Below are 130,457 nucleotides of genomic sequence, written 5' to 3'. Positions count from 1 at the left end.
GCTTTTCTATTTTTGCCATAGATCCCAGCCAAACTCCTTGTCATCCACATTGATTGTTAGAATAAAAGGATGGGTAGGGTCAACAACTCGTAGGTCTTGCACCTATGTAGCAGCCCTCTTTGAGTTCTGAAAAGCAGTTTCCGCTACACATGTCCAGTCCCATGTTGCATGTAGCATCCTTCCGGATAACCTGGCATAAAGGGTGCAGCAGTGTAGCTAGGTGCTGTATGAACATCCTTTAGAACCTTAGCAAGCCCCAGTACCACTGTAACTGGTGAACTTTTGTAGGTCTGAGATATGCTTAGATCTTATCAGTAACAGCATTGGGAATTACCTTCATGGTACTAAATCAGATAATACCCAAGAATTTGACAGATAAGCCACACCCTTGGACCTTGTCTTCATTCACAGCCCATCCCTGTGCCAGCAAAGCTTCCTTCAGACTCTGCTTTCAAATCTGCAAGACAATCAGAAGTTAACATACTATCATCCATACAAAACTGTGACACAGAGTGTGACTTGGCTCAGGTGTCCATGTCCTGGGCCACCAGGACATGAAACAAAGTTGGTCTATGCAAATAGCCTTGTGGAGAAATCTGAAAGACCCATTGCCTACCCTCGTGGGTGAAGGCAAATTGGTCCTGACTGCCAGCATCAGGGTGAAACTTTACAGTCATTTGCCACAATCCATCTGACTTCTGCATGGACCATATTGAAGAGCTCCATGCGGGGAGTATTGCCTCAGCTTTTCTAATTTCGAGACTGTCCCATTGCTTCATGATCTCCAGGCAGTTAGTGTTTCATGCACACAACCTGCATGGCCTGTGGGAGAATTAGTGCTAAATGATATGGGTATCCTTGGACTATGGTTTTTTACCAAACAAATTTGTAACCAGAATTCTCCCTGTTGGTGTTGAACTAAGCACCAGTCATTATGTGCATTCCAGTATGTATTCAGCAATTGGGGAAACATAAATATCACACAGGCATGGGGGGAAGTGCCAAATACTCAATGTTATGGTTTGTGTCTAGGTGGCCCCCTAACCCTCATGCAGTCACAGAGGCAGCTGAATCTAGCATCTGTGATGGGTTTGTTGTCTAGCACTGGGAGCTGGCATGCAATATAAGGGAGCGAAGAAGGTGTATTTTTTTCCTCTTTTTTGCCCTTTCCTCTCGTTGCTTGCGGCTGCCATGAACAGCTGCCCCTCAGCCACGCCACCGTGGAACCAGCTGAGTATGGACTGAAACCTCCAAAAACCTGTAAGCTAAATAAACCTTCCCTTCCCTAATTTTTTGGGTGTCAGGTATTTTGTTTCAACAATAAGAGATAAAGTAACCAATTCACACATAGTCACCTGGGCCTTCTAGTCTGTGATACAGTGACCTCCATAACTCTAGGCATGCAGTAGTTCCTGTAAAACAGTCTAGGCTGCCATTGACCCAGCTCTAGTATCCACCAACATTAGTACATGCTGCACACTGTGGGGACCAGCAGATAGTCAATTCCACATGTGGCCTCTGGTCTCCCAGGACCTTCAAGACTTAGGTACCTTGGCCTGCTTCCTATCAGGGTAAATGGAGGCCAGTGTCATTTCTTCCTACTTCCCTGGGACTGCTTTGGCCTTCTGGCCCTTGCCCATCTGCTGGTATTACAGCTCCCAAACTAGGCAGCTACTGTCATCCACCAATTTATCAGTCTGATTACCTGATTTTGAGACTCTTCTCTGCACATTCTACAGAATCTATCTCACAGAGCGGGTGCTGGCTATGCTAGCTATTTGGGACTTCTGTGGCCTTAACTATGTGGTATCGGCCCCATTGGGTCACAATTGTAGCAGCCACATGGGCACTGTTTCACCCACCTGCTTTAATTGTTTTGCCAGCTCTCACAGCTCTATGGCTGTATAGTGTGCATTGTGTGCCAGGTAGAGGTATGTGACCCTCCAGGAGCAGGGGTTTCTCTGCCTCCACTTTCTGATTAATAGCTGGCCTAGCATGCAAAACCAGGGGATTTTCCCAGGGTTTTTCTCTGACATGAGGAATTATGCTTCTGGAGACATTTCTGGAGGAAGCAGTGCTTCCTGTCTCTTGCAGTATGAACTCTGCAGCAGCCAGCCATTGCTCAAGGTCCTCCTCCAACTGCAGCAGCTGGTCTACTTGCCAGACAAGCCTCTCAATTTACATGGAAGACAAGAGTGAAGAACAGTCAAGCAGCCTGCCTCACTGGGGGAGGAATTTGTCTGTGGCTTCTAAAGCTTGAAAGACATCGCTGGGCTCCAAACGGATTGATTCTCAGTCCTCTGGGGCCTTCCAGGCTGCCAAGAAGGTGGCTAGCTATGATGAGGCTGTATTAGCCATTTCCTGGGGCTCTCCCTCACCTTCAGGGGATGTTTCCACAACCAGTTGTCAGCCTGCTCAGAGGGTCCAAGGGAGATTTTTGCAGATGAGATCCCCAGGTTAAAGAATGCACGTGTGATCGGCAATTGCAAGCAGCATGGAGCAGAACAGAGCTCGAGAGCACAAGAGCCGCCTGCACCTTTATTGTATAATTCTTATATTAACATTCTTACATAGTACTAAAACCAGTGCATGTATGTTTACCTGTTCAAAGTCATGGTTACATAACTGTGTGCCTGCACTGGACAAGCAAGACATCTGTGAGCTTTGAAGAAGTCTGAGTGATTCCCCCCACCTAGAAAGAGTGCTGAAATTAATTTACATAATAGGTACAGACCTGGCAATATTGGCCAATATCCACAGCAATAATCATTTACATTCCAACAGTTATAATGTACATTTCTATAGACACAAATCTACTTTATCAGTTTCCTTCAATATCTATAACTGTAAAGTAGCTCAAAAGCAATTTAGATGGAGACAACCCTGAAAAACGGACTGGATACAGCACCTATGAAGAGTAGAGATTGACTTATTTCAGAATCTTTCAGGGTGTTTATTACTATCCTATTGTCAGATACTTGAGTTATTTCTAATTCTTTGCTTTTACTAAAATGAATTTTAAAGCCAATATACCTTTGGCTTTAAACATGTAATCTTTCTTTCTTTTAAATGCCTTCTTCTAGGGTAAAATGCTAGCAGGGGAACTGTAGGGTCAGAAGAGATTAAATGTCTTAACTTGCATTGCCAAGTTGATAGACTAGAGTTGTTTTTTACTTCACCTTAAACACCACCCACATCCCAACACAGAAAATAAGCCATTAGTAACCAAGAATCTTCAATTTTTCAAAAGCCCTATGCTGTGAGCTGAATGTTCCTGCCAAGGTTTATGTGTTGGAAACTTGATCCTCGGTGTGGCAGTTTTGAGAGTTGGGTCTAATGGGAGGTGTTTGAGTCATGAGAGCTTTGCTCTCATAAACAGATTAATAACATCACAGAATTGGGCTTATTATTGTTAAGACTGTATCCATGATAAAAGGATGAGTTCTCCCTTGCCCTCCTCTCTCTTTGCCCTTTCTTCTGCCTCCAGGTGTCACTGCAGAGCTAGATGCCAGCACCTTGATTTGGACTACCCTGCCTCTAGGACTATGAGACATAAATTTATTCTCATTGTAAATTACTCAGTCTGTGGTATTCTGTTAAAGCCACATGAGAGGGACTAAGACACCATCCTGTTCTGCCATCTCCCCTCATTTCATTGGATAGAATTAAATCTGTGGAGATTGCCTGGCCTGGGAAAGGACCTGAGGCTTGGGGAGGTCAGAGCCCCTGAACAGATTCTGTTAAGTGGAATCTAGCTGGAAGTGGTTTATTGTGCTTAGTGAATACATTTTCATTTCTTGTTTTACTTAAGAGACACATGACAGTTATATTCACAGACTAGGACTCAAGAAAACTTCTAATTCTAGTCCCTTCTGCTAAGGCATAGACAACAAGTTATGCTGTGTCATTTGTTAAGTAGACCTGAAGTAGAAGTGAGGACTGAAATGTTCAAAGTGATCTATGAACTTTAAGATACTACCCAACTCTGGGGCTGGGGATTTACCTCAGCGGCATAAGTGCCTGGCTTACAAGCAGGCAGTCGTGAGTTCAATCCCCGGTACCGATAAAAAGGAAAAAGACACACACACAAAAAGATACTCCCCAACTCTAAAATGTTAATGATTTGAAAATTGATGACTTGTGTGAGAAACTTTCTGCCATGGCAGCCACACACCAGCGCTTACCCACCCTACCCTGCAAAAACCATGATGAAATTTTGACTCCACAAAAGCATTCTATTGACTCCCCACTTGTTCCAGGAAATGGCTTGCCACAGAAAACTCTCCACCCCCTTCCTCTTTTGAAATGTTCCCAAGTGGCTGCTTGCCCTTTGCAGCTAATCAAGGATGGCCAAATGTACTCAAAGACCAGTCAGTCTCCTGTATTTCCAGAGATTCTATCCTAATAGCACATCCACTGATGCAGCTCTGTCAGTATAACTTCTTTGTATTTTATAAAAGTCTCTCACACCTTTGAACCTCTGCTGAAACTAGATGAGTTACAGAAACATTTTCCTCATTACATGTTTATGTATGAATAATTAGACTTTGTTGATCTTAGATTTAATTTTGTTTTTGACACTTGGGATGTGGGTGAAAATTCTGACCTTGACACACATCCTGAATAAATGTGGGTCACTTTAGTTGACAACCTTTTGACTGCATTTGTTTCTTAAAAAACCATTGAGAAGTCAGTGTAGGGATTCTCCTTCATACTCTAATTATATTCAGTGAATTAATAAAGGACAGCTGACATCAAAAATGGATTAAAATTAAAATGCCAAGGGCAGCACTCCCCTGGCTTCTGCCCAGAGTGTGTGATGAGTTCATCCAAGTTCCCTGAGTTCCAGACATGCATCAGGCAGCTTGGTTACAGACTCAGCAAAGGCTGGGCTTGCTGTAGCAGCTGCCCTGTATGGCACTCAGTAAAACAGCTGTCAGCTTTTGTTAGAAAGGTAGAAATACATGCCAGTGGCTATGTTGGCAGGACCTGGTATATTGGATCTGTTTGCCAATAACTGCTATAATTTTTCCTATTTTAACATTAATTTGTATATTTATCAAATCAACCCATGCCTAAGATTTAGGAAAATATGAGCTGGGGATTTAGCTCAGTGGCATAAGCGCCTGCCTGGCAAGTGTGAGGTCATGAGTTTGATCCCCGGTACCGCTAAAAAAAAAAAAAAAGCTTTAGAAAAATAAATTCATTTAATCACAATATATTAATGATTGTTATTCTTGTAATCAATACTATTCTAGGTGTTAGAAGTGAATATAAGATGAGACAGAGGAAATCACTGCCAATAAGGACCTTACATTTTGGTGAAGACAAAAAACAGGGATAAATAATGTCAGGTATCCAAGTTCAATAGCAGTGAAGAGTGTGGTGAAACCAAATGAAGGCTTGGAGCAGAACTGCTGTAGGCTACTGGACAGCAAGTGCAGAAGTCAGAGGGGAGACAGCAGCAAGATCAGTAAAGATGGACAAAGATATGAGGGACAGATTTGGATTGGGCCAGATAAAGCAACTTTACATTATAGGTCTAGTTACATGACCATGCCATAGATGCATCTCAACAAGGTGCTACTGTTTATAAAGATCTCTGGAAACTAGAAAATTGCCTGCAAGCTGGTCTTCCAAAATGGCCCCCAGTGATTCCTCCATGGCCCATGAATCTAAAATGGCCTTGTGCCTGCTCTGACCATAGGAGGTAGTGGAAGGCTGTTGTAGGACTTCCAAACCCAGGCTTAAGAAGATCACCAGCTTCCACTGTCTTCTAGAACCCTAGCTCCAGGCCCAGGATGTGCAGAGGCCACACACAGGAAACTTGAGACTTAATATTCCAGCCAAGGTCTCCACCAACTGGTAGCATCAACTGCCAGCCAGCTGATAGAACCACTATAGGCACAGTGCCAGGGGAGCCCACAGGTGCCCAAGCAATATAGCCCAGCAGTATCACATGGACAGAGGAACCATTCCACATAGCTCAGCAAAACCACAGCTTGGTGAGGCCAAATAATTTAGTTCTGAAGTGGTTTATTTAACAGCAGTAGTTTTCCAAAACAGGTTATGAGTGAACCACCTGGGATCAAAGCCAGAGATGATGGAGCCATTGACAGATGGTAAAAGTAAGACTAGTGAGTGGTCAGATTCAGAGAAAACAGTATCAGTGCATCTTCCAGGTTGGAAGGTGATTGAGAATCTGTAAAAGACAGCAGTTCCTTGCCTGGTGCCTCCTCATTTCAGGCCTCTCATTAGAGACAACTACTTTAAATTTAGCTCTCTGTTCTGACACCCACCACCATACTGCACTAGCTTATGTTATTGTTTTTTTCTTACTTGCTTTTCTTTTTCCTTTATGATTGATAATTTGGTGGCAATAGCATTCTAATTATCACTGGTAATTATTTTCCCTAAGAAGGAAGGCATTACCACATTGTCTATGCTCCCGTGTCGTTGAGAATGCCATCATGATTTCTTTTCCTTCAGGTGTGATCTCTTTTATCCTAATCTTTCAGAGTCTGATGTTTATCTATGGTATGATGAAGTTTCACAATCTGGTCTTGCATGAGTCTTTGTTTTCTTTTTATCTCCTCCTCTGCATTTTAAATTAATTATTTATTGATTTATTTTTGAAAAGGAACATCAGACATTCAAAAGTTAATTTTATTCTGAAACATGTCCTTTAGTTTGGAAGTTTTCTTATATTGTTTCCTTGATAGAATTTTATACAAACCTGTTTTCTCACGCAAAGAACAATGGCATTATTTTACATATTAAAAAGTCTTTTTATTGCCTGATTTAACAGAATACAAGTGAAGTCTGACATTTACTTCTACATTCAGTCTGTTACAGTATGTTGCTATGTTCGAAGAATGTGAAGAAATTATGACTGAGCACATTTAAAGGAAACTTGTGTGTAAACGGACAGCAGCAGAGAACACTACATAACCAGAAACACTTGGCATCTGAGTCTCTTAGGACTTTGCTAGACTTTGCTAGAGGGAAATAGACATCTTTTCTGGGAAGAAGGTATTCAAATTTGCATTGGTAGGAAAAAAAGTGGCTTTGTTTCCTTCTAGTGCATTTGTTATGTTTGAGTATAGACGTTTGTGAGGAAAACTGGCAGGGAAATCATTTTCCAGCTTGTAAATATAATGTACCCAGAGAGAATGTATAATATTATATCAATCCTCAGTTGATTGGACAGTCAGCATCAAGACAAGTCAGCCTCCCTGAGTAACATTCTTTGACAACCAAAGGTATGAGTTCCTGGGTTGGAACAGTGGTGATGAACCTGTGGCACTTGTGCTGCAGCCAGTTATTTGTAATCACTGAAATGGAAGAAGATAAATCCTAGAGAAACTGAGATATGGGTAAGATGGTGTAGTGAGGTGCTCACCTCATAAGAGGGCACCAATGGTCAGTAGGGGGAGAAAGGGAAATAATCATACAGGACCGTGACTGACTTGTTCAAGTGAAAGAGACTATAATCTTTGAGTCGTAGAAGATGGATCATCACAATAACTAAACTGTGTTTAGTTTCCCATAATTCTGTTACTAACTGTAGGACATTAACAGCAATATAAGGCCAAAATTACAAACCCCTAAAATTACCTAGCATGAGAATGGCCCTTTTTTAAAAGTGTACTTTGGTCCGAGCACATAGTTAATAGGTATATGATGGTAGCTGAATTCGGATTAAATACAAAAGAAATCATCCTTTTATTCTGGAACACTGTCCAAACCGTACAGTGAAGTACTAAGTGGTACATCAAAATATTCTCTCAAAAAGCAGTAGCTTCAGGAACAGAAGTGGCAGCAATGGTGTTGGCAAGCAGTATTGTGGGCAGTAGGCTCCTGGAGTCTTTCAGGTAAGAGCAAACCATAGAAGGTAGCATCAAAATATAATGGAATATTATTCACCAATAAAATGAATGAATTATTGATATGCCAGCAGTATGAATAAATCTCACAGATATTATACTGAATAAAAGAACCAAATTACAAATAGTATACAGTATTTTTTTCATGTGAAACTCTAAAAAAGACAAGTCTAATATGTAGTAATGGATTAGTGGTTGTCTGGAGCTTGGGATAGAGGAACTGACTAGGAGAAAAAAAAGGAACCTTTTAGAGTGACAGAAATGTTCTCTATCTTGATTGTGGGGACAGGTACATATGTGTAACACTGTTGAAACTCATGGAAACATACTTTAAATGGATATACAACGGTACCTTGGTTCACAAATTTAATTTGTCCCATGATTCTGGAAAAGATGGCCACATTAGTGTTTGTGCAGGAAAGACAGCTGTGGTGTTCATCACTCGGTACACAGTTTGAAAAGAAAAACAAAATTTTCCTGAATGCTTTTGTTTGTAAACCAAATTGTTTTCAAACAAAGGCATTTGTGAACACAGGCACCACTGTATTGTGTTCCATGTAAATTATACTTCAAGATGTTGGGTTTTTTTTAATGAGGTTTCCAGGCTAAGTGTGTATCTTGGTGGTAAGAAGTCCTTGCCTGCTGTGTGTGAGGCCCTGGTTCTAGCCCCATCATTAAAAAAAAAGAAGAGGAAGATGAAGTAAAAGGAGGAGGGAGGGTTCCATTTCTAGACAAGACAGAGTGAGTGGATTATATCCTGTTCTCTTACTAAATACTTGTAATAACTTAAAACTCTGAACAAAGGCATGAAACACTACAGAAGACTAACAGTTGGAGGCAGAAGTCACAGGGCCCTATTTGTGCCTATTTTTCTCAGCTTAAAGAATACATAACTCAGAAGCAGCTAACGAGGAGGACCAATAAAGTCCCAAGGAAAATATGTTCAGTCAAAGCAAAATTCATAAAACTTTACAGAACAAAGCATGAAGCTTAATGTAAAGTTTGAAGAGGACAACAAGAAGACACAAACCTTTTTGACTACTTGCTTAGCTGTAGGCAAACACTATAAAAGAAGCCCCAGCCTTCCGTCTCTCTAGCAGGGTCCGCTTAGATTGATGGCAGTTCTGTCAGCAGTCCCTGTCATGCACTGATATGACAGGTCCCACCCCTCATCAACAGTGACATGGGGACTGACATGAAATTCTGTCAAGGGGCCTCCCTGACACTATACCATCAGAGGTAATATAGCTTTCTTCTATCCCTCTTTCTCCTCGTGAATTGCTGTCCTAGTCATTGTCCTCATCATAGACACAATACCCAGCATCCACAACTTAAAGGAAAGGTTTATTTTGCCTTACATTTTGTAGAAGTTTAAGTCCATAGCCCACGGTTTCCAAGGCAGGATGGTATGACAGAAAGTCATAGTTGCCAGAAAACAATCAAACAAGGAGCTAGAAAGGGAGCTATACCCTTCCAGATTATGCCCACAGTGCCTACCTCTTCTGACCAGAGCTCACTTTTTTGTCTTTTTGAGACAGGGTCTTGCTACACAGTTCAGGATGGCCTTGGGCTCACTTGACTCACTTTGTAGCTCAGGCTGGTCTCGAACTCACTTGACTCACTTTGTAGCTCAGGCTGGTCTCAAACTCACAACGATCCTCCTGCCTCAGCCTCCTGAGTGCTGGGATTACAGGAGTCACCATGCCTGGCAAAACTCTCTTTCTTTTTTTTTTATCGGTACCGGGGATCGAACTCACGACCGCCTGCTTGCAAGGCAGGTGCTTATGCCGCTGAGCTAAATCCGCAGCCCCAAAACTCACTTTCTAATAGCAAGCCAGCTATACTTTCCTCATAATCTAGTCATCTTTCAAAAACCCCATTTTGAGTGCATGAGGCTTTGGGGGGTCATCTAGATATAAATCCTAACAGATGCTGGAGTCTGGGGGTTAGAGCCCCATTGACTATACCTGCCCTACATGCATCAGAGGAGACAAAGAGGCATTATCAATCCCTTTGTAGCTACAGAAAATGTTAATTACATTGACATTCAAACTCACTGAACACAAAAGTGAACCACAGTGTGCATTCTGATCATAAGCAGGTTAACACTGAAGATTTAAAAAAGAATCAGAGTCTTAAAAAAGACCCAAAAAGTCCAGATAAAATTGAATGTTGTCATAGCAACATCAGGAAAAGTCAAGTAGAATGAGAGAAGGTAACTGATACCAATAAGGCGATGACATAGATTTTGGGACTGACAAAAATTTTTAAAGTACTTATCACTGCTTAAAAAAAATTGCAAAACAAGCAAGTATAAAAACTCTCAAATGGTAGAAAAGGTAAAAAGTCTCAGTAAAGAGGTAGATGATACTGAAAATGGAAATTTTAGAACTAAAATGTGTTAACAAAAATAAACTTGCTGAATGGGCACAATAGCAGAATGGAGATGACAAGAAAGAAACAGTAGAATTTGCAGTTAAGACCAGTATGAGTTATACAATTTAAAGAAAAACAATAGATTATTTTTAAGATGACTAGAACCTTAGGAACCAGGGATAATCCCAAAAGATCTGACTTTTACATTCTAGGAGTCCTAGAAGGAAAGGAGAAAGTACATTGCAGAAAATATACTTAATGAAATAATAGCTGAGAACACCCCAAATTTGGTAACAGACACAAGATTTAAGAAGTTTAAGCATACCTCAAGCCAAGAAGACAAGGCCAGGGTAGCTCAGCAGGCATAAACACCTGCTTGGCAAGTGCGAGGTCATGAGTTCGATTCCTGGTACCAAAAAAACAAAACAAAAACCAAGAAGACATTACAACTCTAAAAGAGAATGCGCCAAGAAACAGAGTTATAAAATACATGAAACAAAGACTGACAGAATTAAAAGGAAGTGAATTATAATTCATAATTACAGTTATACACAATAATATCTTCTATCACTTACTGATAAAACCAGCAGGAGGCTTTATGATGGCAATGGTTGATTTCCTATTATCCTGTTTTGAGGTTCTGCATCACTTTCACTGGTTCACTTTGATTGGCTTTGTTCTGTTTTGTTCAGTTGTGTGTTGTTCTCTTTAAAATAAAAAATCATCAGAGATACAAAAGAAATTAACACCATAAAGATATAAATGACATTTATACCAACCTTCCAACTGAGGATTTAGCTCAGTGGCTCAAGTGCTTGCCTGGTAAGTGCGAGGTCATGAGTTTGATCCCTGGTACCAAAAAATAATAATAATAATAATAATAATAATAATAATAATATACCAAGTTCCGACAACGAAAGTAATCATTACATACTGTCAACATGTACTTTTAAAAACAAATTTTATGACATGTATAGAACATTCCATCCAGAAGAAGCAGAATACACATTTTTTAGAGTTCATTCACCAAGACAGACCTTATCTTGGGGCATGAAACAAACCTTAGTAAACTTAAAACAAATGAAGTAATAAATATGTTTTTAATCAGGCACGGTAGTATGTGCCTATAATCACAGCTACTTAAGAGAAAAAAAGAAAAAAGAAATATTCTTTGATCCAAGATGATGGAAATTATATATTTTCTCAATCACATGAGGCACATTCCAGGAATGCAGTGTTGGTTTAATAATTGAAAAAAAATCAATTAGGCATATTCTTTTTTTTTTTTTTTTGGTATTGGAGAGTGAACTCATGCCCTTGCACTTGCCAGGCAGGTGCTTATGCCACTTAGCTAAATTCCCAGGCTCAATCAGCCATATTAAGAGTATAAAATGTGTTACTGGAGAAAAAACATGTGTTCTTCCTCCAGTGTGCCAGTGGTAACTGTGGGCTGGGAGAGCTAGCAGCGACTGTGGGCAATGAGGATAAAAAAGATTCATCTTTCCCAAGTGCCAGCAGTAACTGGGGGCCAGGAGAAGCAGGAAATGCCTTTCCCCAGTGCCAGCGATAAGAAGGTCCCCACCCACTCAAGCAACTGAGTGACTCAGAGGAAAACAGACTTGAATTGATAGCAACTGAGGTACAAAAACAACTTAATGCTTATATTGTTGGATTGATTTTACAGGCCTAGGTTGTCTGAGCATCTATTCAGAGGATAATTGTATGCAGTATTAGCAACTATGGGGAATTCTCTTCTGTCTGGCTTTTGAAATCCAGTAATTTTCTCACTGTTTTGTTTTGCTTCATTTTACTGTATTGTTTCATTCAATGTTTCATTTTGGTTGGTACTGTGTGTTTGTCTTGTTTGATTTTGTTGTGTCTGATGGTATGGGCAGTGATTTTGAAGTTAGCAGGAGGCATTATGATGGCAATGGTTGATTTCCTATTACCCTATTTTGAGGTTCTGTGTCACTTTTGCTGGTTCTGTTTTGATTGGCTTTGTTCTGTTTTGATTTGGTTTTGTTCTCTTTAAAATAAAAAAATGCATTAGCATTATCAATGAGGCAGAAAAACCATGTGACAAAATTTGACACCTATGCGTGATAAAAATGCTTCAGTAAATCAGGAAGAGAATCTTCTCAAATTGATAAAGAACATCTTAAAAACTAAGAATTTATGCAGTTTCTACGGTAATATGGTTTTTTGAGGGGGAGGGAGCACCAGGGATCAAGTTTATGACCTGCCAGGCAGGCATTTACGTCCCTGGGCTAAATCCCCAGCCCTCTACTGTAATATGTAACGAGCTTGCAAGGCTTCACACCACTCCTGCCCTCACAAGAAGGCATATTGTACACACTGAAAATCAATAACTTTTCTTCACTCTGTTTGAGAACTGAGGTCACAGAATGAATCATTATTCCAAAAACTAGAAAGGCAGGTGAATGCAGAGTACAGATCAGCTCACCTGACACAGAAACCAGTGAAGACAGTCACTGGAAGGAACATACAAATGGTAGCTACAGTGAGCCACTCGTGACTGTGTACAAACTTGAGAGTTAAACAGCTCTAGTCGCCCAATCTGGAGCCCCCACACTTTTGTTGTATTTACCTCTGAGAGCCTTACCAAAGTGAAAATATCAGGGAAAAATCTCATGAAGTCAAAGGATGAAAAAAAAAAAAGTCACAGTTTTAAAATAAGTCCAGCATGTTCTTATCAAGAAAGAAAGGCCTATCCAGCAAAGAAAAAGCTTTTACCCTGCCTTATTTAAATTGGGGGCCCTGATTTCAATCTCCAACATTGGAAAAAGAAAAAAAGAAACTTTAAAACTGAGGGAGAAATAAGGATTTCTTAGACAAACAAAATAAGAAAGAATTTTTTAAAAATCTGAAAGAATTTGTGACCAGTATCTCTGCCTTGGAAGAAATGTTCAAAGTGGTTCTTCAGAGAGAAAGAAAATGACTTGAAAGCCCAGTATATAAAAAGGAAAACATCAAAGAATCAATGAAGGTAAAATATAAATATATGTATTTTTTTGGTCCATGTAATCCTGAGTCCTTTTTTATTTTGGCCCAGGCTCTTGCTAATTTGATGTTTCAACTTGTAATCCTCTTTTTTGAGAAAAAACATTAATGTGCTTTAAATGTATTAATTCATTACTTTTTGCATTATAAAATTGTGTTCACTTATTTAGGTTCCACTGGCACAATATGTGAAATTCCGTAAAAGAAAACTTTCACTGTCTGTATTCCTTTTCTGGTCATTTGTATTACTCATTTCATTTCATAATTATCTGTGGAAATAGTTATGTTGTAGAGAGAAGGATTCAATAAGCAAATTCCTGCCCTGACTTTGTGCCCATACTGTCCTCACCTGAAAGTCCACATCCATCCCATCAGGTGGGCTTTAGTCCATTCTGCAAGTGAGGAAAGTGAAGGCCAGTAAAAGGAGAAAACGAATTGAAGACTACACAGCTAAAAAATGGTAGAAGTACAACCCAAACCGAAGGCCCCCTTGATTCTAAACTCCACACATGAAGCGCCCAGTGAGTGTTGCAGCCCCGACCATGAAGCATGTGGATGTGGCCTGGGTGGCTTACTGGGCCCCTCTCGGATCCATCAGGTGCTGGGATGCAGTCTATAAGGAAGGGCACTGAAGCATGAGGACCATGTGAGGAGTCAGGGAATAGGGCTTGTAGCTTGAGCCCTGTCACTCACTAGCTGTATGTCCTTGGGCAGTCTTCCTAAACTTTAATGTCCCCTTCTGGAGTTCCTAACTCCAGAAGTTATACGTGAGAAGGTACTAATGTACTTACATTATTCTCATTTATAGATGTGGCAACTGAGAAACAGCAGTGACGTTAAGATCACATCTCTGAACTCTGTTCTGCTTGACTCTGTGACTATCCCCCAAGAAACGATGACTACATTCCTAATTTGTTCTGATGTAGTGCCTTCTACTATCCCTAACATTTCTATAATAAGGATTGATGTCTGAGAAACAGCTATCAGGTGGAGGGCGAGTTGGGCAGTGTCACTGTCTACTGTCCTAGTTGGGTGGCTATGATTAAACTCTGTATAGTTTTACTGGATCCCTTGTCATCACTTAAAATGACTTCTCAAATGATGCCACATGGACAAAAGGTTAACCAGTGTACAGAATGTACAGAAGAATGACTGTCACTAGGCAGGTAATATGTTTAGGAATAAAATATGCCACAGTAAATTTAGACACCAAATGTGAAAATTTTGACCATGTCACCAAAGAGGACAGTGATACACAAATTTATAAACACAATGAATTTTTGTCAATTTTTAAAGGACACATTTGAAACTGTTGAAAGCACAAAACATTGTTAGGTAGACATGGTTGTCCCAGCACGCTAGAAGGTTGAAGCAGATGAATCATAAGTTTGAGCCCAGTCTAGACAACTTGTAGATACCCTGACTCAAAAAAGGTGGGGACGAGGACTGTATCTCAGTTTCATGGATGTGGGTTTGATCCCCAGTACTGCAAAACAAAACAAAAAATTAAGTAATCTGATATTTTTCTTTAAAAATAAGCTTGCAATTGATTCTGTCAGAGACTCAAAGAAATTCAGCATAACAGAATTCTTCTGTCTGTGAGCAACAGAAAACTCACTACAGACTGGCTCAGTGAAAAGGTTCCTACACCTGAATATATTAAGGGCCAAGGCAGCTGCATGCACAGAGGAGATTCAGCAGTTAATCTGCATCATATCCCAGAGTCCTACCACCGCCTGCTCAGCAGCAGCTCCACTGCCAGGGGAGGAAGAACAGTGACCAGCAGTTCCAACCTCAAGTCTGGACTCAAGTATCTGGGACTGAGCAGACTTCTCAGATCTTGGGTCCTTTTCCTAGCCAGCCCCAGACTGTCCCCAGAACAAGGCCAAAGTGGAAGAAAAGATCGCTCTCAGGTAAAGCTTCTAAGACTCTTCTGCCATTTGGCAGCCTCTAAGCCTGATGCCTTTGGCTGTGCAGGTCCTGCACCCTTTTCTAAATCTGGGGGATGGAATGCAGGGGTTTACAAGACTAGTCCCTCTGTACCCTTGGAGCCAGAGGTAGAAGGGTAGCTTCCCGAAAGAGAAACTGGGGCCAGATACCTAACAAGGGGAAATGCATGCTGAGTGATTTAAATAGATTATCTTTGAAAGATAGTTAAATTAAAAAAAGAAAGATAATTAAGTAATAATAGTTGGGGTTTAGGATCACTACTTGGCAGCTCAGGTGACCCCAGGGTTAGCCCACCTGTAAGAGTGGAAAGAGCTGAGGTTCCAGGTATGCCAGGGACTAAAAGTGGAGGCTATAGATGGGGAATGGTTGGCCCAGGGTGGCACTGCAGGAAGGCGATCTCAAAGTACTATGTGCACAATAAATACATTTTAAAAAATCTGGATGTGTAGGGGATGTAGCTCTGTGGCACAAGCACTTGCCTGGCAAGCACAAGGTTCTGAGTTTGATTCTCAGTACCAAAAATCTAGATGTGTGTATCTGGGTAGCAAAAGAACTTTGGATGGAAATTTAAGAAAAGTTTAAGTGCTCCCTACCTCGTTCAAACTGTGGTGCCACCACTGCTACCACCTATTAAAACTAGAGGAGCCACATTTTAATTCAGGCTTTGGTGGAAACCCTGGCCCCTCAGGAGAGGGGAAGACAGCTTGGGGTGGGTTCTAGGTCTTTTCTATAGGTCCCTACAGGTAGTTATGTCAAACAAGGATGTTTGGACTACAAAAATTTGTTGTTGATACAGTAGACAATAAAAGGAAAGGTATATCTACCAGGTATGATAATATATTATTATAACCCTATGGGCCCTTTTTGCAGTGAAAAGTGATTTAAGAAAGATGCTTTTCTTCTTTGATATCACCTGAGCTGCCAGGTAAATGAACCAGGACTTTTCTGAATCCCCAGTTTTTAACACAAACATTATTAATATTGTATTTGTATATATTTATCTTCCAAATAAATACATGCAAACTGTTGTAGTTAAGAACATAGGCTCTGGAGCCAGATTACTTGAGCTCAAATCTTGCCTTCACTTCTTGAGCTTTTTACTTAAAGTCTGTGCCTTAATTTCTTCATCTGTAAAATGGAACTTAATAAGAATAAGGTGAGGATTCTGAGATGGTCCTTCTAAAGCTTTTAATATGGGTCCTGGCATATAAGGGTTCAAAAATGCTGATGGTTCCTTTCACAGTCTCCACGTTTCCCAGCCAGCTCAGCCCCTCACCCCTTGCTCAGAAACCAGAGTCCCTGAGCCGGTCCATTGTTCCTGCTTTCCGGTGGGGGCTCTTCTGGGGGCCTGGAGGAGCTGACAGCTTCTGCCAGGAAAACGCCCTCGTGTTGTCCTCCAGTGAGACCGCCCATCTGGGCGTGGTAAGCACTGAACCAAGAGTCCTGGTCTGAGCCCCACTCTCCTGTTTCCTCACTGGAAAACACAGAACTCCAAAGAACCTTCCCATGAATGCCGACGGGGGCTGAGACGCTGGGTGTAGCGTCTGTAGCAGGTCTGTCCTCAGTTTTGGTCCCCTTGAGGCTGGCTTTCAAAATGCTGCTTCCTGCCAGGGGCCAAGGGTGGCACAGCCCAAGTATCTGGGACTCAAGTATCTGGCACTGAGCAGACTTCTCAGATCTTGGGTCCTTTTCCTAGCCAGCCCCAGACTGCCCCCAGAACAAGGCCAAAGTGGAAGAAAAGACTGGGCAACTTGCCAGGCTGGCAGTTGAAGAGGACCGGAATTTGGAGTCCTTGGATCCTGGCTCTGCTACCAAATTGCTGTCTGATCTGGGGCAAGGCCCTGCCCATCTTGGAGCCTCAGTTTCCCTCCTCTAAAGGTTGCAGGACAGGAACTGTGGCTTCTCACCTTGGCTGTGCCGCAGGCTAGCTGGGGTTACTATGAGAAAGTTGGTGAGCCCTCGTGGGCTCATATTGTCTAATCTACAAGGCAGGCTACTCACCAGAGTAACAACAAAGCTTCTGATCACTGGGATGTTTCTTTCTCATCTGTCTGCTGCACTCTACCCCCTTTTCTCAGCACTGAAGAAGAACTAGACGAGGATTGGGGCTGATAGTTTGAAGCTTTCTGCAGATCTTGGTGCTAAGCAGAGGGAAGGCTTCTGATGTGCTTTTCCCCAGCCCAGCCTTGAGGAAGCAGAGGGCCTGTATCCACAGGTTAGTTTGACATGACACTGGTGACATAAGACATGTGTCCTAGTGTCTGTTGTACAGAAGTGAGCCTCAGAGGGGGCTCACATCACAGTGATGCAGCAGCTTCCGAGGTTTTTAGAAGACTCTCCTGCTTGCCTTCACTGTTCTAGGGACTTGCTCTAGAGGCCACTGCAATGCTCAGTGCCCTTTTGTCATACAGCCTTCCCTCTGTTCCCATTTTTGACCCACCATCTTGTACAGTGCCACGAAGCCCCCAAATCTGTTTGGATGGGGGAAGACATGAGGGGCTTGGAAGCTCCCACTTTCATCAACCCCGCCTAACCTGTTCCAGATCATCATCTCAAAGAAATCTTAGGAGCCTGTTGTTTCTCAAACATGTGATCTTACAATATGTGCCCTCAAACCTCACTGCCCTTCCCCAAGTCCCTCTTTGCTAGGCTCCTGTTCAGCACCTACATTCAGCAAAGGGCTCAGAGGATACTGCAAAGCACCACCTTCAACATAAGACTGCTGTGCACAGAAGGGCAGTTTTCTCATCATTTCTCATGTACTTCTGTTAATCTTCACTTATTCCCCTAGATAAAAAATTACTACCTCAATTTTACAAAAGCGGAAATCCAAGCTCCTGTCTGATGTAACCAAATACCTTAGATTGGGTAGGCTATAAGCCACAGAATATATTGCTTACAGTGCTCAGGGCTGGGAAGTTCTTGACCAGAGAGCTTTTTGCTGTGTATTGGACATCCTCACAGGGTAAGAGTATGAAATCTCCCCAGGTCTCTTTCACAGGGGTTCCATCCTCATGACTTTATCAACTCCCCCAAATTTCCTTTTCATACTACCTCATGGTAGACTAGGTTTCAACATCTAAATTTTCTTCTTCTTCTTTTTTTTTTTTCTTTTATCAGTACCGGGGATCGAACTCACGACCGCCTGCTTGCAAGGCAGGTGCTTATGCCGCTGAGCTAAATCCCCAGCCCCAACATCTAAATTTTCAAGGAACATCAAAATTCAGGCCATAGCAGATGAGATGGTGAGACAGTTGGATCAGCCCCACACTCTGAAATGTTCAGTATCTTTTTCTTCAGTTCCCTCACTCCTCACTGATGTCAGAGAGGTTCAGTGCAGCCCCTCCAAACATTTACTCTCCCTCCCCTTTACAGGTGATTAGACTCCCAGCAGATACCTAGGATCTGAAGTCTGGGGTCATCATTGGTATCATTTTCTATGTTCTCCACTGGATTCTAGGCATGTGGCACTTCCCTGTCCCTTTGTGATGACGGGTGGAGTGACCTGGTCAGTAAGAAGTAACTGACATTTGATAAATGGGCTTAGAGTACTTAATTGCCAGGTAGAGGCCTCTTTCCCTCTGCCATGCTACTAACAGTCTAAGATGGTGGCTCTTCCACTAGCCTGGGGCTTAAGAAGTGACATGGAGATCCCTGCCAACCCTGGGTGGATATTATGTTTGGACCTCAAATATCCCCTAAAAGGTTCAGGTGTTCAGAGATGTGACTCTGGAAGGTGATCGGGATCCTGTGAGCTCTGACCTCAATACTATGAATGAGTCATGGCTCAGTGAACTTCCTAGGAGGTGGGGCCCAATTGGATGAGACAGATCACTGGGGGTGTGGCTTTAAAGGTTAGATTTTGGCCCTGACTCCTTTTTTGCCCTCACCTCTCTGCTTCCTGTTTGCCATGAAGTGAGCATATTTCTTCTGCCATGTCCTTCTATCATGTGTCTGCTTTATCACAGGCCTAAAAGCAAGGGGGCTGCTAGCTGATCAACTGAAACAAAATAAATGAGGCAAAATAAATCTTTCCTCCTTTCTTATTCTCATACATTTTGTCAGTGACAGCTGACTAACACAGTAGACCTATTGTGTAGAAATAAGCTTTAAGAGTCAGTAAAATCTCAGGGTTATTTGCTACTAGCTACTAGCATGATGTAAGTTAGTACAAATCTCCAAAAAAGCAAAACCAACACACAGGTAAGAAATAGCGTATAGTATATTTTGTCTCCAGAGACCAAATCCCACACTGGCCATTCGTGGTATCTACACCCCACATGGACTGTTGGGCCTTTGTGGGAACTTGAATGGCACAGCTAGGGGAAAGTTGAGATTATCTACTCAAACTTTTCCCTGAACAAATATGGAAACTGGGGACTAAGGCCAGGGAGAATAGGGACTGACAGAGAATAGAACTCTCTTAAGCAGGGCTAGTGTCACTTGTGATACCTAGAACCACTGGGAAGGCTAAAGCCAGAAGAGAACACAGATTTGAGAGCAGATTCTCCATTTTGGGCTCGTCCATATCCTCTCCTGGAGGCAGATTTCCTGCAACTGCTGCCTGGGAAGGATTAGCAGGGATGGATGACCAGCCCAGCCCTTGGTGCTGCCCAATACACCATGGCTGAGCCTAGTTATGGCCAACCCGATATCCACATTCCCATTTTCTTAGTAACAGAAACTCCACAATCTGGCAATAGGCCAAAACCAAAATACCATATTTCCCAGATTCCTGTGCAGCCTCTAGGTTCCTATGTGACCATGTGATTAAATTCTTACTGCCTAAATTGAAGTCTACCTACAGCTTTTCAGTGGGTTCCTCTAGGGAAATCCATGATTCAGATGCAGAGGAGTAGGAGCCCAACCACCCTCCTTCTATTCTCAGCCAAGGCCTGGTTTTCTCTTTTGTCTGTGTGTCCTTGGACAAAAGGTCACACAGTGAATCTGTGGACTACTGTGACAACAGATAATTCACCTTATCCTCAGTGCCCAGCAGAGCCACCAGTGTGTATGAACTCTGACAGGTGTTCCTCCTATCAGAATTACCAGTGGGACAGATGCAGCTATGGTGACAAAAGCCCAGGTTGTGCTGCACCTTCCAGATTCTTCCAGAGGTTACTGTGCAGATAATTAAGAGTACACAGTGCTCAGCAACCATCCTCTCTTCTTCTAGTGAGAATGCTTCTGTTTTCACTTGAATATGATGCTTCTGTAATTTAATTTACAGCTATGAAGAAGGAAGAAACTAATATCTATTGGATGCTGTCTATGTCTTAGACACTATACATGACTAATTCACTTAATCCTGAGGACAAGCCTGTAAAGCAGGTAGACACAGAAATCCTAGCTCAGAGAGATTTATTAACTTGTGTAAGTGTCACAGATCTGGGGCTGAACCTATTCTCTGATTTGATCATCTTAATTAAGGGTGAGCCATTTCAGTTTATAACAGTAATTGTGTTTCTAGGAGGGGTACTTATTCATTCAATAAATATCTTAGTGCTTACTATGTGCCAGGCATGAGAAGCCTACAGAGAAGCCCCTGACACCATGGAGGACCCATTCCAGATGGCATAGATGCTTTACCTTTAGGACAACTCCAGGTGACAGTCACTGCCTGCAACATTACAATGACAGGACTCCGGGCAGACTCTGGACAGGTTGGAGTGAAGTGGTTGGTCAATGGTGCTATCATGGAGATTCTGGTATATACTGTTATCAGCCACCTGTATTTCAGACCAGTTAACACTGTTCATTCAAATATATAACAAAGCAAAGATCATCCTATAGCCCAGGTTCTAAGTTTTATTTTGAAAATAGCAGCCATAGTAGATCTAAACAAGGCTGTGCCCTAAGGAAACTCAGGGTATAACTGGCAGCCTTAGAGACATGTGAACAATACAAGATGATTCCTAAAGAATAGAACACAGGGGGCTGGGGATTTAGCTCAGTGGCATAAGCGCCTGCCTTGCAAGCAGGCGGTCGTGAGTTCGATCCCTGGTACCGATAAAAACGAAAAAGACAAAAAAAAAAAAAAAAAAAAAAAAAAAAAAAAAAGAATAGAACACAGCTGTCTGCCCCAGTCAGAGGTGAGAGGCTACATGGATAAGGATATCGTATTTGTTTCCTGTGTGACATTCTTGACTGAGGGCTCTTCACAGGCAGGCAGAGTATCTCCTCTGTGGGGCTAAACTCACTATCTGCTGTCTAAGGGCAGTGCAGTTGTGCCCACGCTCATCATGACGACCGTGACGTGTGCTTGCCTACATTGGCAGGCAGCCCTGACTCACCCTCCCAAGTGGGTGTACCGCATCATTCCTAATAGGACTGTACTCCTCCAACCAAACTCACCAGGATGTAAACCAAATTCCTCCTTTTTTTCTGTGTAACTTGATTTTCATATGATTATCTATTGAGATAATACATTTACATTTTTTAAAACTTAAGTCACCCCCCTCAAATATGCTATTAAAAAAATCCCCTCTCAATCCAACTCACAGCTCTTTTGTTCCCTTTCCAGGGAACAACCAATCAAAATTCCTTTGTACAAGAATCGAACTTAAATTTGGTTTTCTCTTACAAAAACTACAAGCATTTAAACAAAAACTAACTTTAAAAACATATAGACATTAGCAAACAAATATGGATACACATATATACACACATTATCATCATGGAACACGTGCAAGAGCATACTGAAAAGCTACCCTGTGCCTGTTGGTACAGCTCAGTGGAAGTGCTTAAGGACTTGAGTTCAATATTCAACATTTAAAAAAAAAAAAAAAGAGACAGGATGGAAGGAAGGGAGGGAGTAGGGAAAGGAAGAAGAAAGACAGGGAGGAGGAGAAGGGTGGGGGGGGAGAGGAATGAGAATGGAGGAATGAGGGAAGAGAAAAGAAGGCAGGCAGGCAGGCAGCCTGGCTCTTCCTCCATCTCCCTACCCAGAGACACTCAGCATTTGAATGGATGTGTCCTAGTCACTCTGCGATATACAGCTGTGCAAAAAATGAAAACAAAACACAACAGCAGACCAATACTAATTTTTCATTATCTCATTAGCATCTCAGGAACAATTCCTCCAAGCTTCTTCCTTCAGTGACTTTAATGACTTTGCCATCTCATAGATGGTGATTTATTTAATCAGCCTGCAGTGCTGGGTGCTGGGATTTCCAGTTAGCAACATACTGACAGACCATAAAATGTCACTGTAAAAGATTTATAGAAGAAATGTGGTCACCAGATACAGCCACTTTTTAAGGGCCAGGGCACTTATCAAACTGCTCTCCAGTCCACTGTCCTTCCCACATTATCATGACAGTGTCTCCAAATGCAGATTTCAAGAAAAGGCCAAAAAGCATGGCTTACACCCAGATCATCACTGTGGAGCTTCACACATCAGCTCTGTGCTCCTGAACCCTACTTTGAAATCCACATTAAGGCAAAGACCTCCTTGGGCCTGGTCACCTGCATTGTTGACTCAACCAAAGCACCTGACCTGGGCCCATCCCAGTCCAAGGTGACTCAGCTGAACAAGGGGCGGTACCACCTTTCCCAGAGAAGGAACCAACTGAGACAAAGCACCACTATCCAGGGAGGTAAACAGACTCTCTGAGCAGAAGCCAGAAGACCTAAACCAGCAGTGGCCTGCAGGTAAGTGTGGGTCCCGTAGGGGTTAGGAATGAGCGAAACCTTGTCTCATCCCAACTCGCTCCCTCCCTGCCTCTGCCCTTCAGACTTTCTTGGGAACTTTCAACATGCTTCACACTGGGAGTGAAGTGTATCTGGGCCAGGTCTGAAAGCTGAATGATTTTCTGCACTGCTTCCCACATATATCCTTACCCCTTCTCTATGCCCCAAACATCTACCAGAGGCTGGTTCTAATGAAAGCTGGAGAATGAGCACTCACTTTACTGATTATCATGAAATCCCCAGGCAATGGCACCCACACTTTGCTCCCTGACATGCTCTTGGAGCACACATCCTGCTGAAGTGAGAGGCCATGGATAAACAGCCTGTTTCCAAAAAAACAGAGCCAGGCCCCCTCTTGTTACCTCTGACGTGGTTTCTACCAACAACTTTCCTGCTATCACCAGGAAAAACCTGCTGGGAAACTGGGCCAAATGCTTTATCTAAGAATTATGTTCTCATGTAGAGGCTGGAAATAACTCAGCTGGGATGGAATGAGATAATGGAAATGGAGACTATGTACTCAGTCCCCACAGAACAGGGGCTCAGGAAGGGGTTTAGAATGAGCATGCTTGGCTAGACTGGGATGTACTGTGTGACATTCAGTGTCCCGGCTAGTAACTAACTACATACAAGCGCTTCGCACCTGGGTCCTTGCTGCCACCCTGCCCCTGTATCCCAACACGTCAGGAGGGCTGCATAAGCTAGACAATGGCACTCATTCTGCTCCTTAGAATTCCCCAGTGGCTCAAATTTCACCAAAGGAAATGGTGATGTCCTCACCAAGATCTACAGGTCCTACAGGATCTGGTACCTATCACTCTTTCTCCAGCCTCCTCTCCTGCTGCCTGCCCCTTACAATAGCTGATAGTCTCAGTGATCAGATGCTCCTAAACATAGCAGGCACTCTCCTCTCTGGGCCTGTGCAACAGCTGAGCCCTTGGCTTGGAATGCTCTTCCCACCATCCCTCTTGGCCTTTACTCAAATGCCCTGTCCTTGCAGTGAAGCTTTTCCAGACCTTCTGACACTGTCTCCTCTCCATCTTGGTTCATGCACTTCCCAGCACCTAACACAACCTGCAAGGTCAGGGGGCTTATCCTGCTTCACATTACAAAGTATCTTACTCAAGAACTGACTGACTCTTACTTTGTTCACTAACATTGAATGCCTGCGTGCTAGGTACTGTGCTAAATGCTTTGCATATATATCTTATCTCTTCAAAAATCTAATCTCCAGATAACTGTGACGCAAATGTTATTACTCGTATTACAAAAGAAATGGCACTCAAAAGGGACTTGCCCATGCTCTAGTTTCACAAGTCAGAAGCAGTCTGAGCCCAGTCCAGCCTGCCTCCAAAGTTGTTGGTCCTGCCCTGTCTCCCTGAGACGTCATTTGGAAACATCTGCATTTCTTGAAGTTTACAGCTTCTCCGGCAGGCAGTACAGCTGGGGGTAGGAGGTTACATGTAGATGGCTTAGCAACAGCCTCTTCCTTTCAAACTCACCAGATCCCTGGGCTAATTTGGCCTTTCAGGAGCTATTTCTCTGCCACAGTAACCCACGCATCTCTCCCGCACACTCTCTTCTGAAGGATAGATGAGCTGTCCACAGGAACAAGTGGGAGTCCCAGAGCCTTAGCTCTTTGGAACAAAATGTACTTATTTTAAATTCAAAGATGGGGGCTGGAGACCCCTTTGTGCTCTGGTGATCTCTCAAGGACCTCGTTGCTGGTTTTTTGTGGGTGTTTCTATGGCTTATATTTTTTTAGAAATACAGAAGTACAGGGATAATAGCATGGAAAGTGATATAGGACAGGAAAATTCCTCTGGGAGAGAAGGGTTAGATAAGCTCTTTTCAGAGGAGCCAATTACTTTCAGAAACTAAGCACAACATAGATCAAGCATAGAACAAAGTAAAGTCTTCCACTGTCAAACTGCAAGAGCCAAGGAACCTTTCAGTTTACCACATTAAGGCTTTTTTCTTCTCCCTTTCTAGTCCCAGGGTTTTCAAAGGACTTTCTACTGATTAGAAACACAGGTGGGAATGGGGAGAAAGACTGTATCTAGGATGTAGGCTTTCTATTTCTTCTATGTCAGCTTTTCTACTCCTAAAACAGTAACTATACCTGCTGTGTGTTGGGCCCCATGTTCTGCAATGGGGATTCACATGAGTGGCATTCTATAAACAGTGAGGACAATAAGCAAATACAATACACAGCGTGGATGGCCAGGCATGGTGGCTCATGTCTGTAATCCCAGCACTCAGAAGGTAGAGGCAGGAGGATCAGTCTGAGTTTGAGGCCAGTATGGGCTACAAAGTAAGTTCAAGGCCAGCCTGAACTGCACAGTGAAATACTGTCTCAGAAAGAAAAACAAGCAAGCAAGCAAGCAAATAAACAAACTCCCAAAATAATGACAGCAACAAAAAAAATACAGTGGAATTCCTTATGAAGGCCTTGCTCACAGTAGGTGCTTAATAAACACGTGGGAAACAAACAGGTCACCAGGTGGGGTTCCCAGTGGCTTCTTCCCAGGTCCCATGTGTCCTGAACAAAGAATTGGACAAGGTGAATATATGAGGTGCTGTGGTCTAAAAGAAGGCTTGCTGATCTCTGAGGCTATGTGCCAGATTTGGAGAAGGGGTCAGAACTTGAATCCACAAGATGAACAAAAAGGAGGAAGCTTTGAATGGTACTCAAGACTGAGAGAAAAGATGTCTCCAAAAGCTGGAGGTATGAGCTAGAGAACTGAGTTGCAGAGCAAGCAAGTAACTTGGAATGAATTAAATGAACCATGAGAGGTTGAGGGGTGAGACTGGAGACTGTGGGAGAAGTCAGGCCTGAGATTGATAGAGGCCTGAGAATCCACGACTCATGCGGCATAAAAGTATCTGTCCTACTTCAAAGTCATGAAGATTTTAATGCCAGGTCGAAGTCTGAGATTCATCCTGATAACAGGTGGGTTAGACTTTTCAAAATGGGGGAAAGGCAGGAGCTAAAGATTACTCTCAGTATCTGGGCTGACCCATGGATAGATTTGGTCGGACTGCAGTGGAGAGGCAGCAAAACTGGGTAAAGATTCACAATCTACAGGAAGTCATAAATACGCAAAAGGCAGCTCAACTCTCAGGCCTAGGCCACCTTACCCTTGAAATAGCACACTCCACAGCTTGAACTTTCCATCCTTGATGGCCACAGACATCTGCCCTTCCTCCAGACTTTGTTCCCTGGTTTCCTCTTTTCTGTGCCCCCAAATGCCTGAGTCCTTTATAACAAGCAATGGGTCTGATTTCACCGGGAAGTATTCTGCTCAGCCAAACTAAAGTTTCTTCTGGGCAGCAGAATCCCAATGGCCAATCACTGATGGGTGGCGCACTGCAGTGGGGCAGAGCATTCTGGGCTCAACACTATCAAGAGTCTGGGCCAATCCAGAATCTCCTGGTGACAGGGTGGAAAGGATGGTGACATTAAGATGGATAGGAAATACTCAGAGACCTGAAGGCCTTTATGAAACCAAAAGGAAGGCAGAGGCCTTTTTTTCAGTACCAGAAACAAGCACAGGGGAGCTCTGCACTCGCCTGAGCCAAATGCTGCCTCAATACAGCACTTTTTGTCAGGAGGGAGTGGCTCAACTGCACTCCATTCTTTCAGCACCCACAAGTGGTGCTCTGAGACCAGAGCTGTGAGAGTGAGGGTACACTCACCCACTTTTTTTTTCTTCCCTTGTGGCACTGAGGAGACTGAACCCTGGGCCTTTGTACTCGCCCTAGATAGAAGGCCTGAGAATCCACGACTCATGCGGCATAAAAGTATCTGTCTTACTTCAAAGTCATGAAGATTTTAATGCCAGGTCGACGTCTGAGATTCATCCTGGTAACAGTTGGGTTAGACTTTCAAAATGGGGGAAGGGCAGGAGCTACATCCTGGGCTGCAGTGGAGAGGCAGCAAAACTGGGTAAACATTCACAATCTACCGCACTGGGCTGCATCCCCAGCCCTTTTTATTTTTGGACAGTCTTGCTAAGTTGCCTGGTGTGGATTGGCACTTGCAGTCTCCTGCCTCCGCCTCCCAGAGTTTTAGGTTTACAGGCTCTGGCCATCAGGCACACCTATTCATCCACTTTAAAGCCCACCTGACATGCAATTTCCAGTAAAGAGGAAATGCAGAGCGCGACCTAGCGTTCCATCTTATATCTGCTGCTTTACCTGATCTCTTTTGGTGGAGGATGGCACTAATCACAGGGACCTGGAAAAAGTTAGAAGTCATTGGACGTTAGTAATCTACCAGATCAACTACCCCTTCCTTGGACAAGGAAGCAGCCTTTTTGCTCTCTGCAGCCGCGAAGCACACCGGGAGCCCCGTGCTGTACCCCAGCGGCTAGTACGCATGCGCACTAGGCCCCTCTGCGCAGCCTACAGGAGTCTCTGCGCAGGCGCCGCGGCTTCTATCTAGGGCGAGATGTCGCTTCCGGGTGGGGTTCAGGGAGCTGTTGATGTGGGTAATCTAGAGTTGGTGCAATCCTGTCGCAGATGGGCCAGCAAGTCCGGTCGTGGAGGATTGGCCCTAGTGCCCCCGTCAGGCTTCTTGTGCCTCAGTGCGTGGAGTTTCCTGGTGCTTCAGTTTCCCAACGCAGGCTGATTGAAGCGCAGGGAGGAGCCGGTGTCTCCTGGACCTAGGCCAAGATTCCCCCGGGTTAAGTATAATTAGGATGCCTTGTTATAAAAAAGAGAAGTGACAATAATCTGTAATAAAAGAATACACGTAAATCAGACTTAATTGACCAACAGTTTTATTAGCAGTTCGTATTTGACATCTTGAGTCAGAGGCTATAATACGTTTGTCTCTGATGGTGGGGTCACTGTGACATCTACGAATCAAGGCAGACACGGGTGTGCTGTTCTGGTGAACAAGGTCCTTAGTGACTTTCCAAAATGGTGAAAGCAAGTTATAACTTCCCTCCATTAGCCTGGTAGATCTATTTCTGCATAGTGTAGTTATAAGTAGTATAGTTTATTATAAGCTGCTTATATAAAATAGCTTACACCGTTTTGTTTTATTTTGCCTACACGAAGGTTTGACGGGATACATTTGAAAAACTGCAAAACAAAAGCCAATTTGTTGTAGTAAATATTCTGTCCATGATAAAAAAAAGGACCTATTCCTGTCCCCTGTCTCTTAAATGCTAGTTGAGTGCCTCCAGCCTTGTACCAACCAAAAATGCCTGCACAAATTTCCAGTTTGTTTCTCGAAATCACTAACTTATTTAGTTAAATCACAATTTTTGCCAGCATATGTGTACTGGGCACTGTGTTGTTAAACAGGAATAGTTTGTTGATCTCGACATAGCCCTGGCCCTTGTTAAGTGGGGTTCAGTGTGAGGAAATAATCACATAGTAGTCATATAATACTTAAAATATAGATGCAGATCAAGACTAAATATTCCTAAGTAGTTGGCAGGCCTGGAAAAGCCAACCTATATTCCCTCTGAAGGAGCCTTGAAGGAGCACTGCACTGAGGCTCCAGGTAGAGACCGGCAGGACTCAAGCAGATCCAGGTTGCCTGGCACATACTGAATGCTCAGGTGTTTTCAGTGAAATGCTGGATGGTTAAATGAGACACAGAGCATCTTTCCTGGCAGAAAGCCATTCCCCACTGTATGGGAAGCTGCCACAGGAGAGAGGAATACTTGCTTCCTGACTCCTTCTGTCCCCTAGTCAGGGCCAGTACTGAGTAGGGACCCAGAGAAGATGGCTGGGGGAAAGGGCCTGGGAGCAATTCTCAGGAAATGGATCTTCGATCCTGTGCTCTTCCAGAGGGCAGCTGCCAAAAATATAACTGCTCTGCTCTTGTGTGTTAAAGAAAAAGGAGGGCACTTACACTCATATCTGCTATTCATGTGTGATTCTGGTGGCAAGGCACATTTTTGATAAATGAGTAACTGCTGTGGACTGTCCTAAAATAAAAAATCTTCCTGGTAAAGGCAATCTAACCTCCCCACCCCTCTCCTGAAGGAAGTCAGAACCAACTCCCTCTTCCCCTAGGGAATTCTTGTCCTTTGGGGAAGAGGAAAGCACATGCAACCCTATCTAAGAGGGAGCCCTGGCAAAGCATTGCAATGCTCCAAGCTCTTGCTATGTTATTTTTTTTTTTTTCATGCAAGTTAGAGATAAAGAATTTTATGTCATTTTTAAAAATTTTAGCACTCCTTCAAATTTTTTTTATTTAAACACAAAACAAAATGGGCAGACATAGTACATACTTTCAAAGAAAAGAAATAAACAGTAATAAATCGCTAGTTGATGTATACATATTGTTCCCCCACAAATAGTTGTTCAAGATACAAAAGTGGAGCATATAAATGGGAATTCAACCAGGGAGACTGCAAATAGTTCTGTTCAACTTGCCAACGAAAACTAAGTAATATGGCTATAAATCCTATACACTTAGACATGTATGCATTTATACATATCTTCATTTATGTTGAGACCTAACAAAACTTATTAGATTAAAATCATTCTGAACAAAGATTAATAATATTGCTGGATTTCACATCATAACACTCTGGAATCAGCACTGGGTACTGCAGTGCCCCTTTCTTTCCTTCAAAGTATTTGTTCATTTCGTCATGTGTCATAAGATCAGTTCTCATAAACTGTTTATAGGTTTTCCACAAGCATGAGTCTTAACATGCATTTCTATCCTTTCTATATTAGAGGGAGAAACAGAACAAAGCAGGACAGAACTAAACATATTCCTATAGACACATAAAACTAAAAAGACTTATAAAACTGCTGTATAAAGAGTTCTACCATGGTCACTGTGCTGTTTCCTGTTATCATCAACAGAACTGGCTATATCATCAGATAAAGTGTAACTGAATATATCAGTACATAACAGAATTAATAGAAATACAACTTTGTAGATAGTATAGAGCTACAAAAACAGGTAGTAATCAAATCACAGTGTAATGAATCATTGTCATTTTCAGTATAGTTGTGTATACTCCTCAGCTTGATACCAGCAACCTGTTATGAATAAAATCTGTTAATAATAAGCAGCAATCAAACGAGTCAGATTTAACTAAGATCAGTCATGATACAACAGTATAAGTCATACAGGGATCCTGATTGAGTTAATAGGAAATTAAAGATGACTATTAGCACTCATTCAAATTTAAAGGACAAAAGACAACTCTGGGAGGCACATAGAATGCCTTTGGACACAGAGCATCTTCGGTCCTTGGCTCTATCCTACAAAGGTAGATGTTCTTAAGATACCAGAACTTTGCTTTACAAAGAAGGAAGTGGGCACCCAGGCAGAATGCATCATCTTGGCCTCTATGCTTCATTCAGGGTTAGGGGCCCAGCAGCTAATGAGCAGGCCCATGGGTTCTACCCTTTTGGGGCTCTCAGAGTAATGAAGCAATCAGACAAGTGAAGAGACAACGGTAGGAATAGCGAGTACTTAATAGAATGTGAAGAGAGCATAAAGTCAAGGCAGGTTTCCTACAGGAAGGATCTTCTCTGGTATTGGACTTGAAAATTGTTAGGAGTTAGCTAAGTAAGCAGAGGTTGGAGGAGTATTGCGGATTGAGGGATTAACATGCTTGAACACATAAAAAGTAACATTTCAGAACATGAAACTAGCTCATTGTGATTGGAGCTGGAAGTGGAGGCAAGAAAAGCAGCTGGAGGGTTGGCAGAGGTTGCAGACAAGTCTGTGCGGACTTGATGCCAGTGACTAAAGTGGCCTAGGTGTAAGAGCAATAGAGACTGCTGGGTCCTGGGGTGTTCTGGAGTCAGCTGCTCCTCAATTGTAGCTACTCAGGTTCAGGCTGAGGTCCACAAAGCTTCCCTGTTTTTCAGAAGTAGTGTGAAATTAGATTATTAAATGAAACATCTTGAGTTTTGCATTGAAGCCACTAATTCAAATGTTAAGTACTCTTAAGGTAAATAAATTAGGTTCAATAAATATTGTATATTTGTTTACATCTGACCTGTAGGCCACCACCAGTTCAGTCTCTGGAGGAACTGGCAAGTTGCTGTGGCCCCTTTAAGAAATGTAGGCTAAGTTCTGAGAGCAATGAGGAGCCACTGAGGGACTTTAAGCAGAGGCATAACATCCTGGCTTCACTGTGAAAGGGGCTGGTGTCTGCTGAGCAGAGACCAGCAGGAGGGGAGGGAGCAACCCCTGGGGAGGATGCTGTCCTATGAAACAAGATAGGGAGATGAAAGAAGTCCGTGAAACTGAGATATGGGAGAAGGCACTGATGATAGATTAGAAAAGTTAGAGCTAGGGCTGGGGATTTAGCTCAGCGGCATAAGCACCTGCCTTGCAAGCAGGCAGTTGTGAGTTCGATCCCTGGTACCAATAAAAAGGAAAAAAAAAAAAAAAAAGAAAGAAAAGAAAAGTCAGAGCTATGGGGCCTAGACGGACACAGGCAAGGCAGCAGGTACTTAAAAGAGCACTGATTCCTAAGGCTGTCCCCAGTGCCTGTGGGTCACTCAGCGAGGTTCCCAGCAGAGCTGGTCCTGGAAGGTATTCAAGTCACATCATCCCTGCACACCCTGCCCACCACTGGGTTCCTTGGCATTTCTTTGTCACAAGTACCTGTCATATGAGCAAATAGGACACACCTTGACCCTGAGAAACTGCAGTCCAGCTAGGACTGTTGAGTTTAGGGTAGGAACCTGGCCCAGGGCCAGTCCTGGAGAGCAGAAACCTGGGTAAAAGGGACAGTGACCTCTCTGCCTGGGAGGTCTGTCCAGGAGGAACTGAAGATGACAAGGAGGTGAGGCAGGGGCTAGAATGGATTGCTCTGCAGAGGGCGGGACTTTTGATAGCTAGGGAAATTAGGTAAAGGGGAAGAATTCATCCACACATTTCATCCAGGAAGAAAGAAAAGCATATTTGATAGGTAATAGTTCCTTTGAGGTCTTGACATCTTGTTCATTGGTTGGTCCTAATTAGAAGGTTTCAGTAGATATTTATGGTATTCCCTCTAGCCCTGCTTCCTCCTCTTTGTAGGGAGCAACATCCTGTCAAAAGTTTACTTTATGTGGTGCTGAGAGTTGAACCTAGAGGCTCTTAAGTGCTACTGAGCTTCATCTCCTGTTCCCCATGAGAACATTTAAATTCTTCCTATCCCTGTGCGTATGTCTAGATACATGCCTCACATGTGCCAGGCTAGTGCTCTACCAGCGAACCACACCCCGGCCAAAGCCACTGTGCCTGTATTTTTATAGATTCCCATGGGTCTTAGTTTAAGTCAGCTAAGAGCAAAAGTTGCCAGGGACGATAGAAATGGGTGATGTACAGAGGAGCTCTAGTGCAGAGGCTCTGGGTTCAAGCCCCAGTACTAATTAAAACAAAACAAAACAAAACAAAAACCCCACAAACAAACAAACAAAAAAAAACCAGACACACTGAAAATTGAATGCCAGTGTTCTGTGATCTTTCTGTTTTATGATCAAGTCCCAACCATTTGGCCATGGTGGGGTGATGCTGTCTAAACACTTAACCTAGGCCTGGTCTGCCATAGCTAGATTAAATTTAGGAGTTGAGTGATCAGCCCTTGCGAGTCTCTCCAACTTTTGACACATGGCAGAGAAGGATGTGGCCCTTAATCCTGGCTTTCTTGGTGAACATGTCCTGTCGTCCCCTGGGTCTGTGTTTTCAAACCCAGAGACAGCCAAATAGGCAGGTATGGAATTCGTAGGTGGAGGCCGTGAACTTAAGAACCAAACATACTGGCTTAAATCCTGCTTGCTCTGTCCCTAAAATGGGGACAATAACTCTTCCTCTGCCCTTTTCATACTGTATTGCACACATGGCAAAAGGTAGCTGTCTGTACTTCCTGAGAGGGTGGGAGTTGCTGCATCCTCCATCTTCTCATCTTCTGTGCTCTGCTCCCTGCAGGACTAGCTATGTCTGCTCTGTACCCATCTCTGGAGGACCTAAAGGTGGACCAAGTCATTCAAGTAAGTCTGCAGGCTCTCTGAGCCTGAGGTCCTGATGGAGGGCTGGGCTTACCTCAACGTGAAAAAGGCAGGCTGCCCTTGGAGGGTACAGAGTATGGGGTACTGAGAGCCTGACCATTCCCGGGAGGCCCAGGGCATGCAGGTCCCCACCACAGGGCCTGCTGGGCAGAAAAGGTCAAGGCCAGTGGAGTCATGGCAGGAATGGAACAGACCAGGCAGCCCCAGACATTGCTCTCATGTTCAGTTCTGTCCTTTGACTCTGTCCCTTATGGCAGAACCATGAGCAAGGCTACTCACATAGGATAGCCAGTGGGCATGGCCGTTGCCTGCTCAATCCCTTCTTCCTCCAACCCACTGTCCTGTGGTCCCAGAAGGCTTTGAGAATCTGGGCCTTTCGCCCTGGTTAGGAAGTGGGCTTTGCTGTCCTGGCTGCCACAGGCAGCAAATAAATCATGACATTTGTTAGGTCTCAGGTCCCAGGAAAACCTCCTTCTAGAAACATGCACATTTCCAGAAGCTACATTAAAAACAAAACTGGAAGGGGCTGGGAATTTAGCTCAGCAGCATAAGCGCCTGCCTTTAAAGCAGGCAGTCGTGAGTTCGATCTCCGGTACCGATAAAAAGGAAAAAAAAAGACAAAAACAAAACAAACAAACAAACAAACAAAAAAACTGGAATAGCTATCATCTCAGGCATTCATCATTTCTTTATAGTAGGAATACTCAAAATCATTTCCTCTATTGGGAAATACCAATTAATTGTTGTCAGCCATAATTATCCTACTGTGCATTCAAACCTTCGGGGGTATCCCTCCTACCCAACCTTAGGGGGTATCCCTCCTACCCAACCTTAGGGGGTATCCCTCCTACCCAACCTTAGGGGGTATTCCTCCTATTCAACAGTTGTCTGTGCCCATTAGCCATCCTCTCTACATCTTTCCACTCCCACACAGCCTTCCCAGGCTCTTGTAACCACTGTTCTATTCTATACTTTGTCGAGATCAACTTTTTAGCTTCCATGTGTAAATGAGATCATGTAGTATTATCTTTATGTGCCTGACTTATTTCACTTAACATCAGTTAGAGGCCACTTTTACAAGTGACCCGGAGCCTTGGGGGCCCTCGGACACACCCACCCCAAGCCCACCAACATATCTAATGCTCAGCCTCCCCTGCCTCGGGAAGTCCTGGTCACAGCTGGGGTGCTGGTCACAGCTGACTGGTACTCTCTGTTCCTTTCTAGGTCCAGGCCAGAACCTCACCCAGGATGCCCACCCTGCCCATCCAGGAACAGGCTTTTTCCCCACCTTCAGGTGAGTGGGCCTGACATGAACATCCACAGCATAATTACCCCTAGATGATGTTCTGGGACTTTGAGGATTCTGCTCCCAGGCTTGGGATGGGCCCCACTTCCCTGAGCCTGTGTGCATCGGTAGCCTTGAGGACATGGCTGTGCCTCTCTGGTCATTCCAGGCCTTGCCTCTCTCTCCCTGCCACTGTGTGAGGGCTTTGTGCAGTTTCTGCCTTTACCAGAAGCCTCTGAGGGGACAATGGGAAAAGTGACTTAGAGGGAGCACAGGAACTTCCTTATTTGGAGCCACCATGGGAGACCATGTAAGAAGACCAGGATTTGTTTTAGGTCAGGTTGTGGTATAGCAAACTTGAACAATTCCAGCTCTGTCACTGCGCAGGCTGCTTCCCTGGGGCTGCCCTGGCTCTAAATCTGCCTCTCCCAAGTCATCTGTATACCCTTCACAGCCTGGGCACCAGCAGTCTTTGTATTGAATGCTGAAGTCAGCTGAGTTGAATACCAAAGTGGTACCTGGGGACTTAGGATCCTAGGCTGCTCCTGGGCAAAGGCAGAACCCCGGCACCTTAGACACAGAAGTGACGACCCACATCATAAGCAAGTGTTCCTGGGGACTCAGGGCATCCTGGGCATACTCAGCATTTGTGACAATAAATGGCATGTCCAGGTTCTATCTCTTACTAAAAATGGGTGGGCATGCAGGAGCCAGGCAGGGGGAGCGAAGCACAGGCCTTGTGTGACACCTTTCTTCCTCTTCTCCATCAGTTCTGTACCCAAACCTGGCAGAACTGGACAGCTATATGGGTCTTTCTCTCTCCAGCCAAGAAGTCCAGCAGAGCCTGCCTCAGATTCCAGAAGGTGACAGTGTAGGTATTTTTCTTTTATCTCCTGCCTAATGAGAGCACAGATTGTCCCAACCCTCCCTCCTGTGGGTCTTCAATGGACTCCCCCTTTCTCTCTGTTTTGGATCTCTTCTTTCCCCCTGGCTTTCTTATAATTCTGGGATTCTATGATTTCATGGCTTCTTTAATGCTTGACTTGTGACTTCAAGCTCTAGCCTGAGCCAGATGGATCCGAAGAGAGCATGAAATCCAGTATGAGCTTAGAGGCACTGACAAATGGCTACCTATAACTCAGGAGCTTTAGCAGGAGTATGTTACCCAGCTCTGGTCTCCAAGTTAAACAGAACTGGTCCTGATTTGCATGGCTTTAGAGAACAAATGAAACCATCATACAGAAGTAGTTACTACCGAAAACATATTTCACTTGTAAACTCAGTCCCCACTCTAGATCCAGTCAGTGCTAGCATCTATCACGGTCTGTACCCACCAGCCTCCTCTAGAGCCCTTGAAATCTGTTGCAAAGTGCAATTGCTAGTCTTGCTGAAGCTGAAGGCTTTCATGAAGTTGTTGAAAGTGACAATGAAGAACTGCCATATAAAGCCACTGACAAATGAGAATCTCACAAGAGACAGTCAACAAAGATGAGGACATATGAGACCTTGAGAAAAAATTGGTGACACTTCGGATGTTTCTCTACAATAACACTTCCCTCTCTTTTTGTTTGTCTGGTTTTTTGTTGTTTTGTTTTTTGAGATGGGCTGGCCTTGAACTCACTATGTAGTTTAGGCTGGCTTCAGACTTGTGGTGATCCTCCTGCCTCAGCCTCTTGAGTGCTGGTGTTATACAGTGTGTCACAACACCCAGCTAACGATAACATTCTTGATGATTGTACTATAAGATACATCCAGAGCAAGGAAGTCACATTGATTATCACGACCTAATTATTCTTTGTCCCAATAATTAAGATATAAATGTATTCAACTTAAATTTTAATAAAAAATAAGAGGTAATAGATGCATTTTGTAATTTAACATTTTCTTCAGTTTTTATTTTTATTTGAATTCTTTAAGCTATTTTAATTCCATTGCCTTTCCACTTAAAGTTTGATTAACTTTGTCTATATGAAATGTCTTATTGACATTTTGATAGAAATTTTGTGATATTTGTATCTCAACTTGAGGAAAGTTGAAAGTTTATTAGTTCTTTCAATTTATGGATTTACATGACCTGTTTCTTTAGATATTTTCTGATCATATTTCTCAGTGCTTTGTCATTTTGGCATATAATTTCTATGCATGTTTTGTTAGTTTTTTTGTTTTGTTTTGTTTTTGTTTTTTTTTGTATTGGGACAGGATTGTAACCCAGGCTGGTCCCAAACTCACAGTGCTGCCTCACCCTCCCAAGTGCTGGGATTATAGGTGTGCACCACCATTCCTGGCTTTGTTGTGTTAAATTTATACCTAAATATCTCCTTTTTTGAGTGATTACAACTGGTTTGTATTTTCCATTTCAGTTTCTGCTGATTCCTTGCCAGTATATAGGAGTACAATTGATTTTTCAATTTTTAATTTTGAGGCAGGTCTTGCTAGGTTACCTAGTCTGGTCTTAATATCTTAGGTCTGAGGAAGTCCTCCCACCTCAGCCTCCCTAGCAGCTGGACTAGAGGTATGGGCCACTGTGCTCAGCACAGCTGACTTTTATATGTGGATCTTGTATCTTGTGACCTGGCTGAACTCATTTATTAGATGAAGGAGTTTTTCTGAAGATTCCTTGGGATTTTCTTCTTTTATTTGTTTTTATTAGTATATATTTGCCATACATGATGATCAAATTCATCACAGGGAATTTGTACCTGTACATAATATATCTTAATTCTTCTTTTTTCCCTTGTCTCCCTTTAGCTCTTTTTCTCTTCCTCACTTGCAAAGTTTTGTTTTCAGTTTTTCCCTTCCATTCTCTTTTAAAAATCCCCTTTTCCTTCCTTCCCTTCTCCCTCCCCCCTCCCTTGTTCCCCTTCTTATCTGAAAATGTTCTTCCTACTTTCCAATATCTACCTTCCGTTTTGCTCCCTATTTATCCATTGGTTTTCTCACACAGGAGAAACAACACTATATTTAAACTTGTGAGTCTGATTTATTTCACTCAAAATTATGGTCTTGAGGTGCATCCATTTACCTAAAAAATGACTCAAGTTTATCATTCATTATGGTCAAGTAGTATTCCACTGTGTGTAAATACCACATCTTCTTTCTTTCTTTCTTTCTTTCTTTCTTTTTTTTTTTTTTGGTACCAGGGATCAAACTCACATCCTTGTGCTTGCCAGGGAGGCGCTTACACCACTGAGCTAAATCCCCGGCTCCTAAAACTTAAAGAAATTTTTTTTATCAGTACTGGGGATTGAACTCATGACCATATGCTTGCAAGGCAGGCACTTATGCCTGCTAAGCTAAATCCTCAGCCCCCACATTTTCTTTATCCATTCCTGTGCTAATGAGCATATGGGCTGTTTTTGAGATTTAGCTGTTACAAATTGTGCTACTGTAAACACAGTTATGCATATATCATTGTGGTATGATGCTTTTAACTCTTTCAGGAAGATACCTAGAAGGAGCAGAGCTGGGTCAAATGGAACCTCTAGTTTTAGGGAATTTGTTCGTTTGTTTGGCAGAGTCTCACAATGTAGCCCAGGGTGGCCTTGAACTCATGGCCCTCCTCCTGCCTCAGCTTCCTGAGTGCTGGAATTACAGGCATGTGCCACTACACCTAGCTAGTTTGAGTTTTTAAGGAATGGCCATATAGATTTCCACAGTGGCTGTACCAGTTTGCAATTGAAAAAGGTTTCTTTTCTCCCATAACCTTGCCAGCATTTGTTATTGGTTGATTTCTTCATAACACCATTCTTTCTGGAGTGAGATGAATTGTTTTAATTTGCATTTCTCAATGAGTCAGTGATGTTGAACATTCTTTTCATATATTTCTTTGCCATTTCTACCTGTTCACCTGAGAAGTATCTATTCATTTAAGATGCCCATTTTTAGTTTGGGTCTTTAAATTTGGGGGCCTGTTTTTTTAAAGTTCATTATATATTTCATGTTAGTCCTTTGTCTGAGGAGTAGCTGGTAAAAGTCTTTTCCCATTCTGTGGGTTGCCTTTTCACTTTGTTGGTGGTTCTTTTGCTGTCCTTCCTTGGAATTCTCTAGTACACCATCATGTTATCTATGAATAGGAACAGTTGTATTTCCTTTTTTAAATATATCTGTGTGCCTTTGTGCTTTTCTCTTTTTCTCGTCCTATTGCACTGCCTCCATCTTTCAGTACTATGTTTCATACAGTAGTGAGAACTAGGTCCCTTGCTTTGTTTCTGTACTTTAGAAGGAAGTTGTCATTAATTTCTTTTTGGATTAAATATTTTTAAGACAAAGAGCCCTTTTATATCTCATTTTTCATCATTTACTGTAAATATTTTTCTACTTTGAATTTATCTAAAATTTTTTATTAGTATTGTACGTGTTTGCAGTGCATAATGATTCTATTTCTCTTGGCTATTTGGTATGTGTACATAACACACTGCTTTTACGTCCTCCCTTTCCTTCTCACTCCTAAGTGCATTTGAAAGGGATCGTTTCTTAATGTTAATTTCTCTCAGAAAATAAGGAACCCCCTTACTGTATCACGCTGCTCCTTTTCTAGATCATTTTTAAAGGTTGGACTTTGATACCCCCTAGTGGCGTCCTGTAGCCACGATCCCTTTCAATTCCTCAGTAACTTGTGGCTCAGGGCTGGGTTGGGCCTGGGAACTGTGGGGTCCTCCTTTGCCCAACCCTACACCCACCCCCCGCCCATGCTGACCCAGAGCCTCCCAGGGGTGGACTCACCTCTTGGCCCCTGTGCCTGCAGAAGGCAATCTCTGGTCCTTGGACTGGCCAGATGGTGGCACCGGTGACCGGGAACAACCTGGGCATGCGTCGTGCAGAGATCAAGCCTGGAGTGCGTGAGATCCACCTGTGCAAGGACGAGCGTGGCAAGATGGGGCTGCGGCTGCGGGCCATCGACCAGGTAGGCAATACGGAAGCAGCGGGGTCAAGAGTAGGCGATGATTCTGGGCAGGGCCTGCTGAAAACCCCAGGGGCCCGCCCCCCTCCAAGCTGCTGACACAGTTGGTCACAGCCTGCCAGGGGCAGTGCTCATAAGGGAAGTGTAGATCTGGCATCCTTACTCAAGACCCCAGGTCCTGGGTTGTAGCAGAAACCCACGGGGCCCTCATAGGCTCCTGCCACTCAGAGCCTTCTTTTTCCTGGCCCCAGCTTCCAAGGATCTGACTTCCTGGAGTTGTAGACAGAGGAAACCAAGATAGCCAGATGCCTTTAGGAGAGACACTGCGGTACAGTGGCTGTGGGTGCAGCCTCTAGCTAGGGCTGGAATCCAGACTCACTTTATGTGGTCTGGAGCATGACCTTCCCAGGAGAAGAGGGTGACCCTCATACCTGACATATAGAGCTGCAGTCCTGGCGCCTGGGAGGCTCCCAGAGTATTAGGAGAATGACAGGTTGGGGCAGGGGCTGGGTTCAGGGTGGCCAAGGGAACTGACTCAAGACCCTGCCTCCCCCAGGGGATCTTTGTGCAGCTGGTCCAGGCCAACACCCCCGCATCCCTGGTAGGGCTGCGCTTTGGTGACCAGGTCCTGCAGATTGATGGGCATGACTGTGCCGGGTGGAGCACAGACAAAGCCCACCGGGTGCTGAAGAAGGCATCAGCGGAGAAGATCATCATGGTCATTCGGGACAGGTCAGTGGCAAAGCCCCAGAATCCTCTCTGTGGGAGCCTGGCTACCTCCCCAGGTCCAGCTCACTGTCCTTTTTACCAGGCCATTTCAGCGGACAGTCACAATGCACAAGGACAGTTTGGGCCATGTCGGCTTCTTCATCAAGAAGGGGAAGATTGTATCTGTGGTCAAAGGGAGCTCTGCAGCCCGGAACGGGCTCCTCACCAGCCACTATGTCTGTGAGGTGAATGGGCAGAATGTCATCGGACTAAAGGTAGGAGTGATCACACCTCACAGGGACTATGGGTGCTAGGGAAACCCCTGCAGAGGCTCCTGTCTGCATAGACCGTGGCTCCACCAGCCACAGCTTCCTCCTCCAAAGGTTGTGAGATTCGATAAGACCCAGGCTGTGCACTCTGAAGCATCAGCCAGTGTTACTCACCTTGCAGGGTGTGACAGAAAGAGGGGTAAAGACACAGGCACCCAGCTGGCTACAGACTACGCGGACACCTCATCACTCTGTACTTCCATTTCTATGTTGATCACAGTTAATGGTATTTTTTCCTAAAGAAAATTGTTTAGAAATTCACTGCCAGCCTTTGTTCATTTTTCAAGGGAGGAAGATGTGGTGTGTTTTACCTTTAAAAATCAAGAAGGTGGTCATGGTGGTGCATGCCTATTATCCCATAACTCTGGTAGGTTGAGGCAGGAGGATCACATGTTTGAGCCTAGCCTGGGGAACTCAGCAACTTTGGGAGATCTTATCTCAAAATGAAGTGTGTGTGTGTTGCTCAGTGCAAAGGCCTTGGGTTCAATCCCATTACTGGAAAAAAAATCACGAAGGAGCAAGTATTCTGGGGTGCAGTGTTCTCTGGAGGTAGATGTGGAATGGGGCTCTCAGGGGAAAGAGACCACAGCTGATGATGAATCTTGGGTTTGGCCCATGATTGTACTTAGGCAAGATGCCACCTGATCCTCACCTTTAATAAAGAAGTAACTTTATCCTGATTTGATGTCACTCTGACTGAGAGCAGCTGTTAGCTCCTGTTGTCCAGCACAATGAGTTCTCCTGCCAGGGCTCGGGCCCTCATCGGGCAGAACTTCCACCACAGAAATGGCATGGGTGGCAGCATTTTACTTCACCACTGGCACAGTCATTCCTGTCACTGGCCTGCTTCCTTGTACTTCAGTCTCCCCTACCCTCCTCAGAGGTTCATTCTGGTGGCTCATGAGCATTGTGGCCACGAAGAAATATTCCCTTGCATCTGCCTAAGCTCCTTCTTACTGTGCTCTTTCCCCTTTGTCTGTGACCAGGCATGACAGTTCAAAGGAAACCCAATGTGCTTAAAAATCTAAGTACTGGGTGTGGTGGTACATGCCTGTGATCCCAGTGCTAGGGAGGCTGACACAGGAGGATTTCTGTGAGTTTAGAGCCAACCTGGGCTACACAGTGAGTTCAAGGCCAGCCTGTCTCAAAAGACCGTGTCTCAAAAATAAACAAACAATCAATCAAAACTAAGTACAGCCATACCAATTCTAAATTAAATCAGGTGTTCAGAAATCAGTGAATCTCTCTTTAAAAGTAGTACAGTTTTAAAAAAAGTAGTACAGTTATTCAATCTTAACTGTTCTGGAGAGCAGTCATGCTAAGATGTGATTCATCTGCACAGAGGGCTCCAGGCGTCATTGTGAATGTACCAGGTACTCTATCAAGCCATGACCCTGTGAGGCTCTTCGGAAACAGCCACTCAACTGAGTGGCTCCAAATAGCCCCTTCTCTACTTTTTCTTTCTCTTTTTTTTTTACCTCCTGTCTTTTTGAGACAGTCTCATCGTGTAGTTAAGGCTAGCCTTGAACTAATTATGTAGCCCAGATTGGCCTTGAACTTGCAGTGATCCTCCTGCATCAGCCTTCAAAGTGCCAGATTTACAGGTGTGCACTACCTTGCTCAACCTAGTTTTGAGGTCATTTCATAGTTTATTTATTTCTGCACTGTGGCCATCACTGGTTCTGTCCTATTTTCTATTTATTCTGGAATGACTTGACAACATATAACCAGATTACATATATGTGTAAAGTAAAGGTCACTAGGCCCTAAATATGGGCCAGCAGTTCTGGGGATCACAGCTGCAGGATAGAGTGTCTGGAACCATTTGTTTGGAAGCTGTAAGTTTCCTGATGGTCTAAGTAACTTCTGCAGGCCTTTGTCGTCTCACCAGTCAGTGACATAAAGCAAGAGGACCATGTAGGGCTGGCTCAGGCTGGGTGGCCAACAGGCTGGAGGACACAGGAGTGCCTAATGTTTTCCACTGGAGATTGGTTTTCCGTGTGGTTTGGAGCTGGAACCCAAGTGTCAGTGGGGCCAGGAGAGGTGATGGGAGATGGAGGGCTGAGGATCTCACTATGAGGCCATGTTACATCTCAGTTCCACACAGCTGGCCATCATGGGCTGGGACCTCTGACCTTTAGTTGGTAAGGCAGAAGTCCCATGATTGTACTCAGGCAAGATGCCACCTGATCCTCACCTGACCAGCTCAGGGTCAAAGAAAGCCTGGTTCTGTGGATGGCCTTCAGTGGTATCCTCTAGCAGCAGCCATGGTGACCTCTACACAGAGGATCCTGCACTATACATCCTGGTCCTGGGTGACCATGCACTCACTTCCTCTTTAGGACAAAGCAATCATGGAGATTTTGGCAACATCTGGAGATGTCATCACTCTGACCATCATTCCCACTGTGATCTACGAGCACATGGTGAAAAAGTAAGGCCGCCATCCCTTCTCTGCCTTCTCTCTCCCCTGCCTCCTGGAGCTCACCTGGGCTCCTGGGTGCTGACCGATCTTCCCCTCTCCTCCTCTCTGCTTGGGTGGGTGTTGACTTCTGAGGATTTGGAAGTCTTAAAACTGGGGGTAAAGTGTCATATAGGGTGCAACTTGGAAGGTCTAGGGAGAAGGAGCTATCAGTTTCAGTCACCATCACTTTCCTATATCCAGGTTGTCACCATTGCTGCTCCACCATACCATGGACCACTCCATCCCAGATGTCTGAAGCCACAGGAGTGCATGACAGGCCTCTTGCAGAGAAAAGCAGTGGTCTCAGATGACAGGTTGCAGCTGGCCTGTTGCCTGGGTTGGGTGTCTTGTGGCTGTTCCACGTGGGTGGATACGGGCTGGCAGGAATCTGTCATCTATGGCCACAGGCCTCCTTGCAGCCTCAGACCCTGAACAGGGCTGAGGCTCAGACAGGGCCCACAGGCCACTGACTGAAATGCTAGGTATGTAGATAGGCCAGCCAAAATGCTGCTTCGACTTCAGCTGGGTCATTTTAAAATTTGGCCTCTACCAGGAAAATCACTATACATTTTGAGAGAACCGAACTTCATTCTTTGCAGGGATGTTTTCTTTGTCTTTAACTTGTCCCTTGTCACAGATTGTATATAGATTATATAGTTATGATTGTTTACTGTCTTTTGAATAAAGACTTGATTTTAAACACAATATCTTCCTGAAGTTTAATTAGAAATTTCAGAGTCTATGGTCCATGACATGCCAGAGCTGGTTTCCTTTCAAATAGTAGCGAGACCAGGGCCCTTTCTACATGTGGCCTCAGAGACTTGGTTCAGCCTTCACCCGGGCTGCCTGACACTCTGATGCAGGGATGAGTGGAACTGGGGCCATAAGCACTGGCTTTGGAACTCCTCACTAAGGAGCCATGTGTGGTTCTGCATCTGTTTAATGGAGTGTGAAGCCACTTCACAGGTGTTGGGGAGAAATGTAGTATCTTTACAATGTCCAGCAGGGTCTGACACCTGGCATCAAAGGGAGGTGGCTGTCTACCCTCTTCCTGACCTGCATGGGCAGTGGTGCCCAGTCAGACTCAGCAGGGCCTGCTGGGGTCAAATCAGCACATGCTCTACTGCCCTCTGTACAAGGTAGGGGAGATGGTGTGATCCCACCAACCCTCTTAGAAAAGTGACACAGGACAAAGAAACCAGGCCAAGGATCTCATGGTGTGTTCATGCTTTAATTCAGAGCTGTGTGCTGCAGGTACAACTCTGTCTGAACAAAAGGACAAGGAGACGAGAGTCAAGACCCCTCCCCACCTCCCTCTTTCCCACATCCCCTGAATTCTTGGTCAAGGGGATGGACAAATATGAGAGTGCACTGTGGCCCATTTGCAGTGTTCCCTAGTTCAGAAAAGGAGTTATGAGTTCACTGGGCAGAGGCCCCCAGCAGAGGTCACTGCCCTGAAACCTTGTGATCTGCCCCCTACCCCAAAATGCTGTCAGATATCCCTGTGCTAGTGACAAGTGGGAAGAGTGTTCAGTGAAAAGCTAAGTTATCCTCTCAGGATACATTGGTCATGAACTCTGCTCAAGGCCAGCTGTCTGCAGAAGCCCAGGCCCAGCTCCCAAGTCCTGCCTGGGGATGGACCAGAGGGACAGTGGCACTGCTCTGGTCCTGGCCCCAGAACTAAGAAACAGCTGCTTCTAACCACTGGGCTCCAAAGGGACCAGCAGTTCCAGAAGGTGGTTTCCTGGGGACACTATTCCTCAAGGCCTAATTCGGTGTGACTGGAGGCTGGAGCAGACACCCTGAAGATTTCTGTTCCAGAAGCAGAGGGCAGGAGGGAAGGGTTGCAGGAAGCAGGAAAGGGGAGCTGCAGAGTCAGAGCACTCTCCAGGAGGCACTGGCTGTGCCCAGCCTTGCCCTCTCAGGTGCTTCTGTGCCCAAGTAGCCAGGCCTGGAGTCAAGCCAGCAGCCCACTGCATGTCCACACGGGGGCAGCACAGGCAGTGCTGGCCCTTTGCATAGATGCGGTACTGAGCATGTGTGCTCAGAAACTGGGCCAGGGCCACCAGCCCAGGGGCTGCCTTAGGCCTGATGGTGAGCTGCTTCCTCCACTGGCAAGAAAGAAGGCCCACTGATGGCCCTATCAGAACCCACAAAAAAGAGGCCCCTCAGTGCTATAGGTTCAGGCCTCTGTGATCCACAGAGGCAGAGCTAGGCCCACAGCAGAAGTGGAGGGTGGCAGTCAGGCCTCCCTCACCTCCCCCAGTGGCTTTGGGTCCATCCATGGCTCAGCCCTTACAAGTGGCTTCTCCAGCAGCAGAGATAGAGTGGATAAACCCAGCCCTGTCCACACCCACCGAAACCAGGACATGATAGGAAGGCCACAGATAGCAAGACACAGACAGGAGCAAAAGGGTTGCAAAGCTTGACTAAATTCCAGTGGTGAAAAATATATAGATTTTGTTGTCAAATACAGTTCATACATTTATTTTCTCAGCAAAGCTTTGTTTCTAAGGAGATGCTACACAGTTCCATGAGCACATGGCACAGGAGGCTGGGTCTGTGGCCAGTCCTGGCTTGGCTTTGGGTTGCTTTGATCCCCTGCCTACTCCACTGCATGACCCCAGTGTCCTGTGGGGCACCTGCAGCCAGGCCCCAGGCACTCAAGTTTAGTTCAGCAGGGGCAGGAATGATCCACAAAGGAGGGCTGGTCTGAGGCCCTGGCTGAGGCAGGGAGCTTTGGAGGCACGAAGCGTGTAGTAAAGGGGGCTCTGGCCCAGATGGCTGGGCTGGTCGCCCACCCCCAGTGCATGCAAGTGCCCCCAGGGGGAGGGCACAGAGTGGAAGGGCAGACGCAGACCCTACCAATCAGGCAGTGGCCGTTGGAGCATCAGAGGGAAAGTGATCTTGGTAGAGAACCAGAGTGGCCGCTAGGCCAGAAGGATATGTGAGACGTACCGTCCCACCAACTCCCCCAGTGTGGGATCTAACCTCTGATGAGTGTATGGGATGCCTAGATGAGTGTAACTCCATGGAGGAAGAGGAAGGACTTTACTTTGTAAACTAATAATGGTAATAAAATATCAGCAGCTTTGCTGGGGGATTCAGATGTGGTCCCAGGGAAGTCGAGGAACAGTAAACCTTCCCAGGGTAACCTGGTTTGGGCTGGGAGCAGGTGGCCACAGGGCTCCTCCTGCCCTGCTACACCCCTGCCTGGGAAACAAATCACAGGGCACCTTGCTTTGGCCTGAACAAATGTTATGGCTTCCATACCCCATCCTGAGTCATCCCACCAGAATTATCTGCCCAAAGGCAGGCAGGTATATTTAGGGACCCTCGTCCCAGAAAGCAAGCAAGCACTTTCCAGGGTTCTTGGGATGGGGGAGAACCAAGCCCTGAAATGACCACAGTGGAAGGCAGAAGTTGGACTGGAGGCCCCTTGAGTGATGGCAGGCAAATTCCAAGGGCAGCCATGGCCCGTGGCTTCTCAGAGCAGCCAAGGAATCCTGAGTCCAGCCATGCCTCTGAATGGTCAATGAGATGGCCTCATTGCAGAAGGTTCATGGCCCCTGGAGCTCCCAACTCTGCCTCCTCTATGCTGGCGTATTTCCCAATGAGTGTCATGGTTTGAATGAGTCTGCCTTCCACAGCACCTAGCTGGTCATAGCTTGGCTCTCTCTCAAGGAAGAACAATCTGACACACCCAAAAGCCAAGAGGAAAATGGATCATGGGGAGGAACTGGGAAGACAGACAGACACAGTGCTCATTCTACCATCAGCCTTTCATGCCTAGCATGTTGTTCTTCCCACTGTGGGCTTGACAGTGCTTCTGAATCCTGAGTGGGGAGCAGCAGCTTCAGCCCAGGCCCAGGGATTCCAGATGCTGCTCAAAGTGCTTGGGTCAGTTTTCTGCACTTTGGCCACAGCTACCTCCATCTGAGGAGATAATACTGTCTCAGAAGTCTGGAGGGCAGGCCGGCTTGGGAGAGAAGACATGGAGTGGGAGGGACACTGGACAGGATGGACCAGGGAGGGGAGGTCCCCAGGTAACCCAGCCAGAGACTTCCTGAGCAGGGCCCACCCCATCTAAGGGCTGGGTGTACAGAGGGGCTGGGTTGGGGGCCTCAGAAGTTTGTCCAATCAGTGCACTTCCCTGCCTGGGTCTCCCTTACTTTCTCTCTTGGGAAGTTTTGGGATGCCTTTCCCAGTCCCTGCTCTCAGCCAGACACTGTTAATATCCAGGGAGAAAAAATGGTCCTGAACCCAAAACTAAATAAATAAGATGATGCCTGTGGGAGTATGGGAAGGGGAAGACAGCGTCCCTACAATCAGTGGTCAGGCTTCCAGAGCGCTGCCCGGATGGGGTGGCCCCATCAGAGCTGGGAGCTGCTGCCCGAAGAACTGGGCCCTGAGTGGCCTAGCGAGCGGCAGCTGATCCTGCGGATGGAGTGCAAGGCCACAGTACAGCAGCCCCGCAGCAGGGAGCTGATATTGTAGATGGGCTGACCCTGGCGACGCTGGGAGCGGCAGAGCCAGGCCACTGTGGGCACAGCTGGCACCACCACAGCCAGCAGATCCACGATGTAGTGGCGACTCCAGTAGCTCTTGGGCTCCTTCTCAGCTGTAGCTGCAGCTGTAGCTACCTCCTCCTCCTCCTCCAAGGGGCACACCACACTCACTGATGGGCCAGGGTTGGGGTTGGCTCCAGGCCGGTATGCAGTGGGCCCGTGAGTGATGGGCTCCGGGACCTCGAGCTCATCACCCATTGTCACCACCACTGCTGAGTTGGGGTCTCTGGGCCCTGGGGACTGGGAATCTGACTCTGGGTGCCTGTCCCCAGGGATGGTCCCACAGACATGGGCCTGGGTCACTCTCTCCAGGATAGTGTCCAGGTCAGGCTGGTACTGCACAAAGTCTGTCTGGATGGCCCGCTCCTGCATGCAGCTGGCCTGCACACCAGCTTCTGTGGCACATAGCAGCTTTTCATAAGTGTTACTGGCAGGGAAGCGGGCACCAAGGCTGAAGGAGCTGTGCAGTGAGGCCTCCTCAGGGCCACAGTCCACCCCCGATGACAGCAGGCTGCTGGCCTCCAGAGCGTCCGTCCGGCTCAGTGTATCATCAGCAGCCACGAAACCACTATCAGCTCCATCTTCCGCAGTGGTGCTGGGAGGATCACCAGGCTGGCGGTCACCACAGACAGCCGGGTCACTCAGCTTGGTGTAGGTGGAGCTGCGGGTGAGGGAGCGGGCAGGGGAACCACCGGCTGACTCCCCAGTACTCTCCTCCTTGGCAGTGCCATTCTGGGCCACCTCCATGCTGTGCAGCAACGTCTCCAGCTTCTTGTTCTGGATGTTGATGTCCACAAAGTATTTCTGCAGCCCCTTGTCTTTGTCAATCAGATTGTTTTTGACAGTGTCGATGACCTGCTTGAGCTGTTTGATCTCCTTGCGGGCTTCCTTCAAGGCTAGCTGTGCCTCCACTCGGTGGCATTCCTCCTCGATCCAATCCTCCTGCATACGTGACAGCTGCATCTTCAGGTCATCAATCTCTGTGTCCCTGCATGCAGAGGAGCACTCCCTCACTGCCTGCCTGGCCTATCACCATCACCACAGGGAGGCAATGAGGGGCAGTTATCACCAAGGAGAGGGGTCCCTGCACTGCAGTGTCTCAGAGCTAGAAGCAAAAAGAAGGGACTTGATGTCTATTGCCTTTTTTTCCACCCCACAGGGAGCAGTGAGGGTTCCTGGGGACAGGGTCAAGGGTGAAGGCAGGGCAGGCCTCCTCCTGAGAGGGAGAAGAAATGTCAGTCAAGACATTACCTGTTTCTACCCTTGAGGCTAAATTGTAGATGACTTTTAATCTATCATCTGGAGAACAGATGAAAAAAGATTTTTATAAGGCTACTGCTATGAAAATCTAATAAAATCTTAATATAAATCAAAAGTAACTAGACAGAAAATCTCTGCTCTGTTGAAAGGAATGTGGTCCTCTTCCAAAGCCAGGCATGAATATTTTAAATGGATGGAGATGTGGCCAGACACCCTAGGGGAGATAGCGGTGGCATGAGAGGATAACCACCTTCGGTGTTGGTGGGTGAAGTTGATAAGTTTACATCATGTGGATGGCATGAGAAGTGGTAGATGAACTGGAGGAGGGTAAGGAGAAGAGGGTGGCTCTCCTGAATTCATGTTAGAAGTTTCTTCTTTGTGTCTATTGTAAAGAGGGAGGCTGAAAGATGGACGAGGTAAGCAGCAGAAGGGGCAAGCATCAGGCAAATGTGACCACTGGATGTACCTTGTCAAGAAATGCTCAAGATTTTCCAAATCTCTGAATTACAGGTGGATTCATAGGGGAGTCAGGCAAGCTTGAAAATCATGCCATTGAGTCTAGAGGCAAAACCAGGGCAAGATGAACAGAGATTGACTGAAAGAAGCAAAAGAGTAATAAAATCATTCACCAGGTTTAATCTCCTCCCTGGACTCTTCCTCCACCATGCAGCTGCTCAGCCGGAGCCCCAGGCTCAAAGGAAAAGGTCTACAAATAGCATGGTCATCACTGTGGAGATTATGGGCTCAGCACAGTGACTGTCCCAGATAAAGCAAGATGGACTTTACAAAGTCAGATTAGAAATTCTATTCAGGAACTGGGCCCAGGAATCTCATTCCACATTTTGCTGAAGGGACTGGGGTTGAGGGGTCTCAGTACCTTATAACAGTCACCACAACATCCTCTGGCAAGGAGCCTAACACACAAAGGACTAAGCAATCCAGTGGAGACAGTAAGCCCGAATTGCTTACAGTGGCAACGCAGATGTGCTAGTAGATATGGTGAGGGGATGCTTGTTCATCACTCTTCCTGCCTCAGCATGGGGTTCCCTGCAGGGTAACCCTCCTGGCCTCTCTCCCTACTCCTCACACCTTACCCTAGGAGGAGAAATGAGTTTGGAAGAAGGTACTAGGCATTCTTAGCTTGGCTGATCCTTCCTCCTCTCTTTGGTGCCCGCCAAGCCTCACAGTACAGTGGGTTCCCAGCCTTGTCCATGCCTCAGTGGATTGCACGGCATTGAATGAAAACTGGGTCTTGAAAGATGAGGTTGCTAAAGAAGTAAGATAGGGGAAGGGCACATCAGGTGACGGTGATACTGCATACAAATGCAAGGAGGCATCACAACACATGCCATCTTTAAGGAGCAGAAAGTAGGCTGCTAAGGGTAGAAATAATACAGAGGGTGTGGAGAACATGGAGGTGTATCATGGCCACAGGCTTCTGCAAGAGTCACAGAGTGACCTAGACTGAGATGTGAATATGACCACCACAAGGCATCCTGGCCAAACCATGCAGGGGAGGTAGTCTGCTTTTAGCAGCAGGGTTAATCTGGAAAGAAAGATGGGAGATGGCTATATCCCCCTGAAAATATTAGAGAAAAAGATCAAACAGATTCCAGGCATCATTGGGAAGACAACAGGAAATAAAGATAGAATTCCTAGTTCTAAGACAAAGAGGCTAACAAAATGCTGCCCTAAACTCCTATACTTCCAAACCACAAGACATCCAAACTGGACTGTCTAATAGGCAGGGCTGTGGTCAAGAAAGACATGGCTGCAAATATTATATCATGAATTGTCCAAAAGAGACAAATTCATAGACAGAGACAGCAACAGCTTGCAGGGGCAGAGGGGTGGGCTCCACCTAGATGTGGAGGATAAGAAACCATCTCATAGCTGAAGAGACATAGGGTGGAGTGGGGGGCTTTCCTCTGTGGAGCCCTGGGTGTGCAAGCATAGCTGGTGTGCAGGCGAAGCTCTCTTTGCACCATTTCCTTTCTGATACATGCTCTCCTTGCCCACCCTCATGTGCATAGGTGGGAGCCTGAATTGAGGGGATAGCCCCTTGCAGGCAAACTGTGCCCCACCTTGCCTGCGCAGACACCTGGAGCAGTCAAGAAGAGTTGGATGGGTGTGTGTTCAGTGAGTTTGGACAAGCCATTGCTGGGAAGGAAAAAGCAAGTGAATGGTGGGAAGCCCCATTCACTCCTTCCTTCCAGGGCCATCCTAAGGTCCTAGTCCCTCTGGGTATGGAGCTGGTGGGTAACCCCATGGCTGTACTAGTTGCCTGCTCACCGGTCCTGGAGCCGGTCCTGTGTATCCTTTAGTCGTGCCTTCAGGTGCCGGATGCATACCTCCTTCTGCTGCAGTGGGGTCAGGTACTGCTCTGGGGTGGGTGGCTTGATGCCGTGGTTGTCACTGCACAGCGTGTACTTCATGGAACGCCTGCAAGTGGATGCCCATCATGGGGGTGGGAGAGGAAGGGGCAGGAAATGCACAGGCGCTGCCTCCAGAGAAATGGGTCCTCACCCTACTATACCTAGTCTATGGCCACCAGATGGCTCCAAGCCAAACATCCTGAAAGAGGGTCGGGTGGCCACAAGGACACCATCCTGCTGGAAGGTGAGCTTTAGTGAAGCTCTTCTGAGAGGAGACCAGGATGGAGTTGCAGGGCTCCTCTGATGAGGGGTGATAACACCCATCACAAGGTGCACATGAGCCAGGCACCTGTGAGCACTTACTGCCACCATCTGCATTGTCCTCACAGCACCGTTGGGAGTGGGGAAGCCTCCGTCTTGCAGAAGGCTGCTGGTCTAAGCCCACAGAATTAGAGGGCATCCAGAATCCAGGCTTGTAGACTTGAACCCAGAGAATGAGTACAGGGTTGGAGACTTGGGACGGAAAAGAAGATTTTGGGTAAGCAAGGAAGACAAGAACTCACCCTATAGAGGAGACATGGTGGGGGCTTTCCTCTCCAGATCTGAGAGCTCAGGGATGGAGCTGGGAAGGCAGACTTACATGTACAGGCACAGCTGTATGCTAGCACAGCTGTCCTAGCATACACGCCACATGAAACGCACACTCCTCTTGCCCACCCTCATGTGCATGTAGGTGTGCATTAACTGTGCACATACTTACTGGGAGTGCACATCTGAGTGTGTGGATTCCTGGTCTGTGTATACTATGCACACATGTGTTTACACACAGTGCCTGTGAAACTTTGCCCTCTACCTGCTACCCTCATGGGTAATCTCATGTGTCAGGGCAGCAGTCCCTGCACGTCACACATTCATTCCCTGGACATGTGTGTGACTGCATGAACACCTGCTCGGTCTGGTATGAGCAGTCAGCAGTCCCCTGTGGTGCAGCAGGCTGGGTGTGCCCAGCTCCACACCTGGTGTGGGCTTGTGTGGCATGTGTGCAGCACATTGGCTCCTAAAGGGTACCAGGGAGGAACCTCTACTCCGAGGGCAAGCAGGCCAGTGGTGAGAGTGAGCCAAAACTTTCCAGGGAAGGAAAATACCCTGACTCTACAACAGACTGTGAGATCCACCCACGACTTCCTGGCTGCTGGTTCTTCTGTTTTTAAAGAAATGTCTTAAAGCTCAGCTAAAATCCTGGGCACATTCCTACCCAACTAAAGACTCAGGCCTGCTGTCATCTGCTCCAGGGAGGGGCAGATACAGTTCAAGACTGCAAAGACAGGCCTTTGTGAGGCCCAGTTGCTGACACAGCCAACCTGGAAGAAACTTATGATTTCATATAAACTCTCTAATCTTTACGGAGGAAAAAGTACTTGTAGATTGTGAACTGTTGAAGAGAACGTGGTGGCAGGATTGGAAAGAGAAATGATATTCTCTTACTTTAGCTTACCTCATGGTCCCCAAGTTCAACTCAAGCCAAGACACACATAGCCTTGCTTTGCAAGGGGCAGGAGCTTGGGGTTGCCCCATTTGATCTAAGAAATATCTTTTCAAAAAAGAAGCAAGCTATGTGGACAGTGCTAAGGCCCCATATACTCATCCTGTAGCTCCGCCAACCCCGCAAGGGCTTTGCTCAGAGTTCTGCAATGAGTAAAAAGTAGTCTGTCCCTTACCGGGGTGAGGTGGTGATGGCAGTGACAGAACCAAGATTAAACCAGTAGAATCAAAGATTAGAGGGAAGTAACTTTTAACTTTTTTCATGTGTTTTTATGGGGATTTTTCCCAAAAACATTTAACACATATTTTTAGTCAATCTATCTAGTACTATCTAGTACTATCTAGTACTATCTAGTACTATCTTCCAAAAAATTATATATATATATATATATATATAATTATATATATAAAATTATATATATACATAAAATTTATAATACACAGATATGTGTGTGTACATATATATATATATATATATATGTCTCTATATGTTTGTCTGTCTATCTATCTATGACTGAGAAGTAAAACATACTGCAATGCATGTCTCTCAGCTACTTAGACCTCTGACTGTCTGACTGTTTGCAGGGAGGTCCTAACAGAGGTCCCATCATCATTATCTGGAGACAGTCACTCTCATGGTAGGCAAGAGGACCTTCCTCAGAGGCAGTGGGGGTGGGATTGCGGCTCCAGGGGTTACAGTTACGAGATACCTCATGAAGATTTGTTACTAGTGAGAAAGTATTGAAGTTTTCAGTGATTTATACTTTTCTACATTAAGTTAACACATCACTCCTGTCCCCAGGCCCTGTCGTGGAGGGAGGTACAAAGCCCGGGTATGGTCTTGTACATACCTGTTACCCATCATGTCACCTATCAGTAGAAACTCAGAAATATTGCTTGCAAATTTCTGGACCTCACTGTGTAAAAATGACATCTTCCCCAAGGAAGGGATAGGACAAGCCTTCTCAAGAGGTGTTCCGGCTATGGGGGCAACAATTGGGTGTTCCCTGGTCTTCTTTGCTCACATCCCTTAAGACTAAAGAGCACAGACTAAAGCCCCAGTAACAGAGGTTACTTAGCATCTAGTATATTTGATCTGCAGAGACCAACTCATTGTAGCCTCTGGGTTTTTAGTTCTATTTTACGGACAAGGGAATGAAGATTCAGAGACAGGAAGTGGCTGGATCCAAAGCTACGCCTGCCCCCATACTTTTCTACTGCACACTTGTATTTTAACTGCACAGAGCTACCATTCCAGCTCTTACTTCCTGGTCTTCTAGAACCCACAGTTCCCTTCATTTGCCTATGCAATCTGATCTTGCTTTTCAAGTCCGTGATACCTGAGATCAAACTTAGCACATGTTGTGTTTCTAATACATCTCATGTCCCGAACCAGTCATCTCTGCCACTTCAAAGTGTCCTCTGAGAAGAGCAAGCTGGAAAACATTCTTACCTTGTCTTTTCCCCAAAACAGAATCCTGACTTTGTGTGTGTTTGTGTGGGGAGCACTCTTTATTAACTACCCTGTATCTATTTAGTCTAATAACCCAGTTCCAGTCAGTGACATAGGCAGTTTTGACCCGTTCTATCTTCTTCCTTCTTGGCAGTACAGGAGCCATTTTGTAACGATGACAAAAGCTGCTTTCCAATGATGGTGGCACAAGAAGAGAGACCCTGTGATGCTTCAGGGAGCAGGTTATCTCTCATTCCTCATTCTAAAAGCATCACCCTGGTTTGGTTAAGCCACTGTATTTGCTTCTGTGTAGTGGGTATTTTGTCCATTTTATAGACTGGAACTGAAGTTTAGAGGGTGGCAGTGACTTGCTCGAGGTCACACAGCCAGTCAGTCAGAGTGCTGGAACTGGGGATAGTCAGAATAACACGCTGGACACCTCCCCCCCAGAGCCCTGATTCCCGGCCAGCTGTGAGACTGGTGATAGGGCGGATTACCTGGGTGTGGGGCTGCTGTCGCTGCCCTTGCAGGAGCCTGAATTGCTGCTGCTGCTGAGGGAAGAGGTGCCATAGGCATCCCGCATGCTCACGGGTGGAGAGGTGCGCCTGGAGGCGGGGAGAAGAGGCAGCTGCTCATTCTGGCTGGGGGGTAGCTGTGGGCACTGAGCGAACACTGCGAGGCCACTGTGGCTCAAAGCGCCCCCACTTCAGGGTCACCAGCAGGGAGACAAGCAGCAGGGAGAGGGGGATGCACAGACAGGGGTGACAGAACAGACAGCGCAAATCAAGATGGAAAACCAGAAGGAGGTTGATCTTCCTGGTTTCCCAGGGAAAAGAGCAGGCACTAGACAAGGCTGCAGGGCAAGGATGGGGCCCCCTTTTCCCTTCCCAAAGGTCCCCAATTTCCAGGGTCCCTCAAACCCAGGAGATTGTTCCCTCATAGACTGAGGGAAGAAGAGTAGGGTATACAGGAGTGGGGATGGAAGGAACAGTTCTTGGGGTGAAAATCAGGGGAGGCTGAGTGGACTGGAGTGGATGGCTGCATCCTTCCACCCAACAGTGGTGTCCATGGGGCTGGGACTGGTAGGAATCCAGTGATTTGAGTCTTCAGGTAACTTTTACATCCATATGTCATTTAAGGGCTTAAATGGATGAGGCCAGGGTTTTCCAGCCCATTTTAAAGATGGGAAAATGGGATATAATTTTCTGGAAGGCCCAATGTAAGTCAGTGGTAGGGGGAGACAGAGGACACCTCCCACTCCCTGCTACAGACCTTCAGGGCAAGCGAAGACTCACCTGCGGGATCCAGCAGAGGCCCGTCTGCTCCCTGGCAGGGACATGGCCATGAGGCTGCGGGTCCGAGTTAGGGGCGGGATGGACGGTGTCCCCGGGGCTGAGGAAAGAGGGCGGGTTGGGGGGCCAGCAGGGAGTGCTGGGCCGGGCCACGTCATTCTCTCGCTGGGGCCACTGCCAGGCATAGCTTCTCCTCTCACCCTTCGGCAGAATACCCCAGCACCAGGCTCAGGCCACAGCCACCTCTACCAGTGAATTTAATGGGACTGGTGCACAGCCTCCCACCACCTGATTTAAAGTCACAATCAATCATCAAAGCCTCAGGGGCAGTGAGAAATCATCAATCCAACCCGGTGTCCTCCGGATGAGTGAATATGCCCCAGAGAGGGTGCAGGTCTTGCCAGAGATCACGAGGACAGCAGGAGCAGGGCCTCCTGTTCCCCAGCGCAGTTCCAAGTCTTCTACTCTGTGAGCCAGCCTGGTTCTCCCAGGTCCCTGACACTCAGACCCCTGCCTCCCTGCTGTTCAGTCCTCCCTCCTAGGCAGGGTCTGTAGGTTGGAAGGTTCCTGGGGCTGAATCAGGAACCCTAAATTAGGCCGGGCTGTTCTTGTCAACCATCACCTTCCCAGTTGGCTTGTGGTTCAGGACTTTCTGTCTATAGGGGAGACAAGACAGACCAACATACCAGCAACATGTAGAAAGACATATGGATATATATGAACACGAAATAGTACCATGTCCTGATATTCCAAAATGTGCAGCACCTGTTGCTGTGAACATGCCCACAATGCAGGACATGCAGCCAGTCCTCCCATGCTCATGCCTGGTCCCCCATGCAACACATCCCCATCTGTGCAAATGTACATGCTGACTTCCTCATATTCCAGGAACATGCAGATGAGGCTTAATGCGGGAGAGGGGTGGGGCTGACAGGAGCAGAAGTCCTCCCTACCTGCTACTGGGGATCCTAGTGGGTGGCCCAGTAGCAAGAGTCCATGCTGGGAGAAACTCTTGGTAAGTGGGTAGGTGGACACAGACCCAGTGGCTCTGGGTCAGGGCCTGAACTGCAAGGGTGGCTCTTAGGGGTATTGGAGGGAAAAGGCCTTATGCTGGACTGAATTGAGGCTGTGTGGAGAAGAGGGCACACAGGGCACCAGCACAAAGCTCCTTAGAGTCCAATGCTCAGGCTTGAGCTCTTTGCAGCCAGCGTGCTAGTCATGAGGCAGCTACAGATAACCACATTCCCTCCTTCCACATTTAGAGCAGGGACTGCGGACAGTAGGCTGGGTTACAGGAGACGGCTGAGGGTGTTGTGCTCTGGACTGTGCCCCCACCTCCATGCTGGGAGAGAAGCATTTACCCAGCCATACACCATGATAGAGCTCATGCCACTCATATTACGTACATTCTGCCACTGACTCCTCCTAATAATCCTATGAGGAAGTATTGTGATTAGTCCCCTTTTATAGATGAGGAATTAGAGCTACTGAGAGAAGGGACTTGCCCAGGTTGCTCCTGAGGTGTGCTAGTCTGACCAGCATCAAGAACTGAGGGGTTGGGGCCCAAACCCTGGAATCCCTGGCCCAGGACCACCCTTTTCCCACATCAGCACCTCCCAGGAGCCTGGTCTTTCTGGCTGGTGGCAGGGCTGCCTCCTGAGCAGACAAAGGCACTGCTCAGATGGCCTGTTTCCTGGCTGTGACACAGAACACGGCCTGTTCCCCACAGGGCTGGACACTGCCAGCATTGTCTTCCGAGAGGTGTTGGGTGCTGGGCTGCAGGAGCTGTTGGCACCACGCCCGTTACCTGAGCCTTCACCCGGCCTGGCATTACTTCCTACCTATCATGCCCCAGGTTCCTGAACAGAGCCAGTGGACATAGGGCTAGTCCCCAGAATAGGAACCACAGGGCAGGTTGGAGTACGAGCCAGCAGTGTCCCTCCAAATTTGCCCATAGCCACAAGTAGTTGAATCTTCCTGGCCACAGAAGAACCTGGAATAGGAGTTGGCAGGCATGATGGTCTTTCCTCATGAGGGGGCAGGAGCTTCAAGGATTATGTCACTGATTGATTCCTTTGTGCTCAGGTAACCCTACTGAGTGTTTTTATGTGCCTAAGCCCATTACTCTCAACAGGTTTTTCTATCTCATTGAGGTCTGGGATCAAAGGTCAGACTCTGGCTTCTAACCCACCCAGCCTGGCCCCACTGGCCATTCTATCCTCATTTCTTCCTCTCCTGGTTTTTGGGAGGCTGCAAGGAGGTGGTCAGGCCTCTAGGATGACTTGCTGGCCAAGACAGGACTCATATCTCAGGACAGGCCTCTCTTCATAGAGCCAGCTTGGTGTGTGTTGCTAGGAGCCAGGAAAGTGCAGGTAGAGATTTGGGATAGGTCCTAGGAGGCAGGCAAGATGCCAGCCTTGGTTGGAGCTGTGTGTGGCCTTCGACAATGAAGCCTTTTTTCCCTCTGGCCCTGTTACTACCTTGCTTGGCAATCCCACGCATCCCCCTTCCTTCCTTCCTTCCTTCCTTCCTTCCTTCCTTCCTTCCTTCCTTCCTTCCTTCCTTCCTTCCTGGCTGAGCTGGGAAGAGAGTGGTTCTGTACCTGGATGCAGCTGACAATCTCCTGAGATCAACCAGAACCAGCCACTCTTTTGGGACAGAGGTGGAAGTAACATTTCCCCTGCTGGGACAGGACCTCACAGATAGGTCCCTCATGGGAGGGCAGAAGCCCCAAGGGAGCCACCAGGCCAGGGATCCTACTTCACAAGCCTCAGTGTGTACCCTGTGCCTTCTCAGGTCCTTTCTCTCCTCTAGGCCCCAGAGAGAAGGCAGGTTGCCATGGCATTTGTCACCATGCCACCTGCTCAGCCTAGAGTCCCACAGGCCTGTCCCCAGGTGGCCAGAGGCTGCCTCTTGGCATGGACAGTGGAAAGGAAACTCTAAGGCATGGGGAGTGGGGCTAACAGTCTCTCATTTCTTTTATTCGAGAAAGCCTGGCCCCTCTTCACTCTACCTCTCTCCATCTGATCTCACCTTTAGAAATCCCACTATATCCACCCTTTGACTGATCCCTCACATGCCCAGGGTTTCCTAATGGGGATCCAGGGAACAGGAAAAATAGGACCAAACAGATAATTGGCTCTAATAGCTCTGTCAGGCCTCTAGGCCTAGGTAGGATGCCTTGGGCAAGTCATGCTACTTCTCCAAGTTTTAGCATTCTCGTTATTTATTTATTTATTTATTTATTTATTTATTTATTGTCTTTTTCCTTTTTATCGGTACCAGGGATAGAACTCACGACTGCCTGCTTGCAAGGCAGGCGCTTATGCTGCTGAGCTAAATCCTCAGCCCCGCATTCTCGTCTTTAAGTGGGGTAGAATAAAATGCACCTGCTATGGTTACTGTGAGAATAATGTGAAATAATGCATTACAGGGTTTGGTTCAGTGGCTGCACACAAACAACACACAAGTTGGGAGCAGTCAGGATTCTGGAAGAAGATAATTGCAATGTGATATGAACTTCAAAACAGAAACATGTTCAGAGCATATCGGGAGCCTCAAAAGAGTGAGGAAAAGCTTCTCCTAGCCAGAAATTTGTGTTGGAATTTGAAGGATGAACACTGGCCAAAGAGAATTCAATAGCATAGCTGCTCAGAATCCAGAGTGGCTGGTGACAGCAGAGGCACAGTGGCAGTGAGGCTGCAGAAAGAGGTGGGGCCTTAACACAGGAGTTTGTCCTATGGGCAACAGAGAGCCATGGAAGTGTTTGTGTTTTGTTTTTTGATATTGGGGATTGAACCCAGGATTTCAACATTGAGTTGTATTTCCAGACCTTTAAAAAATGTTTTAGGGCTAGGGATTTAGCTTAGTGGCACAAGCCCCTGCCTAGCAAGTGCAAGGTCATGAGTTTGATCCTTGGAACCAAAAAACAGTTTTAATTTGGAGAGTGTGTTTCACTAAGTCACTAAATTCTTATGCTGGGCTCCAACTTGTGATCCTTGCAATCTCAGAGTGCTGGGATTACAGGTGTGAGCCACTATGCCTAGAAGTGTTTTTAAAAGGAAAAGGGCACAACTGGATTTATATTAGAAAAAGTCTCTGGGTGGGTAGTGGAGTATTCTGGGATGGGAGAAGCTAGAAGGAAGGGAACCAGTTAGGAAGTTACCAGAAACTCCCAGAGGAGGAGCTAGGAGGGCTTGGGACAGGACAGGAGCAGGAGCACTGCAGGAGGCCAGGATCCTGCTTGAAATTCATTAGAGGCTTCAAATTAAGGGAAAATTAGGGCAAAATGCTTGCTGCTGGTTCGCAAGTCCCTTGCATCTACATCCACCCAGACTCTCTCTGGTGACTCCTGAGAGAACCCTGTTCATCCTGTATGTATATCCAGTTGGCTCTGCCTTTAGCTTCTCCAATAGGGACCTTCACCAAAGCCTCTCATCTTGACCACTTACCAAGCTGTTCCTGGGCTAAACCTCAGGAGACTCTGCCAGGAATATTCATAGGAACACACATGATCAACACACAGCTGTCAGTCACACAGTGGTTGAAACACAGACACAAGATCAAGTAGTTAGATTAGATGGTCTCTATGGTGCTTTTGAATCTAACAGACTCCAACTTTAGGGCTACTCCCCAAATGGTGAACTTCCAGTTGATCCTTTCCACATCTTGAATTACCAGGGCTCCTGAGCATCAGTTTCCACATCTGTAAAATTAGAAATCTGTATTCTTTCAGAGCATTTGACTGCATCAACAAGGTGTGGAGGAAAAACCAAAAGCCCTGATTGACCCGACCTTACAGCTAAGAGGAAGTCCCTGTATACACTATCAATTTCTTCAAAGCAATATCCATCAATAAGAGAAGAAAACAACCCTAAAACCTCAGAAAACAAAACAGCTGCGTGTGATGATTCAAGTCACTGACAGCAGTGAAAAGCATTGCATTGCAGACAGTGCAAGATACTGAGAGGGATCCTCACTCGGCTAGGAAGACACTAGAAAATGGAACCTTCACCAGCCAAATGGCACAGTGCCAGCTGCTCCCAGAATGCTAATCAAAGAAAGGTGGGTACGGAAGAGGCCTTCCAGGGACAGCTCCAATTGCCATACTCAAAATCTCAGAGCTTTAGCGACACCAGGACAGCTCCTGGCTGAGCTCGTCAGATCTTCCATGGCCTCACCAGTTCCTTACTCTCTGCTCCACTCTATCTGCAGAGTCGAAGACCGTTCTTCCTAGACTTGGAAAGCAAGACAATAGGGGCAGTTCCCTAGCTCACTTCCTGTCTCCCATATGGCCACCATCAGGGCTGGTGCCATTCCTGTGCGAGTCCTTCTTTTTACTGTAGCAGGGCAGACCCACAACTCAGCCAGAGTGACAAGGGCTTCCTGAGATGATCAGGATGGGCTTGGGCACTGCGGCAGCTGTTACACAGGACATCACTGCAGGTGAAAGTGAGAATCCTAGGCAGTGGGCTGGGTCTTCAGGGGCCCTTAAGGGGCCTTGGCTCTGGGCTGCTGAGTGGAGCAGACTCAGTGCCCCTCTTCCATTCTTCCTGAAGAGCCTTCTCTTGTGATTATTCCACATGTGGGGTAAGACTATTTTAAAAAGAATTTTGGGGATGGGGATGTAGCGCAGTGGTAGAGTACTTATCCAGCATGCACAGGGTTCTGGATTCCTCTGCCAGCACATCCAAGAAAAATATATAGAGGGTACTGCAGGTTAAAATGTATGTGATAAGATTTTCTATAATAAGTTACACATCACACCCACTAGTATGCTTTAAGAAGATGAATGATAACAAGCACATGAAGTGGGGGACTGGAGCTCTAGTATATCACTGGTGGAGATGTAAAATGGTAAGGTTGCTGTAGAAAATGATTTGGCAGCTCTTTAGAAAGTTAAATACAGAATAACCATATGAACCAGCAAGTCCATTGCTAGATATATTCCCCAAAGAATGGAAAATAGGTGTTTAAAAACTCATACAGGAATGTTTTCAGCAGGACTATTCCAAATAACAAGTGTCCATCAATAGATGAATGAAGATACATGTGATGTATCAACACAATGGAATATTACTTTGCCAGAAAAAGAAATGAGATATTGATACATGCTACAATATTGATAAACCTTGAAAACATTCTGCTAAATGAAAGATAGATGCAAAAGAATATTACATGATTCCATTTATATGAAATATTCAGCATAAACAAATCTGTAGAGACACACAGCTTAGTGGTTGCCAAGAAGTAAGAGAAGAGAAAATAGAGAATGATTGCCAATGGACAGAGTTTCTTTTGGGGATGATGAAAATGTTTTGTAATTAGACAGTGGTATTGGTTATATAAATTTGTGAATATACTAAAAACCCCTAAATAGTATATTTAAAAAAAAATTTTTTTTTGAGACAGGGTCTCACTATGCAGTTTGGGCTATCTGTGGACTCACTTTGTAGCCCAAGCTACAACTTGCAACAATCCTCCTGCCTCCTGAAGGGTTTTTTTTTGGAGACAATTTTTTTCTAACTTTCCCAGGTTGGTCTCCAATATCTGATCCTTCTGCTAAAAAGATGAATGTTATAGCATGTGAATTATATCTCAATGAAAATCATGTGGTTTGAAAAACCACATAATATAGATCTCAAATAAGCAGTTGTGAGAAAGCAGATACTGTCCAGAAAGAGGGGAGGGAATCACCCAAATGACTCATCATGCAGTGGCAGAAGAGCTCTGGGTCTCCTGTCTAGGTTTAGCTGGGCCCAGGTCCTTTCTTGATCACCTGGCCCTGGGTCAGGCTGGAGGAGACAGTGACTGAGGCTACCCCTTCTGATGTTTCCTGCAGAGGGAAGCCAGGCAGAGACTACTCTATGCTGCACACGGGAAACCTGAAGCTGAGGGGTTAAGAAGTCATGAGGTAGCATCTTTGACTTCTACTTTACCTGCATTTCTACTGTATCATGAAGATCTCAAAATAGAATGGTGTGGACACAGATCATGAAGTTGCATAAAAGAAAGAAGTGACCTTCCCAAAATACTATAGTAGAGACAACAGCCTACATCCTTAGGTCCCGGGCTCCTCATGTGCTAGTACAAGAAGGAGATCACGGAAACAAGAGGTAAGCATAATATAGATGCTGTTTAGAACTAGAGCAAGTCTGTCTCTGTGTATCTAAGGATTTGCTTTTTTGTAGACAAAGGCAAAGCTCCTCATTTCAAGGACTCATGCTCTTGTCTCTTCTGACTCTCATCACATCCTTCCAGAAGTCTAAATCTGCACAGTGCTTCACTGATAAACCCTCGGCACCTTGACGCTACATCGTATTATCTCTGTTGGTGATCATGGTTTCTTTCGGTGATCCTGGGTCCCTGGGTGATCTCAGATACCTCATGGAATCAGTGGGAACCCTGCCTTTGTTTTTGGAATCTAACCAAGGTAATAAATAGAGGGGTGGGAAGTTCTTGGGAAATTAGAGGACTGATCATTTATTGCTATTACCATTCCTACCTCTTGAAGGCGATCTCTCTTTCACCTGTGGGGATACTCTTTGTGTATTACCTAAAGGGTCAGGGGTGATTCTGGAGTTCCAGGCCTCTCTGCTAGGCCAGCTGGGCAGAGATGCCTCTCCAGGCCTCCTACATGAGAAGGGAGATCCAAGAAGACTCCTGATTCCTATTCCTCCCTCATCCTAGCTGCTGCAGGACTGCCCCTCTGCAGACACCCAAGAGAGATATGGGAACAAAGAATCTATGGTACCAGCAGTTTGGTGACTGCCTGGCAAGTAGCTCTTGGCCAGATGGAGGCCCGTCAGTAACCTTGCTGCAACATATGCTTCCCTAGGCTTCCTGACTGATAGAGCTGTCAAGCCTCATCCCTGGTTCTTTATGTGACCCTCCTTTCAAGGCGCCCACTCTAAGGTCACAGAAAGAAGATGGTGGCACTTCCATCCCGTATAGACTGTTCTCCCCTCCACCCCAGAGCTTTGCCTTGGTTCTTAGGATCCTTGAGTCAGTGCCCTACCCTCACTTATCCTTAGGATTTAACCCAAACAGCAATTTGAAATCTCTAAAGCTTAGGAAGTAAAAAATCTTTGGTTGAACTTATCACAGTTCATCAATTTATACAGAGAGAAACAGAGATACAGAAAGACAACAGGTGACTTGTCTGAGGTTGCCCAGCAAGTGGGGGAACAGAGCCTGGGCGGGGGTTGGGTGCCTAGCTGAGCACTGAGCCCTCTGCACTGCATTTCACTGCTACTTGGATCCACGCAAAATTTCAACAAAATAATAATAAAGAGTAGTTTTTCAAATAAAAAGGCTTGAAAAGAAAATGCAAGGATAAGACAGAAGTCCTGTCAGCTTTACAGCAACTCACAAATAACATGGAAAAATACAAACACATTGAAACCAAAGCCCAGGGTAGAATGGAATTCTACAGCTGACCACAAGTATAGATATGGTGGGAAAAAAAGAATTCGGATTTGATTCTGAGCTTCCTGGATCCTGATAAAAGAAGCAAAACACTCTCAGTTTTGCTCTTGTGAGTAGGGGACATCAGGGGACCGGCTAAAATTTTTTGGAAGACATAGACATCCCTCAAATGCATGTCAAAAAATATTTCACATAGGAATTGCTGTAGGAGAAGCAGCCCACTCCTGGGAGCCTGCAAGTAGGGCCCTCAGGTAGAGGAAAGATCACACCCTCAGAATTCACTCAAGTTGTTTGCTATGTTGTGCTGTGTTTTGTTCATTAAAGACAGAAGGATCTGTGGAACACAAGGACAAAAGGGCTGAAAGGATATGGGGATGTCATCAGACCAGCCTGGGACCACAGCCCCGTTCCACGGAGATAGCTCCCACCTTGAATGAGATCAAAGTGCTTCCATCATCCTGGGAAGCCAAAATAAGGCAACCACATCAACTCAGCATCAGTCTTTGTCTCTGTCTCTCCCTGCTAGCATTTGACGACAATCTAGTCCAACCACCATGTTTTCTAAGCAGAAAACTGAGGACTTGCTAAAGTCCACAGTGTGAGCTATAGCAGCAGGGGACACAAGACCAAGAGGTAGGCAGCTCATTATGATGCCGCCAGGCACTCTGGTCACAAAACTCATGTTGGGAGCCAAGTCTCATCCATCTTCCAGCAGCTCCTGGCAGCTAAGCGTGGAGGTGTTCAGTGCAGCTAACCCAATTGAGCTGCTTCCAGCCCTGGAGCCAAGCCCATCTTGCACCAGCACCCCTCATCTCTCTGTACAGCTCCTCTCTCTTCCTGCAGATGCCAGCTGCCTTGCATCCTCAGCAGCTGATCCCTGTCCAGCTGATTTACAGTGGCATTTCTCATGTCGTGCTGAATTCTTTTACCTTCAATAAGATCCCAGCATTCGACATTACTCAGCATGGCTTGCGTTTGCTGGAAGAGGTGGGTGATTTATAAGCCTCTCTTTTAAGTAATATGGTCTCTCAGGAAAAGACATCTTATCTCTTTAAGATAGCAAATGTGGCCATATGATTTAAAAGTTGAGTGTGCTACCACATGTCCGTAATTTCAGCACTCTGGGTGGCTGAGCCAGGAAGATCATAAGTTCAAGCCCAGTCTGGGTGACTGAGTGAGACCATGTGCCAAAATGAAAAAATGGGCTAAGGATATAGTTCTGTGAAAACATCCTTGATTAAATCCTCAGTATTCACCAAAAAAAAGTTTTATAAAGGGAGATTCTGCAAACATTTATACCCTATTGTAAATGGCCTAATCTGGGAATGAATTTTCCCCTTTGCTGACTAACCTGGTACAGTAGAAGAGACCATGGTTCTAGGATAAAAAGGTGAATTCCAAACCACCATCTTTAAGGTAATGGAAATGCCATTTGATTCTCTAAGCCTCAGTTTTCTTGTCTGTAACATGGGCTAATTTAGCTTTGTACATAAGATGTTCATGATTAGTAATAACTCATGTTAAATGTCTAGGAAAGTTCTGGCATAGGGAAGGCACTCCAGAAACACTGGCAATTATTTATTTACCTAAGCTTGTTTTTTAATCTTAATGTAACTCATTTATTATATCCTTATCCTGATTTAAATTTTGGGGTTTTTTTTTTGTTGTTGTTGTTTGAGTGTTTTGTTTGTTTGTTTTTTGTGCCAGGGATTGAACTCACAACCTCAAGCTTGTCAGGCAGGTGCTTATGCCACTGAGCTAAATCCCTGGCTGATCCAAAGTTTTAATCTGAAGTATTGTATTATTTTATATTTCAGAGATTCTTGACTATAGGATCATTTTATATCCTCTTAGTTATATTGGAAAAAAATCAAAAGAAGAAAATGACAAGCTAATAGCTATCTATCCAACAACAGAATTTCAGATCCTTGCCACTTTGGTTAACAGAGCATGTTAAACTTAACATATCTAAAATTTCTGGACTTTCCTTCAGAAATCTGTTTCTTATTTCAGTTCATGGCAGTTCCATCTTTCAAGCCAGCTAGGCAGTAGTCTCAAGAGCATCAGAAGAGCCTGTAAACTCTATTTCCCTTACAGTAAGTCCAGAATCTGCTACTTTTCAGCACCTTCAGTGTTCCCTGCCTTGTCCAAGGCACCAGCCCTCCCTGGGATGCCACAGTCTCCTTGCACTTTACAGTCTCTATAGGGTAGCAAGCAGGACCTCTTTTGAGCATGACTCAGGTTGTATCACTCCTCTGTTCAAAACCCGTCCCATGGCTCCCATGTTCAAATAGAAGCCAAGCAGTAACTATGGCTGATTTAAAGTCTTGCATGTAAAGTCTTGTCTCACTTACTGTATCCTCTCATTATCTCTGCATTAGCCATCCTGCCTTTTCACACCCAAGGCCTTTGCACATGCTCTTTCTTCTGTCTTTAGTGGTCTGCTCCTAGGTCCCTCCTGCTTCAGGTCTTTGTTCTAATGGCACCTTCTCAGTGTACATCTCCTAATCTCCTCATTAAAATATCAGCCCTTACTCTCCAAGCATACCCTCTTTCCTCTTGCGCATTTTTCCACAGCTCTTAGCAACATCTAATATATTTTGTGTTTATTTTGTTCATTGTCTTTAGCATATAAGCTCCAGAAAGACATGGATATGTGCCCATTTTGTTCTTTATTTGTCTCAGTCACTAGACTAGTACCTGGTATATCACAGGCTTTTACTACATATTTGCTGAGTAAGTAAATGGGTCTGCATTCATTGGGGTTAATGAATAATTATGGGCTTCTGAGAAAGTCAACAGAGGGGCAGAAAAGGCTTTCTATGTATGACTGTAGTCTCTTCCATACATAGCATTAGTGGGCTTATGTTGTTTGCAGGGTGATGAGTCCTCTCCAAGTCTGTAGTCTGGATGCAGAACTCTCAACAACTGGATCTTCATGGAGGGAAGGAAATTAGGGACATCTCTGAAGCTCCCATTTACTCAGCATCTCTTGGGGTACCCAGCTCCATGATAGGTGCCCTATGTTATTCTCTCAGTTTAGTCTCACATTGTTTTCATGCAATGTCAGAAGCCAGAAATGATTCCAGCTGCCCCTCCAAATGACTTCTCCAAACTCAGAAAATCCAGCTTGTTGTAAAAACAACCCTAAATATCCTGACATCAGCTCTTAGAGAAAGATCAAAGATAAACAATTGTACTGAGGCCTCAAAATTCATGGATTCTGTATTTGTGAATTCACCTACTTGCTAAAACTTACTAGTAACTCTCAAATCAATAGTTGCAGTTCTTTCATAGTCATTTGCAGATGAGCAAAGTGATGGAAACTTTGAGTTGCCACATGTTCCAGTGTAGGCCAACCAAGACAACTATCTTGTCTCTGCTCTTATGCCACATGTAAGTACCTTTTAAGGACTATTTACTGCCATATTTTTTACATTTTCTTAGGAAACAACCCCAAGTACAGTGCTGAGTTGCTACCTAGAGCTTCTGTGCACATGGATGGGCTGTGACACACCTGAAAGAGATAACACATGCATCATACACAAATGGGAGTTCTGGTGCTGGGTTCATGTGGATGAATCAAGAATGCATATTAAACAAGGTATATTTAAACAGAATCACTTATAAAACATGCTTCTGTGCTGATGAAAATCTTATGTCCAGAGGCCCTCAGGAACTTAACCTAAAGGAAGTACCATTGTTCAGTGCTCAAAAATTCATGTTTGGTGCAACTTTATAGAATATAACTACCGCAAATAATGAGAATCAAGAGTACCATACATAAGTCCCCATTTTCACAGACTCACATACATGTCTACCTGTGTTCCTACTCATTTGTTTGTATTCAACTCCTGACAGCAGACAATGATATTAGCACCAGCACCAGTACCATTACATCCATGGATGTAAGAGTGAAATGTAAGAGCTCATGTGAGACAATCACAGTATCCTGGATTCAAACCTTAGCTCGGCCCAGAACTGTGTGCTCTCAAGCCAGCCACAATCTGAGTCCATTTCCTTAAACCTACTTCAGGCTAATGATTGTCAAGACAAGAAGGAAAGTCATGGTTCTGAGCACAGTGCCCGGCATACAGCCAGCCCATGGCCCATGGAGCTTGTCATGGCTGGGATAGGCTTCCAGCAGGATCAAGGCAGCTTTTGAAGACTGTACTCAGCAAGTGCAAGCCTGAAGGCTAAGCAGCAGTGAGCCTCTTTCCCTTCCTGCTCAGGTCTGGCCTTCTGACTCTTGCAGGCCTGTGCCTTGTCTGCTCAGAGCTGCCTTCAGGGGTGTCTGTCCCCCAGGAGTTCAAGTCAAAATGGTTCTCAGCAGGTGACAACAGGGGTCCCAGACTAGCAGCCCCAAGGCCGTAACAAGACTGTGGAGAAATTTCCTTTGGTCTGCATGGGTGTGCATGTTAAGTCAACATTTTTATATTGAGATTTCTTTTTTTTTAATACAGTTTTCTGTCTTGTCCTTAATCGGGGCTGGGTATTTAGCTCAGTGGCATAAGCACTTGCCTTGCAAGCAGACAGTCGTGAGTTCAATCCTCGGTACCGATAAAAAAATAAAAAAAGAATCTTGAATCTCAGTGCCTGCATTCTTGCTTGCCAATGGCTATCTTAGGCTGAGGAGTGACTCCTTTTTGCCAGAATTCTGACCACGCTTTTGCTCTTAGACCTGGTCTGTTTCTTGGCTGCCTGGCATTGGCACTTTGAATCTCTGGTATAGTCTAATGTCTTTCGTTGGCAGAGAATCTAAGGTTGAGATCTGGGGTGATACTGGCTCAAGGCTGCAAATCAATCAGTATAGAGCCGGGCCTTGAATCCTCAGCTGGCAGTGATGCTCAAGGGAGCTGGGCACACAGCTCTGCAAGGTTAAGTGGTTGGTTTCCCTTTCTGTGAGAAGACTAAAGAACTTGCTGAGAGGGAAATCTGTCAGGACGAGGCTGGCCGGAGAGGTAAAGCTGAGAACACAGCTTCTGGTAGTAGCAAGTTCGAACTGCTCTCTTCCTCCCAGCTACTGGCAAACACTGATCCCAGCTCTGTAAATAAACTTCTACAGGCTCAGCCCTTCTGGCTCTGCTAACAATGTGCTTTTAAGTGTCCCTGCTCTTTCTCCCAAGAAGGCAAGTTTTGCAGGGCCCCAGGGTATGCAAAGAACTGGACTCTGGCATAGGGGGAGCCAGGAAACTAGTATGTGAAAGCGAAGTGACCAGAAGGGTTGGTGTCATCTGTAAATTAAGGCCCAGTTGTAATGATCTCATTAGATGGTACCTATTCAGAGCCTAGCACCTCGGCTCAGGGTATGGCTGCCTTTTCCCTTGTTTCACAAACTAAAGCACTGTCATCCCAAGAAGTTTACAGACTAAACAGTACTCTTAGCTCCAGCTGGCTAAATTTAAAAATCTACATACAGTTATAAAAGTAATGTGCACCCTTTAAAAATCTTCAGTTTTGCTACTCAAAGACAAATAGCTGAATAATTTGACTGTTCAAATAATTTGACTTTCTTTTTCTTTCCAAGAATAAAATTTGGGGGAGGGGTGAGGTGGCATGGGTTTTATTTTTACATAGTTATAACCAGGGTATACATACAACTTTGTATCTTTCCAAAATTTAACATGGCTTAATTTGAGAATTGTTCATATGACACAATCTTTACTGAAAGTGTTTCAAGGCTACTTAATATTCTGTTTTCTAGGTCTATTGTGGCTAACATAATTTTTTCCCTCTATTGAACATTTAGACCTTTTTCCTTATTAAAACTAATATAACAACAGGTATCTTTGGATCCAATCATTGCTCTGTACTATCCCTGGTAGTGGATTGATTAAGGTCAAAGATACTGAATGTGCTGCCAAACTGCTTTTCTAAAAAGTCAAGTGCCAATTCATCCCCTATCATAACATCTGCACATCAGCTGGGTTTTCCTACTGGCACTTGGCCAAAGCCTCAAACGGCAAAAAGGTCAAGCTGGGACACAAAATGTCATTCAAGTTAATTTTGCTGTTTCTTTGGCCCCATGGCAATTATTTTCACATTATGAGAGCACAAGGAGAAACTGAGCAGAGCTCAAAAGTGGTCTAGTTATAAGATTGGAGGGAAGCATGTCAAAGCTTCCCCCCACCCTAGTTGTAGCACTGCTTGACAGCTCTGTTGTGTTGTTCCAGTCAGTACTGACTTGGCCTTTAAGGTGTGTGTGACTGCTCTGTAGAGATTTCTAGTAGTTAAGTCACAAATCATCAGGGGCCAGGCAAGGAGGAGGTGAGTCTGCAGGAGTCAGCAGGAGCACTCTGGAGTAGCACTGTGAACATTGGATGCACATTGTTCCCTACAAACTCCAAATGGTGTGCAGGGACAACCACAGAGTAAGAGTAAAAAGCCAGAACAGAAGAAGGCTGGACCCGGACACTCTGAGCAGATTTATGATCAACATGGTGTTTCAGGTTCAAGGTCAAGCTAGACTTAAGTTTCAAGGTCAAGTTTATATTATAAAAGATGACCATGTCCCAGCTCTGCTGATACTAGATGAGGGAGAGATTTAAAAAGTCACTAGGAGAGTAGGGGGGTGGGGAGAAATATGAGGCTATAAGAAGGTTGTGAAAGGTAAAATGAAAGGAGAAGAGAGGAGGTGACAGAAGTAGAGATGCTGTAAGGGAAACAGGAGGCAGCCTCTTCAGGGCCTAGAAGAGGTAGGCCATGGGGAAGGAGGGATGCTGGGAAGATTACAAGCTGGGGGTGGCAAGCACCAATGACTGCTGCCTCCCAACATTCAGATCTGCCTTTTCTCTTGTTAGCAGAACCCTAGGTTTGCTCAGGGGTGACAGTTTACTCGGTTTAAAGCATATAGACAGGCAGACACTCAATCTTGTCCACATTTGCATGGCCACTCTGCCTGTGAGTTGTGCAGCAGCACTTTGACACTGAGAAGTTAGTTTGTTGTGTATTCACTTATAAGGGCTAAAAGAGAAGGGGGCATATACCTTCCAAGGTTTCAAGTCTTCCCTGCTGCTGCCCATGCGAATTAATCCAGGATCAAGTCTTAGCTAACGTCTGCTGAAGGAAGCCAGGCAGCCAGCAGGTGACCCGGGAGTCCTGGGACCTCTGTGCTGCACAGTCCAGTCCTCTGTGCTGTCACTCCAGAAGAGGCCTACTCTCTTTCCCTTTCAGGACAAAGCCTGATACGGTGGAGAAGGCACAGTATTGGAGCCAGGTGACAGTTCAGTCATCAATTAAGTATGTACGTCTTGACTTCTTTGGGCACTTCCCACCTCTCAGGGCTGTTGTGACAACCTAACCTCTGCTTTCTATGTCAGCCTATTTCCCATTACACTTCCTTCCCTGACACTTTGGTTAAGTTCTGAGGCTTTTGCTTATGCTCTCTACCTAGAAAATCCTTGTTAGCCTCACTAGCCCACTTATATTCTAATTCATTCAGGTACTCGTGCTTCCATGCAGCTCCACAGGAGGCTAAGGGTTTGCACCAACTAGACTCAGACTGTTCACACATAGCTCAACCTGTGGAACACAGCCTATTTCTAGGGGTTTCTGAGCTCATACATATGCATCCATGCCCACCCACACACGCACACACTTATACAAACATACACATGCATGCACACATCTGCAGTCTCATGTAGTGAGTTCTAAAGAGTTCCAGTAGAAGACATGGAAATGCCTTCCTCCAACTACAGTTGGAGCACAGCAGGAAAAGCTGCTCCCACACAGCCTGATTTACCTAGGATGGTTTTTAACACACCGCCTTTAGGGACAGCATAGTCCATTTTCCTCCATCTCCCCAAGGCTTTGTGTTTGCATGGTCCTGACGCTGTCCTCATCTTTGGAGTTGGATGGCCAAGTCTGGAGGGAGCTGTGTCCCAGCCTTTTACCTACAGGGAGACACTGGGATGTTCTTCTTACATTTGAGGCAAGGGAGATAGGGGAGCCTTCCAAATCACTCAGGGTCACAGGAATAGAAGCCACCAAGGGCCAGTCATGGCCTCTTCGCATGGACATCAAGAGTTCTGTATGGGCCTTGGCACCATACTTCTACCAGGGCCTGTTTGCAAATGAGGCCCCTGAGACATGTACACTGTACCTTCAGGGGCCGCTCTGTTCTTCCATGCCTCTAGATGGCAGAGGGAAGAACTAAAGTCAGAAAGTCAATGTTTCTCTCCAGCTCTTCAAAGCTTTGCTTTTCTCTCTTCCCCTCCCCTCTTCTCCTCTTCCTTTCTTTCTCTTCTCTTCCTCTGTCTCTCTGCCTCTGTCTGTCTGTGTCTGTATGTCTCTCTGTGTGTCTAATACTAGAGATTGAACTCAGGGAGAGGTTGGCTATATCCCAGCCCTCTTAATTTTGAGATATACTTTTACTGAATTGCTCAGGCTGATCTTAAACTTCCCATCCTCCTGCCTCAGGATCTGGGATTATAGGTGTATGCCACCACACCTAGCTCAAACTCTCTCTTAATCTCCCTCTCTCAACCACATACAAGACCTTCTAGGATACCCTACAGATTAGGAGAAAATATTTGCAAAATATACATTCGAGACAAAACTTGTATCCAGAATATATTTAAAAAAGTACAAATCAGTAAGACCAATGACCTGCTTTTTAAATGGGCAAAAGTTTTGGATCCCTCACCAAAAACATATAGATGTAAAAAAATCACATAGAATGATACACATTAGTCATTAGGAAAATACAAATTAAAGCCACGAAGAGGAACTACCATACACCTATCACATATCCAATAGCAAACATGAAAGAACAACCACCCTGAATGTTAGTAAGTACGTGGAGGAACTGGCAGCCTGGGAATATAGCATGGTACAAATACTTTGGTAACATGTGGACAGTTTATTAGAAAGTAAGGCACACAAGATTAAATATCACATGGGATCCCTTATATGACAAACCCAAAGTATAAAGAGAAAAATAGGAGATAGGTAATAGGAAGTAGGGAGATAGCTCTTTCTTAAAAGGGAAGGAGATCAAGAAAAGGAGGTGAAAAAGGAATTAAGATGTGTTGCATACATGGACCAACTCTATACCAGCAATATAAACATTATGTACTACAAACATGTACCAAAAAAGGAAGAGGATCAAGATAGGAAAGACAGAATGGAAAGGGGATGAAAAAAGGAAGTAAGATGTATTACTTCCTTTAGTAATGGTACATCTTACCAACTTCATACAAAGAATGTAAACATTATGTGCTATAAGCTTATACTAATAAAAAAAGTTAAATGTATATTAACCAAATGATGTAGATATTTTACTTCTAGATATTTACCCAGAACATTAGAAATATATATATATCCATTTAAAGGTGTAGTCACAAAAAGTTTATAGCAGTAGAAAACTTAGAAAAAAACAATTGTTCATCAACAGACGAATGGGTAAACAAAACACGATCTATGCTTTATCAATACAATGGAACACAACTTAGCATAAAAAGAAAAAAACTATCAATGAGCCAGGTTTGGTGGTACATACTGTAATCTCAGCATTTAGCAGGCTGAGACTGCATAATTGCTACAAGTTGAAGGCTAACTTGGGCTACAAAGTAAGGCTGTGTCTCAAAAAACCCAACCCAAAAAAGATATAAAATACTGATATACACATGTCTCTCAAACCAATTATTCTAAGTGAAAGGAAAATCCCCCAAAATACATAATGTATGATGATATAAACTACTAAAAAATGAAAAGTAGAGGTGAGTGTGTGGCTTAGTAGTAGTGTAGGTATTTTATACTTGAGTCAAAGCCTTTTGTCAGAAAGACTGAGAGAAACAGAAGAAATGAAGGAGGAAAAGGAGGAGGGAGGGAAGAAGCTAGAAAAATAATCTTCAGTGACAGAAAGCAACCCACTTATCATCTGGGAATGAGAGATGGCCAAGTTTGAGAAGGCAAATTACATACAGGAATCTCTGGGGATAATGGACATTATTTAAGTGTGATGAGGGTTTCATGAATTTATGCACATGTCAAACTTATGAAACTGTACTTGAAATATATGCAGCTTGCTGTGTATAACATATACCTCAACAGAGTTAGAAGGAGAAGTAGTGGGAAAAAGGAAAAAGGAGTAGGAAACCAGGTCCGCAGCACAATATTCACACATATTTGGGCTCACAGAGTATAACATTGCCATGTGGCGTCTATGGCAGCCTCAAGAACCTCTCAACTCATGATTCCAACTGATAAGGCTACTTATCATTTACTCAGCATTTTTCTAGAGCATTCCCTGTATTCCTGCCTTGTGCTGGCTTACAGGGGTAAGTCAAACACTTTCTTTTCCTGGGATATTTATTCTAGCAGGCACCATGTCACCTTTCCAAAATTCAACCAAAGCACTTAGCCCAACGTCCCCAGCGCTCCAGCCAAGTTCCCTTCCCAGGAGCCATTTGAACCCTTCTTCTTGGATCTGACTTTGTTTCTAGCCTTGCTGCCACTTGGGAGAAACCTTCAATTAGCTCCCAGCTCTAGCAGAGTTCTTTTATTGGTGCTAAACAGATATCCAAGCAGAACCTCATCTGATTTCTAATAACTGACTTATGGGAAATGAGTCAAGTCTTCATAGAGGAACAGAAATGCAGGGCAGCAAAGAAACTGAAGGTTTCAAAGCCCAACACCCATATGAACGAAGAGCTATGTCTCTAAGTGACCTTCCTGTTAGCAGGTACATAGGACTGTTTGAATCTTCCAGGGGGAAGGGAGCTCACTACCAAGAAAAGAGACAGGGAATCTGTGGAAAACAGAGAAGTTGTAAAGTTCTTTCCTTTTAACTGTGGGTGGGAGGGAACTGACAGTTATTAGCACTTACTATGTGCTAGACCCTGTACTGAGGCTTTATGCATAAGGACTTTCTAATCTAGTTTAATTCTTATGGTAGCTTCATTCCTATGGGCTAGATTACTTATGATGCACATTTCTAGTACTGAGGTATCAAATGGTTGGAGAAATAAGTTCCCATGGTTACAGAGTAAGTCTGTGATACAGGCCAACAAGGCAGTCTGGGCACACTGACCTCTACTCTGTGCCTTTGCTGTCAAATATTTGGGGAGCAGCATAACAAGGTCTATCACTGCCTCGACTTGGATCTTGGTCTCTTTCCCTAGATGGCTGGCCTTGTGCTAGGACCCCTCGCAACACCTATCCCTGGCCAGTCCTAGAGACTCTGAACACTGTTCTCTCTCAGGCACACAGTTCCAAAGGACAGTACTTCTATAGAGGTGGGAATGGCACCCCTGCTCTAGCCTGCAAGCTCAGCATGGTGCCTGGGGCTCTATGAGAAGCTGTGACATTAAGAGGGTCCCTGAAGAATGGCTTTGAGCTGGCCTTGAGGTGGATCTGAGAGTGGGGAGACAGCAGCAGTAGCAACAAGAAGACAATGTCAGAGAGAAAGATAGGGAAAATGGAAAGGAGTGGCATAAAGGGAAGATGGCTGATTGGGTAGAACACATCCAAGGTCACTCAGGGATGTTTCTGTAGTCAGAAAGCACCAAGATATCCTCCAACTTTAGCTCATTCTGTCCAGGCCCAGGGCCAATAATCTTGCTCTGAAGAACCAAGCTAATAGCTTTAGGAGGGAGGAAGAGACATACAAGGCCTCCTCTGACAATTGACAAGGGGGAAAAAGAGTGAGACAGCAAAGAGACAAAAAGTGGCATCATGTGCTGGGATGTAGCTCAGTGGCAAAGCGCTGCCTGGCAAGTGCGAGGTCATGAATTAGATCCCTGGCACAAAAAACAAAGCAAAACAAACAAAAAAAGAAGTGGGATCAGGAGAATTTGGGCCGTACGATCAGAAGTTTGGTACCTTGAACAAGAGCAGGGATGTAAAGGTGCAGGGATGCACTGAACTCATGGAGAGGAAAGAGGCAGGAGCGGCACTGTGGGCTGCCTGCTATTCAGGGCCTTTAGTATAGAGGCTGCCAACAGGTCACTCCTTCTCTCAGGCAGGGAAGATTTAATCAATCCCTCTCTGGTAGATGAGAAAATGGCCTGGGGATGGGGGAGGGGAGGGTAACACAATGTGTCTGAGGATACAGGCTAATGAGTGGCAGGACTGGAAATGAGCCAGGCCTGTCTCTGAAACCAGTGCTTGCCCTGAGTCCTGATTGCTCCCAGGGGCCCCAGACCACTTCACTGGATGGAGCAGAGGCTCCTCCCCCTGGCTCTGTGCCCCAAACGTGAAGGAGGAGGCTGATGTCAAAAGCCTTTGCCTCACTACAGAGGTGATCTTTATAGCACTCCTTTTCTCCATTTGAGCCCCGTGTTTACAGTCCACCACTTCTGAAAGCAGTGGTGGACATTTGAAGGAGGAAAATGGTACAATGAATCATGGAGGCAGGGAGCTCATGAGGGAGAGTGGTGCCAAACTGGGTTCCTATTGAGGATTTAGGAAAGACCCAAGATTATTGTGCCTCTGTTTCCATCACTGAAACAGCCTGAAGGAATAGAAAACTGCCCTCTGCTGAGGAGTACTGGCCCTGTGGCCTAGTCAGAGTGCAGAGTATACTGCTCAGGACTCACATCACTTAAAGTCCTCTCTCTTCCTCACCACTGCCTCTGCCAGCTCTTTTGAGGTCCTCTTTTGTAGATCCTCTTCCTCCAGAAAGGTATTTGAAACACCTGCAGACATTTCCTGTACCCTTGAGCAGCACTATTCTGTCACAACAGTGTGGGTAACCACTTCCAACTCACTGAGGTTAGAATGCGGACCTCACCATGTCTTGGAATATAAGTTTGGGTCACTTTCTTCTAGTATTACCAGTTCCCTCAACTATAATACTTTCTATGCCACCAGATAGTACTGGGCCTCCTATGTCATATGCATTCGACAAATAGTAGCTTTTATCTATTTTGTTCCTGAATCATTTATCTAGAGACATAACACATTTGATGAAAGAATATAGCTTTAATGCTAGAAAGAGCAGCATCTAAGTGTAGGCTCTGCTATATTGTAGGTGTGTCATAACCTTGAACTTCCCTCCCCCTCTTAGCCTCAGTGCCCTTGTCTGTAGAATGTGGATAACATATGCTAAGTAGGCCTGAATTGGTGAGGTTATATTGCTGTTTGTGGGTGGGAGCTTCATTTTGTTTTTTTAATGCGGGAGACTGAACTCAGGCCCTTGACATACAAATGCATGCATTCCCCACTGAGCTGTACCCTCAGTCTCAATTGATTGGCTGCTGCTTTGAGGGGAGAAGGTCTGGCCTGTCTGTATTTTGTTTTTTCTTTTAGTGCTGTCCAGTTTTCCAGGACAACACTAATAAGTTACTTCATGGAGGAGTAGGCCCAGTGGTGAATGTTGTGCTAATCCCCCCACATTAGCCCTCTAAAACTGGTCCTATGATGATGCCTGGTACCTAACAATTGGGAGACACACAGTTAAGTGACCCTGTTGCTAATATTTCTGTGTGCCAGGCTCTGTGTATTGTCACACACCTTCCCTCCAACCAGGATAAAAGGCTCCCTGAGGGGAGGGATCATATCATGGTGCATAGAGAAGGTAGATAATATGAGTTGGGTGAAGGAAGAGATGTAAACATACCTTTGTACTCATCCACTATGGCCAGAATAGAACCCTACTACTTTTGATACTTGATGAATATTTGATTAACTAGAGTCATGGGGATATAACGTGTCATTAGTGGTTTTTTTTTTTTTTTTTTTTTTTCATCAGTGGTTTTAATTTGAATCCCAGAAAGCTCTGGAAACGATGTCAGTGAGGTCCCTCCTGCTAATTACAAGCTCCTCTGTGGTTCTCCTCTAAGAAAGTTTTAGGTTTCCTCTGTAATGAAAGTACAGTTTTCCTCTGCAATGGCCATATGACAGAGCTGCACACAAAGAATGACTGCCAGCCAGACCACCTCCTCTTGGTTACAAGACTGGCCTGGCTTCCAAAGGCAGGAGCCATCCCCCACTCCACTGTGAAGTGTTAGGAGCCTTTCTCATACTGCCCCTCTAGAGGGGCTTCTGTTCCTGTCTTCACAGGCTACCCTGAAAGACTCCTCTGCTGAGGCTGCCAACAAGTTTCCAGAGATCCTGTGGTAGGGAGGCCTGCGTAAGGGTACAGAGGTATCTGGAGGGCCCAGTGCCCAGAGATTCATTCCTGACAGTGCTGCCCAAGCACAGTTAAGGACTTTGACGTCAGGTGTCCAGCAGCAAACCAACCTGAGCTGCCAGAGTTAGGCTGCACTCCTCAACCTTGCAGGCCAGGCATGCCCTGTCCAAAACCTGCCTTTTAGCCTTGCTTCCCTTATCTGGCTTCCTCTGCAGGCCACCCAACAACTACTTAGTGCTGTGACCCCAGATCAGAAACCTACATCAGAGGTCACATACCGATGGTCTGCCACAAACATATTTTCATATATGTATTTGAAAATGTTGTCTCCTTATATTTTGAAAATTAGGAGAAGTCACAAATAAATCTCTAGATTTCTGTCTTACAGATTAGTAGACATGAAAACATTGGGCCCACATTCTTAGGCGCAGGAGTAGCAGCTACCTGATTCGAGCAAGAACTTTTCAACTGCTACAGTCCCCAAAGAGCCCAGAGAACTGTTTTGTCTGTGTGGTTGAAGGCATTATATGTTTTACTTTGGCAGACAGATTTTCTAATGATCTTAGGATATAGCGAGCATCATTCTCTGCTTCATAGATGAGGAAATAATGGCTCTGACAGAAACAGTAACTTGCCAAGATCCAATCCCAGGCAGCCTGACTTCAGAGCCAACCTAAAGACACTTGTGTGCAGCAAAACCAGCAAAGTATGGACGATGTAGTGAGCACTGTTTTTCTTTTTCTTTTTTCTTTTCCTTTTTCCATGGCTGGAGAGGGAACACAGGGAGTCACTCATATTGTTAGGCAAGTAATTTATCCCTCAGTCGGTAGTGAGTTTTTAAAAGGTAAAATGAATTCAATTTTTAGTGGCACCTCTTTGCTGTAGTCTTGTTTGGAGAATACAGCTATTTAAGTACTATTCCTCTTACTGTATGATAGTGAATAGAACTGTAAGTGTCACTTGAAATGTCCTGATCTGGCACAATAAAAAGCCGGCCAGCCCAGGCTGGATTCCCAAATGTACGGATGTCTGTGAAATCCAAGTCCAGAGACACCTGGCTTGCTCTGCAATTCTCCTGTCCCCACAAGATAGCAGGCTCTGCTCCTACTCTGGTTAAAGTCATACAACAAAGCACACCGCAACTGCAGTTATCTATATCAGCCTCTCCATCATCAGTTTTGAATTAAGCCATTCCCAAGCCCTCTCCTCAGCAAATCTACAGGGCATTTGTTCATGCCTCTGGTTACATTTATCTTATTCCTCCTCAAGTTACAGATACCTGTACCTTGTCCACCCTCATAGGCCCTAAAGCAGATACAGCATTGAAGAAAGGATTGCTGACTATTAGCTGCTACAGGATGAAGGGCCCTTACCAATTACCACTTCTGCCTCCCATTTCACAGGGGTGGAAGAGCAGGGGCCTGACCTCAAACCACCCAGAAAGCTGATGGCAGAGCCAGGCCCAGGATTCAATGATGATTCCTTGATGCTCGCTCTTTCCACTGAACCAGGCTGCTTCTGAGATGTTCCCTTTTTGTTGGCTCAGCACTTCAGTCAGAAGACAGTGGTAGCCGCATGACAAGTTCTTCATGAATATCTGTCTAATTCTTCATAAATATATGCCTACTAAGGATGGAAAGCAGCCAGCAGAACAGAACCCCTAGCTCCACACCCATGGCCCTCAGTTCAATATCACCTGCATCAAACCTTCACTCAGCACTGTCTGCTCATCAAAAGAAGCAATGGCCCTCAGGCCCCCATGGTCTACAGGTAGAAAGTCCCCGCGTGGCTGAGAAATATAATCTCCATTGGTTAGGGTTGCAGCTCCAGTTTGCTGAGTAATCATGGGTAAACGCCTCCATCTTGTAGGGTGTCAGCTCCTCCTCCTAACAGGTGGAATTCTGAGAATAGACAAGAGAGAGGATTCCTCAAGGCTGCTGGATGATTATGGGTACTAAGTAGGACTTCCTGGAATTTAAGAATGGAATTTAAGAATCCTGCTTCTAGAAGATTCCAAAAACAGGAAAGGTTCTGATTCATCTGAAACAAATGGATAGTTCACTGGAACAGCACCAGTGTGAGCTTGGATGGTTGATCTGAGTCTATGGCCACTTTCAGAGTTGCTGAGGGCAAGAGCCAACAGGTGTTTAGAATGACTGGAAAATGTCCCAACTTGAATAGAACACTATTACTATTATAATTATTCCCAAACTCAATGCAGAAAACAACAGTGGCATCACATCACTAAAGCTATCCCCACCGCTGGGTAGGTGTTATGGCTTGTATCTAGATGTCCCCCAAAGCCTCATGTGGTCAGAGCTGGGGGTTTTTGGAGATGGCTGGATGCAGAGTGTGCGGTACTCCAATCAAGGATATGATACTAGGATTAAGGGAGTGTGAGCACTTCTCACGCTAAGAGTGTGTAGCCTGGATAAGACATAAGGGACAGAACGAGGCTTGTTGCTGCTTGTCATTTGTTGCTTGCTGTTTGCTGCTCCTGCCTGCCACAAACTGTTTCTCCTCTGCAGTGCCCCTCAGCCATGCCATCCTACCTTGGAGCCAGCAAACCATTAACTGAAACCTCTACAAACTGTGAGCCAAATAAACCTTCTCACCTTTAACTTTGGGTGTCAGCCACTTTGTCCAAGCAACAAGTAACTAAGACAGTAAGAAAGACCATTCCCCTACTCTTCTGTTTCCCTATCACCTCCATATCTATAGGCCTCACAGCTCCTAGACATTTCCCCACACCTATATCTTTAGGTATCTGTCTTTTTCTATTAGATGTGAGTCTTTGGAACCAGGGATCGACTTTCCTCTCAGGCTTTCCTAAATCCCATGTACCAGTTTAGGGTCCAGCTAATATCAGACAATATTCAATATCAGGCACTGATCAATGTTCAGTAAGACCCTCAACTCTCTATTCTGAAATAAAATTGCACTTAGGTTTTTTAGAACTAGCAGGTGCAACCATTCTGAGGGCTGGGACACTGACTCTCAGAGGGAAATTGTTTTACCCAAGGTCACTCAGTCAGTGGATGGGGGGCTGGATTAAAAGCAACCCTTTGACTCTTAGTCCAGTATACATCAGCTCATTATTCACTAGGTCCTACAATATGCAGTTATGAAACCCTGGGCAGGACCCTCGGCTTCCTACTCTGGTTTTGCCACTTGTAAAACAGGTAATATTATACACAGTGCCAACACATTGGGGTAGTCTGAGGAGTAAATAATAGAACCTGTGCTTTAAAACAGAGCACAGCACATAGGAAACACAAAAAATGTGTATCTGTCATGACCAGGGTTCAGACCCAGCTATTTTCCTTGGTAAAGGGGTGCCCACCACATGGCAGCAAACCAGAGCGTATGGTAAAATCTCTGCAGCTATGACTCATACATGCTTTAACTCAACTAGCAAGTCCTCTGCAGCAATCGCATGGAGAAACGCCTGATCTCCTGTCATAAATCCTTCACAGATTTCCTGTCTCTGAACCCCCATACATCTGCACAAGTGCACACAGCTCATACAACAGGATGGTACCATTGGGAGGCAGTGGGGTCTTTGGGAGAACACACATTTTTTAGCTGGGGTCAGATGAACAGGCCCACCACTTCTGGCTGGGCAGCCATGAGCACATTATTTCATCTCTCTAACCCTTAGCCTCCTTGTCTTTAAATAGGTATGCATTGTTATGAGGATTACCTGAGATACAGAATGGCCTGGTACCCCATAATGATATTAATGGTTGTCCTCTTTTACTTTAGAGTCCACTTTACAAAATGTCAGCTCCAGAAGTGGCCCTACGGGCCATCTGGTCCAGTTCCCTTAGTATAGAAATGGGGACATAGAGACCTTGTGGGGCCTACAGGTCCAAGGTCACTCAATGAGGCAGCTAAATGAGACCTGGGACTTGGTCTCCTGATTTTTCACTCCCTACCTTTCTGGAATCACTTGTTCTGATCTGCATGCAGCAGTGGCTGGCATGGCTCTGTTCCCAGGCTTCTTCCTTTCACCGTCAGATCTTACAGCAGTCAGCACCATCTGGACCCCTGGTTACTAACATCACCACCCTCTCAAGCACATCTGGGCCCACTAGCCTTTGTCAGGAGCTCTAAAGTATCTGATATCCCTATTAAAGGCAGTAACCATGGTATTAGCAATAGCAATAATAATGATAACCAACACCTGTACAGTGTACTACATCTGAAAGTCCTTTTACCTACACTGTCAATACATTGCCCCTTCTCTCCAATCTTACTACTTTAGGACTGTCATTTCCAACTTACTTCAGCACTTACGGAGCATCTACTTTAGGGCTATCCCTGGGCTAGAGGATAGAGATGGAGAGGAAAACCCCAGGCCTTTGTGAAAAGGATTTCAAATCTAAGTGGGATTTAGGGAAGAGGGAGGACATGGTGGTTTCTTTTGCCCTAACTGTTGCAGCAGCAAAATGCTATACCCTACCCTGTAGGCACCTGCCTTTATCATACTGTCAAAAAGCAGTTGGTCTCTGTGGACAAACTAGAGCAAGAAAGGCTGAGTATAGGCTGAAAATGAGGGACATGAGGGAGAATAAACAGAAAATATGAGCACTAAAAGCTTGGTCCTTTGTCTCAATGAGTGTCTAGGGAGAGGTTCTGGAGAGGGCAAGAGAACAGCAATGGAATTTGTGCAGAAGCCCGGTCCCTGCTCCCCTGCAGTGTACAAGATTCAGATGTTTCTGTTCCCCCTTAGGCCAGGACTCCACCCATAGATGCCAAAATTTTCAAACCCAGAGCTAAGCCATCTGCCTCCTTGGGACCATCACTTGCTAGAATGGTGTCATAGTCCTTGCAGTGGAGATACTGGTACCTCCTGACTCCCATCTAGGCCCTCTGTCTTAGGCCAGCACACTCCAACATGCATTATTCTTTGGCAGGGACACCATTGAAAGCATGTGGAAGAGTCAGGGGTTGGGGGTAGAGGGAGGCAATAGGGATTTAAGGCAGCCACCCGTCTCCCTCTCGCAATCTGTCTCCTGAGTCTCTAGTATGTGCCAAGCCCTTATTTGAGGTGCGTCTGTGCAAATATTGTTTAAGCCTCACAACAACCCTCTGAGGCATTTATTCCTCCTCCCAGGTTTACAGATGAGGAAACTGAAGCTTGGGTAAGGGAAGCAGCTACACAATTAGGGATGTCTGATGCCTCCATTGCCATGAAGCCCACAAGGTTGATGTTTCACTTGAGAAGTTCAGAGTTGAAAGTGATTAACTGAGGAAACTCCAATTATTCCATGAACCTAAATTTAACTGCTTTAGTAGAAGGTTCTCCAACCCTTAAGAGCAGTTTGAATGGTGCATTAAATATAGAGACCATTTAATCCAACTCCTGTATTTAACAGACAAGCAGATACCACACCTAAAGAATTTTCAGATGGCTAATTTGGCCAACTAGCAAGGGAAAGGCCTAGATTTCCAATCTCTGGCACTTTATGTGCATGACTGTACCTGCAGAGATCCTGTTTTTCTGGGAAGCTCCTCTACCCCAGCCGAGCCCACACCACCATATGGACAGAGAAGCCCAAGGAAACAGGCAGCATGTGACCAGGCCTCTCCTTAAGTCTGCAAGGCTGAGGCAGGGAATAGGGTACTTCCTGGGCTAGCAGTGTGGCAGACAGCACTGCTCCCTGCTGGGGAGTGGAGGAGAAAGCAGCACATCCCATAGAAGCTCAGCAGAACCCAGGATCAGAGCTCTCACTTCAGGGTTCTTGGATTTTTTTTTTACAGATCTACTGCAGGGCCCTGGTTCTTCACTCAGGGGAATATGGCAAGGAAGCAGTCAGTGGCACTTGACCTTGGGGTGGGTGCAGGGTTCCAAAGAGAAATCTGCACGCTCACTGAACGTCAGAAGACAAATAGGAACGGGGAGGGGCAGTTCCCCCAACAGTTCCTCCTAATCCCCAAACTGGGCTTCTTCCTTACTGCAATCAGCATCCTCTAATTAGTCAGTTTCACGGCTGGGGGTGGGGTGCTTAAAGGACGTAGGAGAAATGAAGGGAGGGTAAGATGAGTCACGATCTGTGCCTCCCGGCAGGTGCCCCTGAGGGAGGGATTCTACCGCAGTTAGCGTCGCAAGCTGCCCGCAGTCTCTCGGAGCCGCGCAAGGTCCCCTCGCGCTGCGCCGCGGCCTGCTCACCTGAGTCTGCTTGCCCTCCGCAGTCCCGCCACCTCGCACGACTCTGGCCCGCTTGGCGCAGCGCCTCTGCAGTCGCTGCTGCAGCCGCCTGGCCCCGATCAGCAACCTGCGGCGGTGGGGGAAGAGACAGACAGGGGCGGGTGAGAGCGGGCGAGGACGCCCAGGCAGCTGAGCCCCCGGCCTCTGACAGCGGGGCCACTGTAGCCCGAAAGCGTGGAGCGCCGGCTGCTAGCTCCATTCGCAGCTCCTGGCCCCCCATGCCCCCTAGCACTAAGCACTCTGGAACGCTGCAAGCGCAACTGGGCGGTGGGCCCCGGGGGCCCCCCGGAGTCCTTGCCATCACCTGCAGAGGGTTCCATGGTTTTGGCTGCCCTGCCTGGGGCGCCGGGATGCTTTCCCCAGCCCCTGCAGGAGGCGGCTGGCTAGGCGCTCGCCGGGGCTGGGGCTGCCGGGAGGAGGGCGGGGAAGGAGAGGTGGATGCAGCGGACGAGCCAGTCGGCTGCGCGCCTTCGGCAGCTGCGTAAGCGGCCTGTCTTCACTTTGCTTCTTAAAGAGATAGTTGTCCCTCGGTCCCTCGGGCCCGGGAGTGGGGCGCCAGCGCGTGGGGGAAGTCATCTCCCACCTGCACGCTGACCTGCAGTAGAGCTGGGCGACCGGCTTGGTAGAAAGGGCTTTGTGACAGGCTAAGTGATTCTGCGCAAATTCATTTATCTTTCAGGGCCTCAGCTTTCTCATCTGTAACATGGGATGATGACAGCAATCGCACTCCACGGCACACAGTGACTTGGGTGTTAAATACTAAGTTCATCTGACCGCTGTTACAGGGAACATTTCCTCCCCAAACTAAGCCAAAACACCAAAGTTATTTGCTGTGAGCACTTAATAGAAGGAATCTTAAATATCTAAGGATAGAAAATAATTCCTTTGTGGTTAAAATGGCGATTCACTGGTATAACGGAAAGATAAGTATTCTCAACCTAAAGTAGCTATGGGTTATTATGCCCCCCCCCATCTAGTATCCTAAGGGAAACAAGGAAATCAAAAAGTCAGGACACTCTCTGGGTTTGCATTTTCATTCCAAGCCACCAACTTCACATAAGTTAACTTGCTGTCTGGGTCTGGCTTTTTATTTGCTCCTCCTTGGGAGGTGGGGTGGAGTGGGAAGAGGTGCCCTCTTTCTGAACCAGCTCTGTCTCATCAGTCACTGCCTCTCAGGACCATCACCCCGGCATCCTGCCTCATCTTTGCCTCTTTTTCCTCATTGGGTAAATGTTTTATCTGCCCTAATGCCCACCTAAATTACATAAGTGACTTCTTTACACTTAAAACAAAACCAAGGAAACCATGTAATCACTGTGTCTAGCAGAAACTTTCTGATACTGTCATTAAATATTTTTTGTCTTTCTCCCATTATTTATTTTGCTTAATACTTAGACGACTACATTTCCCAGAGATCTTCATTAGGACTGCCCCCCAAACAAAAGCTCTTTCCCCCACATTGTTCCCATCTGGCAGGGTATTAGCTAGTAAATAATTCCCTTAAGCATTCAGAAAGCAGGTGATTGAGGAGAGAATCAGTGTTTGCAACAAAATAAGGATTATAACACAAAACAAGATAAAATTATTCTAAAGAAATCAGTAATTTTGTTTTATGCTAATTAAGAAATACAGTGCTTAACATGTTTAGTTTCTAAAGCAATTTTCATTCCACTTCTTGGTAAACACACTCCTCCTCCTGAGTACAGCAATAAAACCTTAAATACATGTGGCAGTTACTTGAGAAGTCTGAATAGAAGACACTAGCAGGCAATTTGGGAAAGAAGGCAAGATTTGATGACTCACTGAATTAGTGGTGAATTTAGGAATTTTTTCCCTCCAACACTTCCTAACCCACTATCAAGACAGATTAAAACTCCTAAATTAGAAATCAGCGCAGAACAAACTTTCAGAAATCCTTCTAGTTTTGACTTGAGGGTAAGGAAAGGTGATTTCTGATGCTCAGAGTTTGTGAGGGGAATCATTTTTCCTTTCTTTTTTCCATTGTCTCCAGCCCAGTGACCGGGTAATCCTGCAGTAGGACTGTGACAACAGGAATGCACACATGCCTCTGGGTGAGGTGAGGGAGAAACTTCTTAATCAGAATAGCTGTGATCCTGAGTGAGGAGAAGCCTCGATGGTTTTTTGGTCTGTTTCTGACTGTTCACTGTGTGGATCCAGATGTAGGCACAATTGTGGGAAGTAGGCAGCAAAGCAGAGCAAAGCAAATGAAGTTTTAAGTTCTAGATTTCTGGTGAATCCCAAAGATGGTAAGTCAAACAATGATAATGTAAATAATCACTTAACTATTATAAACAACAACAAACCAAGAAAATAATCTTGAAAAAGTAGCAGAGGAAAAGTAATACATTAATTATAGTATAATAATGGTTTGAATAATTGTGAATTTCTCATCAGAGCTGATGGAGGTCAGAAGAAAACATAACAAATTTTATTAAATTTTCAAAATAACATGGGCATGGTGTACATGGCTGTATAGTAGTCCCAGCACTCAGGAGGCTGAGGCAGGAGAAGTGCTGTCAATTTGAGGCTAGCCTGGGTTACGAAGCAAATTTGAGGACTACCTGAACTTCATAGTGAGACCGTCTCAAAAAACCCAAAACTTGATTAATTTCCAAAAGAGAAGAGTTGTTGCCAGGCATGGCAGTACACATCTGTAATCCCAGCAGTTAGGAGAATGAGGCAGGAGGATCACTGTGAGTTTGAGGCCATCCTGGGCTATAGAATGAAACCCTGTCTCAAAAAAATCCAATAATAAATAAAATGAAAGAGAAAAGAAAGAAAGAAAGATAAAGAGAGAAAGAAAGGAAGGAAGAAAAAAAAAGAGTTATTAACCAAGATTCTATACCCAGCAATTATGTCTATTAGGAATGAAAGTGAAATAAAGTCTTTCTCTTAAAGGAAAATTAAGACAAATCATGCCAACTGCCATGTTGTGATGCAGCCAATGAGGCTTTCACCAGAGGCTGAACAGATGGGGCCATTTGATCTTCGACTTTTACCCTACAAAACTGTGAGCTTAAATAAACTGCTTTCCTTTGTGAGTACCTATTATCAGATGTTTTGTTACAGCAATATAAAGTGAACTAATACAGGACCCAGCCTGACACAAATACCTCTACCAAATAACACCTCAAAATCCAAAACAACATAATCTTAATATAGTTCATATCATACTGGTCAAAAAGCAAATACTGTTTCAGAAAATGCAAGGATGTTTACTCTTACTACTTTTGTTCAACAAAATATTAAGGGTTCTAGCAAGTGTTACATGGTAAGAAAAAGAAGTAAAATTGCACAGATAGCAAAGGAAGAAATAAAACTGTTCCTTCATGTAGACAACATGATTGTATAGAAAATACCAAGAAATCTACAGAAACAAACCAATAAAACTAATTCGTGAGTTTAGCAAAGTCATTAGATATAAAGTTAACTCACAAAAGCCAGCTGCATCAAGACAGAATCACAGAAATAGAGAACAGCTTAGTGGTTGCCAGGAGGGAGAGAGGAGAGAAGGGAAGGATATAACTGTGGCTACTACAAGGCAACCCAGATGATCCTTGTGATGTGACTGTTCTGTTTCTCTACTACAGTGCTGTTTGCAGAAAGTTACACATAACCAATATTTCATAGAACCAAATACAAATATACACAAATGAGTGCATATAAAATTGTTAAAATATGAATAAGGGTGGGTAATATCAATGCCAACTTCTAGGCTGTGATACGGTAATGAAGTTAGGCAAGCTGATCTGTCTGTATTATTTCTTACAACTGCACAAGGATCTATAATTATATCAATATAACAAAAAGACTGGAACTCAAACATTACTTCAATATAACAAAAAGACTGGAACTCAAATATTACTTCTGAGAATACAAAATACAACCACTCTTGAAAATATTTTGATAATTTATTACAGTTAGACATACATATGATGCAGCAATTTCACTCCTAGGGAAATAAAAGCTTGTATTTGCACAAAAATTGTACACAAAGGTATGTACCTATATTTATAATTAACAAAACTGCAAACATTCTAAATGCCTTTCAATGGATAAATAAAACTTTGTTATATCTAGCAGCAGAATACTAATCAGCTATAAAACAAACACGCTATCCAACCACTTGGGTGAGTATTGAAGATGTTACACTGAGTGAAAGAAACCAGTCTCAAAAAGCTATATAATTCCATTTCTATGACTTTATCAAAAAGACAAAAGTACAGTCATGGAGCAGAGTGACTGCCAGAGATCAGCATAGGAGAAAAGTATGACTAAAAGGAATTAACAGAGGGAGAATTTTAGGATGTTTTACCATTGTATCCTGATTGTGATAATGGTTCTAGGAAACTATGTATATGTTAAACTTTATAGAACTATGCACCAAAATTATGAAGTCATTTTTTGCATGTTAATTTAAAAAATAAAATTTAAAAACCAATTTTGATATTTATGTCTTGGAGTTCATGTATTCGTAGAGGCTATTTAGAATTTAGTTATATGTATAATTCCAAATACAATGTTTCAAAGGGTAGTATAGGCTTCATTTTATGGAGCTCACAGAGCATATACGAAAATATAATTCAAATTAAACTAAGAAAAAGTAATGGCTTTAATGTTAAACATGCTCAGTAAATACCAAGTACAAAAACTCCTGTTTTAGCAATTTTTGCTCATTATAACTTCAGACAACAAGCCGCTCAAGTGTCTAATAATTTTTTAATGTAAAAAAGTATATTTAATTTTATTGAGACATTAATGGTGGTTATAATAATCTAATATATGAAATGGTTATAATAATTTAACAATAAATAGCAAATAAAAGATTCAAATGACCTATAAATAGGCTAACAGCCAGGTAGATGATTTAAGACAAAGATGAATTTTATAACTCTTCAATTAAGATATCAGATGAAAAACTATGACTCTAGGTCATATCAAAGATGACATATATTATAATCAAATAAATTATTGTCAAGGAATAAGCATTAATATTCATTAACTCCATACAATTTGAATAAACAATCCAACATAAAATAGTCTTTTAAAAAACATCCTTGAATGTCTCTCAAAGGCTTACAATGTTTTAAAAAATGTATTCTAAATGCTACATTCAAACTAGGGAAATGATAAAGGCTATACCTTCAAATAAGCTGAGTTTTAAAAATTACCTAGCTATAATCAATATTTCTGTAAGCAGATAGATTTCCAATTCTGGCTATGAGTATTCTGAACAGAGAGGCACATGAGGTCAGCCTACCTATGAAACAAATCAGACCTTCAGCTGCTTCCAGAAGGTTTCTGCATTAAATGGAATCATCTGTACAGAAATACCTGTGACAGCATAAACCTGCATGTTCTGTATTTCCTTCACATTTTATGGAACATTGGCCCCACTGTAGCTATAATGTCTGCATAGGGAACACTCTGACTCAGCTCAATAACCCGCTGTTTTTTAAGCATAAGAAAGCTATAAAAATTGGCAGCAGCTTGTTTTCGGTTACTATTTCTGCAGAATTTCTTCAGACTAAAGGACTGCATTCCCATCCTGTTAGATTCCTGGGGAAAATAGTTGGGAAAGGGAGAAAGGAAGGGAAACAAAATCATTAGAAGCAAAGCAGGCTATGGATGCATTATGAACAACAAAATATTGAGGTTTTCCTCTTCTTTTTTTTTTTTTTATTGGTACTGGAGATCAAACTCACAACTGTGCACTTGCAAGGCAGGTGCTTATGCCGCTGAGCTAAATCTCCAGCCCAAAACATTGAGGTTTTGGATAAGTGATTATGATATACTTCAATGGACAAATATAAACAACAATAGATTACTAAGCACAAGCTTGGTTCATTGAAAAAAAACGCAGGCAAAAGAGCCCTAAAATGTTATACAAATTCATAATGTGTTATATAAAAGTTAAGTCTTTAAAAAGTTGATGTTGAAATAAATTCCTTCTATGAAAAGTGCAGTAAGTTTCAACTTACAGGTAGAAAAATTCTACAGGACATTGGAAGTCAGTTTATCAGGCTTCTCAAAAGTACTAGGATGACTGTAAGAATACTAGTGGTAAATGGAGGACATTTGTACATTTTAGTGGCAAGGGAATACAACTAAACACTCCCAGTTTCTTTGTACAGACTAAAAAGATATTGGAATCATCAAAGAGCACCTATATACCTATTAGAAATAAGGCACAATAAAGTAATTATGGGTGAAGATAACTGCTTTCATAAAGACTAAGACTTGGAATCAGCTTCCTACAGAAGTATAGTTTTTAGTTAGAAATATTATAGTGAACACTGGCCAGTATCCCTTTCAGTATCAAATTCTTTGGATAGTTGATAAGTACCTTTAGAAATACTGTAACTTTTTGCCAGTCTATAATACTTAACAGATTAATAAATGAATACTTCATTGTGGCTTATCTTAATCAAAATTGTGGCCGAGTTAGGAGCCTTTCTGAGACTGTATACTCAGCCTTCATTTATTCCCTCCCTTGTGTGACAAGAAGTGAATTTGATAGTTTTTTACCCTGGGAGAGAGTGGAAACAGCTTTTTCAGTTTTAAGAATTCTCTTGAAAAACCGTGAAGGGACAAATATGCAAGATGAACACACATGCTTATTTGTGTTTCCCTTGGAAACCCTTGAGAATAGACAGAGTAAATGAATAAAAAATGACAAATGAAAGAGATAAAGAAAATGGAAGACATGACTGACTTATCAGAGGAGAGAACGCTAAAACCTAAATATCAACAGGGAGGAAATCAAAGCCATCAAAAATCAAGCCAACTCAGGAAATTCAGGAGCTAGAGACATGAGAATGCCCATAAGCTAGAGATGAGACTGAAACAGAATTCCTTGAGACTTAAGGAAGTTAGATCCTCCGTCCACTCCACAACCTCCAGGAGCCAGAGACCATGACGCATAGCAGCAGCAGGTAAGAAGGCATCTTTCTGGAGGTACTAACCACTGAAGCTCTGGACTTGGGACACTGGCACTGTAGATGGGTAATGAAAAGTATCCTACCACAAACAAAGAGATTACGTGATGTTCCGCACCTGCACAGTGAAACAACTAATCTTTCCCTCACTTCTTTTTGATTCCTGAACCACGGGTATCTGCATATATCTCCTAGGTAGCAGATGAAAAGAATGCTCTAAGAAAATTTGACTACTGAAAAGAAAAAAAAAAAGGCTTTAGAAGGTGATATCTGGAGAAAGGGCACCACCCAGTTAACTCACTGTTAAAGTCACAAGACTATATACAAGCCATGCCCTTGGGCATATAACTTCCAAAATTGGTGGTTTAGTGTCTCAGTTTTAAATAAAAACAGATAACCAAAGCTCCTTCAGACAGCTGAATCTCTAACAATAAAGAGTAAAAAGATACATTCAATAGAATCACTGAAAGACTACAGAGAGCAGAAGGAAGTTGTAACTTCTAAAGTTAAGAAAAGTTTTTTCACTGCATCCATGAAAAGTGATTAAGATGATAGCAAAAGAAGACAGGTAAGTGTTTGCTTGACAATAAAGGAAGACAGTGGGAAGGACAGTCCAAGGGACCATCAAAGTACACAAGGAAGCTTTTGGGGTTTTAGATATGTTCATTATCCTGAGTGTAGTGATATTTATCTCATACATGTATGAGTACAAGTTCCCTGTGATGAAAATGATCATTATGTATTTTTAAATGTACTAATACACTTAATAAAAAAGATATCTCACTGTACATTGTACTTTAAACATGCATAATTCATTTTGTTTTAACCATACCTTAACACAGATTCTTTTTTTTTATGGTACTGGAATTTGCATTGAGCTACATACTCCATCTTTTTTATTTTGAGACAGGGCCCCACAAAATTGCTACATTGCCTAGACTAGACTTGAAATTGAGACCCTCTGTCTCAGCCTCCCAGAGTGCTGGGATTACAGGTATGTAATGCCTGGCAACAAAAAGTTTTTAATCAAATAATTATTTTAAAAGGATAGGACTTCATGAAACAAAAAATAGCTAATAAATTTTAAAAACTAACATAAAAAGCAACTACTGGAAAACAAAAAGGTGAAAGCAAAAATAAAAATTTTATAAAGAGCAAAAGTTAAGGACATTTTCTAGTAAATAGAAAAATACAAAAACAAACTAAATTAAAACTGGAGATAAAGATATTTTCAAAATTGAAAGAGCAATTTAGGAGATTCATTATCTGACTTAGAGACCCATCAAGATGAGAGAACAGATAAACCAAGAGGACTTCCAAAAAATTCCTAGGAGGTAAGGAATAGAATATGTCATTAAAAGAATACACTATATGCTCAGCATAATACATTTTAAAAAAAATACACAATCATGAAATTTCAGAACCCTAAAGATAAAGAAAGAATCAAAAAACTTTCAGGGAGAAAGCAAGGATCATTTATAAAGAATCATTAACAAAGGCAGAACCTGATTTTTCAGTAACAACAAAAGAAACCCAGAAATATTAAATGGCTTTCAACATCAGAAATAAATTATTTCTAACTTACGTCCAGAGACAACCAATAAAATTCAAGGTAAATTAAAGAAAATTTCAGGTTATGAGATAATATTAAACATGAAAATTTTAAGATAAAAGAAAATCAAAACACCAAGAAACAGAGGAACTAAGAAGGAACAGGGATATTTTCATGTTTATGTTAAAAGAATGTCCCAGGATAGAAGCTGGGGAGATGATTTAAAGAGCAAGTAGTTTGGATTAGAACAAGATGATTAGCTCTAAGAAGGTTATCTCTAAGGAAAAAAATGAAACTGATGGATTAATTGATATATACATAGACTTAAGGGGAATTTTACTATACTATCGAAAATTTTGGAAAATAATTAAGGATGGATATACAGAGACATTCAATAAGTGCAAGAAATGAGGTAAAGAATAATTCAAGTAACAAAAACAGCTCATGAAGTTTATAAGAAATGTAATAACACTATGAAGCTTCAGTTTGAGGTAGTTTTTTACATAATCTTTGTGCAAAGTGCTAGCTGTCTCTTAATATCCATTTTCTTCTTCCACAGCAGTAGAATTATTAGCTGGGCCTAAGGTTGCTAAAGTAGAACTCTTATTTCTAGACAGAGGAATACAAGGTAAGTGCTGGTGAATGTTAAAAGTGCCACACAAAATTTCTGGGTTATATCCAAGATTAAAGAAAGCTTTGTTGCAAATTGCAATACAGACATATTGGATAATGACACATTTTGGATTTGGGGGATAAGGAAAGCAAGAAAGAGAAAGTAGTCACTGATAACTTTGTTTGCATAGCTGCATACTAGATTAGATTTTTTATGAGAGAAAAATAAACTTCTTTTTAAAACCAAATATATTTTTTTTCTCACAAATAAACCTACATCACAAATACAGAACACAATGTTAAAAATGTATTGTTGGGGCTGGGGATTTAGCTCAGCGGCATAAGCACCTGCCTTGCAAGTAGGCGGTCGTTAGTTCAATCCCCTGTACTGATTTAAAAAAAAAAACTAAAAAAAAATGTATTATAATGGGGAGCATGACTAAATTTTCACATTCTGTCAAAAAAGTCAATAGAAGCCGAAGTATCAGGAAAGACCTGTAAAATATATCAGTTAAACATATAGCTATAAATACAAAACAGCTTAATAAAGTTGCTTCCAATGATGAAGACTTTGGCATAAGAAGTGTAGAACAAAAGACTTCTATTGTTCCTTTTTAAGACTTATAGTACAGTACTATTGAACCTATATCTCTTATTTTGATAAAAATACAAATTAAATGTGAAAATTATCTGATTTATCACTCATAAACTATTATAACTTAGTTTTATATTTAGAATTAGTTGTTACATTGCTAAAACCAAGAGTGGGATGCACAACACATGCCTGGGCCATTAATGTAGGCTGAGTTGACTAGAATATGCAGGGACCAAAACTTCTATATATAGCCCAAAGTATACCATACAAAATCATCTTTAGTTAGTAAAATTTGGCTACCACAAAATAATGAAAGATTGATTTGTCTTCATAAATGTCTATATAATTGAATTCAATATTTTATTTATTTTTAAAATAAAGAGTGATAAACCCTACCATCTTACCTGTAAACTATTTAACACTTGAAATAATCTTTCACTCCATCTCTCAGCTTCATTACTTTGTTCATTCACCAATGCCTCCTGTTAAATGATTGATAAATAAAACATTTAATTTAAGCAAATATTTATTTATTTACTTTGGTACTAGGAATCAAACTCATGACCTCACGTTTGTGAGGCAGGTACATGCCACTGAGCTAAATTCCCAGCACTTTAAGCAAATTTTATATTAATTATGTGCCAGGCATAGTGTTAGCCACTAAAGGAAACACAGTCATGACTCAGTCTACCAAACAAAGACCTTATCATCTGATAACAGGGAGAGTGAGACTAACACAAATATACATCACCTGTGCAGCATTAGATATACACTTCCCAGACTAATCACTAATAAGTAAATTCAAAGTAGGAGATTCAGCAATCTTATTGTTATGCATCCCAGAGCACTATATCCTTATGTATTCTGAAAAGTAAACTTGGGAAAGACAAGCCCTTTTAGGTAAATCTATTCTTTTTCTGGTGAATCTGAACTCAGCTGACAGAAATAGATATAAAGCTACAGAAAAAAAAATCAAGTTATCTGAACTTACGTGGCTATAACGGAAACTCTAAAAATAACATTAAAAATAATGTTAGCAGTATGTGAGTTGGGTTAGAAACCTTTCATATCTTGTCCAGAAAAGGTTAACCCACTGCCTGTAATGTTACCTGAACAGACTCATTCTATTCAGTCTTAAAATCTTAACCACTGTATCTTAATATTTAAAATCGTAAAGTTGAAATCTCTTTACAAGAACTCACTGTAGTTCTACTAACACTTTTATGAGCTGAGAACAGACAATGGGCAGAGGAAAGGTGATGAATCTGATAGAATAGCAGCTTACAAAAGGCTGGGAGAAGGAAGTTGCACAGAGCTGACCTACTTTACCATTTTTTTTCTAGGCTGGCTCTGACCAACAGTACCTGAATCACCCTTATCACATGTCCTCTGTTAGCTTCATTGACAGCTCTGGAACCCAGACACATCCTCAAAACACTTTTGATTTCATGTCCTAGATGATTTCAGAAATTTCTAAAATATTCTGCCTCATATTTTAAATCATTTGAGGCTAACACAATCTTTCTGACTCAGTCCAGGAACTGGTTGAGCCCTCATTCCTACCAGCAATACCTACTTTCAGGACTGGCTACACAGCATGGTCCTGCCTAAACTACATCTATGTCCAGAGTGATTTGAAAATATGGCCACTTTTTTTCCTAAAGAGTTTTCTAAAATCTACCCAGCTACTATGTATGCTTGTTCTCTTCTGGTATGTCCTTGGATAAATTAATGTACTAACATAGTTACATTATTGTCAAGTACACAAATGTTATTTCTGAAATGTAAAAATCTGTTGAAGATCCATGAAATAGTAGCTTCACCTATAATGTGCAACTAACCAGAAAAACATTCAGAATAGCCTGTGTGTTTTGCTAATTCCTGTCCATTTGATCTGTTTGGATACCCTACAACTGAAGCCATTGTGTGTAAAGCCCAGAGGATTTTTAAAACAGCTGAACTTGTGCTACATTGTGGTTTGCTGGACCACATGTGAAAACAACCAGTGCCAATGAAAGCAAAGAGAATGCAAAAATGAATCAACTCACTTATGGCTCAGCTGTACGAATGTTTCAGGTAAAAAGTGCAGATCATTTATTCTTAGATTATCCAAAGAATTCTGTCTGTATTCCATAATGAGAAAAACAATCTCATTGTCTTATAACTCATTATAAACCTGACTTATTTAAAAACAAATTAATATCAGGCATTAAAAAGGGTCTTGATATTATTTGCTTTGAAAACTTTTGCTAAAATTCCTTACAGTCTTAAACAGGTTTTCAGTTCTCTATGATAAGGAATGGAAAAACAAGGCAGTAACACACAGGGAGTCAGGCTAGTCAGAATTTACTTTTGGCTTTGCTATCAACATGTGGTCCTTTGAGCAGACCATTTTTTCTTTTTCTAATTTCTAAGGAAAAATACTCACACCATTTTGTAAATAAAATTTCAGATGTCCTGGACTGATGGTGGGAAACCTATGGCATGCGCACCACAGTCAGATGTTTGTATCACTGAAAGTTCTGAAAGGTTCACGGTTCACCATCACTGCCTAGGCTAAATCCCTAGTAAGCATGGTTTCTCTAGCAACATTTTTCTTTCTGAGACAGGGTTTCACTATTGTAGTCCAGGCCAGGCTTGAACTCACCATGGAGCTTGGGCTGACCTTAAACTCACAGGCTGACCTTATGCCTCAGCCTCCTGAGTGCTTAGATACAACCATGCCTAACTCTCTACATATTTTATAAGTGTTTTAAAAATTTTGAAACAGTAATTCTCAACTTTTAAAAACCTATCATTACCTTTGATAAGTATAAAAGTTCTACGCATTTTTAAAAAATTATTTGAAGTTTTAAAATAAAGACAAAAAAAGTAAAATTCTGAATGTTTTACCAAAGTATTCACAAACATCTCTATTGAGACTAAAAATTTAAATTATAATTTTAGAACATTACATGACAGTTCTAAAAACTAAATTTTATTTATTATTTTTTTGGTAACAGTAATCGAATTTACAACCTCATGATTTCCAGGCAGCCACTGTGCTGCTGAGCTATATCCCTGGTCCTAAAAACTAAATTTTAGATAAATAAAATATTCAATATTAGGAACAGTTTTTAAGAATATCCCCCCATGTATTTACCATTTTAACTGGAAAATGTTCTTGGACCAAATCATTCTTTATAGATGATTCTTCAGCAGCTGGAGGAGTCACTTCAGTAATATCCTGCTAAAGAAAATTAGAGAAAGATAAGTAATTCTGCTAGTGGTTATACAATCTAATTTTGTTAATCCTTTAATAATATGAATGAATTCTCATTTCTCAAACTAATTTAAGATGCTATTATATTCTCAAAATATTACTTCTAAAATATCCCAGGTCAGTAGTTCCTCACTTAAACATTTCTTTCCTCTATATGCTTCCCGCAAATAAAGAATGTGTAGATCCTTCCCTTCTTCCTTTCCATCCTTTTCCTTCCTATTTCCTCCTCCACTTCAGACCTGTGACACAAGTCTTTCTAACTGCTGAGATCATTTTCCTTTGAAGTCTTTTATCTAGTCCTAGCTCCCTCAAGCCAGTACCAGATGGCAGAGGAAAAAGACTGGCAATGGTCAGGCAGAGGGAGAGAGAGTAAGGGAAGGGATATCAATATCCCTTTCTAAGGCCATGACAGGAATTCAGACACCACTGCTGGAGCTGTCATTGGCAACAGGGAAGAAAAAATCGTGTCCTCTGAAAAAGGAGTAAAGACATAAAGGAGGAAGGAAATTCAGAAATTAGCCACTCCCCATCATCTCCTCCCCTTTTCCCCATTATAAAAGCTGTTGATTCCTTTTCATCTTCGAAGCATAATCAAGCTTCTTTCCCCAGCTGCCATCGCCTATCTTGGTTAAGAGTTTCCTCTAACAGGGGCTGGAGGTATAAGTGCCTGCTTGGCAAAGGCAAGGTCATGTGTTTGATCCCCGGTATGAAAAAAAAAAAAGTTTTCTCTAACATAGGTTACTTGACTGTTAACCTCAGCTCTTTAAAATTTTAGTCAATATAAAAAACTGTATTTTATTCTTTATTATACATATTTGTAGATTTATCATTGTTTTACTTTTTATGTATAGCCTACATTTTAAAGACTCTCAATTATGTAGTTACTATTATAAAAATTCTGGTTCATGATGATTTGAAAATGATTGCTCAGAATCAGTGTTTTCCTGTCCAAATTGATTGTTCTTTCACACGTACATCAACTATATTTCACATTTGTTCACCATTTTGGAAACAACTTAAGAATGGAATTGAAGGTTAAAACACAGCATAGGGTAAAAAAAGAGTAACAGGTAAATCAATTGCTTCTTTCTACTTCAAGCATATGGGAAAATTATATTACAACTATGTCTACAATAACTGTGCTTATATTTTCCTTCCACACATCATAATCTAAACATGTGTCTAATCATATTTTTCTGTAGGTATATTATAAGAAATACCTGAGCCTGAGGTGAGGCATATAGTACCAGCAACCCAGCAGATTACATTCATTGTACTATCAAAGATTTAGTAAAATATATCCTGCTTTAACGCATTGTGAAACTCTTTCCTTCCAAAGTATTTGGTTTCACTGTGGATTAATTTTGAACTCCCTGAGTGGTTATCAAAATACAGTGATGATGGAATAGATTAGAAAAGCACTAGTTTATTTTATCTAGTATGATAATACTTACATTTATACAACCAATGAAGTGACAACTGAGAAAATATGTTAAAGTGTATTGTTTCTATTTGTATTTTTAAATAGCTGTTTGTCAAATGAAGATTATATTTTCAAATAAAAAGTTTGATAATTTGTTTTGTTGCAGATCATTAACTTTTCAGATTCAAGGTCAAGATAACTGAAGACCTAAAATATATTAGTGGCAGGAAGGGTGAAGCTATGCTAAGAAACAAAACAGGGTAGAGTCCAAAAATATTCCATGACACATTGAAAATGAGGCCTAATACAGTTCTCAGGATACAGCCAGTTTCAAGGTTAGACAATGATTCATTTAACATATTGTGAAAAACACTATATCAGTGTCAAATTACTTTATCTTGTGATTCACTATCCTAAACTTTTAGAGAATATTCTCACAAATGAAAATATTTTTCCCTGTTGTTGTGCTACTTACTAAAGAAAATGTAGAGTGATAGAAGAAATATGATCAATAAAAGTGAAAAGATAAATTCTTTCACCAAAGCTGTGTCAGAAAAAACATTTTTATGATTCTCTGCTTAACTTACCTCAGAGTTACTATTTTTATTTATATCTTCATTAGAGCTACTCTTAAATTCATCAATTGTATCCTTCCAAATCTGGGGATGACTTAACCCTTGCTGGGCATTTGGCTCTTCTATCATGGAGATCTCTGAATTATCAAGGAAGAAAAGAATGTTTCAGAAAGATACCTTTTAAACATGAATCGGGATATTTTTGTTATAAAAGCATACTTCTCTGATAGACAGCTTGGGATCCCAGAACTGAAGCAAAGGGTGTACAAATTGTCTTATGGCTCCCCTAATTCTCACAGATTAATCTTCTGGTTCCCCCATTTGTCTTTATTACTTCTACCCATTCACCACAAAAGCTGGTTTTATTACTACCTTGTAATTGTTACAAAAATATTGTAACAATTTACAATTGTAAATACTCTATGGATAAATAGTAATATCTATGTCTCAGGTTAATTGTATTGTAATCCTTGTGAATTTTCATGTTAGTTGACCTCCCACTTGCCAGGCAGGCACTTATGCCACTGAGCTAAAACCCCAGCCCCATGTTAGTTGTTTTAAAGCAGAATATTATCCTGTTAGATATGAACATTTTCTTTTTTAGTGGCTTGTGAGTACTGACTTTGAAAACAGGGAAGGTGAGAAAAGAAAAAATAATGGTCTATATAGTATAAGTAATTTCATCGTTTTAATGAAGTCTTTCAGACAAAAATGAATCTGAAAAACAGAAAAATAAAATATTGAAGTAACTAAGTTCAAATACTCTAGAGACAGAATTTATATTTGAAAATAGTAAATTAGATTCCATTTCCACTCTGAAAAGTAAAATGATACTTTTGTTTCCCCGTCATTCTTCTTAACACCAACAGAATCAGGAAGTCTCACCTACTCCGTTTTGTCTTTCCAGTTCTTCCTTTACTGATTCCTTCTGTATCAATTTTCCTCGAAATTTAAAGCCAGAAGACAGAAAGCATTTTGTAAACAACTGTGAAAATACACAATTTTATTTCTCATTTTCGTATCAGTTCAATAAAGCTTATACACATACTACAAAGTGAAAACTATCATTCATATAACCCATTAACTTATGAATGGTTATCTTTTTCTCAAGTTCAAATTCTATTGCATACGTATAGTTTTATTCATAAACAAACATTGCACTCAAACGGAGAAAAACTATTACCACTTTCAGTTCGCCATGAATCAAATCCTGGGCAGCAGTTGACAGAAGAATGTCCACTCCTCCCTTCTTCTTCCACATCATTAATCTCTGGGTAGGAGGTGCAAGTTCTAAAACCATGAGTGTGTCGGAAAAGGAAGTAAGCTGTTTATACATAGTTTTGCTACTGATCTCCTTGACTGGATCTATAAGCAATCTCCTCTTTTTGCTTTTCCTTTTCTCAACAATGTCTAAATATAAAAAAAGGCATAAAAAGTGGTTGGTTATCCAGCTTTGTAAAATGATAAGCACTGCCTAAGAAATAACCTGCACAGTTTCACTGGGAAGAAAATCCTCTTGTCTCTAAAAATTATACTTTGCAAGGTTTTTTCACACTACTCTAGTAGTGTCTGAGAAGCCAAAAGCTGATACACTTTTTAAAGATCTTGTTCAAAAGTGCTTCGTAGGGACTCTTGACCTGCTAGGTGGGCAACTGAGGAAACGTGGAGCAGAGGCTGTATTGAGAGGTTTGTTAACCAATCTAGAGGCTAACATGCCTGTATCATAGGATAGCTTTTTGAGACATAATTTGTATTTGTTCAGTGTATTTTATCCTCTTCTGTTGAAATTAATATAAAAATTCAAAGTAGATAGCTAAATCCATGGTATTTTACTTCTTTAAGGAATTTTACCAGGCAGATAGCAGAAGTCAAATTCTTTAGCAAAACTGCAAAAAGACAGAAAGGATTAGATTTTTCAGTACATGAATATCTGAGATCAGATGGAGCCAGGAGAAACAGGTACCACCTTGTTGATGTGCTTTTGTAAAATCTTGGAAACATGGCAAAATCCTACAGGGGCTGCCTGAGGAGCTGTGACAATGAGCATAACAAACCAGTGTAGCTGATGATTCAAGGGTTTAGTTCTCGCTCTCATATACCTCACCCAAACTTTGATACTACATGGCTCTGTGCATACAGGGGGCTGTGCAGACTGAATTTCTTGCCAGTCCTGAGGAATAGAGACTGTTTTTAAAAAACTGAATATTTTATTCCCTGTATATCTGAGTTTATACACTGAACATTGTAGCAATTATGCTTCTAAAAATAAAAATGTTTTTCAAAGACTTAGTTATATTTTAGAGTTACACTTATTGTTTAATCCTTAAAACATTTTAAATGTGAGAGGTTTTATGGTAGACAGGATAGTTCCTCTCTTCAGAATCTTTTATTTGATTTTATGTTCACTTGAATGTTTATCTTGATCAGCCTGTAAATTTTTTTTTGTCTTTTTGAGACAGGGTCAAGCTGGCCTTTAACTCACTTTGTAGCCTAGGCTGGTGTTGAACTCACAAGAATTTGCCTGTCTCACAGCCTCTAAAGCGCTGGGATTACAGGTGTGCGCTACCATGCCCAGCACTATGTAAAACATTTTAAAATTCATTTTATTCCCATTCCCTCCCCATCCACCTCCCTCGTATCTCTAGATTCCTTTTCCCCATTTTTACAATAGCTGTTATTATTTTAGTTCAGGTTTATGACATACAATGATTACAATCACTGTAGGTATTTGGTACATGTACATGATACATTGTAAATCTATTCACATACTCTTTCACTAACTCTCCTCTCTCCTTCAGCCTCTCAGATCTTTTCCAATTTACAAAAAGACCTGTCTCCCTGAGTCTTTTTATTAATCTTTTATTTGTTCTTTACTTGTACTTTGTATTTAAGTGAGAAAAATCATATAGTATTTAAATTTGTGTTTTATTTTACTTAACATTTCTGATGAATCCATTTTTCCAACATATGTCTCAAATTTATCTTTTTTATAGCTGAGTAGTATTCCATTACATATAGATACATTTTCTTTACACATTTATTTGTTGATGGGCATACTATTTTCAGGATAAAAATGAATTATTCTGCAATAAACACTAGTACGAATGTGTTTCTGTAATACAATATCTTTAGTTCTTCTGGGAATATATGTAGAAGAGGAATAGCTTGGCCAAATGGAATTTCTATTTTTAGTTTTTTGAGAAATCTCCATACTTATTTCCATAATGATTATACTAGCTTATGGTCCCATCAACAATGTATAAAGGTTCTTTTTTCACCACAGCCATACTAGCATTTGTTATTACCTGATTTCTTGATAATTGCCATTTTTTCTGGTATAGATTAAATCACAGTGTTTAATTTGTGTTTCCCTGATGGCAATGATAGTAGATAGTAAAATCTAGAAGACAGCAATTACTATTGTTGGAATACAATGATTGTTATGATTTTGCCTTTTTCATTTCTAGTTGCATTGATGAATCCTTTCTCTCTCTCTTTTTCGGTAAATTAATTAAGGGTTTATCTATTTTGTTCTTTGAAAGATCCAGCTCTTTGACTTATTGATTCTTTGTACTTTGTAGTGTCAATTTCACTAGCTTCCAGTCTGAGCTTTATGATTTCTCTCCTTAAATTCAGTTTGAATTTTGATTTGGATTGTTGCTGTTTATTTTAGTATCTTGAGGTTTATCATTAGGTTATTTGAGCTCACTCTATTTTTTTTTTTTTTGTCTTTTTCCTTTTTATCGGTACTGGGGATCGAACTCACGACTACCTGCTTTTCAAGACAGGCACTTATGCCGCTGAGCTAAATCCCCAGCCCAGCTCACTCTATTTTTATAATGTTAGCATGATTGCAATAAGAGTCCCTCTTAAGATTGTTCTCATTGTGTTTCATCGGTTCTGATGTGCTCCACTGGCATTGTTGTTTGATTTTAGGACTTGTTTAATTTCTTCCTTGATTTCTTCTGTGACTCTAAGGGTATCGAGAAATGTGTTATTAAATTTCCAGGTATTTAGAAATTTTCTATGATTTTCTCTGATTGCTTTCCAGTTTCAATGCACAATGATTTGACAGAAAACACAAGGTGATTTTGATTCTTTTGTATTTATTTCAGCGGGCCTTGTAGACTAGTGTAGATCCTATTTTGGAGAAAGTTACTTGTGCTGTTAAGATGTATATTCTGCTATAGAGTAGCACTTGGTAGATATCTTTTAAGCTCATTTGTTCAAATGTGTTCAGCTCTGGTATTTATTTTTTGTTTAGTTGATCTATCTCTTTGTGAAAGTGGGTTACTGAGGTCATCCACTATAATTTTGTTGGTATTTGATCTGTTACATCCAGTAGTGTTTATGAGGACAGATACTCCAGTCTTCAGGGCACATATATTTGTAATTATTATCTCTTTCTGTTGGATTGACCCCTTATCTAGCATATAGTGGCTTTCTCAGTCTCTTCTGATCAATTTTAGCTTGATATTTACTTTATCTGAGAGTGAATTTGCTACCTGTGCTTATTTTGGGGCACTGATGCATGAAATACTGTTTTCCATCCTTTGATTTTTAGTCTATGAATATCTTTTTGGGCTAGATGAGTTTTTTTGGATGCAACAGACTGTTGGATTCATTTTTTTTATCCAGTCTACCAGTCTGTGTCTTTTAACTGAGGAGTTGAGGCACTTAATATTGGAAGTTATTACTGACAGGTACTGATTTATTCCCGATATTGCATTCATTTTTGTTGAAGACTCCTTTGTTTTTTGTTTCTTGTTTTCTAATCTATTTGATTTGCTTGATGGATGTAAGACAGATTCTATTGGAAGTCATTCAGTTGTATTGAAGAATTAGCTTTGAGGGTTTTGTGAAGATGTTTGTGGGGGCAAGGATGGGATGTAGGAGGAGGGAAGTGTATTTTAGAATTGAAGAAAGCTATGAGGTTTTTGGAACCTGTTGCTGTATTTGTGCACCTGTAAAATGGAAGAGAGTCAAAGGAAGACAAAGAGCTAGGCAAGATAAGGCAGAGAAAAAGGAATAGAATAGTGAAGACAAAAGGTTATTATGGGAGAACATTGGTGCGACTGAGAGAGCAGAAAATAGCAAATGAAAAACAAAAAGAATTTTAAAAATGAGAGAAACAAAAAATAAGAAAATATTGCTACAGAAGCCTAGAAATGAAAACAGTGAGACAAGAAGAGGGAGGGAAAATAAATACCAAGTAAATCAAAGTGAAAAAAAAATAGATCAAATAGTTCAACAAGAAAATTCTCATGTGATTCTCATGTGACAACTGTGCCAAAAAACCTGAGTGTTTGCACAGTTTCCTTCTTGCCTTAGTCGCAGTCTGATTATAGATAGCCACACCAATTTCTACTTTTCCCCCATACTTAAAACCTGAGCTAATTCAGTCTGAACAGTTCTCCACTCCAGTCAGCAGGTAGGATCTGATGCTAGCCCTGGGTTTGATTTAGGAACTGCCCCATCCCATTGCTGTAATACTTGGGCACATTCCTGTACCTGCTGGGGTCCACAGGAGTCATGGGGTATATTTTTGAGCAGACAGAGGTCTCTAGGATTCAGCACATGGGAGCACTCACTCATAGGAGGGTGCAGGCCCTGTTCTCTTATCTACTCTCTGCCCAGAGATTGGGGTGGTGGGTCCCTTTCCTGCAGTGAGCACGCATGAGGATGCCTTGAGACTATAGCATTTCCAGTGTTTAGAGTAGAAGTCAGGATTATAAAACTCCTTAAGGGAAAGAACCATGTTTTCTTTATTTCTGTGCACATAGGTTAATGACTGAATAACTTCTTGAACTGCATTAAATCTCTCTTAAGTTTTCCAGAGTTTAAACTTGGATATATGACTTGAAAAGACTTGAGTACAATGAAAGAATTACCTGAAATTTTCTTCATATTCTTTTCCTATTGTATTAAAAATTCTATTACTAGACTATCTCCTGTATTTTTTGATTAAATATCTCAGAGTAAATAAGAGAGCAGTGTATCAAGGATAAAAATAACATGAATGTGTCTGACCTGAAATGTCAACTGGCTCAAGAGCAAATCCTTCCTCTTCATTTGATAATAATGTTACTTCACCCAGTTTTTCATTCTCATGCAGACATATGCCATCTGGATTATCTGGTTCTACAAATTAATGATGCCATTAAAATAATTATAAAAACATATGGTTATTTCTAAGCTTAGAGACTGTATGAGGTGAACACTAACTGAAGATTATATTGCTAACTGGAGTTATGTCTGAGTTCTTAGGACCATGTTATTAATAGCAGTGAAGAAATTCAGAGATTATAGGGGATCCACAGTGTTTGGGTGAGTAAACATTATTGCTCTTTTTGTACATATGACATCTAAGGATAGTATACAATCACTGTGGCACTGAAAACAGCAGCAGCAAATAAAATAAATGTTGGATATAAATTTGATATGTTGATATTTATATTCTATTGAATCACATTAATTGATTTATAACAAACTATAAAATTTTACTGTCTAACTCTTCTTACATTTTCAATTTCTATTATTGCATTAGAAACCAAATACAACATTGAAAATTGTAGAGAATCAAAATAGGGCAAGTTGTACTTTTAATTTTAAAGAAAAATCATCCTAAAAGACCTCAAATCATCTGAAGCATTTTGGTAAGGATTTCAATTAGGAAAAATATCTCATCTTTGTAGTGTCCCTCAGAAGTTATAGATTGTATACAGATTATCAAGCAATACCATTTATTTATTTATCATGCAACATATGTTATTTTTAGGGTTCAATAGTCCAATATTTGGGCAAAGTTTTAAAGCATGCTCTCAGTCTGGGTTAAAATACCCTTCGTTGTGCCTTTTGCAGAACCTAAACCTCAACACTGTAGGAGGCTGACATAGGAAGATTATGAGTTTTACCCAGCCCAGGCTTTTTCACAGTTTAGAGAGACTGTCTTTCAGTCAGCCAGTTAGTCAGTCACTCACTCTCTTCCTCAACTATCAGTTGGTCAGCAGAGGGGGTAGCTCAATGCAAAGACCCTGGGTTTAACACCTATACTGCAAAAGAAACCAACTTCCTATTTCATGGTGCCCAGAATCAGACAAAAAGAGTGTGAGGAATATTCTTTATCTTTTACTATATTGTATTGCTACTTACATGTAGAAGTTTTAAGGCTTAATTCAAATAAATATCTGTTCATTTTCGACCCAAAGGAAAATTTTAACATACCCATTATTGTACTGGGAAGCTCAGAAGGCCGGGAAATGTCTCTGTTTAAATGCGTGTCTTCTAACAGGATAATATCATCATCATCTTGCAATAGATTGTCTTGAAAAGCACAATACATACTTTGTCATATAAACTTGAATCTGTCACGTACTCACATAACACTTATTAACATCGCTTTATGTAAGGTATTGTGAAGGGACTAGATAATATAAACTAAAACTTTCAAAATATGTATTTTACATGACAGCAACCTTTAAAATATACATATGTAGTTTTCTCACTTTTGCTTATACTACTTCTATAATTATAATACACAAATAAAATGTTAGATTCTTTAGTAGTCCTACAACTAGTGTTAAAGATGAAAATCCTTCCCAGAATATAATGTAATGTATTTTGTGAGAGATATACTAATCTCTCTCTCCTCTTCCAAAAAATTAGGAATTTGTAAAAATAAAAATACACAGTAGTTCCCAACTTCTATGGAAAATATATTTAAACAAGTGGCCATTAGGGCAACCCTAAATATGCATAGACTTTTAAAAATTGTGTGAAAAATGAGTTGACTTGCATCACAAAGAAGGATATTTGAAATTTTAGTTTCATGTCATATATTAATATATTTGATTGAATACTTGATTTTGATATGGCTAGGTAGCATACCAATCATTTCTCCTGCAGATCCTTCATCTCCAAATCCATCTCCACTGTCACAGAACAAAACTTTTTCTTCAGTGAGACTTCTAGGACTATGTTCAATTAAATGACCACTGGAGTTCAGTAATATGTTGTCATCAAAGAAACTATGTCTTCTGAGAATTTCAGATTCTTCCCCTAAATAAATGTATATCATTAATGTTGTTATTAATAAAAACAAATAATTTTAGGGTTAGAAGGAAATGGAGATGTTATCTAGTTTAAACATTCTTATTATATATATATATATACATATATATATATGAAAAATGACAGTTGAAAAAGATCATTCAAATTATTCAAATAAATCAGTCGGTTAATCAGCAGAGATTAGCATTCTGATATAATACTCTTTCCAATACAATAGGAAAAAAGCCAAAACATTAAAATTTATTAATTATTGTATAATTCAATAATTTCCTAGAAGGCAAAGATACCATGACAGTAGGACGATTTCCTCTACATTAAATAATTCAAGTTTTACTTGACCAACTATTATTTCATATAATTCTAAGCATAATAGATTGAATTGTTTTATCCATAATAAGGGTCAGGAAAAATAAGGAGCATATATGCTTTCTTAGGAAAATGGAAATGTAGATAAAATATTAAAGATCAGGTTTACAACATTCATCTAATAAATATTTATTGAATATGCTAGAAGTTGAAGATAGAATAAATAAAAATGATAAACACAGTGAAGTAGCATTAATGTATTCTACATATTATACAACAGAAGATATAATCTTTATTGTACAATGAAGAAATACATCAAAGAAAGGTTTTGTAATTAACTTTATAATTTATTTGCCATCAATAATAGACTAATCAATGACAAAGCCAGGAACTGAATCCAGCTCCCTCTAATGCCAACTCTGTGTTCTGATAGTTAATATGTTACACTGATATTCTTTTTATCTCTTGGGTTTGAATCTTTAGGTCCAGGAGTCTAAAACTCTAGAGGTCAGAGGTTGGTAGTCCCTTTCCTCCAGCAACCTATTTTAAAGAAAATCATGATATTCTTTGACTGATGATATTCTTTGATTCATATCAAACATTCTTCAATAGATTTACATCTCTTTCTCTTTATATACATAAATATATATACCTAATATATATATATACCTACTATATATACATATCTTATACATGTATCGGGGATCGCATTCATGACCTTGTGCTTGCCACATAGGTGCTTACACGGCTGAACTAAATCCCTGGCTCTAGACCTACATCTTTAAAAAATGAAGAATTGAAAACAGCAATCTTAATCATACTAGATTAAAGACCTGACCAATAGAAAAGATTAAGTGACTTTTAAAAATATAAGAATATGTTCATACAATGTGCAATTTGATACCTCTCAAAAAAATCAGCCTTGGCCAAAGAATAACATATATGAACAGATACTACATTCTGAGCACTGAGCACCACATGAATCTGAGGTTACAGAAAAGAAATAGCCACTACCTTCAATTTTATACTGAAATACAGAATAGGATGGGTTAATATTTAAACATTTCTTAAGGAACAGTAAATTTAAGATTGTTTTTAAAAGTGAGAAAATTCTTATATTGGTGGAGAGGACTGAAGGCAAAGAATAAAGGAAAAAACAACCTATGCTATTTCTAGAAGATATCTCGCCTTTACAGAGAGGGCAATAAAGCTCAGAGAGCTTAGACAATCACTAAGCACCAAACATTAAGCAATAAAGTTCTGATTCAAACTTGGGTCTGTTGATCTACTAAGAATTTGCTCTCAATGTTTTGAATTACATAAGACATAAAAATGTGAACATCTAAATTGTATTGGTTAGATTGTAAGACATTTGCTTGAATATGGCAACATGTCCATATTAAGGATAAAACAATCTGGGTGTATCTGTAACTCCAGCATTCTGATGAAGGAAAATTATAAATTCGAGACCCAAGCTGTGGCAATTTAATGACTTTGTCAAAATACAAATCTCAAAATAAAAAGTGATAGGGATATAGCTCAATGCAAAGGATCTGGGCTCAACTCCTAGCCCTGGAGAAAGAAAGCATAGAGTACAGTTGATATACAAGGTGATAAATTGGAAGAAGTCTTTGATGATAGGCAAAGGAGTTCAATACAGTATCACAGGAAACTAATGTACTTCAGTAGAGGAATGTGATACGAAAAAATGAAATTTAAAGATAATTGCTTTTGTAGAGATGTGGAAAATGTAGAAAGAAAATAGAGTAAGGTTTGTAGGAGGGCAGTACAGTATTCCAGTTTTTTGATATTGGTGAACTATAGAAAGAAAACCTAAGAGACATTTCATCATTAGTATGAAGCTTAAAGAAAGTACAATTGAAAGCAATACTAAAGTTTCAGGCATGAAGAAAAATAATAGAATTTACAGGAAATTTTATATAAAGTGTTGTGTCCAGGAAAGTATACAATTATATCTCTAGGTATAGATCCATTCTAGTCCAAGTATGGTCTGTGGACTGGTGCCGGTCCATAATAAAAACTGCAATTAGAAGCAAATGTTAGAATGATTTATAGCAATCTGACAGAATAATTTTATATATGTTGACTAATAAAAACTTAAGATTTTTAGACTTTTAATTTCTACTAAAATGAAATTTGAATTCATTTTAAATTTTAGGAATTTATTAAATTTATACAAAAATAAAATAATGATATAGACAAATTAAAAATAGACAAAAACTATAAAAAGAGTTCTTCAACACAGATGTTTTGAGATAATAGAAAGAAAGAGAGAAGGAGAAGCTGAGATAAAGAGGTAGTTCAAACATTACTTCCTTGACTCTACCCCTGAACCAAGACAAGTTTAGGCCATCCTTCTCCTACGCTGTTTTGGGAAGTGTAAGAAATTCAAAGATGAACATGGCACAGATCAACCCTCATGGAGTTTGTAGACCAGCATAGAAGGCATATAAATATCATGACACAAGACAGAGATGGGCATGTCAGAAAAAAAAAGAACTATATAGCAGAATCAGAGTATGTCACTTCAATTTTAAAGTACACTCACTTTGCCCAAACATTGTAACATTTAAAATCAGTTCAGTCTGTACATTCAGTGTGATAGTATTCCCTCCTCCTCAATCCCAAATTTATTTAAAATATATTATTTTACAACTCATAGTCATCATATTGTAGGAAATATGATACTTAAAAGTTTTTATGTAGCAGACATATAAAACTTTGTATGAATGTTAGCTATACCAATTATTTATTTGTATGTCTCTCTCCCAGCCTAAAGTTCCTTGATGGCAGTAACTCCTTCTTTTAAACGTTGGTACTGGCCTGTGTTTATGATAACATCTGATGTATTATAGAGTATTCAATAAATGGTTATACACCGAGAAAGAAGGTATACCCTAAGAATATCTTAGAATTAACATCTGTACTAGAAAAAGGTGAGAAAATTTTGGGAGAATTATATTTACATAAACATATTCATTCTATACCTAGTTCTGCAGATACTGTTTCAATATAAAAATGTAAATATAATTATGACTTATAATTTTAATTTTTAAAAAATTCTCACCAAAGTTATCTGTTTGGAAAAGTAGATCATTGCCATCCTGTTCTCTAAGTGTAATTTCTTCAGGTCTGCTTTGGTTCTGAGTGAATTGCTCTGAAATATCAATCACACTATAGAGAAATGTTAAGATTAGGGAAACTATACAGATAGATCATGATACTTGTATAGTACACTTAAAAAGCCTGAAATAAGAAAATTTTATTATACAAATGAAGAAATTTTTTTGTTTTCTCAATAGTTATATGTATTAACATATACACAATCTCCATGTTGACAGGTCCAATGGTCCTTTTCAGTTTTTAACTTACTTGTGCTTGAAATAGATGCTTACTCCTGCAAAGTCTAAATGTTGTGCCCCTCTGATCTGTAAGTTGAAATCTAATAATCAGTGCAGAGGTATTAAAAGATAAGGCCTTTGTGAGGTAAATAAATCATGAAGTCTCTGCTTGATAAATGGTATTAGCAGTATTATCAGGTCCAAAAATGATGCACTGCTTCTTCCACGTATGAGGACATAGTGAAAAAACTTTCATCTATGAGCCAGGAAGCAAGACTCCCCGCCCCCATCACTGAATATGCTGGTATCCTGGCTTTGAACTTTCCAGGCTTTGGGGCAGTTGTAACAAATAGATTAAATTGACCTATTTACAAGCAACAGCATTTCACTGCACACAGTGCTGGACATTAGGTACTCTAAGCTCAAGGCTCCATCAGATTCAGTGTCTGGTAAGCATGTGTTTCTCAGAGATGGCACCTTCTTGCTGTGTTTTAGGTAGCAGAAAGTTTCTCAGGCCCCTTTTATAAGGGCACTAATCCCTTGAGAGTTCTCTACCCTAGTGACCTGATCATTACCTAAAGGTACCACTAATGGGATTAGGTTTCAATGTCTGAATTTAGGGAAACACATAATTCAGACAATTATAGATGTGCAACTGTCATTTCCAAAACTTAACTTACTTCCTTTTCTTGCCCCTTCTTAAATTTGCCATTCCCTAGTGATCTTAATTTTATTAAGTGGTAACTCCACTCTCATGTCAAAAATCATGTGGCATTCTTCACTTCTTAGAGCCTCACATCCAATTCAGCAGCAAATCTTGTTGGCTCTAATTTCTACACATATCCATAATTTGACTGCTACCACCTTGACAAGATGAAGGTAAGAAAAGATCACAGATACTATCTTCTTCTATCTGGATTTCTAATAATCTCACAAGTTCCCTGCTTCCTCCTTTTCCTCCTTATAGTAAGAAGCCAGAAAGAGCATGCTGAATTCAAGCTAGTCTCTATTCAAACTCTCCTGTGCTTCCTTTCTGAGTAAGATAAGTCTGACTGTAGCCTCCTGCTACTTCTCTGATCTCATTTATATACCACTCAAGCCCCTCACTGACTCCATTCCAATCTCACTTGCCTCTTTGCTGTACTTTGGAAGCACCCAATACGCTCTGTTTTAGAACCTTTCCACTTGCTCTAGCTAGTTTTCACCCACATTATTGAATGAGTGGTTCTTTTATTTCCTTCAGTTTTCTGTTCTTATCACAAAATCCTTTCCTGAATACTCATTATTTTCTATTTTTCTTCATACTAGATCATCTAGTTGTTTCTTGGCTTATTGTATATTTATTTATTTATTTTGGCACCAGGGATCAAACTCACAACCTCATGCTTGCCAGGCAGGCACTTGGGCCGCTAAGCTAAATCCCTGGCCCCAATATTGTGTATGTTTGTTTAATGTCAATCTCCTCCAACTAAAGTGTATGATCTATGAGGCCAGGAGCTGTGTTTTATTCATCACTGTCTCCTCAATGCTGAGAACAGTGCCTGATCTAGGAAAAGCACACAGTGAGTACTTATTGAACGGACAGATGAATATATTGACAATATTATAAATTATATTTGATGAATATAATGATAAATTTTTGTTGGTACACTTTGGAATTTCACATTAAATTTAAATCTGTCAACTGTATGTGTACTTTTTCATTTGTTAGATACATTTCATGTGCCACTCTGAAATTTGAATAGGAAAACAATAAAATATCAATAAAATCAAATTTCAGGAAGGTAAACAAAATAATTTACTTTATATTATGAGTGTCAAAATCATAAAATTCTTCTGGTAATGTAATAGCATTGTAAGCTGCTTCAAAACTCTCTTTTGGGAGGTCAACCAGTCCTGAAAAAGAATAAAAAATCACATTTAATAAGTAATGAGGCAGTATAAAATAAGGAACTCAACAAAATCTTTATTTATTTGCTCTCATTGGACTTCTTTGCTAGTCTCTTTAACTGGTTTCCTTTATTTACTCCTGTCACGCTGCAGTCCCTTCTCCATAAAACATAGTAATAGTTTCCAAAAGCAAACTGATCAAAAACTTCTCATGAAACAGTTTAGCAACTTTTATAGTACATTTTAATAAAAGCAAAATGTCTAACTGAGGCCTTTCTTGCCCTGCCAACCTATCAAGCATCACATGAGGACACTGTTCTCCTCACTCACTGTACTTTCTCTAGACATACTCTCCCTTCTGTTTCTTGAAAAAATCAAGCATGTTGTCATCAAAAGACTTTTGCCATTTCACCTGTCTGTTATGCCAGTCCATGTGGAACTTATTACATGGCTGGATATTTCTTACTTTTCAAGTTAAATTCTATCCCCTCAGAAAGATTTTTCCCAACTTCCCTAACTAAAGTAAACTTCTCTCTTATTTTGCTGCAATGTTATGTTTATTTTCCTTCATAGCACAAGCAGTCCATGTTTGACACAAAGTATAAGATCAATAAATATTTGTGGAATATATAAATGAAATAATAAGTGAAGAGATGAATATTACTTAACCATAAATTTAACTAGAAATATTTTAAAATAAAGAAAAATTTTAAAAACCCTTGTCAATCCTGATTCAACAAAAGTTGACTGAGAGAATAGTTTGTGCAAGGCACCAAGACAGATACCATAAGAGATTCAGAAAGTGAACACAACAAAGATGCTTCCTTCAGAGAGCCTAAAGACTAGTGAAGCAGAAAGACTGGTATCTAAATAACCATTACCCAACATGGAAAATGATGAATGTTTTAAAAGTGGAACAAATGCCATATACATTATATTTTGAAAACATTATATTTATGAGACATAAATTTCCAGCATTTTGGCATGTCCAGGTATTTTGATAGTATTTCATAAACAGCATACAACTTGATTCTTGTGAATTATAAAAAATGCCAACTATTGGTATTTGGTTTGTCACTTATACTATTTCTAATTTCATTCATAAAGACAAAACACATTCAACAAACTAAATAATTTGTTAAAATGGAATACAGGAGTTCTGGGGGGCTGGGGATTTAGCTCAGTGGCATAAGCACCTGCCTTGCAAGCAGGCTGTCATGAGTTCGATCCCTGGTACTGATAAAAATGAAAAAGACAAAAAAAAAAAAAAAAGGAATACACGAGTTTTTTATATATAAGTTGTGCTTTAATCATATTTCTTATGTAATACATAGGAACATTACAAATTTTAGAAAGCAAAACCTTTTCCTGCAAACATAGGAAAAAAGAAAGGGAAATAATATAATTTATCCTTAATGATGGAAACTTGGATTCAATCATTCACAAAATCACCTGAATTATAATTTACTGCCAACTGAAAGACTCTACCCAACTAAACATGCAAAAGGGAACCAAGAAGACTGAGACAAACTAACATTGTATGTGTACCTGGGCGGAATGTCATCTTCATTTTAAGAAATGCTTCACTGCAGTCGGCCAAAAGATATTTTGCCTTCCTATCATAGATTCGAACAATTCCCAAAAGAAGGTGTCCTGAAGTACGAAGTGCAATTTTCACCTTTCCATAATTTTAAAATTAGAATAAAAATTAGGTTCATAAGTTTTCAACTTTGAAAGTTACTGAAATTATAAAAATTTCCTCTCTTTGAAAAAGATATGCCTTATTCTTAAAGTAAATCACTTAAATTTTATCTCTCCTTGTAAAATGATTTTTTTTGCTTATTTCATAAAAATGATCTAAGGTGGCATTTAAGTGCCATGTACTACTATGAATACTGCAGGAAGAATATAAATTCTGTAGTCAGGCAGACTGGGATTTAAATCTTAACTCAGTTGCTGAGGTTGACTCATGTAACCTTCATGGACTTCAGTTTAATAAAAATGGCTACAATTTATTTTGGACCCGTCAATGTCGCAAGAGCTTTTTTCTTTCTTTCTTTCTTTCTTTCTTTCTTTCTTTCTTTCTTTCTTTCTTTCTTTCTTTCTTTCTTTCTTTCTTTCCTTCTTTCTTTCTTTCTTTCTCTCTCTCTCTTTCTTTCTTTCTTTCTCTTTCTTTCTTTCTCTTCTTTCTTTCTTTCTTTCTTTTTCTTTCCTCTCTCTCTCTCTCTCTCTCTCTGTCTCTCTCTCTCTCTCTCTCTCTCTCTCTCTCTCTCTATCTCTCTCTTTCTCTTTCTTTCTTCCTTTTTTATCTTTTTTGAGACGAGGTCTCGCTATGCAGTTCAGGCTCACTTTGTAGCCCAGGCCAGTCTTGAACTCACAACGATCTTCCCACCTCAGCCTCCAGGATGCTGGGATTACAGGCGTGAACCACCACGTCCAGCTCCAAGAGCTTTTCATACATTAATTTATTTAACTTTGACAACAATATCTATTCATAAAAGAAAAATTCTATCTACCCAGATATATTAAGTGGCAAGCCCAAAGTAATACAGCTATTAAGTGATGAAACAAGGATTAAATGTAAATTTGAACAATTTAAGAGTTAATGCTAACTACCACTTCACTAGGGATACAAGAAGCCTTTTAAGAAGTATTAAATAAATTAATAAAGATTAATAACATACAGTAATCTTTTAACTATGATTCATTCTTCTCTCAAGCAGGTACAGACTTAAACTACAAAAATATTAAGATATTTTAATACAAAATCTGATGGCTAGTTTATAGCTTTATAATGAATGAACACAATATTTTATGATATGTTATTTTTTAAGTTTATAATCAATCTTTTTTTATACCCTCCCCATTCATTATTTTCTAGAAGTATTAACTAGGTATCTACTATATACACAAAGAACAAGATTACAAAATATATATAAAACAACCTTTATACCTCAGGCTCCAATCAATTTATGATAAATACATGAACAAATAATCAACAGAAACCAATACATATTTATGTTCAGACAATAATTGCTATAAGGCATTAAAAGACAATCTGAGAAGTACAATTGTCTTGGAAATTTATTTAACAATATAAATGTATTTAAATTCCTTTCTTCTACAGAAGTTATGGCAATACAAATTATCATTTTAATCAGTAACATACCTTAGGTGAAATAATTTTTTCAATGGTTGTCTCTAGATTACATTCAAATACATGGGCCTTTGTGAGTTTCTTCTCCCAGTGAGCTGCAAGCCATATTTTGGCCAGTGGCCCTCGCCTATTCATAAGCACATGGGTGTAGAACATGTTGCTTATTCCTTAGTTATATTTAATGAACTAGAGAGAACACAAAAATATATTTAAGGCCAGTGATATAGCTCAGTGGCACAGTACCTGCTTGGCAAGCACCAGGTCCTGAGTTTAATTCTGGGCTCCAAGATATATATTTCAGTAGTATTTCGTGGCAACAGTTTTAAATTCTATAAAATAACATTGATTATCACTTAATTCAATATATTATTCAATTCAGAGTATTTTCTTGAAAAAAAACAATCTTTATAAAATCTTAAATGAATGACAGAGCACTAGCAGATTGTGAGTCACACCTAATTTAAATGGATCATAACAGTCAGTCCTGTTTGCACAGCTGGCAGCTCATCAATCTCATAAATGGATCATAACAGAGGATCTCTCTTAGATTTTCTTTATTTTATCCTATGTAGGATTTCCATTCTTTATAACCGAGTATGGTTAAATAAATAAAAGACGAAGGCTAAAAAATAGGCATCAAAAATAGGAAAGAATAAGAAAAGGTAGACAAAGTATGGAATAGGAAGTTAAGAATTTGAGAAGTATCACTTTCATACTCAAGTATTGAATGTCATTGTTCTCTTCAAGATGCTCTGATTTATTTAACAATATGTTTTTGAAGTTAAAAATAATAGAATTCCAAGTGACTATAAAGTCAAGAACTAAAAAAGAAAAATCAAGAAACTAGAAGAAGAATCAGAAGACCAAGAAAAGAAAGAAGAATCGAATTTAAATGTTTTGAAAAATATGAGAAAATCTTCATTTTAAAATAGAAGAAATCAATGTACATATAAAATGTACAACTTAAAAAAATTTAAGGCTTTATGAGGAAGCTACAAATGAGAAGGAATGTTTTGTAATACTTTGGTTGACCCCTACAGAAGAATAAAATTATTGCTTAATATAAGTAATTTTAAACTGCCACTATGAAAACTTCTATTTAAACTTTCGATAACGGAACACTGAGCCAAAATGAACACAAAAACAAAGCCAGTCACAGAATTAAAAATTTAGGTGAACTTTGATCAATGCCCATTTCTGCCACGAGAATCAAATCATTACACCCACCTTGAAGGTTATGCAATTGACCAAACCATATTCCCCCATGACACAACTAGAGATTTTGATGTTTATGGCTTGTGCCTAACCCTGGCTCCACTTTTCTTCTTTCTACTGCGTATATTTTGGTATACTGGAATAATATTAAATTTACCTTCTAAAATCGCTCTTCGCCACATGTGTGAGTACTTTTAATGTAATAGCCTTAAGGGGTCAGGTGGTGCATACCTGTGATCCCCAGTACTCTGGGAGAATGAGGCAAAAGGATCACAAGCTCGAGCACAGCGAGGTCAATTCAGCGTGGTCCTCTATGGCAGAGAGAAGTTGGGGATTTAGCTGAGGGGTGAAGGTCCTAGGTTTAATTTCCAAATATCACAATCACACACACACACCCCTCAAAACCTGAGCCTTGTGACTTAAAATTCCCGAGCATACCCTACCCCGCCACACAACACACACTCCTGTCAGTATCCTCAGGACGAGACAGAAAGTAGGAGGCAGGGACCGCGCGGCCTGGGCTGCGGTGCGCGGATGGCAGGCGAGGGCGGGAGGCCGGGGCGGCGGGGAGGAGCGCGGGGAGCGAGCCCAGCCAAGAGGTGGAGACTTTCTGGACGGCCAGCACCGCGCGAGGGGCGGGGAGCCGGGGTGCCGCGAGCTTCCAGGGCTGGGAACAACGCGGGGGGCAGGGGCGGGGGGGGGCTGCTGTCAGGGCCAAGGGCTGAAGTGTCCACAGCCGGACACCTCAAGGGGAAACTGAGGCCAGAGGGGTGGCCCCGAGGGCGCGCGCAAGGGGATCCCAAGGGCTCCCTCAGGCTGGGTCTGTGCGGCTGGCGCCGCGAGCTGAGGGGGCCGTGAGGAGCCGGGCTCGGGCTGTGGAGCTCGCAGTGCCCGACCCGCTCCTGCCCTCGCGGCCTGCCCGGCCTCCCAGGCTGAACCCTACTTTCAGCGCAGAGCCTGAGGCTAGACGCGCAGGCCAGCGCTCTGAGGAGGCGCCCACAGCGCGAGCCAGGTGTGAGGCGCAGAGCTGCAGCGCCGCCAGGCGTCCCCGGTGCGCAGTGGGGCGTGGCGAGGCTTGGGCGGGAACTGGGTGTGGCTTAAATAGGGCGCGCCGACTGGAGGGAGCTTGGCAGGGGGCCGGGGCCAGACTAGGGGTGTGGCTGCAGGAGCGGGTGAGGGGGGCAGGGGGGTGAGTAGGGGCGGGGCGCCCGAGCCCCGCGGGCAGACTCTGTTCAGCCGGAGCCCCGAACGAGTGATGGACTAAAAAACGGATGCTACACTGTTAGCTGCACGAAACTGTGAACACTGTTTGTTTTATTTATTGCCACATCTCTACATTATGAACAGTGCCTGGCATACAGCACACGCACAATAATTTTTTGTTTGTTTTTGATTTAACAAATCCAGGCCTGCTGAACTGCAAACAAGGCTTCTTTTCATTGCTCTCTAGCTATTCCCAGTTTACAGGCGTGGTGGGGCACTTCATCAAGATCCTCTCATCTCTGCCTCATTTTCATTTTAGTTAAGGTCAAATGGAGGGTTAGAGGAGAAGTGTGACTTGTCCTAGGTCACTCAGTCAGTGAAGTTTAAAGCCAGCTCTCTCTGAAACCAGAATTTTCCATGACCCTCCTGCAGGGGTGCACCACTGTAGGACAGAGGACTGATAGGTTGGTGGATTTCCTGAACAATGACTTTATATGGACACTAGGTGGCGCCCCATCACAGTGTACAGCAGTTAGTTACCCTCATCTTTGTGGGATATGGTGAGAGGAAAAGCCATGTGAGATGCCCAACTTTGAACACAAGTTTCATTTGTCCCTAGAGTCTTGCATTTGCTTCCTTCGCAATTGGTCTTTACGTCTCGTTCTTCTGTCAAATGGAAAAATTTACCAGTCAGATCTGACAGCGATAGGCATTCCTCAGTATCCTTGGGGATTTGGTTCCAGGACCTCAACAAATATGAAATCCTACAATGCTCTCTAAAATAAAATGATGTAGCATTTGCATATAAATTATGCACAGCCTCCTGTATATTTAAATTACTTCTAAACTACTGTATAATACCTAATACAATGTAAGTGATATGTAAATAGTTCTTATACTCTAATGTTTTAGGAATGACAAGGAGATGTCTGTATGTGTTCACAACAGACACAATTTTCTTTTTTATGATGGGTTTCTTAGATCCACTGATGTGGATGGGGGACCATGTGTAAGATTCTTATCCTTACACAAAGGCCAGAGAATGACTGCCAAGGAGAATGAGAAGGAAATTCCATTTTTTGATCTTCATATGTTGTAGAATGAAAAAAGGCATCACATCCTAACATCCTAACCACTAGAACCTGTGCATATTATATGAAAAAAAATGGAGGAAGTCCTTTACAGATGTCAGAAAGTTAAAGATCTTGGTATGGAGAGATTGTCCTGGGTTACCTGATAGGTCCTGAAAGCAATCGTTAGAAATGTCATAAGAGGTAGACAAAGGGAGATCTTACACACACAGTAGAAAGCTGTCAGATGACCCCTGTAGAGACTGGAGTGATGAGGCCTCAAGTCAAAGAGCACTTGCAGACAAAAGAAACTTGAAAATCTAGGAGAAACTCCTCCTTAAAGCTTCCAGAGGGAGTCTAACCTTATAAGTGATACTGATTTCAGTCCAGTGAGTTAAGAGAAGAAAGTGGTTTGGGCAAAACAAGACAGGGTGGCAGAGTAGGACAGAAATGCTACCCATGAACTAGGGCTCAGGATCTTCTGAGAGCAAGGAAGGATGTGCTGTACTGGGAACACTAAATTCTGAGTCTGCCTACTGTCCAGGAGAGCTCCAGAGTTTTCATCCAGGGTCCCAGTCACATGCACAAAGACCACTTTGTGCAGACCCCTCTAAAAGGAGGGGAAAAGGCCACAAGAGCCTGGCATCTTTGCCTTCTCTCTCCACAGCATACCTCTCCCTGCTGTGGCTAACTGGGAGAGCAACACTGTCCTAATGAGAGATCTGGTTAGGCAGAAGATGGACCTGAGATTTAATGTCATCACTGCCTTTCACTCATCTAATACTCAGGGCAACTTCACTCCCCTAAACATCAGTTTCTTCATCCAAAAAATGGAGATAAGAAATTACCCTTGTAGAGGTGTTGAGTGCAATAAGGCTTCATCAGTGCTATAATATGGTGCAGGAAGTTAGAGAAGATGATTGACAGTCAAAAGAATAGCTAACATACCACTCATATAGTCCTCACTGGCTGACAGGGACCCTGTTAACTTGTTTATTCCTCACAGAAAACTCAGGGCACAGGTAATACCAACAGCTTCATCTGAGACACCTTCAAACTGAGGCCCGGAGAGTCTGATGACCGGCCCAAGGACAACAATTTGGAATCTGAATGAGATTCAAATATAGGCATTTAATTACAGGAATTTGGAACACAAGGTTTGAACTGTATGATTTTTACACAGGCAGTGAGACTTCAAGCTGTGCCTACAACACCTGCACTATTTTGACCTAAAAAATGGCACTGCCATTATTCACAATAAGAAAAATTTACTGAACACTTCTTATGTGCCAGGAACATGTTGACTCACTGTGTTGGATCACAGCACTGTGAGGTCATTTCTTTTATTACTTCCACTTTTTAGAGTAGCAAAAAAAAAAAAAAAAGCACAGAAAAGGTATGCTATTTGCTCAAAGTCACAGAACTGATAAGACCTAGGATTCAAACTAATGTCAAAGTCCACTATATTTTATAATCCATGTGTTGATGAGGAAGAGAAGGATGATGACGAGGAGAAATAAATCTACTTTATGTCAACAACCAATCGTGTACACATGTCAAAAGATGAGCTCACCAATCAGGATTCCCGTTCTATGGACTCTGATTTAAAGAAGCACCAGGAAATTAGGCATAATAAATCATGCCTATAATCTCAGCTGCTTGGGATGCAGGAGGATTATAATCTCCATGCTAGTATGGGTAGTTTAGCAAGACACTATCTCAAACTAAAATGAGGGATCAACAGTAGTAAAACACTTGCCTAAGTATACATGAAGCTGTAGGTTCAATCCTTGATGCTGCAAGGAAAAAAAAAAACTATCAGGAAAATGAACTTGTCAGCAGTGAGACTGGAGCTGAAAAGATTCAGAAAGAAGACCAGTAAGTAAAGTGCAGATGTGAGCTAAAGAATCCCAGCCAAATGCTGTGAGGAAATCCAGGCTTCATGGAGGGGTCATGTTCCATCTGACAGCTTCGGCTAAGGTCCTAGGCAATAGCCAGTGTCACAGTGTCACAGCCCGTTGTGTACCTTGGTGATGATTCGAGCCATTGGCATCATTTGACTTGGCAACACTTGAGAATCTAAGGAATAGCTGAACTCAGGCAACTCCTAGACCCATGGGAAATAGAACTAATAAAACCATAAATAGCTGTTGCTATAATGAAATAATTGTTGTTGTTTTAAGTTTGGGGCACTTTGTTACACAGCAATTACATTCTCTGTCAAGTGGCACAGCCATCCCAGAGTGGAGCCTAGTCATTTTGCGTCAGTTACAGAATGAGTTCTGCCCTAATTTGCTCTGGATTTCACATATTGAATTGTTCTTGTTCCTAAGTTTTTAGCCTCTGACCACATTAATCCTTTTGTTATCTGTGTCCCTGCCTCCCCTCATTCTGGATGTCAGGCTTAGGTATGCAGTCATGTTCTTGCTGTCTTAGTGGAGAAAATCTTGGACTTTCCTTTCTTAGACCACAGTTACATGTTCCCATGGTGCTCAGAGGCTTCCCTGCATGGACATGATTTTAGCTTGGCCCTCTAGGATCCATGATCAGGATGTTCCTGCCACTCCCATTCACTGTGCCAAGCATCTGGGCTTGGTGTGAGCTTGTTCTGAACTGGGATCAGGAACTGAGCATTTGTTCCAGGAGTGAAGTCTTGGAGCTCAAATACCCATCAGAGGTATCAGCTTGGAGGCTCTAGGTCTAATGCTGGGGTGTGAATAGGGATTGGCAAGAGCTTTTGGTCTGTGACCCAAGGGGAAGCAGGAGCCTGTGGGAAGCAGGAACAAGTGGAGGATGCTAATGGTAGGCACTGGGCATGGGGCACCAAAAGCATTTCTACATTGCAGGGCCAGAACCAGAGCTCTCTATATAATGGCCGCTAACAAGTCTGTTTGTAATTGTCAGTTTCACAAATCAGCCCCTAATCACACAGCAATAATAACAAGCTGCCATTTATTGGCCTTTCCAGTGCCGAATGTTATATGAAATAATTTATATGTATTATTCCATGTAGTCTACCCAAGGATCCTATGTGTAAATACTACTATTTTCCCTTTCTTATAAATCAGGAAATTGAGGCTCAGGATGGCTGAATTTGTCTAAGTTGAAACAGTAAGCAGAGATCTGGGGTGCCCTCACTGACCTCTCTGCGTGTCTGGAGGACTCTGGATTTCTGCGCCCAGACTGCTGGAGTTCCCTCAGGCTTCCAGGTGCAGTGAAGGAGAGAGGTGGGTTTGAGGCTTCCACATCAGCCTCCCCATTCCCGGCTTCATTTGGAGACCTGCTGAGCTCCCGATAGGTGGGCTGGCCCACACTACCAGCCTAGCCCAGCCTGTTTAGCCGCCGCGCCTGGCCATAGGTCTGCAGAGGAGGAGCTGGGCAGATCTGGGGTGCCCTCACTGGCCTCTCTGCGTGTCTGGAGGACTCTGGATTTCTGCGCCCAGACTGCTGGAGTTCCCTCAGGCTTCCAGGTGCAGTGAAGGGGAGAGGTGGGTTTGAGGCTTCCACATCAGCCTCCCCATTCCCGGCTTCATTTGGAGACCTGCTGAGCTCCCGATAGGTGGGCTGGCCCACACTACCAGCCTAGCCCAGCCTGTTTAGCTGCCGCGCCTGGCCACAGGTCTGCAGAGGAGGAGCTGGGCAGATCTGGGGTGCCCTCACTGGCCTCTCTGCGTGTCTGGAGGACTGTGGATATCTCTGCAACCAGGGAGGGTCCACAGGTTCCTGAAGCACTGCGACCTGTGGTGAGTACCCTAACCCGGCTGCGATTGAAGAACTGTGGAGCTTCCAAGGGGCAGGTGGGCGCACAGTGTCCCTGAGGCCCAGCTTGTCTGGAACTGCGGAGTTCTGAGCAGGCAGAGGAGGGCCACTGGTTCTGTAGACCTAATGGCTTGGAGTAGCGCGGCGCCAGAGTCCCAGTAGCTCCAAACATAGAAGGGGATTTTCAACAGATCCTGAGGAAGCTTTCAAATAACACTTGAAACACAGAAATATAGGAAAATGACAAAACGAAAGACCAAATTACAACCTCAAACCTCCAGCCCATCTCAAGAAACCCTAGGAGCGATGTATATAGAAGAAAATATATCCCATCCACCTCATATATCGGACACAATAGCCACTGAAATTGACAAGCAACTCCAGGAAGCTTTAAAGAAATTCAAACTCGAAATAATCTCCCAGATAAAAGAAGAAATGATAAAAGAAATGAAAGAGATTCTAAATATATCTAAAGAAAACACAGATAAAAAATTGGAGGAACTAAACAAAAAGATAGAATCCCTAGACGAGCAATATAAGAAACAAACAGAATACATAATGCAGATGCACAGAGATATACAGGAAATAAAAAACTCCACTGAAAGTTGTAAAAACCGCCTTAATGAAAGTGAAGATAGAATTTCAGACCTTGAAGACAGGATTGCAGCTAGTGAACAGGAAAGGAAAGATCTTTTGAAAATAACAAGGAACCAGGAAACAACAATTCAACAACTGCAAGACGATGCAAAGAAGAATAACATAAGAATGATAGGGATTAATGAAAGAGAGGGAGACAACATGAAGGATGTCAGGAGGATATTTAGAGAAGTAATAGCTGAAAATTTCCCAAGCATGAGATCAGAAACTGACATCAGGATCAGTGAAGCATATAGAACTCCAAACAGTCATAACCAAAATAAAACTACACCCAGACATATAATAGTCACCATCCCAGAAATCCAACACAAGAATAGATTATTAAAAGCTGTCAGAGAGAAAAGACAAATCACTTATAAAGGAAAACCTATCAGAATCACAGCAGACTTCTCAGCACAAACGATCAAGTCAAGAAGAGCATGGAGTGAAGTATTCCAGATCCTAAAGCAAAATGATTTCCAACCAAGACTGATATATCCTGCAAAACTATCATTCAAAATAGATGGTGCAATACGATACTTCCATGACAAAGAACAGCTGAAGAACTTCATGAACACCAAACCAACCCTGCAAAAAATATTGAAAGACAGTTTAGATACACAAAGGAAAAAACCACTAAGCAAAGCAAATAATTAAACAGAACCGAAAGATAAAGATGCAACAGCAGAGAGATAACATTCCTACAATTAACCAGCATTTAACAGTAATAACCATTAATGTAAATGGTCTCAATGCACCAATCAAAAGAAACAGACTAACAGAATGGATCAAGAAACAAAATCCAACCATATGCTGTTTACAGGAAACCCATCTAACCCAGAAAGATACTCACAGACTGAAAGTCAAAGGATGGAAAACAATTCTTCATGCAGCAGGAATCCAAAAAAAGGCAGGAGTAGCCATTCTGTTTGCAGACAACGTGAACTTTAAACCAACAATGACCATAAAGGACAAAGAAGGTCACTACATACTCCTAAGGGGAAAACTCCAAGAGGAAGAGATAACTATCTTAAATATATACGCACCAAACTCCAGAGCACCCAGTTATATAAAACAATTATTAACAGAAATGAAAACTCAAATTATCAGTAACACAATTGTAACAGGAGACCTTAATACACCACTGACACCAAGGGACAGATCAACCAGACAGAAAATGAGCAAAGAAATAACAGAACTGAATCACACCTGTGAACAAATGGGTTTGATAGACATATACAGAATGTTCCACCCAACAACATCAGAATACACATTCTTCTCAGCAGTACATGGATCATTTTCTAAAATAGACCATATATTAGCTCACAGAACATATTTAAGCAAATGCAAAAGAGTTGAAATCATCCCTTGCATATTATCGGATCATAGCGCTCTGAAATTAGAAATTAATGACAAAGGATACTGCAAAAATTCCGCAAACACATGGAAACTAAATAACACACTCTTGACTAATCAGTGGGTCACAGAAGAAATTAAAGAAGAAATTAAACAATACCTAAAAGAAAATGAAAATGCAGATACAACTTACCGGAATCTGTGGGATGCAATGAAAGCCGTTCTGAGAGGAAAATTTATTGCACTGAGTACCCACATCAGGAAAACAGAACGAATACAAATAAATAACTTGATGCTACACCTCAAACAGCTAGAAAAAGAAGAGCAAGTCAAGCCCAAAGCCAAAAGAAGAGAGGAAATTATAAAAATCAGAGCAGAAATCAATGCAATAGAGACTAAGAAAACAATCCAAAGAATCAACGAATCAAAGAGTTGGTTCTTTGAAAGAATAAATAAAATTGATAAGCCCCTAGCCAACCTTATTAAAAAAAGGAAAGAAAAAGCTCAAATTCATGCAATAAGAAATGAAAAAGGAGAAATCACTACAGACCCAATAGAAATACAGAGGATCATCAACACCTATTTCAAAAACCTCTACTCTCAAAAGTTTGATAACACAGAAGAAATAGACAGATTCTTAGAAGCATATGAAGTACCAAAGCTAGATCAAGAGGATATAAAACTGTTGAATAACCCAATCTCTGCTAATGAAATTGAGAATGTAATTGGGTCCTTGCCCACCAAGAAGAGCCCAGGCCCAGATGGATTCACTGCAGAATTCTACAAGAAATATAAAGAAGACCTAATGCCGACACTCCTCAAACTATTCAATGAAATTGAAAGGGAAGCAATCCTTCCTAAGTCATTCCTGGAAGCAAATATTACTCTAGTACCAAAACCTGAGAAAGACCCAACTATAAAAGAGAACTATAGACCGATCTCCCTAATGAACACAGATGCAAAAATCCTCAATAAAATATTGGCAAATAGGATCCAGCAAATCATCAAGAAGATTATACACCATGACCAGGTGGGATTCATCCCAGGAATGCAAGGATGGTTCAACATACGCAAATCAATAAATGTAATCCACCATATCAATAAAGCCAAAAATAAGAACCACATGATCATCTCTATAGATGCAGAAAAAGCCTTCGATAAGGTCCAACACTTATTCATGATAAGAACTTTACAGAAAATTGGAATAAAGGGTCTTTACCTCAATATAATAAAGGCCATTTATGACAAACCAACAGCCAGCATCATACTAAATGGCCAAAAATTGAAAGCCTTTACTTTAAAATCGGGTACAAGACAAGGATGTCCTTTATCACCACTCCTATTTAATATAGTACTGGAAGTACTAGCCAGAGCAATTAGGCAAGAAAGAGAAATAAAAGGGGTAAAGATAGGAAAAGAAGAAGTTAAATTATCATTGTTTGCAGATGACATGATACTCTACATAGAAGACCCCCTAAACTCCATTGAAATACTCTTAGATACAATAAATAAATTCAGTAATGTGGCTGGATACAAAATCAATACTCAGAAATCAATAGCATTCCTATACACGAACAACAAAATTACAGAGAGGGAAATAAGAGAAACTGGACTATTCACATTAGCAAGCAAAAAAATGAAATATTTAGGAATTACTCTTACGAAAGAAGTGAAAGACTTATACAGTGAAAATTATAATACACTGAAAAAGGAAATTGAAGATGATCTCAGAAAATGGAAAGACATCCCTTGCTCATGGATAGGAAGAACAAACATTGTGAAAATGGCCATTCTCCCAAAACTGTTATACAGATTCAATGCAATCCCAATAGAAATACCATCAACATACCTTATAGATCTAGAGAAATCACTCCTAAATTTCATCTGGAACCAGAAGAGACCTAGAATCGCAAAGGCAATTCTAAGCAGCAAAGACAAAGCAGGAGGCATCACAATCCCTGACTTGAAGTTATACTACAAAGCAACAGTAGTAAAATCAACATGGTATTGGAATCAAAACAGAGCTGAAGATCAGTGGAATAGATTAGAAGATACAACCACAACTACGAACACACTCAACCACCTTATTTTTGATAAAGGAGCCAAGCAGGTTCACTGGAAGAACGACAGTCTCTTTAATAAATGGTGCTGGAAAAACTGGCTCTCCATTTGCCGAAAACTAAAGCTAGACCCATGTCTATCACCATGTACTAAATTAAAATGTAAATGGGTCAAAGATCTGAATATTAAAACAGAAACACTAAATCTATTGGAAGACAAAATAGGTAGAAACCTTGGAGACATAGGAGTAGGTAAAGAATTCATGAACAGGACTCAAACCGCACGGGAAATACTTCCCAGAATCAATAACTGGGACCACTTCTTATTAAAAAGTTTCTGCATGTCAAAAGAAATCTCCAGCATAGTGAAAAGAAAACCCACAAACTGGGAAAAGATTTTAGTGAACTCTCTCTCAGACAAGGGCCTCTTGTCTAAACCATACAAAGAATTAAAGAAACTCAGACCTCCGAAATTCAAAGATCCAATCCAAAAATGGGCATCTGAGATGAATATGCAATTCTCAGATGAAGAAATGCAAATGGCAAATAAATACATGAAAAAATGCTCATCATCATTGGTCATTAGAGAAATGCAAATTAAAACCACACTGAGATACCATCTCACTCCTGAAAGAATGGCCAGGATCAAGAAAACCGACAACAAATGCTGGAGAGGCTGTGGGGAAAAAGGAACTCTCCTGCACTGCTGGTGGGAGTGTAGACTGGTACAGCCTTTGTGGAGATCTGTCTGGAGATTTCTCAAAAAGTTGGGACTGGAAATCCCATTTATTCCAGCTATTCCACTTCTAGGCATATTCCCAGAAGAACTGAAAGCATCATACCACAGTGATATATGTGCACCTATGTTTATAGCAGCACAATTTGTAATCGCCAGATCTTGGAAACAACCCAAGTGCCCATCAACTGAGGAATGGATAAAAAAGTTGTGGTATTTCTATACAATGGAGTATTATTCAGCTATAAAGAAGGATCACATTGAGATATTTATCAATAAATGGGCACAGCTTGAGACCATACTCATAAGTGAAATAAATCAATCTCACATGTGTGAATATCGAATAGTTTCCCTAATGTAAGTAATGATTCAAATATATAAAAATATGTGGTAATCATGATTCCCCATTAGGTGGCCTTGAAGCCTTATAAAGTTTTCACTCATTAATTAGAAAGGCTTTATTCTGGGCTTCTTGATATGAAAATATTTGAAGCTAGAGTATATGAAGTTTTACCCAAATATTTCAAGGAAAAAGACACTATGGTAACTACTATTAAGTCAGGTTATAAGGTGGTGAAGTACTAGGTTATTGAAACAGTCATGCTGTGACCTCTATTGTTATATTGTTATGTCCTGTTTTATCTCAATCTCCCCCTTATTGTTTCAAAAAAAAATTATTTAGTCATTTCTTATGTTTGTCTTAATTAAAGAAAAAATTCAAAAAAATTAGGATATATAAATAGTAACTCTTTTCGATTTCCTATTAACTTGTTTTGAAGTCCTGTAGTACTCCCACGATCTTGTTTTGACTGATTAGACTCTGTTCCATTCTATATGATAGTATCAAGTTTGAAGACATAGGCAACTACTTTGAAGACAATAAGATTCACTAAGATACCCATTCTGGTTTGACTATTGTCTTCTTTGGAAGTCCTGTAATGTTTACAATGCCTAAGTTTTATTGGTCTTGTTCTCTACTGTTTTGTCCAACTTTATAATATCTAATAAGATAGACAATTCTTTTTAAGGAAACAAGGGACAACGTTGATAACCATTGTTGATAAACTTGTACTCTGTTCTACACCATGTGCTATGTCTATCCTTGGTATTGACTGACAGCTTTGTTCTGCCATATTTGACTGTATTCTCCCCCCCCCAAAGAAAGTAATAAGCACTAAGGAGTAATAAAATCCAAGATGTGTAAATTTTGTTGTAAAAAAGAGAGGGGAAAAAAAAGAAAAAGAGCTCTAACGGATATAACAGCAAGTGTGTTTGGGGGTGTTAAATAGCTGACTTTATCAATGTTTTTGGAACATTGAACACAGCTGTTTGCAGTCTCCCTGTTTGAATGTCCACCTTATGTTCTTTGATACTGTGATTTGAGGAACTATTTTCAAGAAAATAGTGTGTAATCTACTAGCAGGTAATTTCTTACTGTTATGGTTTTTTGTTTTGTTTTGTTTTGTAGTTCTGTATTGCGTGTACCCTTACGCCGCTTTGGTTTGTTTTGTGTTTTTCTCTTTTTCCTCTTAAATAAAAAAAAAAAGAAACAGTAAGCAAATAGTAAAGTAAGAATTAGAACTTAGATTAACAACCATGCTTATAAATAGAACTGTACAAACTAAATCAAGATGCAAACTACCACTGAGCTACATTCTCATCCCAAAATGTCTGTTATTTGTGGGGCAGGGGGGATTAAACCCAGGACTTTTAATGTGTTGGGCAGATGCTGTACAACTGAGCTATATCTCTGTTCCTAGGATGACAATCTAATACCATTTTATGCCTGTTACATTGGCAAACTAAAATCACTAACACCAGGTATTGACCAAATGGGGGAACCATGAAAATCTTATATGCTGTTTGTAGGATGCAATGGATGACCTATGTTATGAAACAAATTTCATGAATTCTGAGAGTTCACATTCCCTCAATTCAACTCTAAACATGTATTCTAGACAATCTTGTACTTGTGCACCAGAAGACATGGATATCAGTCAGGAACAGATAGGAGACAGAAACTACACCAGTCTGAATACAAAGAACATAATATAAAGAATAATTAACTCAACTGGGCCACATGACTGTAATTCCAGCACTCAGGAGGCTGAGGCAGAAGGATCATTGCAAGTTTGAGACCAGCCTGGGCTACAAGGTGAGCCTGAAATGCATGGTGAGATCCTGTCTCAAAAAGCCAAAAAAAAAAAAAAAAAACAAAAAACCAACAATTGTTAACTTGGTATAAAGTTGTTAACTGGATGACTGCAAGGTTGTAAAAAGAATTCTAGCTTCCTAGTGAACTCCACCCAGCTGCACCATGCCAGGCTGGGAAAAGGCCCACCCAATGACCCTGGCTAGAGGAGGAGAATCCATACACTGTATGGGGCCTGTGAAGGGCCTTATCAGGAGCCCCAACCAGCTGGAGAGAGTCAACGTGCTGTGTGGGGCCATTGAAGGGCCCGCCCAGTAACCCCAATCAGTCATGGAGTATTGGTGTGCCACATGGGGCCAGGGACAGGCCTGTCCAGCGACCCCAGCCAGACAGGGATCATCAGTGTGCCATGCAGAGCCAGGGAAAGGCCCATCCAGTGACCTTCAATCAGCCAGGAACAGGCAGCCATCATTAACTCAGGAAGCAACAGGGACTTTGCATTTGGCTGCTCTGGAGGAATACAGGAAAATGACAAAATGAAGGCGCAAAATGTAATCTCAAGTCTCCGGCCCATCACAAATATGTCCTGGAGACATGGACATAGAAGAAAGTGTCAGTCATGAACTTGAAATTTCTGAAATGATAGCAACTGAAGTAAAGAAACAACTCTGTGAAGCTGTAAAGGAAATCAGATCAGA

The 130,457-nt window shown here is 42.2% G+C and overlaps 3 protein-coding genes and 1 long non-coding RNA gene across 8 annotated transcripts; 1 reads left to right on the top strand and 3 right to left on the bottom strand.

The window, feature by feature from the left end:
• The first annotated feature begins 22,745 nt into the window (after window positions 1-22,745).
• Window positions 22,746-43,309, top strand: Sdcbp2 (syndecan binding protein 2). Its single transcript, XM_003476343.5, has 9 exons — window positions 22,746-22,886; window positions 32,839-32,900; window positions 34,143-34,212; window positions 34,974-35,074; window positions 38,948-39,106; window positions 39,660-39,835; window positions 39,915-40,086; window positions 42,483-42,574; window positions 42,806-43,309. Exons 2-9 carry the CDS (start codon window positions 32,847-32,849, stop codon window positions 42,858-42,860), a joined length of 879 nt encoding a protein of 292 aa, XP_003476391.2. The 5' UTR covers window positions 22,746-22,886; window positions 32,839-32,846; the 3' UTR covers window positions 42,861-43,309.
• Window positions 29,115-39,048, bottom strand: LOC134476028 (uncharacterized). Its single transcript, XR_010047441.1, has 2 exons — window positions 38,926-39,048; window positions 29,115-30,774 (listed from the first exon to the last, which is right to left on the bottom strand). It is a non-coding gene; the product is annotated as an uncharacterized LOC134476028 (long non-coding RNA).
• A 507-nt stretch (window positions 43,310-43,816) lies between the features above and the next one.
• Snph (syntaphilin) lies at window positions 43,817-84,280 on the bottom strand. Of its 5 annotated transcripts, XM_063248581.1 has the most exons (7): window positions 84,114-84,280; window positions 83,771-83,876; window positions 56,501-56,528; window positions 55,098-55,750; window positions 54,300-54,407; window positions 50,725-50,874; window positions 43,817-48,160 (listed from the first exon to the last, which is right to left on the bottom strand). In XM_063248581.1, the coding sequence occupies exons 4-7, from the start codon at window positions 55,277-55,279 to the stop codon at window positions 46,978-46,980; spliced, it is 1,623 nt and encodes a 540-aa protein (XP_063104651.1). In that variant the 5' UTR covers window positions 55,280-55,750; window positions 56,501-56,528; window positions 83,771-83,876; window positions 84,114-84,280; the 3' UTR covers window positions 43,817-46,977. The 5 variants fall into 5 exon arrangements, with proteins under 5 accessions (XP_063104651.1, XP_003476400.3, XP_005006624.2 ...); XM_003476352.5 differs by lacking the exon at window positions 56,501-56,528; XM_005006567.4 differs by lacking the exon at window positions 56,501-56,528 and having other exon boundaries at window positions 54,300-54,506; window positions 55,098-55,194.
• A 4,582-nt stretch (window positions 84,281-88,862) lies between these two features.
• Window positions 88,863-117,381, bottom strand: Rad21l1 (RAD21 cohesin complex component like 1). The gene is made up of 14 exons (XM_013159686.3): window positions 117,019-117,381; window positions 115,585-115,758; window positions 113,964-114,093; window positions 112,328-112,421; window positions 110,252-110,358; window positions 106,675-106,845; window positions 106,012-106,110; window positions 104,818-104,928; window positions 99,971-100,197; window positions 99,673-99,772; window positions 98,800-98,924; window positions 96,670-96,756; window positions 93,932-94,009; window positions 88,863-89,389 (listed from the first exon to the last, which is right to left on the bottom strand). Exons 2-14 carry the CDS (start codon window positions 115,726-115,728, stop codon window positions 89,201-89,203), a joined length of 1,662 nt encoding a protein of 553 aa, XP_013015140.1. The 5' UTR covers window positions 115,729-115,758; window positions 117,019-117,381; the 3' UTR covers window positions 88,863-89,200.
• Between the last annotated feature and the right edge of the window lie 13,076 nt (window positions 117,382-130,457).

This window comes from Cavia porcellus, unplaced genomic scaffold (assembly GCF_034190915.1).
Source record: "Cavia porcellus strain 051 isolate PalLab524CR breed Dunkin Hartley unplaced genomic scaffold, mCavPor4.1 scaffold_5, whole genome shotgun sequence".
In the NCBI taxonomy this organism is placed as follows: Eukaryota; Metazoa; Chordata; class Mammalia; order Rodentia; family Caviidae; genus Cavia; species Cavia porcellus.
The sequence above is the reverse complement of the archived record's forward strand: the minus strand, read 5'-3'. Positions and strand labels throughout refer to the sequence as shown.

Coding starts and splice junctions, on each gene's coding strand:
- Sdcbp2 (XM_003476343.5), top strand. CDS start 32,847: ATGTCTGCTCTGTACCCATCTCTGGAGGACCTAAAGGTGGACCAAGTC. Junction 39,107..39,659: donor GGCTGCGGGCCATCGACCAG/GTAGGCAATACG, acceptor TGCCTCCCCCAG/GGGATCTTTGTGCAGCTGGT. Junction 40,087..42,482: donor AGAATGTCATCGGACTAAAG/GTAGGAGTGATC, acceptor CTTCCTCTTTAG/GACAAAGCAATCATGGAGAT.
- Snph (XM_063248581.1), bottom strand. CDS start 55,279: ATGCCTGGCAGTGGCCCCAGCGAGAGAATGACGTGGCCCGGCCCAGCA. Junction 50,875..54,299: donor GACAGCAGCCCCACACCCAG/GTAATCCGCCCT, acceptor ATCCACTTGCAG/GCGTTCCATGAAGTACACGC. Junction 48,161..50,724: donor CAGGACCGGCTCCAGGACCG/GTGAGCAGGCAA, acceptor CTCTGCATGCAG/GGACACAGAGATTGATGACC.
- Rad21l1 (XM_013159686.3), bottom strand. CDS start 115,728: ATGTTCTACACCCATGTGCTTATGAATAGGCGAGGGCCACTGGCCAAA. Junction 114,094..115,584: donor AAAAAATTATTTCACCTAAG/GTATGTTACTGA, acceptor AATTATGGAAAG/GTGAAAATTGCACTTCGTAC. Junction 106,111..106,674: donor ATCTGCAGGAGAAATGATTG/GTATGCTACCTA, acceptor GTGCTTTTCAAG/ACAATCTATTGCAAGATGAT.